Genomic DNA, 144,179 nt, shown 5'->3' on the forward strand with positions numbered 1-144,179 from the left:
CTCCTGGGTTCAGGTGATCTCCCTGCCTCAGCCTCCCAAAGGGCTGGGATTATAGGAGTGAGCCGCCAGGCGTCATTTCTTAATTTGTTTATTATAGTATATGTCTCCCCCGCTGGATTGTAGGCTCCATGAGGGAAGGAATTTTTTTTTCATTTTAAAGTCTTAAATATATGTTAAATTATATTGTGGCCAGGCATGGTGGCTTATGCCTGTAATCCCAGCATGTAATCATATGCGTTATTATTTTCTCATCTTACATTCCAAATATCATTATGTACATAGTCTGAACCCTGACTTTTTTTGTTTTTTTTTAAACAGTCTATTTTTTTTTTTTTTTGGAGAGGGAGTGTCGCTCTGTTGCCCAGGCTGGAGTGCAGTGGCGCAATCTCAGCTCGCTACAAGCTCCGCCTCTCAGGTTCACAATATTCTCCTGCTTCAGCCTCCCCAGTAGCTGGGACTACAGGCTTCCGACACCACGCCCAGCTAATTTTTTGTATGTTTAGTAGAGACAGGTTTTCACCGTGTTAGCCAGGATGGTCTTGATCTCCTGACCTTGTGATCCACCCGCCTCGGCCTCCCAAAGTGCTAGGATTACAGGCATGAGCCACTGCGCCTGGCCTTGAGACAGTCTTAATCTGGACTGGCTGGAATGCAGTGGTGCAATCTCAGCCCGTTGCAACCTCTGCCTCCTGGGTTCAAGGGATTCTCCTGCCTCAGCCTCATGAATAGCTAGGATTATAGGCATGCACCACCACGCTTGGCTAATTTTTGTAATTTTAGTAGAGATGGGGTTTTGCCATGTTGGCCAGGCTGGCCTCAAATTCCCAGCCTCAAGTGATCTGCCTTCCCAAAGTGCTGGGACTACAGGTGTGAGCCACTGTGCCCAGCCATGAACCTTGATTTTTTTGTCTCTTGAAAATATTTCCTGATCATCATTCCTTATCAGTTTACAGATAACTTTCTTCTTCTTATATATATATATATTTTTACAGCTGCATAGTATTCCTTTCTGGGGACACATCCTGGTTAATCAATTCCCTATTGATAGACACTCATTGCTTCCCATTGTAAACTAAAAATAAAATCCTAGGCTGGGCCTGGTGGGTCACGCCTGTAATCCCAGTACTTTGGGAGGCTAAGGTGGGTGGATCATGAGGTCAAGAGATTGAGACCATCCTGGCCAACGTGGTGAAACCCCATCTCTACTAAAAATACAAAAATTAGCTTGGCTTGGTGGCGCGCCTGTAGTCCCAGCTACTCGGGAGGCTGAGGGAGGAGAATTGCTTGAACCCAGGAGCCTGAGGTTGCAGTGAGCTGAGATTGCGCCACTGCACTCCAGCCTGGCAACAGAAGGAGACTCATCTCAAAAGAAAAAAAAAAAAAAAAAATTCCTGGGCTGGGTGTGGGCATGGTGGCTCAAGCCTGTAATCCCAACACTTTGAGAGACTGAAGCAGGAGGATCACTTGAGCCTAAGAATTCAAGGCTGCAATGAGCTATGATCTGCCATTGCACTCCAACCTGGGCAACTGTGCTTAACTCTGTCTCGAAATCAAATAAACAAGAAAACTGAGCTCCCTCAAGTGACTACACAGACCCTTCCTGGACAAAGAGATCCTAGGAAAATCTTAGAAACTGAGTTCCTTCCCTCGACAAGATGGGAAGTCAGTCACACCTGGTTATACCTCCTCCTTTATGTGGTTTAGAAACAACAAATGACCAACATTAACGTTAAAATAGAGATCATAAGACTGACAGAATGGACTCTGTGACAATTAGATAGCAAATTATAAACAGGACCTAAGGCCATACTAGGCAAGGGTTAAATGACTAACTGCAAGGTTTTTCTTTTTCTCTACCAGCTAAACCAGCACTGGCCTGGAAATAAACACAATTAAAACAGTTACAACTCTCTTCCAGATGCAGGCTAATTGATCTGTTCCTCAAGCCTAACTGTGGCTTTGATTAGACAAGCGACTGACTTCTGTAACTTTCTCCTGTTAAGAGACAGCTTACTATGCATCCATGCATTGGTTCTGGCTGGCTTTTTGTTTTGTTTGTTTTTTTTTGTTTTTTTGAGATGGAGTCTTGCCCTGTCACCCAGGATGGCTGGGGCATGATCTCGGTCACTGCAACCTCCGCCTCCCGGATTCAAGCGATTCTCCTGCCTCAGTCTCCGGCATAGCTGGGATTACAGGCGCATGCCACCATGTCTGGCTAATTTTTGTATTTTTAGTAGAGACGGGGTTTCACCATGTTGGTCAGGCTGGTCTTGAACTCCTGACCTGAGGTGACCTGCCCGCCTTGGCCTCCCAATGTGTTGGGATTACAGGCATGAGCCACTGCACCTGGCCTGGGCTAATTTTTTGTATCTTTAGTAGAGACAGGGTTTCACCATGTTGGCCAGGCTGGTCTCAAATTCCTGACCTCGTGATCCACCTGCCTCAGCCTCCCAAAGTGTTGGGATTACAGGCTGTGAGCCACCACGCCCAGCTCAGTTCTGGCTGGTTTTACAGAGGCCAAGCAGTTGAATGCCTTTCTGGTCCCTGATTCACTTTCTGTTTGGAGGGCCTGATTATAATACATTTACTTTATTTATTTATTAATTTTTTTTTTGAGACAGGGTCTCACTCTATCACCCAGGCTGAAGTGCAGTGGCATGATCTCGGCTCACTGCAACCTTAGCCTTCTGGGTTCACACAATTCTCCCACCTCAGCTTCCCAAGCAGCTGAGACTACAGGTGCATACCACCACGTTCGGCTAATTTTGTATTTTTAGTAGAGATGGGGCTTCACCATGTTGGTCAGGCTGGTCTCAAACTCCTGACCTCAGGTGATCTGCCCGCCTTGGCCTCCCAAAGTGCTGGGATTACAGGCATGAGCCACCACACCCTGCCTGATTATAATACATTTAAATATTAAGTCGCCACCCTTAAATGAACAAGGTCATATGAACCATACAGATTTGTTCACTATGTATGTGTCAAGACCACCACCTTCATACATATTAATAGCTCCTTTCATAAGTGAAATATGTTTACTTGGCCAACCCTTCAATATAAATTCTTGTTGCACCCTTCCCTCTCTCAAAGTGCTTACTTTTTTTTTTTTTAGCCTGAGGCTGCACTTCCTGCCTACAGGTTATAATCCTCTTCTTAAGAAATAAAGCTCTCCTTTCTAAATTTATAAACTGTGTGATTTTTAAGTTAACACTATTTTTGCTACTACCAAAAATGTAGGACAGGAAGTTTTATTCCACGCTAACTCTTCCAGAGTCTTGAAGTCTTCCTGCAGAGTAGATTGCTGATGAACGATTATAGAAAAAAAATGAATGAATGAATTAACGAATGAATAAGTGGATGAATGACGAAAGAACCAACAGTGAATGAATGGAGAGAAAGCCTCAAGGGGGCCCGCGGGTACGCTGTGCTGCGGGGCATGCCCACCAGGTGGCGCTGCAAGCGGCGGGGGGGCCTGGTCAGACGGGCCGCGCCGCTCTTGCCGTGGGTGCAGACGGCGGCGCCGGGAAGGGCGTGGGGGGTAGGGCGAGTCATATGACCCGCTTAGCTTCCTGGCTCTGGCCGCTGCTGCCCGCCGGTGTGCGCCCGTGTCGCGCCGGGGCACCGAGGAGCCGTTGGGGGGTCTGGGCGGAGGCCCGCTCGTGTGGAAGTCGTCGACGCCGCTGCTCGTCCGTCCTCCCGTCCGTCCTCGATCCCGGCCGCCATCATGCTGGCGCTCATCTCCCGCCTGCTGGACTGGTTCCGTTCGCTCTTCTGGAAGGAGGAGATGGAGCTGACGCTCGTGGGGCTGCAGTACTCGGGCAAGACCACCTTCGTCAATGTCATCGCGGTGAGTGCCCGCCCACTCTCTCGCCCGGGGCTCCGCAGCCCGGAGTCCGGCCCGGCGCCTCTAGAAGGCCTGAGTCTAGAAGGCCCTCGGCGCGATGGGACTGATGGCGGGGGGGCGTGCGAAGCTGGGCCTGTCGCCTCCCGAGGGCCAGAATTTGGAATTTCCCGCGTGTTGGCGGCGCGGGGAGTAGCACTGAGATCGGCAGCGGAAGGGTTAAGTCTATGTAGACATTTTCTAAGGGCTGTGTCCTCAACGCCGCGGGGGCTCGGAAAGAGTTAAATTGGGCTTGTCACATTTTTTAAAGCACTTGGGGATTGGGGTTTCCATTGGGTTTGCCCAGTAGCGGCAGCCAAAGAGTTAAGTCCAGTTTGTCACTTTCCCAAAGGGTGGGATTTGGCAAATCCGTCAGCCCTATGAGAAAGCGTAAGCATTAAGATCCTCTCTTAAGTTGCCACTTTGGACCAATAGCCCCATTGTGAAAGCAGGAGACCAGTGTGGGCGCCTTCCTGAATTTTGTGGGCAGCTCGCCCCATCTAATTTAGTTACTTGTTTTCACCCGTCACCCAGGCGCGGAGGCCAAGCTGATTGCTGAGCTCCAGCTAGCCCACAATACATAGTATTTATGAAGCTAAAAGTTAATTGTTTTAAGAGAGTAGATAAGATGGATCTGCAGTCAGCATAAAGTTAACTACCCTGCGAAAAAGGGGTTGGTCTTTCAATGGTGTTTTTCACTTGAAGAGAAAAGAAGGTACTGGGCAGGTACACAGCTTAGCAGGCGCAGGGAATGGGTGGAAGGAAAATTGCAGGGAGGACTTACATAGAATGTGGTGTTTGTTCATCAATGATTGAGTAAAAAGATGATTATTTCGTTTTGCTTGTTTGGTTGGTTGGGAAAGAAATAGGAGCGAAAAATTTCTCCTTGATCTTTATTTAGAGCCCAGGAGTTGCTGTGACTCAGTTTTAGCTGGTAGTGGCTTGTACACGCCAGGGGAGTTTTAGAACTGTTCTGAAGAGAGATGGCAGCAGTTCTTCCACCTTTTCAATGACTGTTGAAATCCTGAAGACTAGCTGTCCGACTGGTTAGGTTACACAAGAATAATTCAAACACAGCTTTCATGTTTGAGAAAATAGGTAACTTGTGATTCTTAGTCCTTGCAGTAATAAAGCAACAGGAGTAAGTCTTGGAGAAAAAGAGATTAGCAGAAACCCCAACGTCCTTTGAAGAATGGTGTGTATAAGGAAGCTTGACCTGCTTGTTGTTCGGATCCTTTTCTAATATTATTATTATTACTTTTTTTTTTTTTTTGAGACGGAGTTTCGCATTGTCCCCCAGGCTGGAGTGCAGTGGCGAGATCTCAGCTCACTGCAACCTCCACCTACCACGTTCAAGCGATTTTCCTGCCTCCACCTCCTGAGTAGCTGGGATTACAGACGTCCTCCACCACGGCCGGCTAATTACTTTTAGTAGAGACGGGTTTTGCTGTGTTGCTCAGACTGGTCTCAAACTCCTGACCTCATGTGATCCACCCGACTTGGACTCTTAAATTGCTGGGATTACAGGCGTGAGCCACCGTGCCTGGCCGCCTATTGTAATATTATGATTTTTTGAGCTTCCACAGGAATAGAAGGGTGGAATGTGTATCTAATACCACTAATTTTTTTTTTTTTTTTTTTTTTTTTTTTTTCTGGTAGAGACAAGATCTTCCTATGTTGCCCAGGCCAGCCTTGAGCTCCTGGGCTCAATCGAGCCTCCTGCCTTGGCCTCCTAAAGTGCTGGGATTACAGGCATGAGCCACTGTTCCTGGCCTAATACCACTAAAATTAATGAGGAAAAATGAACTTACATATTTATATTAGAATTTACATATTTTATATTAGAATTTTTTTCTTTTCTTTTTTTTTTTTTTTGAAGACAGGATCTTCGCCCAGACTGGAGTGCAGTGGTGCAGTCGTAGCTCACTGCAGCCTCCCAACTCCTGGGCTCATGTGATCCTCCCTGCCTCAGCCTCCCAAGTAGCTGGGACTACAGGCACGTGCCACTACCGTGGCTGGCTATTTATTTATTTATTTATTTTTAAATTTTTTTTTATAGAGATGGGCTCTTGCTATGTTGCCAGGGCTGGTCTTGAACTGCTGGCCTCAAGCAGTCTTCCTGCCTTGGCCTTCCAGCGTACTGGGATTATAGGCTTGAAGCATCACATCCTGCTAGAACTTTTATATAATGTGGAAAAGATGAGGCGTAAGCTTGAGTGAAGTTGAGCTCAGTTAACTAAATTTTCTCATGTCCCCTTGAGCTGAGAATTGGAGTCATCTTGTAAATCTTGTTCTTTTGACAACATTGAATTAACGTATCATGTAGATAGGTGTATTAATACAGCCAGTTGTATTTGTTGCAGTTAGGTCGTTATGCATGGGAAGTCTGAAAAGTTGAGCAAATCTTTGAGAAACTTCTTGCTGATTTTCATGCTTCTGTTTTCAGTAGACAGTGTAGCTTAATGAGCATGACCTTTGAAGTCAGACAACCCTGGATTTGAAATCTGGCTCTGCCACTTAGCAGCCTTATATCCTCTTTGAGTCCTTACTTTCCCATCTATTAAATGGAGGTAATGATATATTTCTTACAGAGTTACTCTAGGGATTAAATGACATGAAAAATGTTAAGTAGCTAGCACTCATATTGGCCCACAGAAGGGGATAGGTAAATGGTAACTGTTGTTATTATTTGTAATTGGGTGTACCCATTGAATGCAGGAACAATGGCTTGAAAAATACTGAGAAGGGACTCAGGTAGTATCATTTTCTACTTTGAATCACTATCTATCCAGATGTGGGCTGCAGTAGTGGATTTATGGATTGTGGAAAGTGATCACATCATGTGTTCCCCCCGCCCCCCCCATTAGATTATTATGCTTAACAACAACAAAACTAATGCAAAGCTGTTGAAGTCAAAGTGAACCAGTGGCTCCACTATTACCTCTTTTAATATGGAGTCCTGCTCTGTTGCCCAGGCTGGAGTGCAGTGGCGTGATCTTGGCTGACTGCAGCCTCTGCCTCCTGGGTTCAGGCTATTCTTGTGCCTCAGCCTACCGAGTAGCTGGGACTACAGGTGACTGCCACTACACCCAGCTAATTTTTGTATTTTTAGTAGAGATGGGGTTTCACTATGTTGGGCAGGCTGTTCTTGAACTCCTGGTCTCAAGTAATGTGCCTGCCTTGGTCTCCCAAAGTGCTGGGATTACAGGTGTGAGCCACTGTGCCTGGCCCACTGTTATCATTAGACTATCCTTTTAAAAACTGTAATGGTGTGGGTAGCTTCAGTTAAGAAAAAGAAAGTCACAAAGATAAGGTGATGGGTGTGGTAATTAGCTTGATTTAGTCATTCCACATGGTAAACATGTATCAGAACATCTTGTATTCCATAAATGTATACAGTTATGATTTGTCAATTAAAAGTAATACTAATTTAAAAAAGAAAAAAAAATCTGAGCTGTAATTCACTGATGCTTTTAAGATGCTGAAAAGAGGACCTCAGTAAATTTCATACTTTTTAACCTCAAGGCTCTAACCTAACCCCTGATTCTTATAGAATATATTGAGGATGTAGTGATTAAAATCCAAGTTAGTGATTAAAGATGATTTTACAGATTTTTAGGTAGAAACAATGTGTCCAAAATAGTAAGCTTAGCCTTTTAAGAAATCAGCTGCATTTTTTGTATTGTATATAAAATGTTTGCTTTATAGAATCAGAAATACAGATGTATTGAGTACTACATGTCACTCTAGAAAGTTGACCATTTATTCATTCAAATTTAAGAAGCAACTTCTCAGGTATGAAAAGCTTCAGCTGAAGCCAGTTTTCTTTTTGTAAAAATCAACATTTTGTAAACAAATTAAAAGGTCACTACATGTGCCTTAAACATTAAGGAAGATTTAATAGATGTCATTTAACTTACTCAAAAGGTTCATGAAGCTGAATTACTATTATATGTAGGGTTTGGTTTAAGTCTAAAAGACAATGCTGTTTAGTTACAGAATGCTCAGACTTAAAATGCTTTTCCGTAGGATTTTAAAACTGAAATGATACCTCATTTAATCCAATTTTATGTAGAGACACTTGATATATGTAGTATTCTCTTTTGTTTTGGACGTTATAAAAAAGTAACACCCTAGTTTTTAATTTTCTGATTAGTGTCAGGGAATGAAGTATTTTCCATTGCTAACTGTTCTGGCAGTTATTGCACAATAAGTCATGTGCCTACATGTGTAATGTATGTTGAGTAATCGTTATTTTTAACTGGGGCTCTTAGACATGTTATAGTTATTAAAAAAATAGGATTTACCAAAATAATACGGGATAAATCTTATGGACATTATGTATTTTTTAAATGGAAGTATAAAAATTTGTTTACACGTTTGCACGTTGTTGATATCTGAGGTTAATCCAAGGAAAAGTTTATTACTGCTGAGAATTAGGAAAAGAAGATATTTGGGAAGACTGTGGAAATATGAACCTAGAATCATTTTTAAAAGAGTTTGTAGAAACCTTAATTAAGTAGTCTAATTTAACCTTCAGTTTTTAGATGTGGCTAGCAGATCCAGTGAGGTTAAGTGGAATTCCTAAGGCAACAAAGCTAATTAGTAGCAGAGATAGAATTAGAATCCGGGACCAGTGTACTTTCTACTTTTCCCACCTCTTTAGATCCAGCTGAGGTTAGAACCATAGAACTGTGAATTGGGAGATCTTAATCCATTAAACATCTTTTTTGTATTTAATTTAAAAAATCAGCTGCACTTTTTGTATTGTATATAAAATGTTTGCTTTATAGAATCAGAAATACAGACGTAATGAGCACTCTGTGTCACTCTAGAAAGTAGAGAGAGTTTTAAATCCAGGCATCTTAAGCATATTGACTAACATTTGAGGACTGTATATTTATCTATGAACATGAATTAGGAGAAGGAATGATAATCTGTGGAAAGTAAGAGTGGTATATTATGTTTGGATATTTAAATAACTGGCTCGCAGACATTGTTGAGTTGTTCAAGTACCTTTAATATCTTTAAAAAGCAGAGGGCCGGACGCAGTGACTCATGCCTGTAATCCCAGCACTTTAGGAGGCCGAGACCCGCCCGACCAACATGGTGAAACCCTGTCTCTACTAAAAATGCAAAAATTAGCTTGGCATTACTCAGGAGACTGAGGCAAGAGAATCGCTTGAACCTGGGAGGCGGAGGTTGCGTTGAGCCGAATTTGGGCGACTGCACTCCAGCCTGGGCCACAGAGTGAAAATCTGTCTCAAAAAAAGAAAAACCAAAAGCAGAAATAATTTTGTATTTGATTGTATTGCTTATTATTTAATTTCTTGGGAGGTAAGAATGGCAAAAACCATTTTTAAAGAAAATGGGCTGTGGTTCAAGTCTAGGTGTTTTACACATCTGAAACTTACTGGAGAAGCTAGTCTTCCAATAAGGTGGTTTTCAAGTATAGATTCCAAATTGTGGAAAATGAGGCATGTTACAAAGGAACATCTCTACCTTCCATAAAGTACTCTACCCTTCATCCCCTCTCCAGTTACTTGTTTTTCCTTGCAGACCAAGAATCTTGAAAGCCAAATGTTCTCATTAAGAAGCTGTTAGAGTGCAATAATGCATTCTAAATGACTGTCTTAGATATTTCATAAGTTAATGGATTTTTTAAGTTTTTCAAAGATATAGTAAGTAGATGGTTACTGAACATGGATACAAAATACAATGAACCTATAAAAAAGTTACTCAAATATTATTTAAAAATTTTTTTTCTGAAAATTTTGTGTTACCAAAACAATACAGGCTCATTAGTGGAGATAAGAAAAGAATAGTATAAAGTAGAAGAAGCCACTTATTTCTACCATCCAAGATTAACTACTATAAACATTAAAAGCATTTCGTTTTTATCTTTTTAATATGTCTATCCAGATGTCTTTTAAAAAGTTCTGAGATAATATTACTTATAATGCTTTATATTCTGGTTTAATTGTTACAGTGTATGCATTTTTCTATCTAAAACATTTTTCATGTCTTCATAGTTTATTCCATTGTGGTATGTCTTGTGGATATACCCTATTTGGTAATTCCCTCATTGGACATTTGAGCGATTTCCTATGTTTTCCTGTTGTACTCAATTTGATCTGCATTTCCTGAGGATGCATTCCAGAGTTGGTGTTTTTGGGTCAAAAATGCATATTATGTCATATGGCCAAATTGCTTTCCAGAAAGCATGTACTCCCACTGAGAAGGTCTAAACAGTTTTTTTTTTTTGTTTTTTAAGACAGAGTCTCACTCTTGTTGCCCAGGCTGGAGTGCAGTGACACGGTCTTGGCACGCTGCAACCTCCACCTCCTGGGTTCAAGCGATTCTCTTGCCTCAGCTTCCCGAGTAGGTGGGATTACAGGCTTTTGCCACCTCACCCAGCTAATTCTGAACAGATTTCATGTATAAAGTTGGACTTTGGTTAAGCACTTTGTCCTCTGGTATTTTTTAGGACATACATAGTTTTGTTGATGAAGTAAAGCAGTATTTTAAAATTATCCTATTAGATACTGCTCTGTTTGTGTTTAATGCATTTTAAGAAGTTCCTTTTTATATTTCAGCAACTGCCAAGACTGATAACTATAGAGAACATAATTCTTTCTGAGACAAGTTCTTCCTCTGTTGCCCATGCTGGAGTGTAGTGGCATGATCATGGCTTATTGCAGCCTCCACCCGCTGGGCTCTGGCTCAAGAGATCCTCCCACCTTAGCCTCCCAAGTAGTAAGGACCACAGGCGTATGTCACTATGCCTGGCTAATTTTTTTAAAAAAGATTTTTGCTGCTGGGTGTGGTGGCTCACGCCTGTAATCTCAGCATTTAGGGAGTTAGAGGCAGGAGGATTACTTGAGGCCAGGGGTTTAAGACCAGCCTGGGCAACATAGTGAGGCCACATTTTCCACATTGTCTCTCTCTCTCTCTTTCTTTTTTTTTTTTTTTTCAGACGGAGTCTTGCTCTGTCGCCCAGGCTGTAGTATAGTGGCATGATCTTGGCTCACTGTGACCTCTGCCTCCTGGGTTCAAGTGATTCTCCTGCCTCAGCCTCCCAAGTAGCTGGGACTACAGGCACGTGCCACCACACCCAGCTAGTTTTTGTATTTTTAGTAGAGACAGGGTTTCACCATGTTGGCAAGGCTGGCCTTGAACTCCTGACCTCAGGTGATCTGCCTGCCTCAGCCTCCCAAAGTATTTTTATTATTATTATTATTATTATTATTTTTTTGAGACAGAGTCTTGCTCTGTCACCCAGGCTGGAGTGCAGTGGTGCGATCTTGGCTCACTGCAGCCTCCACCTCCCAGGTTCAAGCAATTCTCCTGCCTCAGCCTCCCGAGTAGCTGGGACTACAGGCGCCTGCCAACACGCCCGGCTAATTTTTTGTATTTTTAGTGGAGACGGGGTTTCACCGTGTTAGCTAGGATGGTCTCGATCTCCTGACCTCGTGAGCCACCTGCCTTGGCCTCGCAAAGTGCTGGGATTACAGGCGTGAGCCACCGCACGTGGCCCTATTTTTTTTTTTTTTTTAGTAGAGACTGGATCTTACTATGTTGCCCAGGCTGGTCCCGGAACTCCTGAGCTCAAGAGATTCTCCTGCCTCAGCCTCCCAAAGTGCTGAGATTACAAGCAGGAGCCACCATGCTTGCCCCTGAGACCATAGTTCTTTTTTGTTGACCTTCCCAGGGAAGCCATGTAAATATAAATATAGCTTATCCCCTTTAGTTATCATGCTACTGTTTTGTTTTAAAAGTATTGGTAGATTGCATATTCCATAACCCTGATATGTTTCAATATAATCCTTACCTAATCTTGGACCTATTATAGTGGGATGCTGCTTGCTTGTGTTTTTTTTTTTTGTGGGGGGGCAGGTGAGGGGATGGAATCTTGCTCTGTTGCCCAGGCTGAAGGGCAGTGGTGTGATCTCAGCTGACTGTAACTTCGGCCTTCTGGGTTCAGGTGATTCTCCTGCCTCAGCCTCTCCCCAGTAGCTGGGATTACAGGCGTGCGTCACCACGCCTGGCTAATTTTTTGTATTTTTAGTAGAGATGGGGTTTCGCGATGTTGGCCAGGCGAGTCTCAAACTTCTAACCTCAAGTGATCTGCCTGCCTCAGCCCAGGCATGAGCCACCATACCCAGCCTATGAACCTATATTCTTACTTCAGTATGCAAAATGTAGCATAATGTTAAGAATGAAGTTGCTTAAAATCTAGATTAGATACGTTGCCTGCCTTTTCTTCACTCTTTTTTTTTTTTTGAGACAGAGTCTCTCACTCTGTCATCCACACTGGGAATGCAGTGGCACGGGGGTTCAAGTGATTCTCCTGCCTCAGCCTCCCGAGTAGCTAGGACTACAGGTACCCGCCCCTACACCCAGCTAATTTTTGTATTTTTAGTAGAGACGAGGTTTCACCATGTGGGCCAGGCTGGTCTCAAACTCCTCTGATCCGCCCGCCTCAGCCTCCCAAAGTGCTGGGATTACAGGTGTGAGCCTCCGTGCCTGGCCACTGTTTTCTTGAAAGCTCATTTTGTCCAGAGAATGTTTTAATGCCAATACATGGGCTTCATCATTTGTAAATAGTTCTTATCAGAGGAAAATCTAGGAAAAGAAAGGAAACCTACATTTCTCACCTTCATAATTTAGGTATTTTGTTTCTAGCTTTGGGCTTTCTTATTTCTATCTTATTTCAAAAAAAAAAAATTTTTTTTTAATTTTTTTTTTTTTTTTTTTTTTTTTGAGACAGAGTCTCACTCTGTCACCCAGGCTGGAGTGCAATGGCGCGAACTCGGCTCACTGCAACCTCTGCCTCCCAAGTTCAAGCCATTCTTCTGCCTCAGCCTCCTGAGTAGCTGGGACTACAGGCACGTGCCACCATGCCTAGATAATTTTTGTATTTTTAGTACAGATGCGGGGGGTTTCACCATGTTGGCCACACTGGTCTTAAACTCCTGACCTCAGGTGATCCACCCACCTCGGCCTCCCAAAGTGCAGGGATTACAGGCATGAGCCGCTGCACCCGGCCCCTCTCATTATTTTTAACCATCAGAAATTATCTTGTTCTCTTGTTTCTAATATTCTTTGCCCCTTTTCACAGAGGCAAGGCTTTATCATATTTTACAATGCTGGACGCCAGTGCTAAGAACAGTCCCTGCCACATGACAAGCTCTTTAAATACTGAATAAATGAATGAATGAATAATAATAGCGAAGTGTATCTATTCTATGCATGCTTAAACTGTGTGCAAGGCATTGTGATAGATAACTTATGAATGTACTAGACAAGGTCATTTATGGTAGGGTTTGTGCCATGTATAGGATAGGAATATTAAGTGCCTTGAGATTGATACAAAATGCTTTTGGAATTCTCCCCTGACCCCACCCCATTAAGACATTGGAGGAGTTTTCTTTAGTAAGGCTGTTTGCTAAGTTTTGATTGGACAGTGGCAGGAGTGGCTTTTGAGCTGGGTTGTAAGAGTAGAGGAATTTCATTTATTCAACAGATATGTCAAGCAGTGTTTTGGGCAGCATGAATATAATGGGGAGCAAAGCAGACAGTGTTCTTGCCCTTTTGGAATTTCCGGTATCATGTGGGGAAAAAAAGACATTCAAGCAGGAACAGTGGGAAAAGCAAAGGCACAGCTGAGGGAAGTAAATTTTTTTTGTTGGATTAGGCATAACCTTAGTGAAGGAAAAAGAAACAAAGACTGGAAAAGTAGATTCAGTCATACTCCCATTCAGGCCTTGACTGAGTATGACATTAGGCATGGAGAGCCACTGAAAGTTTTTATTCAGAGGAATGAGATAAGAGCTGTGTTTCCAAAGGATTAATTTAGCAGCAATAGAGACCATCCACAAGGAAATTGGTTACAAGGTTATTACAGAGGTCTGGTTGAGAGACATTGAGGGAGGCAGCTGGGGAGGAGGGGAAAGGCACACATTATTATGGAAGTAGGATGAGTACAAATTAGCAATTAAGTCAGATGTACAGGACAAAGGGGAATTTGCAAAGACTCTTTTAAGGATTTGATTGAATGGTGGGGAATATGGTTGTGCCATCAGCAAATAGCACTTAGAGGGTGGAGAAGAAAGAATGGGTTTAGAAGAAAAAGGGATTATTTGAGTATAAATTGTATTATAGGCTGGGCATGGTGGCTCATGTCAGTAACCCCAGCACTTTGGGAGGCTAAGAAGGGTGTGGATCTTTTGAGCCCAGGAATTCAGGGCCCGCTTGGGCAACATAGTGAAACTCTGGTCTCTACAAAAAATAAAAAAATAAAAAAAATTAGCTGGATGTGCTGCTGCGTGCCTGTGGTCCTAGCTACTGGGGAGGCTGAGATAGTAAGGGGATGGCTTGAGTCCAGGAGGCTGCAGTGAGCCATGATAGTGCCACTGCATTCCAGCCTGGGTGACAGAGTGAGACCAGGTCTCCCCTGAGCTGCATACCACCCCCCACCCCCCTGGAAAAAAAGTATTACATAATTATGATATAAAGGGATTGCTGGTTGGAAATGACAGGCTATGAATGCTATATTTAAGTTCAGTGGTACAAAAACTGAGAATTAATATTTCATCCTACTCCTAATTTTGTCTTGAGGAGTAGTAAGAGATATAGGAAGTAGTTGAGATCCATTCCTAGTTTCTCTTCAAAAAAGTGAGTTGTGGGATCTTTCATTTCTACTGATTGCTGTCACTTACCCGTACCCTGCTGATTACTCATTTTGCCAATGTTTTGGACACAAGGACTAGGCAGAATGTTCTCCACTCCTCAGAATTGCTGTTGGGCTATCTTGATTTATTTGTGGTACTTATGTACATTAATCTGTGGCCAGAATGCAGGCTGCCCAGAAGAGGTCTTTAATAGCTGGGATGAAGGCTGTATATTCAGAGTGGCTCAGATTCATTTGCAGGCTGGGAAACCTTTGCTATCTAATTCAAAGAGTAATTTTTCTATTTCTGGAAAGTGCCTGGCTTAGGTTTGTAAAGTGACTTTCCACTGAAGAGAAAATTTTCTAGGTGTAATTTGTGTGCTTTAAACCCAAAGGATATTTGATTTCTTGAGATTTAAGTTGGGATTTTTCTTTGGTGCCAGGTAAACATGTAGATAGTGTTAGAGTATCATTTTTCTTCTACTCAGATTACATTACTGATCGTTTTACTGTGTGGTTGAAAAGACAAAGTGTGATCCTTGGCCCTCATAGCCCAGTTAGGTTCTTTGATACCTGCTTAGAGACTCAGAGCAGTCTAATAATGGATTTATAGCACTCACAGATAGCAGTTCATTTGGAACATTACCATAAAACAAGTTAGGAAATGGCTGTTCCACCTTCACTATGTCATTCTTTCTGTTGAGATGGAGTCTCGCTCTGTCTCCCAGGCAAGAGTGCAGTGGCGCGATCTCAGCTCACTGCAGCCTCCGCTTCTGCCTCCCAGGTTCATGTGATCTCGTGCCTTCACCTACCAGAGTAGCTGGGACTGCTGGCACACACCACCACGCCTGACTAACCTTTGTATTTTTGGTAGAGACGGGGTTTTGCTATGTTGGCCAGCTGGTCTCGAACTCTTGACCTCAGGTGATCTGCCCACCTCAGCCTCCCAAAGTGTTGGGATTACAGCCATGAGCCACCGCGCCTGGCCTACTATGTTGTTCTTTAGGCTAGTTAACATAGAGTTAGTTCCTGGACATCCTATTTTATGTAATCATCGTTTCCTCCCATTTCCAATACAAAGAGCATTCAGTAAAAATTATTTCATTTAATTAATGAAACACACCTGATCTTTTTTTTTTTTTTTTTTTTTTGAGACAGTCTCACTCTGTTGCCCAGACTGGAGTGCAGTGCTGCAGTCTTGGCTCACTGCAGCCTCTGCCTTCTGGGTTCAAGTAATTCTTTGCCTCAGCCTCCCTAAGTGCTGAGATTGCAGGCATGAGCCACTGTGCCTGGCTCACTTAATTATTACTATTATTATTATTTTTTCGAGACGAGGTTTCACTGTATCACCCAGGCCGGAGTGCAGTGGTGCAGTCTCAGCTCACTGCAGCCTCCACCTCCCAGGTTCAAACGATTCTCCTGCCTCCGCCTCCCAAGTAGCTGAAATAACAGGTGCACGCCACCAAGCTCAGCTAATTTTTGTATTTTTAGTAGAGATGGAGTTTCACCATATTGTCCAGGCTGGTCTCAAACTCCTGACCTTGTGATCCGCCCACCTTGGCCTCCCAAAGTGCTAGGATTACAGGCGTGAGCCACTGCGCCCGGCCTATTATTATTATTTTTTTGAGACGGGGTCTTGCTTTGTCGCCCAGGCTGGAGTGCAGTGGCGCCATCTTGGCTCACTGCATCCTCTGCCTCCCAGGTTCAGGCGATTCTCCTGTCTCAGCCTCCTAAGTAGCTGGGATTACAGGCACATGCTGCCCTGCGTGGCTAATTTTTTTGTAGTTTAGTAGAGACAGGGTTTCACCGTGTTGCCCAGGCTTGTCTTGAACTCCTGAGCTCAGGCAATTCACCCGCCTTGGCCTTCCAAAGTGCTGGGATTACAGGCATGAGCCATCACATCTGGCCTATTATTATTATTATATATATATTTTTGAGATGGGGTCTTGTTCTGTTGCACAGACTGGAGTGCAGTGGCATGATCTTGGCTCACTGCGACCTCTGCCTCCTGGGTTCAAGTGAACTTGATTATTTTATACAATGTTTTCACTTAAGGCATTATATTATTCTTTTGACCCCCTTGTTTTAAGTAGACATTTATTGATTTATATAAGATAAAGATTAAGTGACACAGTTAATTGTCATTTGGGTCTGAAATTCATTTCCAATTCAGCCTGAAGTGTCCTATGCCATAAAATAGATGAGTTATGAGGAATCTGGGTTCCATTTTTACAAATCCTTTGGGATCTTGCTTTGACTCCTGATAAATCTAATTCTTCCGCCTCCTGTAACTGAAATTAGTTTGGAAATTGGGCATGACCTTGTGGTGTTCCATGTGCATTTTTTTTTTTTGCTTTCTTTGGCTCTTTGTGCCAGATGTTTTAAGTCTGCTGTACTGGCTGTTTAGTACTACCCTATGTTTTCTTTCCTAGGAACATTTATAAAGTGTAGTATTTATTCTGGCAGGGTTTGGAAAGAGGATTTAAATTAGCTAGTGAAAATTACAGCAGAATGGCTGTGGGCAGAAGGATAGAGGAAGTAGGCCTTTGAAGTAAATATTAGACTGTGGTAATGATGGAGAACGAGATGCCCAAGATACCAATTGATTTTCTTTGCCTGTGATACCTGTCTGTTGCTACTCCTTTCCCCCTAGATGGCACTGTCTTACTCATGGTTCAGGTCCCAGGTCCGTATAACTTTGCCCTAACTCTTCTCACAGCACTTGATCACAATTATATTTATTTGTGCAAATTATCTGTTCATTGGTCTCTACCTTCAGACTACAGCCTCCCTTTCAGTATTTATGGCCTTTAAATGAAGCAGTGTGCCTACTACTCTGTCATTGTTGACTTAAATAGAGTAAAGCAGTATAGGGTAATGTTTAAGTATGTGGGATCAGGCAGGCCTAAATTTAAATTCTGGATATGCCAGAATTCTGTGACCTCCTCAAAGCTTCAGTTTCCTCATTGGTGATTTGGGCATGAGAATAGTTGCTCCATGAGCTCATGGTGAGGTAAGACAGTCAGCACAGTGACTGGCATAGAATGAGTACTCCTTAGGTGGTAGGTTGATGTGATGTTCAGGGGTTAGGGCAGGATCGTGCTCTACTGGATGCCAGATGAAGTGGAACCCCCTCACCTTTCAGGTGAGCACTGAGTAGGAATTCAATTTCAGAAGGTAATGAAAGGTTCCTGAGTTTCAGAGTAGAAGTGTACTGGGCACAAGGGACCAGTTTTTAATTCTCTCTCTTTTTTTTTTTTTTTTGAGATAGACTCTCACTCTGTCACCCAGGCTGGAGTGCAGTGGTGCGATCTTGGCGCACTGCAACCTCTGCTTCTTGGGTTCAAGCAATTCTCCTGCCTCAACTTCCCAACTAGCTGGAACTACAGGCATGCACCACCATACCTGGGTAATTTTTATATTTTTAGTAGAGACAGGGTTTCACCATGTCGGTCAGGCTGGTCTCCAACTCCTGATCTCAAATGATCCACCCGCCTTGGCCTCTCACAAAGTGCTGGAATTACAGGCGTGAGCCACCATGCCCAGCCCTTTTTTTAATTTTTAAAAACTTTTTATTTTTTGTGGTGACAGGATGTCACTATGTTGCCCAGGCTGGTTCAAACTCCTGGCCTCAAGTGATCCTCCCACCTCAACCTCTCAAAGTGCTGGGATTACAGGCATGAACCACTGTGCCTAGCCTGGTTTCTGATTCTGATTCTTCTTCACTTTAAATCTCCTTTCTTTGCTTATTATTGTGATTTTTTAATGGTTTCTGATTCTTGAAGGTTTTGTGTCATTCTGAGAGAGAAACTAAAATGACAGTTTGTTGTTGTTGTTGTTGTTGTTGTTGTTTTGCCATAACCCATCCTAGATGTGCTAGGATGTTAGGGGCACTTGGTGAAAAATTTGCTGGTTTATTTGGGTTTTTCTTCTGCTGATAAGTTTGGTTGTAGTTAATAGTTTTGGCTTGGTGGAAGAGATAGTGATTGCTCTAAGTTGTTTTTTTTTTTTTTTTTTTTTTTTTTTACTGGAGTAGAAGACTAGCAGAGCATCTATTTACAACCTCTCAATTTATCATGGAGTTTGTATTTTGTTGTTCAGCAGTCTAACATTGGCTTCAAGCTTAATGAGTCTCATTCGTTTGCCAGCAAATAACTGCCAAATGCCTGAGGCATTACACTAAAGTGGAAAATCACTTTTAGGGCTTTTAAGTTTAAACTTAGGTTCAAATTCCAGTTTTGCCACTATTTAGCTGTGTGTATGTGACCTTGTGACCTTGACGTCAAGTTTTCTTTTCTGTAATACGAGGGCAGAGTAAAATGAGTAATGTTGAGCCGTTATCATTATTATTTTTAAATAGTGTAAGCCAATTACATATAGCCTAACTAATAATAAGGATGTATTGTTGATGCAGTCATCACATGTGATTGAAAAACATTCTTGTCACTCCAGCTTCTTACTGCGCTTACTGCACCTGCCAAACTCCCCACCCTGATGATAGTAAGTGGAATTTTAGGCAGCTGCTGAATAAATAATGATTTTACTATCTAGAAGGCACTGCAGTTTGGAACCTGAGAAGTGCGCAGTGACTCAGTATTTTATGACTGTCCATCATTTTAAGAGTTGAGTTTCACTGTGAAACAATGTCAAAAGCACTGACTGGGCTAATGGAATGGCTTTACAGTGCTTACTGTTTCTTCAGTAATACCCAGAGAGAGCTGCAGTGTGGAAGAGCCATTGAAGGAATGTATTCAGCCCATGGCATTCTCGGCAGCCACACCACTGTACTGCCAGGATCACCTGAGAAAGGTGGAAGCAGAGATGTCTCTACTGATAGATAAGCAAACAGCTAAAAGATTCCATACTCTGTGGTTTAAAATGATTTTAGGGTATTATTAATAATATTTTAAAAAGTAAAGTGTTACTGAATTTTTTACAGTGGAGGGGAACACAAGACAATCCATAGGATACTATTAGTTCGGGAGGTGAAGTTGCAAAATTGTGAGGCAGAATGTTAGAAGTAGGCACTAAAGGACTAAGAAGGTAAAATCTTGGCTTTAATGTATCCAATGACAGGTGCCATGGTTTGCTTCCTCTAGAGTCTAACAGGCAAAACAGTGTTTGTAAACATTTTCTTGCCTCTGCTATGCTTTGGCTAGCAGTCTTTAAAGATAGTCTTTAAAGGGAGGATTACCTATTTATCTTATGATATACCTGTGGAATAGAATTTTAGGGGCTTCATTTATCTTCCAGGTAGAAAAGAGCTGATAAGGGGTTATGGAGATGTTGTCACCTGGCATTATACGCTATAATCCTTGGTCACATTTATAAGTTTTTTTACTCTTAATACAAAGGATCTGATTGTCATTAGGAGCCTTGCAGACAAGTGTTTCTGGGTAACTTCTCAGTAACATCTTTGACATTTGTTTAGTTGCAGACCTAAATGGCCACTGATGGACGCTGCAGTTTCAGTAAGCAGTGAAGTTTATTTCCCTGGAAGTAGAATGATGCAGACCCAGAATATTGTAGAGTGGTTGTCATCAGCTGTATTTCTTCATGGCCCAGAAGAACTCCTGTGTAATTTCCCTTAGAGAAATGGAGCTGAACGGGAAACAGAAGCAGTTAATGGATGATATTGGATCTGGGAATTCTAAATGATTCAGTTCAATTCCTGCAGGGTGTCCTGTCTGAAAGAAATTAGGGTGGTATGCAGTGCAAGGCTTGCAGGGCTCCTAGGTCTTTCTGTTATATTCTTTCAGAGCTAGCAATGGTCAGCATAGCTTCTCACTACACAGGATGTGATTCGTTTTTGTTCCTCACTTTGGGGAGCATGTGTGGCAGTGTTTAAAAATAATGCTCTCCTGTTGGTTCATAGGGAACAAAGCCTTGTGATATGGTTTGGCTGTGTCCTCACCCAAATCTCATCTTGAATTATAGCTCCCATAATTCCCACATGTTGTGGGAGGGGCCCGGTGGGAGAGAGCTGAATCATGGGGATGATTTTCCCCATACTGTTTTTGAGGTAGTGAATAAGTCTCAGAAGATCTGATGGTTTCGTGGTAAGGGGAAACCCCTTTCGCTTGGCTCTCATTTCTCTCTGGCCCGTCACCATTAAGAAGCGCCTTTACTCTTTCTTCATCTTGTGCCATGATTGTGAGGCCTCCCCAGCCCTGTGGAACTGTGAGTCAATTAAACCTCTTTCCTTTATAAATTACCAGTCTCGGGTATGTCTTTATTAGCAGCATGAGAATAGACTAATACACCTTCTTGGTGTTTTTTTTTGTTTTTTTTTTTTTGAAAAATTTCAACACATTAGTCTTTAATTCTCTAGTGAATGTTGGAGCAGGTTTCCAGATTGCTTAAAACTGAACTAGGGGTACAGTCCATAGGGAAAATATGCCCTGAGGGACCGTATGTGTGCAGCCGTATGTGTGGAGCTGTGATTTGTTGTAATCTGAAAATTCTAGGCTATAATAATGGTTCCTGGGGCTCAAAGAAACCATGACAGGTTACCACCAATAACATTCTGGTGGGATGTTGGTTCATGCCTGTGAGAAACACACATTTACCCATCCAAACCCAAAGACTGGACTCGGAGACATGAAGAACAGCGGAAGCGAGACTTTTAATGACGGTCTTGCAAGATCTGGTGTTTGATAGGCGGTCACACCGGGGACAGTTACAACATTTAATTTATTTCCTAGCATGCAAGTCCCTCCCCCTGTTCCTCACTGGTTGAGTACTGTGGGGTTACAGTCTTCCTGGACATTGCCTAAAGTTTTATTATCCCCCTTATAAGGTTATACCCTGGTCCCTTTCCCCACTTCAGTTTCGATTTCCCAATAATGAAACTTTCTCCCGTTTTAGGGGCTGACCCCTCCCCTACATTCTGTTCGCTTATCATAACCTTCTAGGTGCATGAGCTGTGCGGTTTGTTACATCTACAGGCTGACTTACAGTACTTAGATTTATTATGCCTTGAAAATGGACCACTTAAAATGTTTTCTCACACATTTCCTTCTTTTCCTTCCTTTTCTATTTACTTCCTTTGGTCTCATTTTCATTTAAACCGTTTTGGTCCTCAAATTGCTTTAGAAGTCGTTTACTTTCTTCCTTATATGAGAGTGAGTTTATTTTGGTTTCTAATAGTAGCAGGTTATTTTGCTGGTAACTTATTGGCATTTGTTTATTAATAGCTGTTTTAATTAATCTCTGTGCTAGTCCCCTCACACACAAGATAATACTACATCCCACTGCTAAGACTCCTGCTACAATTATGCGAGATGTAAGGACTGAAGCCACCATGCCTTTCCGTTTTCCAAACCAACCTTTTAGCCAACCCGTAAATGGGTTATTCATTCCAGCATTTTCTGCCTGTTCGTTGGCTAGAGTTGTCAGTCCTTGTAAAGCTTTTGTGATGGTCCCATCTGGGGCAGTATTGTTGGGAATGAAAGTATAACGTTTCCCACCCAGCATAACACATACACCCCCTTTTTCTGGTATTATGTCCAGGGCAAGCCTGTTTATCCAGGCCATTCGGCTGGTGGCGTCTAACTGGCTAGCCACCCCTTTGAGGGCATCCTGAGTATAATTGATGAATCTCTATTGATTATAATAGATGTAGTTAATTCAGTTCACATTGTTATTAATAGCTGACCACAGAAGAGTGCTAACTGAAACCCAGCAACTATTTGGTTTTGGGCCTTAAATTTATTCAGCACCCCCCTAGTGACTCCTATTGAGTCAACACATATATTGGGATTAAAAGAGTTTGTCATATCTCTCTGCTGTCAGTGGCCACGTGTGTTTTCGGGTATCTTATGGAATGCCAGGGAGAAGGGAATGGCCACTTGGACTACAGCACAAGTCCCAGTCCAGTTGGATGGTAACAAGTTGCAGAGGTTCCTTTTCCCACAGTACCACCAGAGGTTAGCCTGGGGTATATGGAGAGCTGAGTGATTGCCATTGCCTGACTTACCAGTGATATTTAGGATGTGGGTACAAATTGAGAGTTTTCCCATGGGCTTATTGAACTCTGCCCCCTATCTAGAGAGGCAAGAGGAGTGGTTCATATTCCCTGGAGAGAATGAGGGGATTGCTTTGGGATCTGACCTCTGCAATGTGGGACAGAGCAGTGACAGACTCTTACAAACCTTATTTTCCCATGCATCTTTGTCCTGGTATAGAGCCAGCATGTAATCCATTTCTTCAGGATCGGTATCTCATCCTAGGGGAAATGGAACCACCCGTGCTTGAGGTCCTCCCGCAGCACACGCACAGCAGTCACTCTTGTTGAGGGCTTGTACCGAAAATTTGATACGTCTGACCCAGGCATTTACATCCCTGTACCCTGTCTCAATTTCTAAAGTTTGCCTTAAATCCTTTACTTCAATTTATTTTTACCCTTTTAGGGTTATTATTTGGCAGACTAAAGTGTTTATTAGGGTCTGGAGTTGGGGTAGTTCCAGGCAAATGGGACATTGAGTTTTTGATTAGTTTGAGAACAAATCACCCTACGGGGTCTTTCGCTGTGATGTCTGCCCCTAACGTATATACCTGAGACGCTACTTTTGGTTCTTGGCCTAGAACGGCTGGATTGCTAATGGTGATGAGTATAGGATTGCATTCTAAATTTTGGCAGTCATTTGGCAAGGAGCCGTTGGACAGATGTAGTTTATTCTTTAAGTGTCTTCAGCTTGGAGTTACCCACCCCGTGTTTACTGTCCAACCCTGAATTGTGTGGTTCACCATACATCATCCCAGCTGGGGCGTGGTAATGCCCTACTGTAATCTGTATCTGGTTCAGGGCAAAGATATTTATTCACCTGCGAGAGAGATCTCTGATTTTCAAAATTCCCACAAGGTGAGACCTGGCAGCCATCAAATCTTATAATCTGGGGTGCTACCATCTTGGTTACATAGATTACAAACCTGATTGGGTAGGGAGGAATCCCCTGCCAGTTTCCATTTTGACCTTCTGCTCTTTGTGTGGTAGACCATCTCAGCTATATTAATTTCCAGAAATGGGGCCAGCCCATGTTTTCTTTTTAGATTTTTCTCAGAGTTAACTTTAAGGGTTCCTCCGGTGACCTGTGCACTTTCCACTGGTCTTTTTCCCTCCCTTCCGAGGTCTCTTTTACCAGTCCTTTGACTTGAGTACAGTGGGTCCACCCCTGTTCAGCTGTTCGCACAGCCATCTCAGTGGTTAGGAGCACTTCTTCATAGGGACCTTCTCAGCTTGGGTGGAACTTGTCTTCTTTCCAAGTCTTAATCAGCACCATGTCACCAGGGTGGAAGTGGTGAACTGTGAACTCAAGAGGCAGAGTTTGAGTCAGAAGTCCTTTTAACCTAAGGGATGACAGGGTAGAGGATATGACCAGTATGTAATTTCTTAAGAATTGATCCTTGGTTTCCAAAGTAGGAAGATCTGTAGCTCTGCCCAAATATGGGAGCCCATATAATAACTTGTAGGGGGACAATCCCAAGTCTTTTCTTGGGGCTGTCCTAATTCTGAGGAGTGCTGTTGGGAGACATTTCGTTCAAGGCATTTTGGTTTCTAATATTAGTTTGGTGATAATGCTTTTTGAGAGTTTGATTCATTCTTTCTACCTTTCCAGAGGAAGGGGGATACCAAGGAGTGTGATAATCCCATCTAATTTGTAAACCTTCCATAATTCCCCTTAACACCCTTGAGGTAAAGTGGCTCCCATTGTCTGAATTAATATTTTCCACTAGGCCAAATCTAGGTACATTCTGTTCTAATTTTATTGTGACTACATTCCCGGCAGTGGCTGTTGGGAGTGGAAAGACTTCCAGGACCTAGCCAGAAAGGTGATCTATGATCACCAGTAAATACTTTAAGTTTTCCTACTTTGGGCATTTCTGTGAAATTTACTTGAATGCTTTTAAATGGTCTTAGTCTGGGAGGTCTTCCTCCTGTGGCCTGTTTACTAATCACCTTTTTGTGTATCCTTTGACAAGTTACACAGCTTCCATGTACTTGTTTATCGAAAGTATAACTCCCTATACACTCATCATTCTTATGTATTGTATTAAACAGAGCCTGGGGTCCCCAATGACTCCCTTTGTGTAATATAGACATTAGTTCTCTCATCAGGGGTTTACTTATTTCTCTCCCATCAGGAAGTACCCATTTCCCATTTTCAGTTTGTGTGACCCCTATCCTAATTCTTCCTTCTCCTCTCTGGTAAACTGGGGCCTTAATACTACCTTAGGGATGTCTGGGATCAGGCTAAATAGTCTAATTTCTTCCTCCAGGGAGGCTTGCATAGCAGCTTTATCTGCAAGCCTGTTTCCTACGGCTTCTATGGTGTTACCTTTCTGATGACCATTTATGTGAACTGTGGCAACCTCTGCTGGAAGCCGGAGGCTTTCTAAAACCTGTTTGACCAGTTCCCCATGTGCCAGTTCTTTCCCCCTACTATTTGTTAGGCCCTGCGCTGTCCAGATTTTTCCAAAAGTGTGTACCACCTCATAGGCATATTTAGAATTAGTAAATATAGTACTTTCTTGGCCTTCAAGGAGCTTTAGAGCCTGGTTAAAAGCATATAATTCACAGGTTTGGGCCAACCAACCATTAGGTAATCTACCTTTCTCAGATAAGGAGTGTTTATATCTATCAGTGACAGCATAACTATTATGTCTCTTGCCATCTATCACTCGGGAAGACCCATGCACAAACAGCCTTATCCCATCATGTTGTGGAGCTTCGCTAAGGGCAGGTTTAGCTTTGGTTTGATATTCAGTGATACCTAAGCAGTTATGATCTGATGACTCTTTGTTCTCCTCTCCTTTGTACAAGAAACTGGCTGGATTCAGGCAAGTATTTGTTGTTATGACCAAATCTTTTTTTTCTAGTAGTATGACTTCATATTTTAGAATCTGAGAATCCAGTAGCCATCTTTTTGATTTAATATATTCCTGACCTGGCTTACTATTCGGGCCCCACCAAAGGATAGCTTTCGACTCTCCTCAACCAGCAGGGCTGTGGCAGCTACTGCTTGCATACATTTGGGCTACCCACAAGAGAGACAGGATCAAGAAGCTTGGAGACAAAAGCAACATGTTGCCTCTTCCCTCCCCAGGTTTGAGTGAGCACCGCTAGGGGCATGCCCTGGTCTACTGTTACAAACAGATGAAGTGATTTCTCTAAAGATGGGAGGACTAGGGCCAGGGCTGTAGTGAGGGCCTGCTTTAGCTCTTTCACTGCCTGAATTTCTTCTGGGGACCATTGCAAGGAATCAGGTTCCTCCTCTAGTAGTTTCAGATACAGAATCTTTGTCTTTTGAGCCTATGAGTTAATCCATAACCTACAGTAGCCAGTTAAACCTAAAAATTTTCAGAGTTCTCTCTGTCTTAGGAAAAGGTAGACCCTCTATTCCTGATATTCTCTCTGGGTTTATTCTGCTCCTTCCTTCACTAATCAGGTATCCTAAATATTTAATTTCTTTTTCTACAGAATGCAATTTGTTTTTAGAGACTTGTAATCCCCTGTCTCCTAGGAAATTATTATAGTGATTTCTGATACCTTGGCCCTCCTCTCCCCAGAAATTAAAAGATCATGAACATATTGTAACAACTGGGTTCCCCTGAAAGGTTGGAATTCCTCCAGGACTTTTTCTAAGACTTGACCAAATAAGTTTGGGGCTTCCTTGAAGCCTTCTTGCAGCACAGTACAGTGGTATTGTTGTTTTCTCCCAGTTACAGGGTTTTCCTGTTCAAAGGCAAAGAGGTCCCTACTCCTAAGGTCTAGGGGACATGCCCAGAATGCATCTTTTACATCCACCACACTGAACCACTTATGTTCATAGGGCGTCTTACGAAGGAGGGTGTAGTTACCACAGGGTGGCAGGTCTGGACAATTTGATTTATAGTCCTTAGATTTTGCACCAATCTGTATGACCCATGAGGCTTTTTGATTGGGAGAATTGGAGTATTGTATGGTGACATGCAGGATTCTAATAGTCCATCTTTAATTAATCCCTCTATTACTGGTTGGAGCCTTTTTCTCTCTTCAGTAGAAATGGGATATTGTTTTCTGCAAACTACTTCTCCTGGTTGTTTTAGTTCAATCTGTAAGGGTGTGATTTTTAACCCTCCCCTGTTGCCTTTTTCTAACTGACACATGGGGATTATTTTGTCTTTCTTCCTCCTCTGTTAGGAGGCCCATTATTACTTTTATTTGTCCTGCCTGTATTCCTAATTCTAAACCCAATCTCACAATCAGGTCTCCACCCAGGAGATTAGTTCCTGCTTTGGGAACATATAAGAGTGACCCCTCAATTTGTTCTGGTCCCAATCTAATTAACATTTTCTTGAATGCTGGAACCTGAGATCTCTCCCCTTTAATCCCTGATACTGTCAATTTTTCCTTAGTTCTGTACCCCTTGGTTGGTGAATTATGGAGGAGTAGGCCGCCCTAGTATCAACCAAAAATGTGCCTTCTTTTTCCTCAGGTCTCACCTTCAAATTTATCAAGGGTTCCTAGTGGGACCTACTCAGAAGGAACCCCTGACCCCACTAGTCTTCATTAATGGTAATGAGGGGGATTTTTTTTTTTTTTTCAATTTATACTTTAAGTTCTAGGGTACATGTGCACAACATGCAGGTTTGTTACATAGGTATATATGTGCTATGTTGGTGTCAGCATTAACTCGTCATTTACATTAGGTATATCTCCTAATGCTGTGCCTCCCCCAACCCCACGACAGGCCCCAATGTTCCCCACCCTGTGTCCAGGTGCTCTCATTGTTCAGTTCCCACCTATGAGTGGGAACACGTGGTGTTTAGTTTTCTGTCCTTGCGATAGTTTGCTCAAAATGATGGTTTCCAGCTTCATCCACGTCCCTACAAAGGACATGAACTCATCCTTTTTTATGGCTGCATAGTATTCCATGGTGTATATATGCCACATTTCCTTAATCCAGTCTATCATTGATGGACATTTGGATTGGTGCCAAGTCTTTGCTGTTGTGGTTTTTTTTTTCTATTCAGGACATTCTCTCTTAAAATGCCCTGGCTTTCCACATTTGTAACATCCACTCATAGTCTTAGGAATTTTTTCCTGCATTTCCCTTCTTTCTCTGTGTCAGAACGTATCATTCCCTTCTCTCCTTCGAGGGAGATTTTGATTTAACGTTTTTCTGACTACCTCTTCCACAGTGGAAACCATGATTTTTGCTTTTTGTTTCTGCTTCTTTTCCTCTCTCCTTACAGAGACCTTCTGAGCTTCCCTGAATAATTCCTTAATTGGTTTTTTATTCTATCCATCAATCTTGTCTAATTTTTTTGTAATGTCAGGCCAGCTCTATGTTACAAAGTTAACCTTCAAAAGGCCTTGCCCTACCGGGTTCTCCAGATCTAATTTTCTCACGTGATTTTTGAGCCTCTGCAGGAATGCGGAGGGAGTTTTCTCTTTTTCTTGTTGAATCTCGAGTGCCTTTGAGACATTTTGTGTCCTAGGAGTGGACTCTCTGATCCCTTTAATTATTCTCTGAGGTCCTGCATTTGGGCTTGGTCCCTGGGATTATTATTATCCCATTTGGGATCCACATTTGGAAATTTTTGTTCAGCTGGCAAGACTTTTTGCCCAGGAGGATGTTGCCTCTCCCAGATGGTCATGGCCGCTCTCCTAATCATTCCCCTTTCTTCTCCTGTGAATAGGCTATTCATGATAGACATCATTTCAGCCCAGGTATAAAAGCTGGGTCCTACGAATTGGTCCAGCTGGTCTGCTAAACTGAGGGGATCTTGTTGGAGTGATTTCATTTCCTTCTTGAAATTCCTAACTTCAGTACTTGTAAGAGGAGCATTTACAAAGCCAATCTCTCCCAGTCCCATGGGAACTTCCCTAAGAGGGAACATTGCTAGATTCCTGCTGTGTGGAAGGGATAGAGAAGTTCTCAGTATCCCTCTGACACTGTTCTAATTATTTTCTTAAATTTGGATAAGGATTTAAAGGAGGAGTTGGTTTGGCTCTCCTGTGGTCTCCAGGTCTGTCTTCCTCTAACCCTCCTGCTGTCCCTTGATCTTGCTGTCCACTATTTTGTGAGATGTATGGAGGGGGTGTGCATGATAGGGGGTCCCAGGGCCTTTCACTGGGTGAGGGCTTTTTATTAGGTTCTTTTTCTTCTTCTTTGAGGGGGAACATGGGGGCTAATTTTTTGACCCATGTGTCATGGGAGGAACCCAGTGGGAGGTGATTAAATTATGGGGCGGATCTTTCCCACGCTGTTCTCCTGATAGTATCTGATGGTTTTAAAAATGGGAGTTTCTCTACACAAGCTCTCTCTTTGCCTACTCCCATCCATGTATGATGTGACTTGCTCCTGCTTGCCTTCCACCATGATTGTGAGGCTTCCCCAGCCACGTGGAACTGTTAAGTCCATTAAACCTCTTTCTTTTGTAAATTACCCAGTCTTGGATATGTTTTTATCAGCAGTGCGAAAATGTACTAATAGGTATACCTACATAAATTGAAAACCACACTAATGTGGAATTTTACCTTTTCTTTGAAAAAAAATTTTTTTCCTTTCAGCCATCAAACATTTTGAAGTATTTAAGGGGAGAAGAGTTTATTATATTTACCCAGGTATTTACCATTTCTTTTGATTTCTCTTCATTTTTAAAGTCCCAGCTTTCCCTCTGGTAGTTTCTCTTTTGCCTGGAGAACTTCCTTTAACATTTCTTTTGGAGCACATCTGCTGGCTACAGATTCTTCTAGTTTTCCTTCATCTGAGAATGTCTTTATGACCTTAATTCCTAAATAATATTTTTGCTGAATATAGAATTTCAGACTGGTAGTCTTTTTTTTTTCCTCCAGCACTTCAGAAGAGGCTTTGATTGTTTCTGATGGGAAAGTTGTAGTCATTTAAATTGTTATTCTCTAATGTCATGCATCATTTTTCTTTGGCTGCTTTCAAGATATTTTCTTGTCTTTGGTTACAGCAGTTTAATTGTGGTATATCTGGATATGGATTTCTTTCTGCTTACTCTGCTTAGTGTTTGTTGTTCTTCTTGACTGTAATTTTGTCTTTGGAAATTTTGGAAAATTTCAGTCATTTTTTTCAAGTATTTATTCCTGAGTTACTCTATCTCTTATTCCAGGACTTTGACATGATTGTTAGTCCTTTTTATATTGTCCCACAGATCCTGTTCATTTCACAGTTTTGTTCATTTTTTTTTTTTTTTAATTTTATTGTGGTAAAATACCTTTTTTTTTTTTTTTTTTTGTGAGACACGGTCTCACTGTATTGCCCGGGCTGGAGTGCAGTGGTGCAATCTTGGCTCAATGCAACCTCTGCCTTCCAGGTTCAAGTGATTCTTGTGCCTCAGCCTCCCGAGTAGCTGGGACTATAGGCAGCTGCTACCATGCCCAGCTAATTTTTGTGTTTTTTTGGTAGAGATGGGGTTTCACTATGTTGGCCAGGTTGTGTCTTCAACATTTTTAAGTGTTCAGTGATGTTAAGTACCTTCATATTGAATGCAACTATTACTGCTATCCGTTTCCAGGAACTCTTTTTATCTTGTAGAACTGAAACTCTGTACCCATTAAACAGTAACTCCTCACTCACCCCAGCGCCACCCTAGCAACCACTGTTCTACATTCTGTCTGTGATTAGTCTTGCTGTTTTGCCCAGGCTGGAGTGCAGTGGCGCAGTCTTGGCTCTCTGCCTCCCGGGTTCATGCGATACTCCTGTCCCAGCCTTCTGAGTAGCTGGGATTACAGGGACATGCCACCATGCCCAGTGGATTTGTGTGTGTGTGTTTGTGTGTGTGTGTGTCTGTGTGTGTGTATTTAAGTAGACACGTGTTTTCACCATGTTGGCCAGGCTGGTCTCAAACTCCCGACCTCAAGTGATCCACCCACTTCAGCCTCCCAAAGTGCTGGGATTACAGGCATGGGCTACTGCGCTTAGCCCAAGTTACTATCCTTGCATTTCAACTTGCAGAATTCCCTTTATCGTATCTTACAGATTAGGTCTGGTAGTAATTTCCTCAGCTTTTATCTGGGAATATCTTAATTTTTCTCCAACTTTTGAAGGACATTTTAGCTGAAAATAGGATTCTTGGTTAACAGTTTTGGTTTTTTCATTTAGCACTTTGAATATATTAGCTCATTGCCTTCTGAATTCTGAAGTTTCTGATAAGAAATCTGCTACTATTCTTGATTATTTATATTTGATGAGTTGCCTCTGTCTTGCTGCTTTCAAGATTATATCTGTCTTTATCTTTTAATAGCTTGTTTATAATTTGTCTTGGTGTAGATCTCTTCAAGTTCATCCTACTTGGAGTTTGATGAGCTTCTTGGATGTTTATGTTCATGTCTTTCACCAAATTTGGGAAGTTTTGGATCATTATTTCTTCAAATTATGTCTCTGCCTCCTATTATCTGTCTTCTTTTAGGATTTCCACAGTATGCATTTTGGCTTTCTTGATGGTATCCCATAGGTCCCTTGGGCTTTCTTCACTTTTCTTCATTTTTTTTCCCTTTCTCTGACTCAGACTGAATAATTCCATTTGTCCTATCCTCACATCTGTTGATTTCCCATGCCCCCCACCCCCACCTGGTCAAATCAGCCTTTGTGTTCCTCTAGTGAATTTTTCATTTGAGTTATTGTACTCTTTAAACACTTTCTCTTTGGCTTCTTTTTCAGTTTTCTACTCCTTTATTGGTATTTCTATTTTGTTTGTACATAGTTTTCTTGCATTTTTCTGTTTTTGTTGTTGTTGAGTACCTTTAAGATAATTGTTTTCTTTGTGTGTGTTTTGTTCTTGTTTTTGAGACAGGGTCTTGCTCTGTCACCTAGGCTGGAGTGCAGTGGCGCGATGTCAGCTCACTGCAACCTCTGCCTCCTAGGTTCAAGAGATTCTTGAGCCTCAGCACCCCGAGTAGCTGAGACTACAGGTGCACACCACCATGCCCATCTAATTTTTGTATTTTTGTTAGAGATGGGGTTTCACTATGTTAGCCAGGCTGGTCTCAAACTTCTGACCTCAAGTGATCTGCCTGCCTCAGCCTCCCAAAGTGCTGGGATTATAGGTGTCAGCCACCGCACTTGGCCTAAGATAATTGTTTACTGGTCTTCTTCAGGGTCAGTTTCTGTTGGTTAATATTTTTTCCTTTGAATGGACCATTCTTCCCTGTCTCTTTTATGCTTTGTGATTTTTTTTGTTGAAAACTGGAAATTTGAATCTAATAATGTGGTAACCCTGGAAATCAGACTCTCCCCCTTCCCCAGAGTTTACTGCCTTTTTTTTTTTCATTGTTCGTTTGTTTGTTTGGTTTTTGTTGAGATGGCATCTCACTCTGTCACCCAGGTTGGAGTGCAGTGGCACGATCTCGTCTCACTGCAACCTCTGCCTCCCAAGTTCAAGCGATTCTCTTGCCTCAGCTTCCAAGTAGGTGGGATTACAGGCACACGCCACCATGCCCAGTGAATTTTTGTATTTTCAGTAGAGATGGGGTTTTGCCGTGTTGGCCATGCTGGTCTCCAACTCCTGACCTCAAGTGATCCACCCGCCTTGGCCTCCCAAAGTGCTGGTATTATAGGCCTGAGCCACCATGCCTGGCCTCAAATAGGAATTCAAGCATTCGCCACCATGCCCAGCTAATTTTTGTGTTTTTAATGGAGATGGGGTTTCACCAATTTGGCCAGCTGGTCTTGAAATCCTGACCTCAAGTGATCCCTGTCCCCCCTCCCCGCCCCCAGCCTCCCAAAATGCTAGGATTACAGGCATGAACCAGCTACTGTGCCCAGCCATGATTCTTCATATGTTCAGTTACTTTGGATACTTTTGTATTCTTCTTTTATTCTTCTTCATTTTTCAGTTGTTTTGTATACTTTGAGTATTGCGAGACTCTAGATTTTGTTTAAATCCTGTGGAGAGTATTGATTTGTTATTTTGTTTTGTTACAGCAGGCAGTTAACTCAGTTTAGGCCACAAGATCCAACCCACCTTCTATGGGCTTTGGTTCTAATATGATGTTAGTTTTCAAAGCCTTGCTGGTGCTATTTGGGTCATTTCTGTCTATGTGCTACCCAGGGGTCAACCAGGAACTTGGGTGATGGTCTACCTTATAGTTTAGTTCTCAAAGTCTTTGATGTACTGTTTGGGATGAGATCCATATGTCACAGCTTGGGGATGAGCCCAGGAGTTCATACACAACTTTTGTCAGATGTGTTACTCTAGTTCCTTCCCTTCTGAGTGTTCTTGATACTGTCTTTCTCTCCCATCTCCCACTTCCTGGTCCTCTGCCTGGAAAGCTTGAGGCCCATGCCTTTCCCTCAGTTGAATTTGTCTCAGGGGCTACAAGGTAGGAGAAGGAATCACAAAACAAAACAAAACAAAGCAAAAAACCCAAAACAACACAAGTTCTTTCTCCATAGCACTCTACTCCCTCCCCTCCCCAAAGCACTTTAGACCACAGTTTTCTGGTCAGAGAGGATTTTCTTCTTCGTAGGTACAGCTGGTCCATAGCTGCTTTAGGTGTGCCACAGCTTCCAGGCTTGGTTTTGTCTGGGTGCGATGGCAAGAGAGAGGGTGGAAATAATAAATTTCTCCCACTCTACTGTATTCCTCACACTCCCAACCTTCTTGCCCCCCATATACACACACACACCTTACACCAGAAAGAGAAGTCTCCTCTTGGAGCTTTTATCTCTTCATGACTGGTACACATTTCTAGCAATTGGGCTGCCTTTGTATCCAGACTGGAAGATTGGGAGAAAACAGACAAAAGTAGGAAAGAGCACCAGATTGATTGTGCTTCAAGTTCTAGTTCCATTCTCAAATCTGTCTGCTACCATTTACTTTTCAGAGTCCTCAGATAGCTTTTTTTTTAAAATGTATTTTGAGATGGAATCTTGCTCCGTCGCCTAGGCTGGAGTGCAGTAGAGCGATCTCAGCTCACTGCAACCTCTGCCTCCCGGGTTCAAATGATTCTCCTGCCTCAGCCTCCTAAATAGCTAGGATCACAGGTGCTTACCACTTCGCCACCACCCCGGCTCATTTCTATATTTTTAGTAGAGATGGGGTTTCACTATGTTGGCCAGAGCTGGTCTCAAACTTACGACCTCAGGTAATCTTCCCACCTCGGCCTCCCAAAGTGCTGGGATTACAGGTGTGAGCCGCCACGCCCAGCCTGGGGCATGCATTCTGTCCAGGGTTTTAGTTGTATTCAGTGGAAGGAGCAGGTAATGGTTTTCAGTGGAAGGAACAGGTAATGTCACATCTCATGGACCCTGCATGATGGTAGCAAACATTGAATGCTTTTCCTGTACCAAGCATTGTTCAAAATGCTGTATGTGTTTTAATTCATTTTACTTGTAAATAGCTCTGTGAGGTAGAGACTATGGTTGTCTCCATTTTATATTTGGGCAAAGAAAGGCATTACAAAGTTAAGGAATGTGTAAGAAGGGCACATTGATAGGCAAAAGGTAATGTCAGAGTTGTTACCTAGTGTGACTGTTTCCAGAGTCCCAATTATAACCACCAGAATAACACTGCCTGTGTATCTTTGTGTTTTAACATTTATTACCTGAAAAAATGAACAAGGTCTCTTAGGGTAATTCTAGAGCCACTGAAACTCTTTATGTTATACTGAAATAGTTATTTATCAGCTATGTGACTACTATTTTAGCAGGCTTTACAAATGACATTTAAAATTTTATTAGTCCTTGGGTTCTGTCTTACTTTAATAGGTCTTGATAAAGATTAGGCTTTAAAAATTTTAATGAATATGAAATTCATTCTGTTGTTTATGGCTTATAAATTTGTAGTATATGCTGAAGTCTTCCTCCGTAAGGGATTTGTTTTTCTAAAACTGAAGGACAGCAAGGCATGGTGGCTTATGCCTGTAAGCCCAGCACTTTGGGAGGCCAAGGCTAGAAGATCATTTGAACGCAGAAGTTCGAGACCAGCTTGGGCAACATGGCGAAACCCTGCCTGGAGGCATGCACCACCACGCCTGGCTCATTTTTGAATTTTGTATTTTGTACCAAAAATACAAAATTTGAGCCAGGCGTGGTGGTGTGTGCCTGTAGTCCCAGTTACATGGGAGACTGAGGAGGGAGGATCACCCGAACACAGGCGGTTGAGGATACAGTGAGCCATGATCACATTAGTGTACTCCAGCCTGGGTGACAGAGTGACTCTGTCTCCAAAAAAAAAAAAAAATGCTAGGTGCGGTGGGATTACAGGCTGGGATCATGCCTGTAATCCTAGCACTTTGGGAGGCTGAGGCGGGTGGATCACCTGAGGTCGGAAGTTCGAGACAAGCCTGACCAATATGGAGAAACCCCATCTCTACTAAAAATAAAAAATTAGCCCGATGTGGTGGTGCATGCCTGTAATCCCAGCTACTTGGGAGATTGAGGCAGGAGAATCGCTTGAACCTGGGAGGCGGAGTTTGGGGTGAGCTGAGATCATGCCATTGTACTCCAGCCTGGGCAAGAAGAGCAAAACTCTGTCTCAAAAAAAAAAAAAAAAAAAAAAAGAGAAAAGGAGAAAACACTGAAGGACTTTTGTTACATGCATTTCTTACTAAGTTAGAAATCTAGAAATCTCCATTAAGAAACCTAGAAATATAAACTGTTCTACAATTTTTTTTTTGAACAAGCAGCATTTGTACCCATAGAAGGGCATATAGTGACAAGTCTTTTTCTGGTTTTAGTTCCCCAAATACGCAGTTTTCCCCAGAAAGAAGAAAAGGAACTTCTAAATAAAGTTATTTTCTAAATTTTAAAAAGTTTTTATGTTAGAAATGCAAACATTCAAAAAGTAGTGCAAATGTTTAGAGACCAACCAGTACAATAGTATCAAGGCCTGAAAATGTGACTGGTATACTAATAACCTCAACACTCGTGCTTCCTACTTTAGAACCCTACGCAACCTGCATGCAAACAGTAATCTTTTTATAAAAAGATGCAGGTGTTTATTAAGGATTATGGTGGACCTTTGATTTTCACGGGAAATATATCCAGATAACTTTAGTGACTTCACAAGTTGAAAAATAATGTTATTTGCTTGAGCTCTCTAGCACTAAGATTTCTTTTAGTGTCTATTTTTATATTGCTGTTGGCTCATCAGTGTTTCTGAATATTTGAGTGAAACTGCTGGGTGGTTGACAATGGATACTCACTAGCAAACTAATCACAGACAAGCAAGTTGAATTTCTATTCAGCAGTTTTTTGGATATAGATTTAGTGGCACCATTATTAGAATGCTGTTAAAGGTATAGTGATCATATGAAATAATCTTTAGAGACCTTTTAAAATGACTATTTTTCGGGAATAGAGGTTAGCAAGAATGAGTTTTCAGGCTCCTAAATAAAATTGTGGTTTGGAGAACATTTTAATCCTCAAGAGTTGTTTTTGTAAAGGAAATTGCTGCGAAGTAGCTCCCTTTCTATTAGCAGGCAGTAGAGTTAATTGTTTCAAGTGAGTTAGAATTGGAACGACAGCATGTAGTTAGTGGTTGGAGAGTTCCTATGCCATTACGCTTTATAGAAAGTTATCTAGATGTGATATGACCAGTTGATCCCCTGTAATAAAAACAATTAAAACATTTTCTAGAGAATTTTTATCCGCTATATTCGATTTTCATAGCATAATGCTGAAGAAAATGTAATGAGTTTTTCACCAAGTTTCGTTGTTCCCATTCAAAAAGAACTATTTAAAAATCCATGTTGCTTAGGTGTATTTGTATAAATGTGTTATTGGTATATGTTCCAAAATTATGGGAAACTGCTGTAATTCTGATATGACTTTAGTGTATGTTGTTAATAATTTTAATTGTTACATAAAATCATTCTATGGCACAGAGGTAACCAAAAAAAAAAAAAAAAAAAAAAAATCCGTGTTGCTACTATTTGGGATGTTATGTATCCTGACAGTATAAATAAAACTTGCCATTAGTTTTTTGTTTTTTGTTTTTGGAACAGGATCTGGCTTTGTCACCGGTATCTGTAGAGTGCAGTGGCACCATCTCAGCTCACTCCAACCTCTGCCTTCCAGGCTCAAACCATCCTCCCACCTCAGCCTTCCAAGTAGCTGGGACTGCAGGCACACCCCACCACACCTGGCAAAGTTTTGTATTTTTTGTAGAGACGGGGTCTTGCTTTGTTGCCCGGACTAGTTTCAAGCGATCCACCCACTTCGGCCTCCCAAAGTGCTGGGATTACAGGCTTGAGGCACTGCACTGGCCTTTACCACTAGTTATCTTGAAAAAATAATTCAGCCCCTGTCCCCTAAGGCAAATCTGATTGCTTGCCAAATTACCATAAACTCAGCAATATCAAAAAAAGACAAAACAAAAACCCAGCAATATTAACACTGAAACTTGGGAGTCTTGCCTTCAGGTGTGGTCCTCAGTCCAAAGTGTATCAAGAGCCCCACTGACATCAGAGAGGCAATGTTTGAGTGGTTTGCAAAAAACAGTACAGCAGTTAAAAGAGTTAAATATTTCATCTTAAGGGTTTGAGTGTGTCTGTTTGCCTCATAGGTGAGGCAAACGCCTCATCTAAAGGCCAGCTGTTTGGGAGCAGGAAAGAAGCAAAGAAGCAAAGCCAGCAGTAAACACTTGAGGTTTGAGCTAATATAGGCACTTAGGAGAAGTGGCAGTAGGGAGAAAGGAGACAATACCTTTGCATTCTGATTAAGAGGGTTTAGAGTTCTCTGTATCTAATATAATCAAAAGTGACATAGATAGGACTGAAATTTAGATTTCTTGACTCGTTTTCAAGTAGCACAGTGGGTAGGCACTCTACAGAAACATTCCTATTGTTAAGTGTTAATTTAAGTTAGTCCTTTTAAGCCCTTAGACATTTAGGGGCTTAAATGTCACTACTTCAAGAAAGGCCTTCTTGGATACTCAATCACCTCATACAGTTTCCTCTGTTTTGCATGGCATATATTTATTAGGTGATATTTGTATATTTGTTTCCTAGTTTCTCTTCTTTTTATTGTTGAATTACTGACTGATGACTAAGTGAGGACATAGAGGCAGAGACAAAGTAGCTTTAAGAGTTTTTATAAGACCACAGGAAAAAGTGAACAGCAATAGGTATTTATAAATCAGTATAGCATAGATTTGTTATCTGTGTGTGCTGTCAAGGTACACAAAACTCAGCTGTGTGAATAGGCTGCTATTGGACTGGATCATTTGTGTAGCAGTCTTTTACAGTTGGCCTGCCTGCCTTAGAACGAGGAGAGCCAGAGTTCATAAATGCATAGTATGAGAGCTATAGCCACTTCTTCATCTGTACAGATGCCACAGATTAAAAAGAATGTCACTCAGTGAACTCAGGTTGGAGCCACAGTCAGTCCATTTGGATTAGTAAACTAGATGAAACGTTGGCATCCAGGCCACAGTCTACACAGGGGTGCCTGTTCTTAGCAGGAATCTAAGGTTGCCTTTATCTTTCTGGCTAGTGTTTTTGGAAGAGTTAGAAGATTTGTTTGAGTCTTTATTGTTGTACATTGTCAGTTTTGAAATGATAATCTTGGAATGTTATGACTTTGCAGAAGGTTTTGTTTGATTTGCTTCAGAGAAATAATTTCTGAGTTTGGTTTATCTGGGATGTTGGCCCATGGGGAGAATTTGGGCCATCAGGTAAAGGGAGCCTTAATTAATTATATCCCTAAGGAATTTTGAAGTATGAGTTTAAAATTTTTGCATGCTACTTCTTAATTCACTGTGATAATTACAGAAGAGCACTTTCTTTAGAAACAAACAAAAATAAACCCATTGAAGTTTTGAGAAACTTTATTCTTTAGTAATAAGACTTAACTGCTCAAATGAATCTTTTATTTGTATTGTAGATTCAGAGGAACAGGGGCAGGTCTGTTCCATGGGTATATTGTGTGATGCTGAGGTTTGGGCTTCTACTGATCTTGTCACCCAAATAGTAAGCATAGTACCCAATAGATAGTTTTTCAGTCCTTGCCCTCTCCCCACTTTTCGGAGTCTCCCATGTTGGGCCTATCGTTATGTCTGTGTGTACTCAGTGTTTAGCTCCCACTTTCTTCCTTTTTTTTTTTTTTTTTGAGATGGAGTCATGCTGTGTTGCCCAGGGTGGAGTGCAGTGGCATGATAGCAGCTCACCTGCAACCTCCGTCTCCCTGGTTGAAGTGATTCTCCTGCCTCAGCCTCCGAAGTAGCTGGGACTACAGGTGTGTGCCACCACACCTAGCTAATTTTTGTTTTTTAGTAGAGACAAGGTTTCGCCATGTTGGCCAGACTGGTCTCAAACTCCTGACCTCAGGTGATCCACCCGCCTCAGCCTCAGAAAGTGCTGTGATTACAGGTTTGAGCCACCACACCTGACCAGCTCCCAGTTAAAAGTTAAGAACATGCAGTTTTTGGTTTTCTGCTTCTGTATTAGTATCGCTGAGTCTTTTAACCTGTACTTTTTAACTAAAATCCTTTGAGAAGGAGTTATGTCGGTGGTTGGAAGTAAATCCAAATTTGCATATAAAACAAATCAAATTATTGATCTTTGGGAAATTATTTAAGGAAAGATTGTCCACAGTGTTCTGAAATTGGGAGAAAATGAACATTGTATATATGATTCTTGAAATGTTACTGTAGTGAATGATTATAAACATGTTTTCTAGCACCTTAAAAAGACAGTGCTGCTGGGTGCCATGGCTCATGCCTGTAACCCCAGCATTTTGGGAGGCCGAGGTGGGTGGATTACCTGAGGTCAGGAGTTCGAGACCAGCCTGGCCAACAGGGCAAAACCCCGTCTGTACTAAAAATACAAAAATTAGTTGGGCATGGTGGCACGCGCGTGTAATCCCAGCAACTCGGGAGGCTGAGGCAGGAGAATTGCTTGAACCCAGGAGGCAGAGGTTGCAGTGAGCTGAGATTATGCCATTGCACTCCGGCCTGGGTGACAGGAGCAAAACTCCGTCTTGGGAGAAAAAAAAAGAGAGTACTGTAAAGGGAATCTCATGTTTGAATATGATGTATGTGTTTGCAATAACTACTGTAAAGAAGAGAAAGATAAAGAACAGAATATGATTATACTTTGTCCCTCAGTACATGAGAGGGATTGGTTCTAGGGCCCCCTCTGTTTACCAAAATCTGTATGTATTCAAGTCCTGCAGTCGGCCCTGCACATATGAAAAGTTGCTCCACACCCCCCATATATTAGGTGTTTGAATCCATGAATACTGTATTTTTGATCTGCATGTGGTTGGAAAAAATCCATGTGTAAGTGGACCTATATGCACTTCAAACCTATGTAGTTCAAGGGTTAACTTTAGTTATAACTCTTCTACTTTTTCCTGAACTAATTGTGAGAATTCTTTATGATTGATTCTGTTCATGAATTTTACTATTATTTATTATTGTAGTAGGTAATAAGTGGTAGTGGCATGACTAATTTATCTTCTATTTCCAGATGCACTTGATACAATAAAGAATAAGGTAGTATTTGATTATTTCTATTTAAAATTTATTTTATTTGGAAACCATTTAAAATTTATAGAAAAGTTGCAGAAATAAATGCATTGCAAACAGCACTCATACCCCTTTCCAGGATCAAACTGTGGTTAACATTTTACCTCATTTGCTTTCTGATTATCACCTTACAGCCTTCAATTTTTTGAAACATTGGAGGGTGAGGCCCTTGTTTTCTAAGTATGTAGTTTGTAAGATTAGGGATATTCTTTTACATGAGTATAGTTAAGTTACCAACTTTAGTACATTTAAAAGTTGATACATTATAGATTTTATCTATTCCATTTTTGTCAGTTGACCCAATAATAATATCATTTGTAGCCATTTTTGTCCTTCAGTACAGGATCCAACTAGGATCATGTACCGCTTTTAATTGTCATGTTTCTTTAGCCTCCGTTAATCTGAAACATTTCTACAGCTTTTCTTTTTCTGGCATTGACATTTTTGAAAAATTCACACATGACCCTTCTTTTAAATAGAGTGTTCCTCATTTTGGGTTTGTCTGATGATTAGATTCTGTTATATATACTCAGCTGAAATACTACATAGGGGATATTGTGTCCTTCTAATGGTATTGTGTCTATAGGCACGTGATGTTAATCTGAGCATTGAGATACTAATTGTGATCACACAAAGTGTTGCCTGATTTTTCCATTGTATAATTACTAGTTTTTCCCATCTTGCAACTAATGATCAGTTTGTGGGAGATATACTTTCAGACTGTGAAACTTCTTGCTCTTCATCAAAATTTCCCCCTAGATGAGTATCTTATTACCTTCCTTTTAAGTGTTTTCCCAGCAAAAAAAAAAAAAAAAAGAAAAAAGAAAAATTGGTTGTAATTCTTTTTCTTACTAAATTGAAATACAAAATTCTACTTACTACAGAAATATAGAAAGCATAATAATTTGAAAAATGAGTATTGGTAGTTATAGTGACTTCATGTATGAATTAAAAGTTCTTAGAAGGAAAAATGACTAATTTGGGTATTTAGTTGGTCATATCCTCTCACTTGCCCAGTGTGTGAATTTTGGAATTAAACAATTGAGTCCTGGTGTGTTTTGTTTTAAAAAGAAAAGACCACTCTGCTTAGCATGTGAAAAGTAGCTTCTTCTATACTGTACCAAAAGAAAAAAATTAGTATGAGGCTTTGTCATGTTCCATATGTCATTCTGTCTTCATAAAGTGGCTTGATAACCACACCCTTAAAAAATGATTCTTAGAGAAAAAAACTGTGAGACGTTTGTTAAAGTAGGTGTTTTTCTATTTGTCTTTTTAAGTTTATTGTATTGGATTGAACCGCTGCTATAGATGGACAGGTCAAGCAAAGAGAAACTTCATTTCCCATGTTGTTGTTAATAGCTTGCTTTCTGCATGTCTTCATTTAAAAGAGCAATTGTAAAATCTAACCTAATCCATTTAGTACTACTCTACTTTGAAAGCATTAAAACATATGAAGAGGATTTCACTGTGCTCTTTCCAGTGTCAGATATCACTGTTTACAAGCAGTCAGTGCACAGTACATCTCTGGTATATTAACCTGTTTACAAAGAATAGTTGCATCCACCCCTCACCCATTTCTATTGTCTTAAGGTATCCTTTTTTTTTTTTTTTTTTTGAGATGGAGTCTCGCTCTGTCACCAAGCTGGAGTGCAGTGGCGTGATCTCGGCTCACTGCAACCTCCACTTCCTGGATTCAAGCAATTCTCCTGCCTCAGCCTCCCTAGTAGCTGGGACTATAGGCACGCGCCACCACGCCCAGCTAATTTCTGTATTTTTTTGTACAGACAGGGTTTCACCATGTTGGCCCAAATGGTCTCGATCTCTTGACCTCATGATCCACCCGCCTTGGCCTCCCAAAGTGCTGGGATTACAGGTGTGAGCTACCACGCCTGGCTGGTATCTTTTGTTTTTTTTTTTGGTAATGCTCTGTGGCCCAGGCTGGAGTGCAGTGGTGCGATCTCAGCTCACTGTAACCTCCGCCTCCTGGGTTCAAGCGATTGCCTCAGCTTCCAGAGTAGCTGGGACTACAGGCATGCTCCACCATGCCCAGCTAACTTTTTATATTTTAGTACAGGTGAGGTTTCACCACGTTGCCCAGGCTGGTCTTGAACTCCTGAGCTCAGTCCACCTGCCTTGGCCTCCCAAAGTGCTGGGATTACAGGCGTGAGACACTACGCCCGGCTGTCTTAAGGTATCTTTAGTAAAGTGTCTTTTCACTATTAGAGGTTCACCACCTCATGTCTTCAGTCTTCCTGCTGTTAATTTTGATTGCTCTCTGTACGGTTTTCACCATTTTCCATTTGTCTCATTTCTGAGATCTCTAGTAGAAAATTTAGGTGAGTGCTGCAAAGTGGAGTTGGCACTGATAGAACTTTCTGGGACAAGGTCTGCTTTAGCCTTTGGTATGCTAATGAATTTGGGAAGAGCCACATTTTTCTGCTGTTGTAGCATTCATCTCCTTGCTTACCTGTATTTTAAATGAACAGCCTATGAATAGAACATAAAACCATAAATGTTAGGTCTGGAAGTGACTTTGGAGATACTCTTCCAATGTCCTTTTTCTAGATAAGGAAGCTGAATCCCAACGTCACATGACTTGCATCTGGTTAGTAAGTAGCATAATTGGTAATAAGATGCCCTGACTTTGAGAATAGTCTTCTTTTCACCGTCTTATTTTGCTTCAGATTCATTTTGTTCAACCAAATTCCAGGTACACTACCTTGCAAGTTTGTCTTATAGGAGGGTAAGCATTGTGACAGTGACAGCTCCATCTACCATCACAAAATCACAGCAAGTGCCACGTGTGATCATGGCATTTAAGAAGGCAGGCATGAAAGCATGCACTGGTCCCTCTTATCCATGGTTTTGCTTTCCAGTTTCAGTACATATGATCAACCTCTGAAATAATGACTCCAAAGCAGAAGAGTACTGTGCCTAATTTATAAATTAAGCTTTATCATAGGTATGTATGTATTGGAAAAAACACAGTGTACATAGGGTTAGGTTCTATCTGTGATGTCAGGCATCCACTGGGGTTCTTGGAATGTATCCCCCAAGGATAAGGAGGGACTACGTATTTTTATGTCTCTACTCTTCCCCCCAAGTCAGATTAACTCATAACTATCCAGATCTTAAGAACAATATGACTTTAGGCAAGTGACTTAATCTGACATTGCCTTGTTTTTCTCATCTGAGAAATGAAGATAATGCTACTCATTTCATTGGGTTGTCATAAGGATTAAACTATGCTGATGAGTATTAAGTGCTTAGTATTATGTGTTTGTTAAATTTGTTAAAATAAGTAGAATGATACACCACTAAGTAGTATTTTCTAAACATCTGTTTCCCAAATCTGTAGTCTTAATTAAGCAGCTTCTTGACAGCTCAGACATAAATTCTCAGGTATCTATTGCCCAACTGCCGACTGAGTGGTTATAGTTGTTCAACGCAAGCTTCGAAAAGTGATGATTAAGATTGGACACTAGGAAAGAAGTAGAAAATATTTCCAGGTCCATAAAGTAATTATTGCACAAAATTCATGCATCAAAGTTAAGCACTTTATTGGCAGAAGAGTTCCATCATTTTCCTCCTTCATGGCCTATGGTTTTTTGTTTGTTTTTTTGAGACATGGCTCTCACTCTGTTGTCTAGGCCATAGTACAGTGGCACAATCTTGGCTTAAAGTCATATTGTTCTTAAGATCTCAACCTCCACCTCCCAGGCTCAAGCAATCCTCCCACCGCAGCTTCCCTAGTAGCTGGGACTACAGGTACATATAACCATGCCCAGCTAATTTTTGTGTTTTTTGTAGAGAGAAAGTTTTGCCATGTCACCCAGGCTGGTCTTGAACTCCTGGGCCGCAGCAACCTGCCTGTCTCAGCCTCCCAAAGTGCTGGAATTAGAAGCTTGAGCCACTATGCCCGGCCTTAATAACTCTTTCTTTGTTCAACAAATAGTTATTGAATATCTTGCTGTACTCAAGACTTTTTGGAGTAAAAGCTCAAGGACTTGATTAGCTGATTTTCAGTTTTTGCATGTTAGCAGTAGCAACTGAATTACAGGAAAGTTGTTAGCGTCGGCCGAGGTAAAGAAAAGAGATAAATGAACCCCTGAGAAAGCTCAGGGGTACTCCAGTATAATGGCAGCCCCTACATTATTTCATTACAAAGGGGTGCTGTAGTTGATGTTCATAATCATAAAATTTAACCTCCAAAAGGGAGGGCCCTTGAGTGTTGTCTAATTTAGTTTTCTTGTTTTGTAATAGATAAAATGACCCTGAAACATTGAGAACACATTAAATCATGTTCTATAGATTGTTTGTGGGAAGTTAGCCAAGTGTGTATTGCCTTTTAGAAAGCTTTCTATGCAAGCTAATTATAAAGTTTGGTACCTAAAAAGTTTAGCTACTATTTCCTGCCTTTTCATTAAGTAAAACACCTAAAGATATGAAATAAATGAGCATTATCTCACGTAGATCTCTCCTTAGAGATTAAAGCCTATCACAATAAATATAATTACAATGAAAATATTTAAGAAAAATATAATCATGATTTAGCCATGTGACCTTGGGACTCTACTACCTGTTCTATAAAATGGTAATGATAATTGTCCTTCCCTATATCATGACTAGTTTTTAAAAAATTTTGGTAAAATACGCAGAACACAATGTATCATCTTAATCATTTTCAATTGTGCAATTCAGTAGTGTTAAGTACATTCACATTGTGTAACCATCCCACTGTCCACTTCTAGAAATTTTTTATCTTTTCAAACTGAAATTCCATACCCATTAAGCAAATAAGTATCTTCTGTCTTTATGAACTTGAGTACTTTAGGTACCTCATAAATTGAAATACTGTGTGTGTGTGTGTGTGTGTGTGTGTGTGTGTGTGTGTGTGTATGAGAGAGAGAGAGAGAGACTTCTGGCTCATTTCACTTAGCAAAATGTCTTCATTTCTTTTGAGTGTATATTCAGAAGTTGAATTGCTGGATCATATGATAATTCTATTTTTAGGTTTTGAGGAACTGCTGTTCCATTTTTCATATTAGCTGTACCATTTTATCTTCCTGCCAGCAGTGTACAAGAGTTCCTATTTCTCTGCATTCTTTCCAGTGCTGACTTTCTGTGTTTTTTTTTTTTTTCTTAATAGTAGCCATCCTACTGGATGTTAGGTGGTATCTCTTTGTGGGTTTGATTTGCATTTCCCTAATGATTAATGAGTTGAACATCTTTTCATGACTTTATTGGCCATTTATCTTTTATCATGGCTTAGTTTTGATACAACGAGTTTTGATATAAGGACTAGATTTTCACGTATAATCACATACATGAAAGTCCAGAGAATTATAATTATAATGTCTTATATAAGTGAAATTAGTGATTACAGTTGTGTTAACATTTTTTTCTCATATTAATAAAACTGCACAGAACGGTTAAAAGAGGCAGAATTCGAGTTCTGTAGAGGAAGTTGTTTGTACAGTTGGAATTCATTGTGCTCAAGACTTAAGACAATTTTGGAATACATGTGTATGTGGCTAGCATGAGGCCATAGCAAACAATTGCCCGGTGTTAAGGCCATGAAAATAGTCCTGTTTGTTTAACCAGTCCCTTGTTGAGGTGTTTGTTAATCCTGGGTTGTTAGCCTAAAATTTAATAGTAAACTCAACTGAGAAAGAAACTGAGAAATTTGCTAACGTAACTAAAATATAAATGCATAAAATCAGTATTAATTGTGACTCATTAAGATGTACTTCACAAGAGCAGTCAAAATAGAGAATATGGCAAGAATATGGTAAGGCATAAGAGAATGGTGATACTTTACTGAAGAATATAAAAGATTGGGATGACTAACTGGTCAAATATGTGCCTGAATGAAAAGACCTGATAGTAGTTACATATTGAGTTAAGTGTGATTTTTCTCAAATTAATATATTTAGTGTAATTCCAGTCAGTATTTTAACAAAATTATTAATCTCTGAAGTTTATTTGGAATGTGGGTGATGAATAAAGATAATACCAAAAAATCTCAAATTTTTAATCAGCTGTATAGAATAATACCTAGTATAAATGGTAGTAATAAATCTAGTGTTTATTCAGGAATAAACAGAGTAATGGAAAAGAATTGAGGACCCAGATACAGAACTGCCTGTCTATGGTGTTTGACATATCACTTATTATTTATTTATTTGGAGATAGAGTCTCACTCTGTTGCCCAGGCTGGCAGTGGCACAATCTCGGCTCACTGCAGCATCTACCTCTCAGGTTCAAGTGATTCTCCTGCCACAGCCTCCCAAGTAGCTGGGATTACAGGTGCATGCCACCACACCTGGCTAATTTTTTTTGCATTTTTGGTAGAGGCAAGGTTTCAGCATGTTGGCCAGGCTGGCCTTGAACTCCCGACCTCAAGTGATCCACCCGCCTTGGCCCCCCAAAGTACTGGGATTACAGGTGTGCACCATCACACCCGGCCTGATGTATAATTTTTAATTAATTGGTAAAGGACAGACCTTTTCTTTTTTTTTTAAGATGGAATGTCACACTGTCACCCAGGCTGGAGTGCACTGGTGTGATCTCAGCTTACTACAACCTCTGCCTCCTGGGTTCAGGCGATTCTCCTGCCTCAGCCTCCCGAGTAGCTGGGATTACATGCACCTGTCATCATCCCTGGCTGATTTTTGTATTTTAGTAGAGACGGGTTTCATCATGTTGGCCAGGCCAGTCTTGAACTCCTGACCTCAGGTGATCCACCCACCTTGGCCTCCCAAAGTGCTGGGGGTACAGGCATGAGCCACGCCCAGCCAAAGACAGATTTTTTAATTAGTGGTGGGATGATTGTTGGTTATCTATTTGGAAAAAGAGACTTTCCTTTAGTACTGTGTATCGTCATACTCCAGTTGGATACATGTTTTAAATTTGAAAAAGTCACATAGTATTAGAAGAATTTAATTTTGATTTCATGACATTGAGATTAGAAACCAAAAAGAGAACAAAATTGATTACATAAAAGGAAAAACTTCTGTATGGCAAAATATTTTATAAGCCTTATTAAAAGACAGACTTGGAAATGCTATTTAGCAGTGAATTTTAATAGTTATTGTCAGAATAATTTAAATGCTGAAAGTTTGATACCTGATTTCATCTACTTTGTGTGTGAAAATGTACATCAGGTGAACACATTTATAAATTTTCATATGTATTTGTAATATAAAAAATTTTTTAACATAAGGAAATATGTGAAAAATTACATTAGTTTCAAAAATATCTTTTTTAGATGGGAGAATTTATCTTTGTTGGGACAAAAATAATGCATCTCTTCAAGAATTATGGCCATAAGGAACATATTCTTAAAGTGGATGGTTACCAATGGTAAAAAAATATTTACTAAAATGGGTACAAATGCAATGTTGATATTAGAAGTTTATGCAGTGTCATTATAAATGTTGATTAGTCTAACTTCAAATGTTTTATTTTGTTCAGTCAGGTCAATTCAGTGAAGATATGATACCCACAGTGGGCTTCAACATGAGGAAGGTAACTAAAGGTAACGTCACAATAAAGGTATGTTATTTCTTGCCATATGCAATTTAAATTGTTAGCATAAACACCTAGAAATTATTCTGTTTAATTTCTGTGTTTTTACTGAAAATTTGCAGTTTTTCAGTAATGAATGTGCATGTTTCAAAAGAATAGTTTTTGTTGTTGTTGTTGTTGTTGTTTTTTTTTTGAAGCAGAGTTTTGCTCTTTCACCCAGGCTGGAGTGCAGTAGTACAATCTTCACTCACTGCAACCTCCGCCTCCCGGGTTCAAGTGATTCTCCTGGCTCAGCCTCTAGAATAGCTAAGATTACAGACTTGTGCCACCACGCCCAGCTAATTTTTTGTATTTTTAGTAGAGACAGGGTTTCACCATGTCTATTAGGCTCGTCTCAACTCCTAACCTCAAATGGTCTGCCTGCCACAGCCTCTCCAAAGTGCTGGGATTACATTCGTGAGCCACCACGCCTGGCCAAGAATAGATTTTTAATCTATTTTGTTTTTCAAAAATAAAATCTATGGCCTGAGGCTTAATGTCCATTTTGCCCAATTATTGTGGTTCACAGAAGCTGTTCACTTTCTCTGTGGCTCATCTAATGAAGTTCCAGATTCAGTCATGTGCATGTTTCTTTATGCTTATTACCAGTTCTGTAGTTAAATTGGAAACCTCTTGAAGATAAATGCCATGATTTGAGACTTTGATGTAGCCCAGTGTCTAGTGTGATGCCCTATGGAGTAGACACATAATAAAATGATTATGGATGGTGGCTTTCATATGGATAAAATAATTTTTATTTTTTTGAGATGAAGTTTCACTCTTGTTGCCCAGGCTGGAGTGCAATGGTATGATCTCAGCTCACTGCAATCTCCACTTCCTGGGTTCAAGTGGTTCTCTTGCCTCAGCCCCCGAGTAGCTGGGATTACAGGCACCTGCCACCATACCTGGCTAATTTTTTGTATTTTTAGTAGAGATGAGGTTTCACCATGTTGGCTGGGCTGGTCTCGAACCCTGACCTCAAGTGATCCACCTGCCTCGGCCTCCCAAAGTGCTGGAATTACAGGCGTGAGCCACCACGCCCAACCAAAATAATTTTATATAAGAAAAACACCTATGTGGAAATGTTGGCTACTTATTTACAGGATAATTTAAAAAGGTTAGGCATTAATGTAGAACAAATCAGACAATTAAGCTTTAATAGATTCTGAATTGCTGTTTTGTGTCTTAGCATTCAAATCTGGATGGTGCATGGTCCTGTAACTTTTAAATTGTTATAAAGACATGTTTTCAGTAATAGAAGTATATTAGTTAACAGGCAAACTGTTGCACATAAACCAAATCTTTGCTCAAGCAAACTTTTAGATGTATTGTAAATGTATTAAATATGGACTTCAAGTTTGGAAGTGGCCCCAAGAATTCCCATATTAAGAGCTTGTTTGAAGTCAAGTTTTTCAGGAGCACTTTGCCTCTTAACGTTGTAGAAATAAGTGTATCTTCCTGATCTTTTTCATTTTCTGTTACTTCCTCTTTCAATCATTTATTTAAAATATCTTTATTAAGAATTGCCTTGTTTTGGTTTAAAGATATGGGACATAGGAGGACAACCCCGATTTCGAAGCATGTGGGAGCGGTATTGCAGAGGAGTCAATGCTATTGTGTAAGTGGTTTTTTTGTTTGTTTGTTTGCTTTTAAATCAATTTAGGCATCAAAGAAGAAAGTTTATTTTAGTATTTCTGGAGGCTCAATTTTTTTTTTTTTTTTTTGAGACGGAGTCTCGCTCTGTCACCCAGGCTGGAGTGCAGTGGCCGGATCTCAGCTCACTGCAAGCTCCGCCTCCCGGGTTCACGCCATTCTCCTGCCTCAGCCTCCCGAGTAGCTGGGACTACAGGCGCCTGCCACCTCGCCCGGCTAAGTTTTTGTATTTTTAGTAGAGACGGGGTTTCACTGTGTTAGCCAGGATGGTCTCGATCTCCTGACCTCGTGATCCGCCCGTCTCGGCCTCCCAAAGTGCTGGGATTACAGGCTTGAGCCACCATGCCCGGCCTAGGAGGCTCAATTTTTATCTTGAAAATGAAAGTCTTTCTTAGCTAATATCCTAGTGCAAGTCCATTAACATGGGATTTAAAAAAATTAATCATAGAATAAGATCTTTATGTTTTTTGTTTATGGAGCCAAGAGCTAAGGGGTATACATGTTTTACTATCATGTATTAGTCTCTAAAAACAGTCTAGTTAAAAAGTATTAAAGAGTGCTGAGCCTTTCTTTAGGACATAGTTTATTTTGGTTAACAATTTCAATAATGTAAATCTTACGAAAATTAAAAATCAGTAATACCAGTTGTCGTCATCAAGTCATATGGAGAAGGTATGTTGAGATCACTTCATTTTTTTAAGTTACATGATAGATGCTGCAGATCGTGAAAAGATAGAAGCTTCCCGAAATGAGCTACATAATCTTCTAGATAAACCACAGTTACAAGGAATTCCAGTAAGTACGGAATACTTGTTATTTTACATTGTAATTATATAATGATATTCATTATGGTAATTATACAATGATATTAATTATGTTTGAAATCAGTAACATCTTCTTTTTTAAAATCTGGAAGACTTGTTTACCGTGTATCTGCCATATACTGGGCATTGTGGTAAGTATGAATCTCGTAACCAGATATCTACTAAACTACTGTGCATCAGGAGCAGTGCTTAGGCCCAGAGATAGAGTGATGAACAGAAATCAGTAGAAACATACTCCTTGCCGTCATGGACCTTATGGTTTAGTGGGAAAGGTAGATACTCTGAATAATGCAGCTTTAAGTGCTAGGAAGAAAGGTGCAAGGGGCTATGAGAGTTGTAATTTAGAGGGGAGATTTGATCTAGTTTGCAGGAGGAAGGAGGGATTCACGAGGAAGTAATGCTTGAGCTGAGATCTGAGGGATACATACGAATGTGAGGTATATGACAGCTGGAGGAGAAGAGAGTTCCAGGTAAAGGCCTTTGGGTGGGAGGAAGTGGGAAACTGAGAAGAGGCCAATCTCTAGAATACATTTAGGAATTTGCATTTGGATTAGGAATGCTCAACCAGTAAGTATATAATGCAAATCCAAAAAAAATTCCAAAATTCGAAACACTTCTGGTCCCAGGTATTTTGGATAAGGCGTACTAAACCTGTATTAAGAATAGCAGAATGTGGCTGGGCGCGGTGGCTCACGCTTGTAATCCCAGCACTTTGGGAGGCCGAGATGGGCGGGTCATGAGGTCAGGAGATCGAGACCATCCTGGCTAACACGGTGAAACCCCGTCTCTACCACAAAAAATTAGCCAGGTGTGGTGGCAGGTGCCTGTAGTCTCAGCTACTCGGGAGGCTGAGGCAGGAGAATGACATGAACCTGGGAGGTGGAGCTTGTAGTGAGCCGAGATGACGCCACTGCACTCTGGCTTGGATGACAGAGCGAGACTCCGTCTCAAAATAATAATAATAAAAAAAAGAATAGCAGAATGCATAGCATAGACTCAGAATATTTTAGATAGAAGTTGGCAACCACACACTGAATTAAGGGCACTTCCATTGTAGGAGTTAAGCGAATACCAGTATGAGCAATGAAATGAATGAGATAGGCCACCACAAAATGCCTTAATATTGTGGAATGTGTTAACATCTTAATTTTATGTCTTCACATATCAAGATGATAAACTTCTGTGACTTTTTCTTACATAAAAGTGTGCTCTTAATATCTTTTCTTTTTAAAGGTGCTAGTGCTTGGAAACAAGAGAGATCTTCCTAATGCCTTGGATGAGAAACAGCTAATTGAAAAAATGTATGTCTTGAATATGCTATTTTAATAATTTGCTTCTAAATTACCATATTTTGCCCACTTGTTATGTTATTCCTAATGATCATAGCCATATTTTTTAGATAGATAAATTTTAGCCTATCAGAGAAGTGAATCCTAACATTTTAGGATTGCTACAATGATTTCTTCAGTATAGTAATAAAAGTAATGAGTAAAATTGAACAAAGTGATAAGTATGACAGCTGTTCTAAGCACAAACTTATCCTCTTCTTCTCATAGGAATCTGTCTGCTATTCAGGATAGAGAAATTTGCTGCTATTCAATTTCTTGCAAAGAAAAGGATAATATAGGTAAGAAATGACTGGTAATTTTGGAAGAAATGGGTATCATTGGAAGGAATGTCTGTGCTTCTTACAGCTTATTATCTCGATTTCTTATTAAGTGACTTCCTTTACAGAATACTGTTGCTTTTGCTTGAGAAAAAAGAATAGATGTTATACCTTTTGACAACAAATATAGTGAATCTTCACTTTACATTATTGATGGCTTCTTGGAAATTGCAGTTTTATCTCTCTGTCTCTCTCTCTCATATAAATATATATAAAATATATCTAATATATAATATATGTAATATGTTATATATATTTATATATAAAATATACTATATATAACATATATTATATATATATATTTTTTTGAGACAGTCTCACTCCTTCACCCTGGCTGGAGTACAGTGGCGTGATCTCGGCTTACTGCAACCTCTGCCTCCCGGGTTCAAGTGATTCTTGTGCCTCAGCCTCCTTAGTAGCTGGGAGTACAGAGGTGCACCACCACGCCCAGCTAATTTTTGTATTTTCAATAGCAACAGGGTTTCACCATGTTGCCCAGGCTGGTCTTGAACTCCTGACCTCAAATGATCCACCTGCCTTAGCCTCCCAAAGTGTTGGGATTACAGGTGTGAGCCCGGCCTATATGTTGTCAAACTGTTGAACAGCAAAACATTTTTTAAAAAGAGGAAATTGTACTTTTAAGTGAAATGACATACAGTAGGCCCTCATTTTGTTCAGTGTTACAATGTTAATGAGAAAAAAAATAGTTTTGTTATACACCGTTTCACTTAAAGTGGCAGTTTCCAAGAACCTGTCAATGATGTTAAGTGAGGACTTAATGTATAACATCCTGAATCTTCTTTGTGCTATTTAAAGAAGAAAATGCAATCAAGTCTTGACTAAGATTATGTGATACCAATTTATTGTATTAATTTTTGCAGAGCTAGTATCCAGCTGTGCTTTATAACGAAATGGCATTTATAGAATAAGACTTTACAAAAATCAGTTTACAGCCACTACAACAATTTTTCAGTTATTGAACCGGTATATTATTGCAGTATGTTAGCACTCTATTGGAATTATAAGCCCAAAATACCTTTCATTTACTCAGTGCCCATATTAATTTCTTAGAACTGCCATAACAAAGTACCACAAACGAGATGGCTTGGAACAGCAGAAACTTAAGTCATTCAAAATTCTGGAGGCTGGAAGTCCAAAATCAAGTTGTCAGCAGGGTCGTGTTCTCTCTGAAAGCTGTAGAAGATACCCCCTTGCCTCTCTCTAACTTGTGGTGGTTGCCAGCAATCCTTGGCATTCCTTCACTTGTAGATGTACCACTCCAGCCTCTGCCTCACATTCATGCTTCTCCCCTGTAGTTGTCTCTGTCAGTGTATTATCTTTTCCTAAGGACAGAAGTCACTGGATTACGGCCTACCTTAATTCAGTATGACATTATCTTAACTAATAACTTGCAGAGACCCTATTTCTAGTAAAAGTCACATTCCGAGGTTCTGGATGGACATGACTTTTTAGGGGGACACTAAACATTCTAGCATAGTATCCTTACAGAATAGGTATGTATGGCTCAACTTCAGTTTCTTAACTAATTTGGTGTGAGATGATTTGATACATGAATGTATTGGAATAAAATGTAATAAATAGTACCAAAATAGTATATTTACAAAGTTTATGCTGATATTTTTTCTTTAGCTTTTGTATTCCAGTCTGTCCTTCCCTAACTCACCTTCCACCCCTCCTGCAAACATGGCTTTATTTATTTTTTATTTTTTTTAAGATGTAGTCTTACTCTGTTGCTGTGGCTGGAGTGCAGTGGCAAGATTTTAGCTGACAGCAACCTCCACTTCCTGGGTTCAAGTGATTCTTGTGCCTCAGCCTCCTGAGTAGCTGGGATTACAGGTGCCCACTACCACGCCTGGCTAATTTTTGTATTTTTAGTAGACACAGGGTTTCACCATGTTGACCAGGCTGGTCTTGAATTCCTGACCTCACATGATGCACCTGCCTTGGCCTCCCAGACTGCCTGGATTACAGGCATGAGCCACCATGCCCAGCCACAAACATGCTTTATTCAGCTTAAAGTGTGGATAATTGTTCTGACTGATTTTGGGCTTCCTTTAAAGACCATCCAGGGTGGTCTCAGCCCTAGTAACAGCTGATATACACAAATTTTCCTTTATAAATGGATAGAATAATTCACTTGTTACATTGGGAGCGTTTATTTGAGAACAGACTTGTAAGCACTTGTGGTTACTTTTAAAAGTTTTTTTCTCTAAGTGGCGGGGAAAACCCTTTTTAAAATTTAAGATATGCTCCATGAGAGCGTTTATTTCTATGTCAGTGGTTCTCAATGGGGAGCATTTTCCCCAGGATACTTTTGACAATGTCTGGAGACATTTTTGGTTGTCACAACTAGGAGGGTGATGCTGGCATCTAGTGGGTAGAGACCAGAGATGTAGGTAAACATACTATAGCGTCCACAGCAAAGAATTATCCAACATAAAATGTCAGTAGTGGCAAGGTTGAGAAATCCTGTCACACTAACCGTAATTTTTAGTCCATTGTGCTGTTTTGTAAATCCATTACTCCCTATATGTTCTGTTTTTCCATTGTTACAAACTAGTTGGATGCTTTCCTGGAAAAAAAAAATATGGGCTCATGTATAGAAGTGCAGTAGAGCTGTGAGGACTTCTTTTGCTATTTGAGGCTGATCTTAGTAGTTTGCTAAATAGCTCAGTAGTAATTTTAGAACTCCTGACTCACTTAAAATGTTATCAAGCCCAAGGAAACCGATCCAGTCTAATAAGATCTAGTCTAGTAAGATTCGAAATAAGTATTTTATAAATCGGTTCATCTGATTATCTTATTTCTTTTGTCTTTTTCCCTATTCATAAAGATCCATTTGTCTTTAGGATATGAACTTCTATCAGTATCCATAGAGGCTTCGTATAGTTCTTTAGTGAATTTTTTTTTTTTTTTTTTTTTTTTTTGAGATGGAGTTTCACTCTTGTGACCCAGCTGGAGTGCAGTGGCGCGATCTTGGCTCACTGCAGCCTCCGCCTCCTGGGTTCAAGTGATTCTCCTGCCTCAGCCTCCCGAGTAGCTTGGATTACAGGCACCCGCCACCATGCTTGGCTAATTTTTGTATTTTTAGTAGAGACCGGGTTTCACCATGTTGGCCAGGCTGGTCTTGAACTGCTGACCTCAGGTGATCCACCCACCTTGGCCTCCCAAAGTGCTGGGATTACAGGTGTGAGCCACCGCACCCAGCCGTGAATTTCTTAAATATTTAAATTTGGTTATTTCACTTCAGATTTACCTTTCTCCCATTCAGTTCAAATGAGTGTGGCTTTGCTCTTATTGTGTACTGTTGTCCCCATTTTAAGGTGCAGAGGTGCTTCTTCAGTAGTTGAGTGAAATCACTGTTTCCACAGTGGTGAACAGGCCACGTTTGTTCATAGCTCAGCCCTGTGTTGTTTCGTTAATGCATATTAGCTGGGAAACTGGTAGTGAATTTACCCTCATCTTTCAGGCTTGGAGAATTGAGTGGTGCTTCTAACAGACTCTCATGTACCCTTTTGAAGAAGTGAGGACTAGAATTATCCAGCCCCAGATGTTGAAAGGGCATGATGTGAATCCTGCACTAACCTTGGCAGTGACAGCCTTCTCTCCCATCCCTCTGCTTTAGTCACGTTGTATCACTCAGAATCCATCCAGAGCTCCACAATGTTTCATGCCTTTTAAAATTCTTTGCCGTTTTTTTTTTAACCTGGAATTTTGTGGGGTGGCCCCCAAGCCCCAATAATTACTGCATCTTTTCTGTGTATTATACTTAAAAGCTCCTTGAGGCCAGACAGGGGTTCTTCCTTTTTTTTTTTTTTGCCTTCCTGGCAATTTGCAATCGTATGGGCAACGCATAAAAGATGGCACCAGCCATCCTATACACAACTTAATTTTTAAATCAGAAAACCCTTCAGTCTCTGATAATTCCTCATATTCTCTTTAAGTTCAGGTAATGGACTATGGGAATACAGATGGCAGAAAAGCAGAAGAGGTCAGGCATAGTATGTGCCTTGAATTAGCAGCATTTTAAATATTGTCTTGTTTGATGTTTAGTTTTTTAACTTTAATGTCTTCGCTTTTCCCCTCTATCTTTAGATATCACACTTCAGTGGCTTATTCAGCATTCAAAATCTAGAAGAAGCTGAAGCATCTCCTGAAGTCTTCCAGTATTTCTTGGCTATAATCCTAGAATTATTGTCCGTTCCTCTGAAGTAATTCCCAGAATACGGTCCTTCCTAAACCCAAGAAATTGCCTTTTTCAGAGTTTATTTCTCATGTGCACTGCTGAAGATGAGTATCCCTAATCCTTCATAAAGAATCAGCTAGAGTTGTCATGATAAAGTCAGCACACACAAAAAGGCTCCTTACACATACCTGTCTTAAACCATGTGTAGAGCTTTTTAAAACAAAACAAAACAAACCCCCATACACTTTTGACCATCTTAAATCAAGAAAATTGCATATTTCCATTGTGGTCTTTCTGGGCCAGATTTTTGTATTGGTTTTCAGTAAATGTCTATCTATAATATTTCATTATAGAGTCCAGTAGCTTAGTACTGACACTGACTTGATACAGCATGAAGTTTCTAGTGCCACACACAGTATTTAGAAAACCTTTAAGCGTGAATGACTTATGTGGGATATATATAAACATAATGTTTATTTTATCTCACAAATGCATGTGAAATGTATAATTACATCCTAGGAATCCAAAATGGTCTGCAGAGAGTGAGCGGAGGCACCAGATCAATGTTGGTTCTTTACACTGGTGAGATTCTACCTGATGAATATTAAAGATATTCTACTTTCTGAGAACTCTTTATCACCAGATGGCAGTTGGGATATGGGAGGAACTAAAGCATCCTGTTTTGTATCTGTCCAGATCATTATTTCTGTCGCTTGTTTTTTCTTCCCGGTTCAGGATACTTTTTTAAGGGATTGAGAATTGAAGATTTTCCAAAAGCTTTCATGAATTTAGAGCATTCCACCCAATATAATAAAACCTGTTAAGAATGTCAGACTTTGTTCAAACATCTGTTTGTTCTATCTCCAGTCATTAAATCAGTGCTGCTGCATGACACTCTAACTCCTGACTTTTTATATCCAGTCATAAAGTTGACTTTCAGCACAACAGATACTTATAAACAAATAAAAACTTTTTATTTTTCTCTCTTATTGATGTAAGGTTTGGCACTCTTTTGACTGGTGCCATTAGACATCTTGATTATTGTGACAACTCTAGACCTGCCTGCTCTATCTAATGTAATCATGCTCGGCGTCTGCAGGTTGTTTAATAATCAGTCATACAGAGAACTGAGGAACTGATGCTGTTTGTTTGCTTCTATGATACAGAGATGTCTAAAAACTTCAAATGGACATGTTTTGTAGTTTAGCAACTTCCGTATACATAAAGGGACATATTAATACTGGTTCATTTGTAAATTATTATTCATATAGACCACTGTAGTAGATATAACTCTATGGTACACCTGCTTATGTGTTGCCTCACACTGTGTGTGATTTTGTTTCTTTTGTTAAGCAGCACTTACGTAGACTGCATTTCCAAATGTGTTGAGCACTCAGAGTGTAGTCAACAGTACGTTCTTTTAATGAATACCAGTTTTAATTTATAGACTGCCATGGCCTTAAATATATTCTGTACAATATACTGCACTGTGTTGCACAGACACTACTTGCTTTTCTCCATTCATATTTTTATGAGTAGAATCTGGGCTTTTAAATTTCTCTTCTTATTCTTTGAAGCATGTTGCATACTTCCCTGGTGAGATGGATGGTTCTGTAAATGAAGGGATATTTAAACTTGCTACTGTTGTTCAACACCATTCATGGTCAGTCTGAACCATTACAAAGAATGTGGCAACTTGCTTGTGCCTAAAAGGAGGAATTGGAACTAGAATGTGTGACTTTGTGGGGACTGCATAGGTTTATTAATTGACCTATAGCTAAACCTTAATGTGTTTGTGTGTCTATACATTGCTTTAAGCATTTCAAGACATCCAGACGCTATTACCAACATTTTCCTGTGCATTAACTTCTGCATGTGAAAACTTTTAACAGTTACTGAACTATGTAAATATGTGAATTTTTTTTATTTAGGTGGATGCATTTTTTGTCTGTTTACTGCTCTTCTCAGCTTTATTCAATAAACTTGCATTTTAAGGGTTGTATTGGCAATTTTAACTTAAAATGTGCATCATGATGGAAGGTGCAGACTTTTTTGGAAGGTGATAGTAAGTTTCCAAGAGGAGGGTCTATAGACCATTTGTCAGAAATCAGCTCAGCCCTCAAAGAATTGGGTCTGTGGGCTAGTTAAAATAGAAATAAACTTTTAAAATATCCACAGAATTGATATTGTGATTTTTTGGGGGCGAGGGAAATGCTACTACTTGTCAACGGTTACAATACACCAAATTTAGGACTTTAAGTGGCAAGCGCTAGTAAAACATTTTATGATCCAGTTTTAAAAAATCAAACCAAGACCCTGCTAAGCAAATGAAGTTGCAAGACATGCCTATTTACTGACTTCAGTTCAGAATGAAAATATTTTAAGTACCAAACATGCTTGTTTTCCCACAAAGGCACATTTTTAGCATAAAGCTTTTTGCTAGTTTGGTATCATCTGCCCATAAAATAAGTCAATACTTATCAAAGCTATTGGAGAAATAATTTTGTATATGTTTATTTGTTTAGAAAAGTTCAATTAGCATTTTCTCCATATCCATACTATAATTCTGTATAGCCAACCCTTAGTGGCTAATTGGATGTATGATTTAGCATTTCCCTACCCACGTTTATGGTTTTTTTTTTTTTTTTTTTTTTAAACTAAATTAGTGGAGCCATGTAGTCAAGCATCAAGTTTCATCCACTTCTTACCATTCTCCTACCAAAGGAGGAGTGTGTGAGAATTGGGGATGAGGATGGGGGAACACTGAGGGTACACATTTAGCTTAATTCTAAATGTGTGTCTGCTTTAAAAAACTTCTAAACTTCTAAAGTTGGTCTTTGATTCTTAAAGTTGGTCAAGTAAATTGGGTGTTTGAGGAACTAATTGCTTTGTCTGTTCTCTCCACGTAAGATTGAGTTACACTGATATCCTGTTGATTTGGTAATTCCAGCTGTTCCAGGGGTCAGGTGGGTTCAGAACTGGAGTGGAAGCTTAAACATAATGTAGCAGGCATTGTGCTGTAACATCCAGTTGGCCAAATGCTTTACTCTAAAAATGTGCCACAGTAGGGAAAGCACAATGTTTGATGTTTAAAATGTTTTCATTATGTTACAAACTTTTAAGGTTATGCCCTCAACTATGTGCATAGCAGTGAAGAGACTTGAAAAGGAAGACAGTAAAGCCTTACAGACTTCCCTTAAGTTTGCTGCTCTACAAGTATGCAGCCTGCTGCAGGTGTTTCCTGTTGGTTAGTAAATAACCTCCACACATTTGCTGTTTAAAATTCAGCTATTAATAAAAATGTGTACTTTTGTCATTGCTCCTCTTGGGTGTTCTTAGGGAAACCAAAGCAGGTCATTGTCATCAAAAATCTAAGCCACAGCAGTAGTCATTTATTATTCCATTCTGTTAACCAGCCTCTTTTCAATAAGATAATTCTATTTTGAAATCCCAAAACATCTGGCATTTAGGTAATGCAGATTTCCCAATAGGAATCGGGGCCGGGGAGGTGGGTGGATAATTTAGCCTAATTTTACTGAGGCTTACAGTAGGGATGTAGGGAAAGAGTTTTTAGCTTACGATGCTAATATAGCTTAATTCTGTGGAGAGTACTGGGTTGGCATTTGGGAGAATGGGTTCTTGGCCATTAACGTGTGACTGGTGAGTTGCAGAACTCCCTAGTGGCTCCTTAAGTTTTCCCATTTATAAAATGAAGAGGAGAGGATTTCTAACCATAACTTCTGCCACTGACGGGCTGATTCTAGCAGCCTAGAGATTTGCTTGGTGGCTAGAAAGAGAAGAGATACAAAAACACCCATTTGTCCTAGTGAATATGTTAATATTACATGTTCCTTCAATGGAAGTTAATCCAAAAATACAGAAATATTTACATGTTATAACTTTAAATTTTAGCACAAGAGCTGGAGATTGCAGACATTTTACAGAATGATACAGTAAATTTATTTTGTTTAAAGGAAATTCTGTAAATATATAGCTTATATTTTGAAGGGCATTTACAAATTTCAGAACATTTTCCCCAGACTGCAGAAAATATTTGGTATGCATTCTGGAAAAGTATGTACTTACTACCGATTGGAGGGTAAGTGGTTTAGAGCTAAAGTTTAACCCTTTATAACTGCTGTGTTGCTAGGTGTTTTTTTTTTTTTTTTTGAGACGAAGTCTCGCTCTGTTGCCCAGGCTGGAGTGCAGTGGCACAATCTCGGCTCACTGCAACTCTGCCTCCTGGGTTCATGCCATTCTCCTGCCTCAGCCTCCCGAGTAGCTGGGACTACAGGTGCCTGTCACCACGCCAGGCTAATTTTTTGTATTTTTAGTAGAGACGGGGTTTCACCATGTTAGCCAGGATGGTCTTGATCTCCTGACCTTGTGATCCACCTGCCTCAGCCTCCCAGAGTGCTGGGATTACAGGCGTGAGCCACCATGCCCGGCCAGCTAAGTTCTGCTAGAATTTATCTAGAGCTTTGGAGAAACTTAGAATGGTTAGAAACTACTACTCTTCAAAGGAAAGGGGCTGGAGAACCAACAAAACCATTGTGTCCCTTTTTGGACATGGGAAGTAGAACATTAACCACTTGCTAATTATAGCATCTCCCTTAACCAATTCTTATCTACAACTGTGGCCTACCCTCAGTGTTGTACAATGTGTATCACACAATGTGCTATCTTGTTTCTGTGGCTTAAGAGAATTCACCATTTCTACCTACTGCTACCTAATACATGAATTAGATAACTCTTCCATTTGTATATTTTATTCTGTAAGAAAAATTCAAATTGCTGTTATTTGTCACATTATTAGCTAATTTATGAAAGCGCTAGCCCTCTCATTCAAAGAAGGGTTAAGGATTTATAGAATTCCTACATTCTCTGGAAGCATCAGTAACCTAAAGGCTAGAGCATGGTATGGGCATGTGCATGATGAATATTTTTGATGTATAGTTGATATATTTGTTTCAGTGGTTTGGTATTAGAACTGCTGGAAGGGAATCTCAGTATATTTTTTTTCTTTTTTGAGATAGTCTCGCTGTGTCATCAGACTGGAGTTCAGTGGCACGATCTCGACTCACTGCAACCTCTGCCTCCTGGGTTCAAGCAATTCTCCTGCCTCAGCCTCCCAAGTAGCTGGGACTACAGGCACGAGCCACCATGCCAAGCTGATTTTTGTATTTTTAGGAGAGATGGGGTTTCACCATGTTGGCCAGGCTGGTCTTGAACTCTGACCTCAAGTGATCCACCCGGCTTGGCCTCCCAAAGTGCTGGGATTACAGGTGTGAGCCACTGCACCCGGCGACTTGTGCTAATGTTAAACAAAAATTATGGGGGGTCGTTTTTTGTGGATTAAGTTTCTGCACTAGGTTCTAGCAGACCAAAGTAGTTACATATATTAAATGCCACACAGTAAAATGGAAACTTTACAGAAATCAGTTTTTCCTGAAAACAGAAAATCCCACTCTGTCTGAATCGGAATAATAAGGAAGTCCCTTCTGCTTTAACCCTTAAAGAAAAGTAACCCGATGTTAACCAATCAGTTATTTTTCATTGTTTTGTTTCCTTACTCTCACAAAACCCACTATTCTGCTGTTTGTCATTGGGAGCTTTCATTCTATTTTGTAGAATGGAGGCTGGCCCATTCATAAGTTATGAATAAACGCCAGTTAGATCTGTAAGTAAATTTGTTGTAATTTTTTCTGACATTAGGAATTGCCAAATAGCCCTTCACAGGGGAAGTACTAGTTTTTGTTTTTACCAATCCCTGTCCCCTATGCCTTTTTAAAAAAGAGATGAAGTCTCACTGTTTACCCAGGTAATTAATTGCATTGCCTATTTACAGCCATGATCATAGCAAACGCAACTTCAAGCTACTGGCTCAAGGGATCTTCCTGCCTCAGCCTCTGGAGTACCCTGTATTTTGTTCACAGAGCATGTTGACAAACTTGGATTTCTGCCCATCAAATAAGTTTGAAGTATAATTATACACTTTTTTTTTTTTTAAGGCCATCAGCTTTGCAAAACCCCTGCTTTTGAAATATCTTTTTTTTTTTTTTTTGAGATGCAGTCTCACTCTGTTGCCCAGGATGGAGTGTGGTGGTGCTATCTGAGCTCACTGCAGCCTCTGCCTCCTGGGTTCAAGTGATTCTCGTGCCTCAGCCTCCTGAGTATCTGGGATTACAGGCGCCCACCACTACACCTGGCTAATTGTTTTATTTTTAGTAGAGATGGGGTTTCATCATTGTAGCAAGGCTGGTCTCGAACTCCTGACCTTAAGTGATCTAACTTGGCCTCCCAAAGTTCTGTGATTACAGGCGTGAGCCACCGTGCCCAGCCAGGTGCTAGTTTTAAAAGGTTCAGAGTTGAAAAGTATTAACAATAGGGCTCACTGTATAGCACGGTGTAAGTACTATACACACACACACACACGTGTATGATGTAATTCACAACTGTGATAAACATTGTCCTCATCACTCACCCATTTTATGGATGAGGAAACAAGTCCAGAAAAGTAACTTCCCAAGGTCACTCTTAGGGCAGAGCTACTATTTGAACACCTGACTTTACTCTTTGGCATTCCCCAGAGTAAAGGAAAAAGTGCCTCCTTATCAGTCCCTGATGCTCTTGTGAGATTGCTGGAAAACCTGTCACAAATCAAACTGTATCTTAAAGAGTTGATTTTTAAGGTGGAGTTTTCTGATTAGGTATGGGTGTTGTCCCAATATCAGTTGTATTTACCTTAAAGGGAGTCCTAATCGAAAGGACTAGCACAAAATAACCCATTTCTTTCATTTCAGTTTCATTCCAGAAGGAAACACTTTCTGAACCTAGATCCTAATGCCTAGGCTATGCCTTGCAAGGCACTAATGTCAAAACTGTTGCCTTTGGATGGCTTGGAAAGAGCCGAGGGACCTGTCTGCTCAAGGGCCAGCTATTTGAAGTGCAAATTGCCCTAAAGTGTAGTAACTCTCTTTCTGCCTAGAGTCAACAGGCTCTGAGAATTGAGCCCCCAACCTGATTTCTTCCGTTATGGCTTGTGGAATAAGCCTTAGAATGTTTTCTATGAAGATTAAATGAGCACACATGTCAAAGTGTTTTGAAAACCATCAGGTTTACCATGAAAAGCATCTTTCAGGAGTTGGATGGTTTTCTCTGGTTATTAAAATATTTATTTTTATAAGAGTTTTTCTCTAACATCAAGACAGGAGCTGTCCTCAGTGTGGCCTGCAGTTAACCAGATTAAGTTAAAATTTGCAATAAAGTAGCCCTGGAAGGAAACATACAACATGCAACTGAATATTCACATTCAGTTTGCAAGTTCCGGGAAGGCAGAAGTTCAGGATCAAGGGCTGGAGCTGGGCTGCCAGCACAGTCCCCAGGCATCCTTCACTGAGGGGAAAAAGCAGAAGTTATGTAGTGTAAAGATCCTGACGCAAGTTGTCTTCATAATCTTTTTGCTGCTTGGGCTGCTCTCGATGTCTCAATGTTGGGAAAGAACAAGGCTCAGCCAATAGTAAGGACCTTCCTATGTGCCAGCTACCATGTGCTGTAATCAAGTGTTTTCTTAGTTCCCCTTACACCTGCTCTGTATTTCAAAAAGTCCTCTACCCTGAAAATGTGCTGAGAGTGCCACATGACAACTTACCTTCTTATGCACTCCCTTGGTCGGCCATTCAGCCAATATCTGATTTGGGTGTCTAGTCAGGTCTTGCTTCCCAAGCTTTTCAGAAACCCTGATGAAACAGGCATAGGGTCTAAACTTAGAGCAAACCTTACAGCCAACTCCAAGTGCAGCAAGCAAAATAAAAAAAACGTCTAAACCGTTGAATCTTTATGTGAAAGCCATAGCCCTTTAGAGCTAACATTTGCAACCTTCTTAATTATAGGAAGTAGATATAGAGGAGTAAAGTGATTTAACTGGGAATCTACCCCACACCTCAAAGGTTAGGTCGTTAATTGCGGGTGCACAGGAGAGATGGTGGGATGGGAGGGACAAGAGAAGACATATTTAGATACATCTGGTTAATTATTTGGTGGTGGTGGGAGCCTTGATTCCCACCCCCAACCCGCACCCCCCTTTAAAAAAAATCCTATTGCCGAGACAAAAGCAATATAACATAATTTAGTATTTCCTGAAACTGCCGGTTTCTAGGAACTGCCCAAGAGTACCTATATGCACATTCCCGAGACACTGGAGTTGGATAGGTCTAGGGAGGGATCTGGGGATATGCGTTTTACAAGCATCAAGAGCGATTCTTAAAAATTGGGTGTTTAAATCAAAAGATTTATGATCTTTATGTGGCCTGCAGTTAACTGTTTTGTGCACTCCTTGAGCTAAAAGGTAGTATCCCACCCCCTCCATAAACAGACACCTAAGTTATAAAACTTCTGCCCTCGATATGCAAAAATAGTTCCTTTTATACAGAAATGATCCTTTCCTTCTTTTCAGTATGTATCTTTTAACTGTCATCACTCCTAACCTAGACCTAGAGTGGTTTTTTATCGGTCCCAGCTCTGCCGGACACACGTTCTGCCCAGAGAGAGACCCGATCTACCCAAGGCCAGGCGGCCTAGGGCCACGTCTGTGTCTAGCGTCCGGCGGGCGCTGCCGTGCCGCTCTCCCATTGGCTGGAAGTTCCCTCGCCTGGGCCGGCGCGGCTCCTGCTCGCCACGCCAGCCCGTCGGGCTACCGACCGCCCAGGGGGGCGGGGCTTGGAGGGACGGGGCGGGGCCCGGGTGAGGGGCGGGGCCTCGGGGCGTCGCGGACGTCCCGGCGGCCTACGGCGTGGGAGGGAGTCCTGGGCCGCGCCCCGCGAGGCCGGGCGCTGGCCGGGCCAATCCCGGGCCACCGGGCGAGCGAATGCTGGGCCTGGCGGGCCCGCCCGAGAGCCTGGGGGTTGGGGACAATGGGCTAGTTCCTGGTGCGTCACGGGGGAGTTCCTTAAAGGGGAAGTGAGCCGGGCTACGGGGCGAGCGCGGGGTGCGGTGGTCGGCGGGGAGGCCCCCGCGCTTTAAAATAATGCCCGCCGCGCCCGCGCGACCATGCAATGGCGAGCGCTTGTCCTGGGGCTGGTGCTCCTCCGGCTTGGCCTCCATGGAGTATTGTGGCTCGTCTTCGGGCTGGGGCCCAGCATGGGCTTCTACCAGCGCTTTCCGCTCAGCTTCGGCTTCCAGCGTCTGAGGAGCCCCGACGGCCCCGCGTCGCCCGCCTCGGGGCCCGTGGGCCGGCCTGGGGGGCTATCCGGACCGTCGTGGCTGCAGCCGCCGGGGACCGCGGCGACGCAGAGCCCGCGCAAGGTTCCGCGGCGTCCTGAGCCGGGGGTGTGCGGCCCAGCCCACTGGGGCTACGTGCTGGGCGGCCGGGACCGCGGCCCGGACGAGTACGAGAAGCGCTACAGCGGCGCCTTCTCTCCGCAGCTGCGTGCCCAGATGCGCGACCTGGCACGGGGGATGTTCGTCTTTGGCTACGACAACTACATGGCGCACGCCTTCCCTCAGGACGAGCTCAACCCCATCCACTGCCGCGGCCGTGGGCCCGACCGCGGGGACCCGTGAGTAGCCCCCGCCGCCCGGGGCCGCGCGCCCAAGCGCTTCCTTCCGCCCTCCGCTCCGGGGTGCAGCCGTCTGTCCTCCGAGGGCGCCAGGGCCGTTAGGGTCCCGGGCAGCGTCCCCGCGCCGTGTCCCGCCTGAGACCCTGTGAAGACACCCGAGCTTGAGGGTGCGGGGTGGGCCGGTGGCCTTCCTCTCCTGATTCTCCCGCAATCTCCAAACTTCAGAACTGCTGTCCAGCTCAGTGTCTTACACATGAGGAAACTGAGGTCCAGGACCAGAAGGGACAGGGGCAGTGCCAAGGGCTGGCTTGGAGGGCTTTCCACTTCCATCTTGAGCCCCTCCTCCGGATGAACATAAACTCTAGATGAAATCTCCATGCTTCCCGTGTAAACGCAGCTTCAGAACAAGTCTTTACCCCGTACCCCCACCTCCATCAGATTGCCACACCCACGTCCTTTCTGTGTAAAAAGCCAAGAGTTGACTTCTCCAAAGCCGTCCATTGAGTTTGAGGCAGAACGGGGTTACAGCCTCTCCTTCACAGGGGCTGCTTCTTACGCTGAGGATAGGTGGTGGGGAGGGAAGCTATGTGGCCCACATTTGGGGTCCAGATACTTGAGGTGAAATTTATTGGATGCTGAATTGACTGTCAACGTCATTACCCTGTGCGATCTGTCCTATAAATCCCCCCCTCTGGTGGCGTGGTTGTCAGGGAAGGTCAGCCAGCCCTCCCTGTCCACCAGCCTTGTTTGCAAAGGCTGAGCTCCAAGGTTCACCGCTGTTGACGTCCAAGTCCAAGAGAGCAGTACACCCAGCTAAGGACCTCTTACCTGTAGGGGAGGAGTGTGCATTGCCATAGACCCTGTTAGTCCAAATAGGTGACTCCCCTCCCCTAGATGGGAGTGGAGGAGTTGGTTTGCCCAGTGTCTTGGCACCGTCTGGGGCAAGCGTTTTCCTTCATCTGGAGGAAAGCAGTGGAGTCCAGTCCTTAGGTTCTGATAAGGAAGCCTATAGACTAAACGGACTTGGGTTTTTTAAATGATGTGGTTATCTACACATTTATGTTTTAAATTGCAGTTTGAGAGCATGATTTCTACCGAAGCAAGGGGACATCCCAGGCAAAGGACTGAGCCTTTTCATAATTCTAGGGAACTGATGAGTTTTTCTTGCTTAACCATAGCGTTTATATGTATAAGTGTATATTCTATCTCAATTTTTTTTTAGAAAAAATATTAAATTTTGAAAAAATGTTTTTGGCCTTTCCAGATTTTTTGTTTTTTGAGACGGAGTCTCGCTCTGTCGCCCAGGCAGGAGTGCAGTAGCGTGATCTCTGCTCACTGCAACCTCCGCCTCCCGGGTTAAAGTGATTCTCCTACCTCAGCCTCCCGAGTAGCTGGGACTACAGGCTCATGCCACCATGCCCCGGCTAATTTTTTGTATTTTTAGTAGAGACGGGATTTTGCCGTATTAGCCAGGATGGTCTCGACCTTCTGACCTCGTGATGCACCCGCCTGGGTCTCCCAAATTGCGGGACTTACAAGCCTGAGCCACCGTGCCCGGCCATGACCTTTCCAGATTTTAAGCAATGAATGATTTGGCTCACTTAACTAGAGGGGACTTTATACCTATAAATGTATTTTCTTTCTGTCTCAGTTTTTTTGGGGGTGGGGAATAAACTTCACTAAATTGTGGTGTTTTTTTTTTTTTTTTTTTTTTTTTTTTTGTCAGCCTACATCATGCTTTAATGTTTTTTCTTTTTAAATCAACATCATTAAATTTTGAATAACATCATAAAATTCCACCAGTTATTTTAAATTTATCTTTGCCACTAGTTCCTGCCCATATGTCTACCCATGTTGTACATAGGCAATCATAGTATGTGTACATATTTTGGATCTTAATTTGTGCTTTTCCACTAGTGCTTTTGGTGTTACAAGAAGGGAGAGAGCACTTTCAATAAGTACCTTTATTCTTGCTCACAGACTGTTTCTCAGATTACCTTTTATCGGGTGGACTCAAGTTGAAAACAGTTTAACGGGGAATTGTGATAACACTTTCATTTGAGAATATGATGGTTTGGAGAGTGAGTTGATGACATTTTAATGTTTTTCTTAACCTTAAGAGTGCTTCTGGAGAACCTTAAGAGTCCCTTCCCCGCAAGTGAGGTGGTGGTTGATTTAACTTGCTGGTCTTCATGGTATCATGTGTGCCGTTGGCTTTTATTTCAGAATGAAAGGCTGCTGATGAGTGTTTTGGTTTGGTTATGCATTGGTTTGGTTATGTGTAAGTTAAGGTCAGGTTGCTTTGAGACAGATGTGTTATTGGAAAGAGGGTGTTAGAAGTATTGAGGAGGTGGGGATGGCATTAGGGAAGGGTTGTGCCCTGAGCTGGGTAGACCTGTTGGTTGGTAAACCTTTGTTGTCTTTGAGGAGGCCATAGAAACCTTGCGCAGACTCCTCACACTTGCCTCTTACAGAGAATGGAAAAGTTAATTTTTTGTACTCTCCTTCCTTTAATTTAACTCCTCTCAGGCTTTGCTATTTTTGTTTTAATATTTAAAATAATTTTATTTTTAATTTTTGTGGATACATAGTTAGGTGTATATATTTATAGGGTACATGAGAGATTTTGGCACAGGCATGCAATTCATAATAATCACATCGTGGAAAATTGGGTATCCAACCCCTCAAGCATTTTTCCTTTGTGTTAGAAACAATTCAATTATACTCTTTTAGTTATTTTAAAATGTACGATTATTGACTGTAGTCTTCCTGTTATGCTATCGAATACTAGGCCTCGAGGAAAGTTTAGAACCAGAATATTGTCATGCTCGCTTTGAAACAGGAGGGTACTTCACATCCCCAAACTAAATAATCTGTGATAAAAATCTTTCATATTTTTTGTTTGTTTGTTTAATTGACAGGGTCTTGTTCTGTCACCCAAGCTGAAGTGCAGTGGCACAATCATAGCTCACTGCACCCTTGAACTCCTGGGCTCAAGCAGTCCTTCTGCCTCAGCCTCCTGAGTAGCTGGGACTACAGCTGTGCCCCACCATGCTTGGCTAATTTTTAAAAAAAATTTTTCTGTAGACATGGGGTCCCACTTTGTTGCCCAGGATGGTCTCGAACGCCTGGCCTCAAGCAGTCTTCCCACCTTGGCCTCCCAAAGTGCTGAGATTATAGGTGTGAGCCACCAAGCCCAGCCAAAAATCTTCCAGATTTAAAAAAAATCAAATGTATTCTAACGATTCATTTAACAAGAGTGAATTTGCCATTAGAGTATTATGTAAAAAGTACACATAGAAAATATCGGTGCTAAACACTCTTACCTTTTCTCTGTAGTCATGTGTGCTCCAAGCTTTCTTGCCCCAAGTACATGTGACTTATTCTTGGGGAGGTGTCAGGTAAGGGGTTAACATGAAGTAAATAAAACCTGAACACTCTAAAAAGAGCAAATCTTTCTGTCTACAGAAAGCTATACAAAGTCAGTTCTTCTCACATCCTCAGTTTGGGTTGGAGGATCCAAACTTAAAGTTTCTTTGAGTAAATGTGGACATTATATTTTTGTAATCCTGTGAATGGTAAACTATAGTTCTGGCTTTTGGGCATGTGACCATTCTCAATTTCTTCTCAACTGTATTGCTATTAAAACAACAAAGCAAATCTCAAATTAAGCCAAACAAATATTGGCCCCTCAAATGCTTAGGTACTCCTAGCTCAAGATGGCCTCCTCTGCATTCCTCTTTCTTTGGAAAATCCTGCCCTCTTTCAGAGTCAGGCTCGTCTTGTTTCCGTGACGCCGTCTAACTGAAGATGATTCTCCTTTATTTACTCAGTTCTCCTTTTGATTCCTTTCCTTTGAGCTGCGATTCCACATTTTAATCTTGTTTGAGAATTGAGTACTGTTGTGCGTTCACCTTCATTTCCCTTTGTCTTGTCTCTCCAGATTATCAATCCCTTGAACGCAGGGACTCTTTCTTATGTTATTTCTGTGCCTACACCACACCAGGTAGATTTCTGAACAGCTGTTACAGGCTAAGTATATGTGGGAATTTTTAAAAACACATATGTTTGATTTTGTTAGCTGACATAATCAGAAATTTTCTGTCAAAGGCCATGGTTTTCTCCATCTTTTCTGTTTTGAGGTGAACTTTAAAAATGTACAGTGGGGTGAATGCCATGAACATTTGTACCTGGTGAAGTAAGTGGAGCATTTAGTTGTGCGGTTCAGCCAGCTGGTTACAGGGAAAGGTATTGAGTTCTTGGCTTGATGCACTTAAAGATACCAGCTTAGGTTGGACATTGACAAGAATATCTACGAAGAACAAATCCAGAGTCTTACCTGCATAGTGGGCTGGCATAAATGGAGTCATAATAATTTCATGCTGTTAGGCTAGGAGAGTTTTATGGTGTTTATTTTTTTTTCTTTCATCCTCACTCCCACTTCTCTCTTATTTTGGCACATTTTGAAAGAGGATGTAGCAATTATTTGGTAAGAAAGAATTAAAAGTGTTCTAATGAATACCCCAGATCTTGGAGAAGATTTGTCTGACTACTCAGTGGAGAGAAGGAACCCCACAGTTACTGCAAATAATTTTTTTTTTTTTTTTTTTACTGTGGCAACTCAATTTTTAGTGACTGGGCATTGTAAAAGAAATATTTTAAAACAGGGTCTATTTTAGTTACAAATTAGAAGGCAAAGCACGATAAAACATGGAAAGGAGTTCAGTGCTCACAGTGAGTACCTTCCTTCCATGGGCCTGTGCAAGTGGAGAGAGTGACACATGCCACAGATCTGGGTGTGAGTCAGGAGAGGGGAGTTACATGTGGTTCTCCTGATTACCATCTAGCTTGGATGCTGCATGATGAGGGAGCTACTTTCTGATGAGGTAGGCTATTAAAGCCCACTCTGTTTCTAAGCAGCAGAGCAACATAGTGAAATATTTACACGCAGCAGAACATTCTTGAGTTGGCAGAATTGGGCATGAGGATCTCCCTGTCTCCTTTGAGCCCCTCCTGCAACCCTTGCACTTTTTGTATCTTTTTTGGCTGTCACTTGCCCTTGAGAGGCGTATTTGAATCCACAGCTCTCGCTTTGAGGGGACCTTTTGCTATTGCATAAGTTTATTTCCAGAGAATCAACAAATAGAAGAAACAGGTGCAATTTTCCAGCCAAGCAGTTTTCTGACTTTCCAGCTTGTAGGAAATGAGATAACCCTAGTTCCTAGACTATAGCCCCCATATATATCTTGTTTCAAAAAAAAGTATCTAAAATTTTACTCTAAATTCTTTGCTTTGGATTAGGTGGCATAACAGCATAAAACAAGGCAACTGGAGGGTTCAAATAAAATCAGACGTTGGAGCTGTTATGCCTCTTTCACATAAGCCCCATTTCCCTGCAGCTGAGGTATAGCCTTTCAGAGAGCACAGTAAGCCATCACAACACAGAGGTGCTGTACCCCAGAAGCTTCTCTCACTGGAAAGTGAGATAAGGACCCATTAGGGTGATCCAAGGAGCAGATAAAGTACTCTGGGATATGATGGAAGACTGCAGATATCAATGAATCTTGCTGGAAAGAAAACTGGAGCTTTTTTGCTTTGGTTGCTAATAAAATCTTTAAACGGTTGTCTTACGTCTTCTCTTACTATCATTTTTTCCAAGCTTCTGCACTTATTTTCTGGGTTTTTGGGAATGGGACAAATAAATAAATGAAGTCCCCAGAATTTCTCAAACTGTCCTTTATTTTACTAGTTCTTCATCCCTATTCTCCCAGATGTATTAGTTTTTTTGTTGTTGTTGACTTTTTTTTTTTATTTTTTTTTTTATTATTTTTATTTTTTTTTTGAGACAGAGTCTCGCTCTGCCGCCCAGGCTGGAGTGCAGTGGCGTGATCTTGGCTCACTGCAAGCTCCGCCTCCCGGGTTCACGCCATTCTCCTGCCTCAGCCTCCCGAGTAGCTGGGACTACAGGCGCCCGCCACCTCGCCCGGCTAGTTTTTTTTTTTTTTGTATTTTTTAGTAGAGACGGGGTTTCACTGTGTCAGCCAGAATGGTCTCGATATCCTGACCTCGTGATCCGCCCGTCTCGGCCTCCCAAAGTGCTGGGATTACAGGCTTGAGCCACCGCGCCCGGCCTGACTTTTTTTTTTTAAATGTTATAAAGAAATACAGCGCCTGAGGAGCTGCACCCTCATTGTCATCCTGAAGTTGGTTTCTTAAGGTTGTTTCAGAATGGAAAATTGCTGTAGATTATGGGGGTGAGAGCTGTGTGGCAGAAACGTTTCTGTAGCTCCAGTTAAGAAGGGAGAAAGGCCTCAATTCCTGCTTTGGTTCACGTTAAATAATATCTCAGAATTAATGGAAATAATGGAGACCCTTTGGATAAGTTATTAATGAAGAAATGGTGTAAAGAAGTTAATTTATAACCCCAACCATAGGGCAGCTGAGTAATATTGACACTGTCAATGAACGTATTTACTTTGTGTGTAATAGACTGTGGTGTCGAATTTCTTTATTAAAGTGTTACAGGTGAGTCGTATGACAAGGGCTCTCCTTTAGTTCCTAATGATTATGAAAAGAAAGCTTTTTAAAGTTGGACAGGACCAAAGAGATTGTATATGGTGATAAGCCTGAATCTGAGAGAGGAGATAACTCACCTCCTGACTTCCCATGAACATTCTTTCCACTCTGGTACGAGTGTGTCTCCTCAGTTCTGTAACTCGATTCTACTTATGGACACTATAGAAAGTGTTGCTTTTGGAGTAGAAAGACCTTTGCCGTATTAATTCACCCATAATTAGTTCCTGAATAAATAAGAGTCGCTGGCAATTATAGTTTCTGATGGGTGTTTAGTTTTATTGTCTTCTCTTTCGAAATAACGTCTTTCTGTTTAATTTTAATTTTCTTTTTCAGTTCAAATCTGAACATCAATGATGTACTAGGGAACTACTCATTGACTCTTGTTGATGCATTGGATACACTTGCAGTAAGTGTTCACCTTTTTAAAAAAAGTTAATTAAGATAAGATGTTTTGGAGTGGATTATCCCTAGTTCCCTCCAGCAATGGGAATTCCAGGGAGCCTGATAAGTCAAAATGTATCATTAGCTTTGATAACTGTTATTTATTTTAATGACCTTAATGGGGAGGGCAAGAAATGTGTTGAAGGTTAAATGAGGGGAAATGTGATTCCATTAAAAAAAGGAGAAGAAATGTATGATTGATTTTAGGGAACCTATTTTTTTTAAACCAGTTTCTATCTTATTCCCTAAAAGAACCCATAGAGAAGCTCATTAATATTGATAATTACAGTAGTTGCTATTCCAGGAGTAAAAGAGAGATCTCAGGGTCGACAGGTACCCTGAAATATCATCTAGCTACTGGCTCCCCCAAGAGCAAGTTGGAGTCATAGTGCCAGTCCTTATGTGGGGCTCCCTAGAAACCCTTCTCTTTTATTTGCTACTTCCTGTTTTGTGGACACTCCATGCCTGAGCTGCCAACGTGGGTGCTGACATTACCTCCTCATCCTGTGGTTTTGCTCATTGACTCTGGAGAACTGGAGACCTCTGAGCAGATATGAAGAAGCAACTTGAAAGCAGTGTGGCACTTGGTGTGTGGTGCCATGTCTGTGTGCTTCATCGCTTCACCTTTTGCCATTAAAGCAGTTTCCAGGGGACTGTATTCCAGCATAGTGTTGTTTTAAAACCTTCTTAGTAAAGGTGATTTTACAACCTCTTTGCTTTCCTTCATTGTCCAGCAAGTCTTTACCATGAGAAATTTCTTATTGCAGTCTAGCCCAAATCTTGTACTTAATAATTTTTTCTTGTTTCTTTTAACATTCCATAGAAGAGTCTAAAGCTGTCTGTTAGGAGTTAGAATTGGGGCCCAGCACAGTGGCTCATGCCTGTAATCCCAGCACTTAGGGCGGTTGAGGTGGGAGGATCACCTCAGGTCAGGAGTTTGAGACCAGCCTGACCAACATGGTGAAACCCCTTCTCTACTAAAAGTACAAAAATCAGCTGCGCGTGGTGGCGGGTGCCTGTAATCCCAGCTCTTCAAGAGGCTGAGGCAGGAGAAATGCTTGAACCCAGGAGGCAGAGGTTGCAGTGAGCTGAGATTGTGCCACTGCACTCCAGCCTGGGCAACAGAGTGAGACTGCATCTCTGGAGACACACACACACACACACACACACACACACACACACACACACACACACACACACACACACGAATTGAGTAATGTGCTAGCCAAGTTTGCATTATGATTTTCTAGTATCTTGCTAGTAGTAGAATTACCAGAACTTGGAAAGAGCTTGAGAGATCATTCTACATCCTCATTTTATAATTAAGTAGTAGAAATAGGACTAGGCCCTTGGTCTAATAGGAAATCTGGGGATACTGATTTAGTATAATTTAACTTGCAAAGCAACTTAGTTTCCCAATATCTCCTTCTGAAGTTATTGCTGCTCTGTTTCAGTCATTTACCATCACTGATCAAAATGTGCCCAGACAAGTATGTTCGACCTTAGAGCTAGTTTGTTGATGATACCAGAGGCTGACTCAGCCTACAAGTGTTGCTTAAAGGAAACGTCCTAAGACTCATGAAAGCTTACTCCTCCTCCCTGAGAGCTTTGTCTTCTTCTTTTTTTTTTTTTTTTTTTTTTTGCGACAGTCTTGCTGTGTTGCCAGGCTGGAGTGCAGTGGTGTGATCCTGGCTCACTGCAGCCTTCACCTCCTGGGTTCAAGTGATTTGCCTGCCTCAGCCTCCTGAGTTGCTGGCTTTCTTTTTTTTTTGCCCCATTTTGTTTTTTTATCCCCCTACCGTGCCTACTATTCTGTTGTTCACCATAGTCTCCCCCACACTTAATGGTGTCTGGTGCATAGTAGCAGTGCAAATGTTTGTTCAAAAAATGAATTCTAACTAATGAAGCATTTCCCAACACAGATTCTAAAGATATTTACTCCCTGAAAGAAGAGTTCTGTTTCCAAATGGACTTGAGATATTCTGTATGTCTGGTCCCACTGTTAGAGAACCACAGTGCCCATCAGCATTTTAAAGACTCTGAGAAGTCCTACAGTCAAATAAACAAACCCATTTAGCTCCTCTGTCCCATTCAGCCTTTTCAAACATGAGTGAGTGAGTTCAGAACGTAGTTACTCAGGGTTCTGTAGCTATCTGACCATAATGGTAAACTACAATAAGAGTTGTTGACTTCCTTCACCATCCTCACTTGATTTGAGCTCATGTCAGCACCTGCAGCTTCACCAGATATTGTTGCTGGTAAACGTCTGTAAGAAAACAGACCCATCTCTGTGGTTTTCATTGTAGAATATCCGGCCTTTAGTGCTTCAGGCTTATTTTTCAGGTGTTACTTCTGTTGAGGTTTTCCTTTTCTTTTGCTAACATTTAAACAGACTTTAACAGATGTGCTAGGGAAACATTGTGAAGATAGCAGTCCCCTGACCATTGGATGCAACTTGCAGCATTATTGCATCATCTTCTAAAAAGAAAGAACTGAAAGCTAGAAATGTCTGTACTTACTCTGTAGGTTACAGCAAAATAACGATGAGGTGGAAAAAATGTAGCAGACCAATAAATATTAGGAAATAGTATTTGTTATTATATAATATATAATAATATACAGTAATACATACTTGAAAGTAGTAATGTCTGATGAAGAAAGAAGTAGCGTCTCAGTTAATTTAGAAAGTTTATTTTGCCAAGGTTAAGGACACACCCATGACACAACCTCAGGAGGTCCTGATGACATCACCCATGGTAGTTGAGCACAGCTTGGTTTTATACATTTTAGGGAGACATGAGACATCAATCAATATGTGTAAGATATACATTGGTTCAGTCCAGAAAAGTGGGACAACTTGAAGTGCTCGAGGTGGGGTGAGTGGGCACTGCTAAGTCATGGGCAGATAAAAGACAAATGGTTACATTTTCATAAATTTTTCTTTTTTTTTGAGACAGAGGCTTGCTCTGTTGCCCAGGCTGGAGTGCAGTGGTGAGATCTCGCTCGCTGCACCCTCTGCCTTCCCAGGGGTTCAAGCAGTTCTTGTGCCTCAGCCTCCCGAGTAGCTGGGATTACAAATGTGTGCCACCACACCTGGCTAATTTTTTGTATTTTTAGTAGAGATGAGGTTTTGCCATGTTGGCCAGGCTGGTTTTGAACTCTTGACCTCAAGTGATCCACTTGCCTTGGCCTCCCTGAGTACTGGGCTTACAGACCTGAGCCAGGGTGTCCAGCTGGTTGCATTTCTTTTGATTCTCTGATTAGCCTTTCACTGAATACAGAATTTACCTGTGACAAAGGTAGAGGAATAGTCACTTATGCCTTTGCCTGGCTTAGTGAATCTGCAGTTTTACATAAACAGTAGGGCAGAGGAAGCAATCAGATATGCATTTTTTTCAGGTGAGCAGAGGGATGACTGAGTTCTGTCCTTTGTTCTTACCTGTGAAGATAAACTGTCAATTTACATTGCCAGGGTGAAATTCAGCAGAATTGTTTTAGAGTGAAGATCTTGAGGCCCACAAGGAATTTCCTTTTAGATAAATTGTAAGGGATATATATATAGCTTTTTTTTTTTTTTTTTTTTTTTTTAATCTATGTAGCTATCTTATTTAGGAATAAAATGGGAGTCAGGTTTGCCTGATGCGGTTCCCAGCTTGACTTTTCCCTTTGGCTTAGTGATTTTGGGGTCCTAGCAATTTATTTTTCTTTCACAGTATGTCTTTATGATGTCATTATAGTGTCAGGATTTCATAAAATTTTGAGTGGAATGAAATAATTTTGATTCAGGTTAATCTAGAAAGTTTGATGCCCAACTGTGCTTCATATAGGAGAGAGTAGCTTAGTGTGACATCGTGTCTACACACCCAAAATAAGAATCATAATTCTAAATCACTTTTTAAAAAGGACATAGAGCTGAGTATTCATATATTTTGTTTCCTTTAAATCAGTCACTGGTTTTATCCTGTGCTCCAAAAGATATTACCCTTTCTCAAAGTGTTTAGACATCTGGATAACAAACAAGTTCGTTCAATTTTCCAGATGTTTTGGTCTCCTGGGAGCCAAGCACCCAAGCCGCTGATTTATTTGAGGAGCAGAGACAAAGACATATTTTTGTTTCTTCAGTTTTCTGATTTGTTTGTGTACCTGCCAGAAGTTTTAGAAACCACAGTGCCTGGCATGTTCAATAAGATCATAGTGAAGTTTGCTGGAGAGTGGAGTTGGGAAGATGAGGAGTGCCAATGATTTTACAAGGAATTATTTTCAGTTTTGTCCTTTGGAGATAGGGCTCTTGAGTTGGAGGAAATGGGCCTGCCATGTGCTGGTAATATATTCTAAGAAATAACTGCTTTTCTATCTCTTGTGTTTCTACTTCTATGGTAGCAAAACCGCATACAAACGTTTAGGTGACATGACTAGGCTGCTGTGATGATACAGCCTCAGTTTCATTTCAAGTTGCTGTAATAACCTGTGTTCCTGTTTTTAAAGGTAATGGGAAATTCATCCGAGTTCCAGAAAGCAGTCAAGTTAGTGATCAACACAGTTTCATTTGACAAAGATTCCACCGTCCAAGTCTTTGAGGCCACAATAAGGTAAAATAATGAATATTCATAAAATGAATTGGAGACTTCTTTTTATGTGTTTAAAGAGAAAAATACCTGTGAGGCTCTTTTCACCCCAAGATCCAGGTGGGGAGTCCATATGGGCTTTATGGGTGCAGTGTGCATTTTTCATGTTCATATCATATTTATCAAAACTGGAACAATTATTTCAAAGTAATAATTCCGGACTGAAGGGAAAGACACATTTATATTTTGTTTTGTTTTGTTTTGTTATATTTTGTTTTGTTTTGTTATATTTTGTTTTGTTTTGTTTTTATAGATTAAACTCTTTTTTTTTTTTTGAAATGGAGTCTGCTGCCTAGGCTGGAGGGCAGTGGTGCAATCTTGGCTCACTGCAATCTCCACCTCCCAGGTTCAAGGTATTCTCGTGTCTTAGCTGCCCAGGTAGCTGAGATTACAGGCACACACCACACCTAAGTTTTGTATTTTTTTTTTTTTTTTTTTTTTTTTAAGACGGAGTCTCGGTCTGTCGCCCAGGCTGGAGTGCAGTGGCCGGATCTCAGCTCACTGCAAGCTCCGCCTCCCGGGTTCACGCCATTCTCCTGCCTCAGCCTCCCGAGTAGCTGGGACTACAGGTGCCCACCGCCTCGCCCAGCTAGTTTTTTGTATTTTTTAGTAGAGACGGGGTTTCACTGTGTTAGCCAGGATGGTCTCGATCTCCTGACCTCGTGATCCGCAGGTCTCGGCCTCCCAAAGTGCTGGGATTACAGGCTTGAGCCACCGCGCCCGGCCTAAGTTTTGTATTTTTAGTAAAGACTAGATTTCACCATGTTGAGCAGGCCGGTCTCAAACTCCTGACCTCAAGTGATCCGTCTGCCTTGGCCTCCCAAAGTGCTGGGATAACAGGTGTGAGCCACCATGTCTGGGCACATTTACGTTTTAACGGGGGTGTAAAATAGGTGTCTGTCTAGTACAGAATTTCATGGTTTCCCTTTATAGTCTGATTTCATTTCCTTCTTTCACCGTGTCCTAGGACAACCCCTACATATTTCTGAAGGAAATGAGAGTTTCCCATCTTACCACCCACAGAAAATCACTGCTTAGCATTTTAGTATATTTCCTTGTTAGGTATATTTCTCACTTCTATTTCTCTCTCTCTCTTTTTCTCTCTCTCTTTGTTTAATGGATTGGGATCATGCCCTATACCTAGTATATTGTATATTGCTTTCTTTGATATATTGTGCTTATTTTCCTGTTTACATTTTTTGAAAATTGTATTAACTGCATAACATTCCAGTTCGCAGATGTAATACTTATTTAAAATTAAATTTGTGAAAACCTTTGTTCTGACATATGTCACAGTCTACTTCAGATCTTTAGAATGGGACTTTATGGGTCTACAAGGACTTAGGTATAAGCTGGTAGCCTGCTGCCTCTTAGTAGGTCATTTTTTCCTCCTCCTCTTCACCTTGCCTCTTTACCAGATGTTAGGGTGTTAGGGAAGCTGCTTGGCAGCCACAACAACAAAAATTACTTAGTATTTGTTGTCTTACCTTTCTGGGTTTTTAAAATTTGAATTAAATTACATTTTTTTTTTTTTTTTCATTTTAGAGCAGGGTCTTGCCCTGTTGCCCAGGCTGGAGTGCAGTGGTGCTATCACGACTCACTGCAGCTTTGAACTCCTGGGCTCAAGCAATCCTCCAACCTCAGCCTCCCAAGTAGCTGGGACTACAGGCAAATGTCACCATGCCCAGCTTCTGTTTTTTTATGAGTGTTTTCCCCAAGTGAAATAAATCAAGAGTAATAATACTAATAAGTAATATTTATTCTGAGAACAATTAGTATACTCTTTTTTTTTTTTTTTTTTTAAAGAGACAGGGTCCTGCTTTGTTACCAGGCTAAAGTGTAGTGGCATGATCATAGCAGCCTTCAACTTCTAGGTTCAAGAGATCGTTCTGCCTCAGCCTCCCAAGTAGCTGGGACTACTGGTGTGTGCCACTACACCTGGCTAAGTTTTTTTTATTTTTAATAGAAACAGGGTCTTGCTTTGTTGCCCAGGCTAGTCTTGAACTCCTGGCCTCAAGAGATGCATCTCCCTTGGCAAAGTGCCGGGACTACAGGCGTGAGCCACCACACCTAGCCAACTCCCTTTTCTTAATGCCCTAAGATTTAGATTACCAAAATTGTTAATATTTTAAATAGTATTGTTTTTGGTAGTCTCGGATAAATGATTCCCTTTCTCTCTTTTAGTAATATGGTTAACAAAAATCAATCGTGTATTATTAGAGCTAGAAAGGAATTCAAGAGGCCATTAAGTCAGGTCTCTCTGATGCAGGCAGTTCTGAGTCTGTGGATATGAACATACTTCTATCTTTCTGAATTGGATTATGTGCATTTACAAGCAACATGATTGTATTATCTTTTTGTTCTTCCTGTCATTAGGGTCCTGGGAAGCCTCCTTTCTGCTCACAGAATAATAACTGACTCCAAGCAGCCCTTTGGTGACATGACAATTAAGGACTATGATAATGAGTTGTTATACATGGCCCATGACCTGGCGGTGCGGCTCCTCCCTGCTTTTGAAAACACCAAGACAGGGATCCCGTATCCTCGGGTGGGTAGACTGGTTTGACCCTTTGTGTTTGACAATTCACTATCTTCCTGAATTAAAATTTTTTGTTTATTAATTTATTTGGGAGAAGGAATGGGATGGAGGTAGATGAGAAAAGCAGTGTCCTTAGAAGAATTTGGCCTTAAATATGATGTAAATATTTTAAAATTCATTCAGCATTTACTGAGCATCCACTGTATGAAAGGCAGACAGTGATGTATCTGACTTAGTCCTTCCCCTTAAAGAGTTGATGTTCTGTGAAGTTCAGTATTCTTAAGTTCATTTACATGTGTGATTTGTATTCTCTGCTACAAAGCAGTGTAGGGCGTTTGTCTTCATCTCTGATTTGGGTCTGTTTTTCCAGAGATCCTCACGTGGGTATTGTGGGAGCTCAGTGAGTGAGCTTTTCATTGCTTCACGTGGATCTGTCAAATAAGGGCTGCACAGACCAGCAAGTTAGCTGCTGATTTAAATGCCAGGATCTGGAATTAGATTATATATTTGTGACATCTGATTTGCCAAGCCCAGAACTCCTCTGGTAATTGAGTTAGCCTTTTAGGTAACTGGCTGAGAACTGCCAGAGGACAGAGCCTTCATGATGAAACTGGCTGTCATATTCTGGTAGTGCCTCCTTTCTCTCCCGGTTTGAGGTTTGTTTAGATGCTGAGCAGGAGTGAGTTCATAGTGGCTTATTTAAAATTTAGAAGAAACTCTATAGTTTGCTTTTATCTCTAACTCTAAAGCCTGGTGCTTGTGTTACCATGAAGAAAACCTGCTGGAAAGAGAAGGTTTAGTGAAGTGTTATAGCCATTCCCTGAAGACTGGCCCTTATTAATAAAGCAAGGCTCTGCTGTTCTTATTTTCTTGTTTGTGTCTTTTACATTTAATTCCCATATTCACCTCAGATGTATCTTGGAAGGCAGAGGGCTGACTCACCATGGTAAGCTTGCTTTATTAGCTGAGTGTAGTCTCTGAGACCTGGCTTTTCAGCCCTGCGGATTCCTTGAGTTTTGTCACAGTCTTTGTCTCTTCCCATCCCCAGGTGAATCTAAAGACAGGAGTTCCTCCTGACACCAATAATGAGACATGCACAGCGGGAGCCGGTTCCCTCCTGGTGGAATTCGGGATTCTGAGTCGACTGCTGGGGGACTCCACATTTGAGTGGGTGGCCAGGCGAGCAGTGAAAGCCCTTTGGAACCTCCGGAGCAATGATACGGGATTACTAGGTGTGGCACCTTTACTCGCCATTGGGACTGCACACTGCTTGGTCCCCTTGCTTTTCACATTCTCTGGGCTCTGCCCCTTTTTCACTCTTTAACTCATCTGACAACGCAGAAAGAATTGTGTCAGCTGTATCTAATTTCTTTATGTGACCGTTTGCAGAGAGGCTACATGGTCTGATGGAAAAGAATAAAGTTTTTGTGTTTGAGGGCTTCCTTCTGATTTGGATCCCCTGGCATATTCCACTTGAAAATTATTGTTAATGGAAATGCCATAAAAAGAACTGCCTCTGAGGCAGATTTTATTGCTTCAATATAAGGTTCTAAATATAGGAATTTAGAGTTACTGATGGAGCAGCTTTTTCCTTTTAAAAAATCTGGGCCTGTGGTAGTAGATTGAAACTCCAGATTAAACCTGTATGAGGTGGGTTTTTTTCCCTTGAGAATGTTTGATCAAGATGTTACTTAAAAATTATTATGGAAAATTTCAGAGTATAGTAGAGAGAAAGTATGATGAATAATAACCCCTATGTATACATCATTTATCTTCACTAATTATCAGTATTTTACTAACTCAAGGTGTTATTTTATTTATTTATTTATTTTGAGATAGGGTCTCACTGTGTCGCCCAGGCTGGAGTTCACTGGTGCGATCTTGGCTCACTGCAGCCTCCACCTGCCGGGCTCAGTGATCCTCCTGCCTCAGCCTCCCAAGTAGCTGAGATGACTGGTGTGTGTCACCATGCCCAGCTAATTTTGTTTGTTTTATGTAGAGATAGGGTCTCACTATGTTGCCTGAGTAGTCTCAAACTCCTGAGCTCAAGCGATTCTCCCACCTTGGCTTCACAAAGTACTGGAATTACAGGTGTAAGCCACTGTGCCCGGCCTGGGTGTTATTTTAACTCATGTAACTGTCTTAAGTTCTGAAATTTATGTATACATTTGTTGTATTTAACAACAGCAATAGAAATAAAGAAGTCACTCAAATTGTCAACCTATCACCAATAGTTGACCAGTGTCACTTCAGATTGTCAACTTTTTAGGTTTCCATAGACCCTTTCAGCCTGGCATGTGTAACTTTTGTATATTTTTCATTATAATATAAACAAATATTTTGATTCTGCCTGAATATGGCAGATCATTTGTTTCCAAGTTGGTGCCTTGCTTTCATAATTACCACTTTTGTTGTTGTTTTTATTATTAAAAAAAATTTATCCTTTCCCTTTTCTTTTCTTGTTTTTTTTTTTGTTTTTTGTTTTTTGAGACGGAGTCTCGCCCTGTCGCCCAGGCTGGAGTGCAGTGGCGCGATCTCGGCTCACTGCAAGCTCCGCCTCCTGGGTTTACGCCATTCTCCTGCCTCAGCCTCCTGAGTAGCTGGGACTACAGGCGCCCGCCACCGTGCCCGGCTAATTTTTTGTATTTTTAGTAGAGACGGGGTTTCACCGTGGTCTCGATCTCCTGACCTTGTGATCCGCCCGCCTCGGCCTCCCAAAGTGCTGGGATTACAGGCGTGAGCCACCGCGCCCGGCCCTTTTCTTGTTTTTTTGTCTTTTGAGACAGGGTCTCCCTCTGTCACCCAGGCTGGATGGCAGTGGCACCATCTCTGCTCACTGCAACCTCTGCCTCTCAGGCTTAAGTGATCCATGGGCTCAAGTGAACCCCCCATCTCAGCCTCCTGAGTAGCTGGCACTACAGGCACCCCCCATCGCACCCAGCTAATTTTTTGTATTTTTGGTAGAGACAGAGTTTCACCATGTTGCCCAGACTGGTCTCGAACTCCTGAACTCAAGCGATCCACCTGCCTCGACCTCCCAGAGTGCTGGGATTATAAGTGTAAGCCATCATGCCTGGCTACTTTTTCTTTTTAAAATCATCTTTTTTTGGATAAATTCCCAGGAATGGCAGTACTGGGTTAAAAAGTCTGTGAAAAACTCTTGAGTTTTGAAATGCATCATCAGTCTGGAAAAGCAAAATGACAAACCTATTTTTATTTTGCATTAAATGTTTATCCCCATGTTTGTGTCAGTAAACGCTATATATTTAGAAAGATGTCTGGGCTAACTTAGTGATAAGACTGACAAAAATGTTAGGTCCAAGCAGCCACTCCTCCTGTATGCCAAGGATAAAGGTGCTGAGGAGCAGTGTGGTTGGAGTAGGAGGCGTGTCCGCATCCATGTCCTCCCTGATGAGACAGTTGGGACCTCAAGTGCCTTGTTTATTTTTGCAGGCAATGTCGTGAACATTCAGACTGGCCACTGGGTTGGAAAGCAGAGTGGCCTGGGTGCCGGGCTGGACTCCTTCTATGAATACCTCTTGAAATCTTACATTCTCTTTGGTGAAAAAGAAGACCTAGAAATGTTTAATGCTGCATATCAGAGTATTCAGAACTACTTAAGAAGAGGGTATGTCTCCCTAACATCTCCTCTGTTGCCTTGTAAAGCAAATAGAATGCATTCTGAAGTGTTTGTATTTTTTTAACATACAATCGCAGGGTCTTTTATCTCTGCCCTCACCTTACCACCTCTCCTGGTTTGTCAGTCATCTGGGGGCAAAGAGCTGTGTTAGCTTTCTGTCGCTGCATAGCATAGTACCCCAGAACCTAGTGGCTTAAAACAACAAGCATCATCTCATGAAGTTTCTTAGGGATAGTAATCCAGGAGCAGCTGAGCTGGTCACTCTGGCCCAGGATCTCTCCTGAGGTTGTTGTCAAGCTGGTGGCCAGGGCCACAGCCATGCCAAGACCTGATGGTGCTGTGAGATCCCTTCCAGGCTCACTTTGGTTGCTGGCAGGCTTCAGTTCCTCATTGACTGTTGGCTGGAGGGCTCAGTTCTTTGCCAAGGGGCCTCTTTGTAGGTAGCTCATGGCCACTGGCTTCCCCCAGAATGAGTGATTGAGAGAAAAAGAGAGAAAGAAGCCAAAATGGCAGCCACAGTGCTTTCATGACTAATCTGGGAATGATATACCAATACTTCTGCCAGACCGTTAGTCACCCAGATCAACCCTGATACATACAGTGTGGGAGGGGGCTGTGCAAGGGTGTGACTCACAGGAATAGAGGTTCTCGGGGGCTGTCTTAGAGACTTGTTGCTACTACAGGGGCTGACACATCCCAGTGTTTAACTGTGGCTTTAATTGCAGATAGATCTGCAATGCAGGACAATTATTTGCAGGACAATGTTTTGGTTCTATTACTTTCCAAAGAATTGTGAGGATTGGTCTTTATACTTGGTGATAGAAAGGACAATTACCACATTTTTTTTTCTCTCCGAGTTGGTTTAAAACAATGTTATTCACTATTTTTTGTTATGCATCCAGGATGACAGGAGAGAGAGAGCCATTTGAAGCTACAATGGCTTCTACCTAGTGTCACTCTCTTATCCCAGGTCGGTCTGTCTTTTTTTTTTTTTTTGAGTCAGAGTCTTGCTCTCACCCAGGCTGGAGTGCAGTGGTACGATCTTGGCTTACTGCAACCTTTGCCTCCTAGGTTCAAGCGATTCTTCTGCCTCAGCCTCCTGGGTAGCTGGGACTATAGGCACGTGTCACCATGCCTTGCTGATTTTTGTATTTTTAGTAGAGATGGGATTTCACCATGTTGGTCAGGCTGGTCTCAAACTCCTGACCTCGTGATCTGCCTGCCTCAGCCTCCCAAAGTGCTGGGATTACAGGTGTGAACCACCACACCTGGCCCCCAGATCTTTCTTTGTATGTATTTCTATGTTAAGTGTCCAGTTTTAGTGCAAGTGATAGCTACTGAGCTTCCAGCTTGGTAGGATTTTCTTGGGTCCATTTCTACATTGCTGTTGTAGGAACCACTTGTATGTGCTGTGTTTAAGTAAGGGACCTTTTGGGTGGAATTTATTTATTTTTGCTTCTCAAAGCCACAAACTAAATTGAGCAGTAATCCCCAAGGGTCTTGCTTTGATGCATTTCTCCAGGCCCATGCTATAGGGCATCACTAGAGAAGAGACTCTTTGTACCAAAAGAACCAAGTTTTTCTGCTCAGGTGAAATCCAGCATAGGCCCATGCTATATACTGAATTCTCTTACGTGGCAGGGCTCTTAAACGCAAAGCTCAAAGTGCTTTCTGCAGAATACTGTGAAATCCTGACATTATAATGGCTGCATTAGGAACTTTGATCCTGTGGTAAATATTATCTTCTGCTAGAGTCTAATGTAGATAGTTAAAGGCAGTCTCCAAAGGTTTAAGGAATGAGTTAGGAGAAAAAATTAATGTTAATTCCATTTAAATGAAACTACCAGCGGCTGCTGGAGAGGTAGAGATCTGTCAGTGAGCTTTCTTTTCACCAGTGAATGTGCTGCTTGGGTTTGTAGGCGGGAAGCCTGCAATGAAGGAGAAGGAGACCCCCCACTCTATGTCAACGTGAACATGTTCAGTGGGCAGCTGATGAACACCTGGATTGACTCTCTGCAGGCCTTTTTCCCTGGACTGCAGGTATTTTGCAATCAGATTTCCTAAGAATAACCATTCACCAGAAAGGGCTTCTCCCTTCCTTTCTTTCTTTTCTAATACCCTGAGCATTCTCTGTCTCCTTTGGATTTGGGAGGTCACTAACACTATATGTCTTCATCTCTCTGTTTGTGAAATTAGTCTCCAGAATATTGAACAGAGCCATTCCACACAATTGCAAAACCATGCTTGAGAAGTGACTGTGTATGATTTTTGTTTTTGTTTGTTTGTTTTTGTTTTGAGATGAAGTCTTGCTCTGTTGCCCAGGCTGGAGTGCAGTGGCATAATCTCGGCTCACTGCAACCTCCGCCTCCCGGGTTCAAGAGATTCTCCTGCCTCAGCCTCCAGAGTAGCTGGGATTACAGGCGCCCGCCACCACACCTGACTAGTTTTTTGTACTTTTAGTAGAGATGGGGTTTTACCATGTTGTCCAGGCTGGTCTCGAACTCCAGGCCTTAGGTGATCTACCCGCTTTAGCCTCCCAAATTGCTGAGATTACTGGCATGAGGCACTGCGCTGGGCTGTGTGTGAGTTTTGGATAATTATCGCTCAGTTGTTTATTCCTTGTTCATTAGTACATGTAATCTGTTTTTCTGTTTGCAGTTCACATCAATTTGGCATTAGTGACCAGATAGGGAGGGCATTTATTTGTCTGGGTTGTCACTTTTGGGTTGGTTTTGTCTTTAACCGTATGTGTAGGTCAAGTAAGAACTCGGGGGTAGAGGAGAGCCCAGGCAGGCCCTTTGTGGCATGTCTTGTCACTCTAGGAATGGTATCTCAGCCTGATGACCTGTGTCCTCTCCTTAGGTGCTGATAGGAGATGTGGAAGATGCTATCTGCCTTCATGCCTTCTACTATGCCATATGGAAACGATATGGTGCCCTTCCTGAGAGATATAACTGGCAGCTGCAGGCCCCTGATGTTCTCTTCTACCCACTGAGACCAGAGTTAGTGGAATCCACATATCTCCTCTACCAGGTACTAGAGTTTTGTTTTTTTTTTCTCTCTTTCACTGCCTCCCCTGACCCCAGCAGTTCGTCGTTAATGAACATTTGCTGAATGATTTAGGGTTATGTTGTTTCATAGTGACTCTGATCGAGTTACCCCCTATCTGTAGTCTTATTAGTGTTCAGTGTTATTCGTGACTTCACAGGACAGAGAAGGCATTTGCAGTGAAATATGTTTTTAACCTCATATTCCACAAAGCTGAATCGTGTTTTTACCATAGGACTTATATCTCACATCCTTAAATATTCATGAGGAAGATTTGTTTTCCAAATGTATTTGACCAGAAGACCCGTTTTTAGGATACAATTCTGCACCAGTGTACTGTGGAGCCCTGGTCTGTAATAACTATTCAGATAAAAAGAAAATTCATTTTCTTGGTTGTAAAGGAAATCATCTGGGATTCATCTGGATGCCTGTTTTTGTTTATATATGTATATAAACTAGTGTTCATCCTTTGTGAAATTACTGCAGTGGCAGAGGGAATGTGACTTTAACTGTGAAATGTCTTCTTCCTGACAGTTGAAGCCAGATATTTATACTTCTGTGCATGCCATACGTATGTACACGCAGAGAGTCCTCCTTCATTCACATGCACAGCAGCACGAGTGGTTAACTCACCAAGAAACTGGCCTTGGTGAAATTCAGTAGGCCTGTAACAGATGCCCACCATGGACCAGCCCTAGCAAGCAGAGCCTGAGTTTTAGAAACTCTGGTAGTGGGGCTAACACTAAGGTTTGAATTTATTTATTCAACAATTTTTTTTATACCGAATCCTTGCCATTTGCTTCAGATGAAAAAAGGGGAAAGAAATCCTATGAAATTGGTAGTAGTCCTCATGCCTAAAAAGGGACCTCCTGAGTTTTAGATAACCTCTCAAAAAAGGAAAAAGATGATAGACACCTGTTTGGCCTTTCTGAGCCCAGTAGAGCAAGGCTGTACACGGGGGATGGTGTGCCGATTACTGGCTGATTTCTCCTCTTAAGCTTAGTCCTGTAGCCTGTGAGCTTACTCCTCTTTGTTTCTTTCACTGCTTCTTTCGTGTTTTCAGCTTCTCCTTCACGTTGCCAGAGATGTCTTGCACTCTACAGCTTTACCCTCTGTAGCCACACCCTGTGCACTTTTAATCTGGAGACTGCTAACCTTGTTGTTTTCTTTGTTGCTTCAATCTGGTGCTAGGCATGAATTAAAGATCCCCAATTTTTAAACTGTTTGTTGGATAAAGGCTTATCTTCCCAGAGAAGTTTTTTTCTCTAGTAAAACCATCTAAGAGCATGTGTGAGAAGAGTAGGCAACTGAGGACTGATTTCTCAGGGTGACTAGAGAGGAGAGGGTGGCGGCCTCCTTTTACACTTTGGAAAGTCTTGTTCCCATCAGCCTTTCCTCATGGTGCCATAACTGGAATGGTGGCAAGGTCCTGTTTCCTGTGCCTGTGTCTTAAGTTTCTGGAGAGTTCCGAGGCAAGATAGAAATTGGATTTGTTCTCAGATATGGTGCTGTCAGGGTGGGCATTGTTTTATTTCTAATCATGATGGGAACCAAAGTAGAGTATTGTTCTACCCTGGAACAGGTGGTCTTAACCCTGGCTAAAGTTAAACAAGTCACAGGTACACTTTGATGTGAACTGATGGAATACCTTGGTCCTCTAACCGTTGTGACCCTGCAAGGTGAATGACCTGGGCCCTGTTTCTTCCTTTGGCTGGCGACTCGTCTCCATGGGGAAACCCCGCAGTCACCCCGCAGTCACCATGATGTTTGTTGATGGCATGTCTTCCAAGCCCATGCTGGATCACATTCTCTCGTGTTCTCTCTAGGCAACCAAGAATCCCTTCTACCTCCATGTAGGAATGGATATTCTGCAGAGTCTGGAAAAGTACACAAAAGTCAAGTCAGTTTTCTAAGTTCCTTCCTTTTTCTGTCAGCCACTTTTATTTCAAATTGTTTTGGGGAAATATCCTAGTTTGCATTTTAATTTATAGAACCAGGTCATTAATGTTACATTTACAGGGAAATTGCTTACCTTTTGGTGTAGTAGAACCTTTCCATTGTAGTGAGACCTGCCCTTTTTTTTCCGTGAGGTTCTAGCAGATTATGGGTGTTCATTCTAACTTCTTTCCCCTAGTTATACAATAACACATACACTAAAATGTTTAGGGAGTACAGAAAATATAAAGCAGTAGAATATTATCACTGTAATCTCCACATACAGAGAAAACTGTAGTCAGTATTGAAATGTATGTACTTATAATCTTTTAAATATATTTTTATATATGATGTGTGTATATATGTATATATAAGAAACATACTGTGTTTCAATTTTGTGACATGCTTTTTTTTTAACCCGCTATATCATGTTTTTTTTTTAAAGTGCTATCTTAAATAATAAGTCAATACTCAAATAATAAGTCAATTCTCAATAATAAGTCAATTCTACAAGTATTAGGACTAGACATTTAAATTAGTCCTTTTAAATTTGTTGCCATTTTCTTGGTGCCCTGTTATGCTTCTGGCCAGCCCCCTGCCACCACCCCCACACCCTGTAACTCACCTGATAATTTAGCAGCCAAAAGCACTTGCTAAGTAAATTTGCGAACAATCCAGGCTATAAAAAAGGAGAGCCCTACAGTGTAAACATAGTTTCGTATGGTGCTGGATGACTGGTTGATTATTCTGATAAGAGAATGTTTCTGCTTCTTAAGTGAATCAGCAGGTGGGAAGGAAGAGAGGCAGGACTGACCTGACAATTGTTTTGTAGGTGTGGGTACGCCACGCTGCATCACGTCATTGACAAGTCCACAGAAGACCGGATGGAGAGCTTCTTTCTCAGTGAGACCTGTAAATACTTGTATCTGGTATGTGTGTTGCAAGATGAACCCAGGAATATTTAGTATTGCTTAGAGCGAGCATTCGCATAGTCTTCTATCTGACAGATGCTTACTGGGCACAGCTACATGCTGGACATTGTGCATTCCCACGATGCAAATGCTGTCAGAACCAAAGGATATTACTATCTTCTTTCATGGTTTCCAACCTTGTTGAAAAGTCATTTGTCAAGTAAACCAAGAATTGAACTTATGATTACAAACTTATGACGTTAACAGGGGGAGTTTTAGAGTAAAAGGAAGGTGACCCTGTAGGGTGTGCTAGGTGGGAAATGCTGGTAATGATTGATACAGAACCAGCGTTAGTGTGGTGGTAGGGGGAAGATGCCTCTGAGGAAGAGAGCTGTGTTCATAATGGCTTCTCACTTTTCTTGATGTGTGTGATCTTGGCCAAGACCTGCAGCTCAGCCTTGTCTCTGTCCATATACACATCCTCAGGCACGTGATTGTGTGTGTGTGTGTGTGTGTGTGTGTGTGTGTGTGTGTAGAGAGAGAATTTCTGGACCTGGATGAAACCTTTGGTATTACCTAATGTTCATATGTTCATTATTTCCCTCACAAGAACTACAGCCTACACAGAGGTCAGGCGACTTGTCCGTAGTATGGGGGTGGCTGTGGCAGAGCTGAAATGTGAACTGTGGTCCTGACTCCCTGTCTGGTGGTCTTTCCACCTCACCCCTCTTCCTCCTGCCACTTTCCTCAGTATGGCCACATAGAAACGAGGGCAGGATTTCCAGGTTAGAAGATAGGATGGCAACTGAGAACTTGGGCAGAGGGTCAGAGATAGAAGCAGCTGCGATAAATTGCATTTATCTAGTTCTGTGGTTCCTAGGCCTGGGGCTAGCTGGGTCCAGATCACCCTGGGGCCCTTGCTAAGATTACAGCCATATTGAGTCAGAATCTTTAGAACAAGCATTCTCAGAAATCTGTCATTTTGACAAGTGCCTTCAGTGGTTTCACGTGAGCCAGGTTTTGGAGCTGCTGGTCTAATCCATTAAGATGATACTCTTCTGTGTCTGGTGTCTTTTCACAGACGACTGCAGAGGTATGTCCACCAGCAGCGCATGTGGTCTGTCCAGTGGGAAGACAGCTGTCCTGCTGTCGATTCCTGTGTGTGCAGTGGTTCTTGCTGTCCATGCAGGTGGCTCAGGTCTGCTAAATCAGGCTGGTCAGAGCCTAGCTGCGTATTTCCGTCCAGCAGCCAGTGGTGTCAGAAGGACGCTAACAGGGCAAGTTTTAGAGTAAAAGGAAGGTGACCCTGTAGGGTGTGCTAGGTGAAAGAACCTAGAGTCTAGGGAGAGGAAAACCTGTGATCTGCCCTGTTCTTCTCTTGTTACTGTGTAAACATTGACAAGCTGCACTGAATCTCATTTTTCCTCATCTTGAAATAGTTTAGGTGACCAATACAGTTTCAAAGAATTTCTAGGTATTCATTCATTCAACATTCACAGAACACTTGCCTTCTCCTGCACTGTTGCATCCCATATTGGGTTAGATGTTCTTTCTAGATGCTCTTTTGTTCCATGTCACATGCACCATTGAGGGAAAGGACTGTGCCTTGTGGCCATTGCGTCTTCAGAGCCCAACCCTTGTTGTGCAAGAAATGAACTGAATGTTGGTAGATGTGTTGGGCTCTGTGCTAGGCCCAGGCGATATGGTGATGGATAAAACTTGGTTCCTCCCTGCCAGCATTTACAGTTCAGGGACTAGGTGTCTGTGAGGCTGGGTGTAGTTCTAGAATTCCAGCAGGAGAACTCTTAGGTAGCACATGGCAATCATCCAGCAAACTTTTATAGACTACCTGTGCTTGGGCCTTAGCCTTGGAATTTCTGAGTCTCTGTGTCGGGGCGGGATATGTGTAGGGAAGAGGCAGGTCTAGGTATCTGAGTTTAGATGAAGCAGGTGATTCTGCCTTGCAGCCTGGGTTGGGCACCACAGTTGTCAGTCAATTCTTTTTCACCCAGTTGTCACTGAGAAGCATGAGGTCCAAGCAAATTCTACTCCCTGAGTAGCTGGGACACTCCCCCATGATTCAGTTCCAAGTGTGCTACAATTATTGGTTGTATCTTTTTTTCCCTTCCCACTAGCTGTTTGATGAAGACAATCCAGTACACAAGTCTGGAACCAGATACATGTTCACAACAGAGGGACACATTGTGTCTGTGGATGAGCATCTTCGGGAATTGCCATGGAAGGAATTCTTCTCTGAAGAGGGAGGGCAGGACCAAGGGGGAAAGTCTGTGCACAGGCCGAAACCTCACGAGTTAAAAGTCATCAACTCCAGCTCCAACGTGAGTTGCTTTTTCCAGGGGTGATTTGCATATATAGGAAGAGAAAATACTATGAATTCCTTAGTTGTTCAGACTTCCTGATGGAAAATTGATGGTGTACGCAGATTGGGAGATTTGAAAACACCTCCTAAAGACACCATTTACATAGATGTTGTCAGAGTGTAGGGAAACCACAGGAGCAGCAGTGGCATCATCACTGCTGGCTGCAGGTGCCAGTGGAGAGAGTGGCCACAGGTTCCTGGAAGAGGGGAGTCTTGTGGGAGGAGCAGCCACTCAGCAGGAGCCACCGCTCAGATCTGACTTTTGTGGCCTTGCCTGGAGGGAGCCGGCAGAGTCAACATGTGACCCCTCCCTGCTCCCCCAGTTGCCTGCTGGAGCATCTTCTTGGCTGCCTGGGGCAGAAGCTGGAGGCCGAGGGAGCCTATTGATATGATCCATCAGTGGACCTGGAGGGGCAAATGGAAGACATTCAGCAAAATCATCTACCAGCAGCAGAAGAGAAAAAAGCGGTGATAGTCACGATGGTCCTAATGAAGATGCTCTTCGAAGTGCAGCAAACACCCACATTCATTTGAAGTAGGGCTTTACTCCACATGCCTAGATTGTCCTGAGAAGCAGCAGAAAAAATTTGAAAATGGAAGTCCTTGCATCCCTAGTGAAAGTATCAGGTAGTTGTATTGATTTGAATAAAATAGGATGGTTTGGAAGTGAGGATAGGGAAATGTAGATCAGTCGAAATTTCAAATCTCGTTATCCCCCAGGGCCTCGGTGGTCAGGAGTTCAGCAGCCTCCCCACAGATGGGTTGCCTTGGCATTGGGGCGCCCTCTCATTGCAGACTGTGCTTCAGTGCTTTTCCATTAATGCCCCAGTAAAGGTCTTCACCATCAGTCTGTGAAGTAAATCGATAGGCCAGAGTGTAGATAACCACCTCCGCCCCCATTTCCATCAGTCATGGAGCGCTGATTGAGTGGACAAAGCATAGTCGGGAGGAGGGGGAAGGAGAGTGAGGGGAAAGTTAATAACAGCCAGCACTTGCAAATACATACCAGGGTTAACCTTTGCACCACTCTAAACGCTGACCTATGTTAACCTGTTTACTTCTCCAACAGCCCTGTGAGGGGCGGGTACTTTTAACGTCTCCATTTTACAGATGAAGAAAGGGAGGCACAGAGAGGTTCAGGTCCCACAGTGGAGCCAGGATTTGGACCCAGGCAGTGTCTTCTCTTTTAGGAAGGAAACATCTCTGACCTGCCACACTCGCTAATAGATCTGATCCCATGATTCCAGGGATTCAGGCCCTCAGGAGGGCTCCCAGTTCTGGATAGGGGCATGACCTAGTGGGGAATCCAGTTCCATCCTAGGCGTTTGTCCGTAGTGCCGTTGAAACACAGAGGGCAAGGACTAATCTCCAGAGAAAATCAAGGCGGGATTCCCTGAGGAGGTCACTTGCTGGAGATCCTTGAAGGATGAGAAGGGGTATCCCAGAAAGGATGTTCAGGCAGAAGCTGTAGCACCTGCAAAAGCACAGAGATGTGGGCTTGGGGGGCAGTCGGGACCAATAGAAGGATCTGCCAGTCTTAATCTTGCCGGGGATGAGGAGCAGGGCGTAGTTAGTTCAACTACAGGGCATGGGGAAAATGTTTCTTTGGAGATGAAGCGGATAATGGATGTATTTAGACAACTGCTTCCAGGGATATTGCAGTTGGTTAGTTCTCAAGATGTGCATCTCCTTTGAGGAAAAAAAGTGATGCGGAGGTCTTTAATTAAAAAAAAATAGTAGTCTTAAGCATTTAGAGTTTAGTTGTGAATGAGAAAAACATAGCTCAGAAAAACACATTGTTTTCAAATAGCAGAAATGTTTTCTGAAATTCTGGGTGTACTAAGGACCCCAGGCATGTGGCTTTCAGTCCTGGCCACTAAGTAGTTGCTGTGATGCCTTTTAGCCTCCCCAGATCTGCCATTTCTTTATCTATAAAGTGAGTGAGGATATTAAATTATGTCAGTGGTCTTCACCTGAGGGTGATTTTGCTGCTCAAGGGACATTGGAACAGTGTCTGGAGACGTTTTTGATTTTCACAACTGAGGCATAGGAGTTGCCACTGGCACCTACTGGGAGAGGCAAGGGGTGCTGCTGACCGTCCTACAGTGTACAGGCGGCTTCCACAACAGTTACCTACTTCCAAACGTCAGTAGTTCCCAGACTGAGAAACCCTGGATTAAGTCATCCAGTCACATTTTCTGAGAGATCAACGTATGAGTTTTTAATTTTCCCTCGTTTTTGTCTTTCTAGTGCAATCGTGTACCTGATGAGAGGAGGTACTCCCTGCCCTTAAAGAGCATCTACATGCGACAGATTGACCAGATGGTTGGCTTGATTTGATCTGCTCTCTGTGAGGCCTCATCTTGAACCAGACCTTAACAACCGAACCCAGACCATGCCAAAGTCCAGTCTGAAATGGAAGGGGACAGAAGTCTCGCTGTCCGTGATAGTGTAGGAATTTCTGTGCAGCACCTCACCACATCTGGTTAATCCTTGCACACTTCAGTGTTTCTCTCTTGTTCAATAAAATGCCCTATTAAGGATATAATTTGAAGTGAGAAGGTACATGGAAATTGGCCTCTTATGACATGTTGATGTTATGAGCACAATAGATTGGGCATTCTTTGGATTGATGTTCATAGCTTTATACTTTAGAACCTCAGTCTCTTTACTTTGCTGGCACCTGCTATACTGGAGTATTGCTATGTCTTAAAAAAATTTTTTTTATTACTTTTATTTTTTTGAGACAGGGTCTTGATATTCTTTTGAGACAGGGTTACCTGGGCTCAAGTGATCCTTCTGCCTCAACCTCCCGAGTAGCTGGGATTACAGGTGAGCACCACTGTACCTGGCTAGCTACTTCTTTATTAGAGGATTGAGAATGAAATTTCTGCAAAAGGGTCTGTGGTTCATTTGGTATCCCTACTTAATTGCATTGAAAATGTCATCCTTTCTGTTATTAGATAATTGGGCTCTTCCCCTGATATCCAACCATGATTTTGGATCACATGGGAGAAAAAATCATCCAGTTTTTCATGTATGCCTCAAGTAATCTTTACAGTGTTACAAATTATTTGCTTAAGAATAATGGTCTTAACCAGAATTCTTAACAGAGTCTCTTAAGTTATTATGTTATGGTCTAAGAGGTTAACTGACAGATCTTTTGGATGGTATTTTGCATTTTGAATATGAACTTACCTGAGGAAATCCCATAGTTCCAGAATCAGGTGCTTTTTAGGAAGAGAACAATACCTAAGGTTGTCTGAGCTTCCATCTTTCTCATATTTCCTAAGCAAGGATTCTCAGTTCTGACCATATTTGGGTTAAAGTTCTGTGTTTTTTTTTGTTTCCTATGTCTAGTGCCAATTAGCTAAATCAGGGAGAAAGAAATGATCACATGACTTTTTAGCATCCTTGAGCCATTTCTCTGTGTAATACAGGCTTTAGATTAGTGCCTTATATTGGTTTTGGTTTGGGCCACTGGATGTCACAGCTACTGATACGGTTTCTGGAGGCCTGTTTAGCCACATGGTGAGACCATGGTGAAAGGGGGATGGAAATTGCTTGGCCAGTCTTTGCCTTTCAACTTGTAAAAGTAAGCATGTAGATGGAGGAAGTTGTGCTAAAATGCCTTCTTTTTTTGTTTTATTTTCTTAGCCAGAACATCTCTCTTTGATCCCACACTGATACACACCTGCTACTCTTACACAGTGCGGCAGGGTTGACTCTTAGTCTGGCTTCCATGAAGCATCATGGGTGGAAACACATTCTATTAAAAAGGGTAGGAAATCCCTAAAATTTCCAGCCTCACATACCACGATTCTCACCTGTCACTGTTTGCCCACCTCTAAGGATTTCATGTGCATCTTTTCAAAGCTAGAAATAAACACTGTCTATGTTGCATTTTTAGTCAAAAGGGAGAAATCTTATTCCTTCTTAAAATTTTTAAGTGTTACGGTTTTAAAAATATATAGTTCAGTTCTTTGAGATTTTTGAAAAGAGGATTTTCAGTAATAAACGTGCCATCTCTATCTTTTAAACATTTATTACATCAATTGTTTTAAAATAGAAAAAATAAAATGCTTCTATTTTACCTTTTTTCATTTCAGAAGCATTATTCTGTTTATCAACAATGTCCCATCTACTGAATGGAAAACTTTGAGACTAGTATATATATTTTAAATGTTTTCACTGACTCATTAAAAATGTTAAATAAACATACGCACGCATGCATGCACATACACGAGCATACTTGTACCTGTGTCTCTGGGCAAACAGAGGTCGGACTGTTAGTGACCCATTTGGGAATATAGAGCATCTCAGAGAAGGAGGTGAGTTCTTCGTGCCTGTGATTTCTCTTGGCGCTCCCCTCCTCTCCCGCTCTGGCTTCTGTGGTGGCAGTGGTGGGTAAGCACTCCAGTGTTCTCTTAATGAGGCATTTTACCTGTCACTCGAGCAAGCCCGGGTGTTCCTTCCTCCTCATGCTCCTGGAATAGGGAATGGGGATCTCATGCTTTCAGAGTACAGAGTGCTGCAGGTGCTTCTCAGGGGCCACAGGCTGTCAGGAAACGTGTTTTATGTTAAGTCCCAAACCCTCTTGACTTCTGGGTACTGGAATTAATACCAGTAGGTGAGACTGAGGGTGAGTGAGTTAGTACATATTCATCCTGGTTGTTGAGCTTCCAGACTACCCAGTCCGAAGTTTGATGCTATGTAGTCAGTGGTTTGTGCGGCTGGATGCCAGAAGGTTCTTTGAGCCAGTTTCAAAGGTTACTTGTTTTCTTTTTGAAAGTCAGAATGTTAACAACTGTGATATATCCTGCCGGGCTTTTGCAGTTTCTTCTGTTCTATGTTCTGAAATACTGGGTAGAGAATGGATGAGGAGGAGATTACCAGAGAAGTTGCTTTGCTTAGTGCTTTGCCCCAGGAATGCCTCAAATCTGAGTGGACTTCATCCTTTGTGGCAGCTCTGAGCCTGGCCCATCTTCCTGTTCCCACGTGTAGCTAGTGTCTCGTGTCAGCTTTGCTCAGTGTGGTGGAAGCATTTTGCAGAACTGTTGTAGAAAGCTGCCTTATAGTTGGCTTGATGAAGCGTAATTCTCTCACAACAAACTTTCAAATCATTATAGGGGAGGCTTAGCTACTTTAGTTGATGTGACCGAGGAATCCCTTCTGGAAGAATAGGTGGCAAGGAAGGGTTTGCTAGCTCTCCATTTGCCCTGGCCATTGTGAAAAACCAGCTTCTGTATTCAAATCTTCCGTTCATTTTTAAAATTTTTTTTTCTGCAGCGCTTGTGCCAGAACTTATTCATTGTAACTGAATCCTCAGGGCTTTTCTTGTTTTAGATCATGGACTGTGTACGTGACACTTAAATAATTTTCTACGTATTTAAAGAAAAATGCACCAGGATGATATCTGTGCACATGACTATTAGAGGAGCGTCTGTAGGAAGTATCTGGTTTGGTCAGCGCAGTTGTGCAATCTGAGGGCCTTGTTCCTCCTCCTCTTCCCTCTTCTCCCCACCAAAGGAAGATATCCCTCTTAATGATTTCTTAGTTCAGTTTACTGAATGATTGCCACCTGTAATTCCTCTTTGGATTGTGTAGACTCAACATGAGACATTCCTTTCTGCTTTTGGAGGGCACCAGAGGCCTTTCTCTTTGAAAAATTTCTTTTTTGTCTGTTGACAAAAACAAAAATCTTTTTTCAAATTTAGTGCTGGTGTAAAGGTAGGGCTGAGTGATTACCTTAGCCACAGGGTGGCTGAGCAGGAACTTTAGAAGAAACTTCTGAGCTTTCCTGTCCATTCCCAGCATCCAGCTCCTATTCTAGTGCCTCTTCCCTGCAGGGCAGGGACACCTTGGGAAAGCGAGGAGGTGGGGCGGGTTGGGCCGTGTGTCCCAGGTTTCGCAGGGGTCGGAGTTATGCTCCCGCTTGAATCCGGACGTGAATCTGGTAAAAATGTCAAGTACCTGTGGAAATCCCTGATTCTATACCCTCTTCCTTCTTTCTTCAAGGCAGAGGAATAGTATTTTTAAAGGTTATTTTGTTTTAGTTTTAAATAGCAGAACACAAGCTGCATTTTTATTTATTTTGCATAAGAAAGGTAAATCTTCTTACAAAAAAAGTATAGAGTTGGAAGCTCGGGGAAAACTTACTGAAATACACAAATGCTTCTCTCTCTGTAATGTGCAATATGCTTTGCAACTTAGATGATATTTTATGTTTAATCTGTAAATAAGAAATGTATTTAAATTAAAAGGGATCTTTTTGTAAAAGGACCAAATGTTCTTTTATAAATGTAATAAGGAATATCTTGCTCTTTAAAATTTATTAGGATTTTTATGAGTAATTTTTATTAAAAGATTTCTTTTTTTGAGCTGTCATCTTGTTTCTCTTTTACATTCTCATGTAGACACATTACATGCAAGACAAACGGGAGAAAAATCTCTAAAGGAACTGCCCATCTAGATGAATAAAACCTTGCTTTTTATAGCTAAGCCCTAAGTAATACCTCCCCCGATGGAATTCCACTACATTTTTGTATGTCACACTCTTCCATTAAATGCCCTTCCCATGCGGGTCACAACTGCTTTTCATGACCTTTGTCCCAGCCCTGGCCTTCCCCTCTGCATTAGCCTCCTTTCTCTTAGCCACTGAGTCATTGTCTATTCTTACTGCCAATTAGCTGAGTATATCTGGGATCTGAAACCAGTTCTCTGTGTTATCGTAAGCAAGGTGCTTCATTTCTCCTCACCTCTGAGAGCAGTGGTACTTCATGGCCTGTGTGGGTAGAGTGGCACTTCACGGCCTGTGTAGGAAGCATGTGGGTTGAGGGTTCTGGAGGGCTGGCCTCCCTCCCTGTGTTGCCACCAGAGACCATGGTGGGATCTTGAGGAAGAGACCTGCTCCTGCTCTGTGACATCTGTCTTCCAGCTTTGGTCACAGTCAATTCTGATGGGCTTTTTTTTTTTGAGATGGAGTTTCACTCTGTCACCCAGGCTGGAGTGCAGTGGCGCGATCTTGGCTCACGGCAACCTCTGCCTCCTGGGGTTCAACTGATTCTCCTGCCTCAGCCTCCCTGAGTAGCTGGGACTACAGGCACATGTCATGACGCCAGGCTTATTTTTGTATTTTTAGTAGAGACGGGGTTTCACCATGTTGGCCAGGCTGGTCTCAAACTCCTCACCTCAGGTGATCCTCCTGTCTTGGCCTCCCAAAGTGCTGGGGTGATAGGTGTGAGCCACCAGGCCTGATGGGCCTTTTTAAAGGCCACGAAGCATGTCAGGGCAAAGGAGAGACTCTCAAGGCTGGAAGCACCTTGCTCATATTGAGCTCTACTATTGTGAGGGGTGGTGGGGTTGTGTTTGTGAAGTCTCGTGGGTTTGTGATCTTGACAAGACCAAGCAAGCCCAGTGGGCCAAAGGACCAGATCAAGAGCCACAGGGCTCTTGCCTTCCTGCCTTCCCGCTCCAGGCTGCCTCAGTAGTGCAAGCACCAGGCCCTTGCCATCTGTGGAGCAAGAAGTCCTGTGTGAACGGTGCAGTCAGTGTCAGGTGGAGTATGGGGACTCTGGGCCACACTGTGCTGGGTACAATCCCACCTCTACCCCTAACTTAGTTGTGTGCCTTGGGCAAATTACAGACTTGCTGGCCTCAGTTTTCCTATCTAGTAAATGGTTTGATAATAATAGCCCATACTCATAGGATAGTTGTGAGGACTGGGTGGATTAATATGTGTAAGGCATTTAACGTGTTTCCTATAATTATGGTCCAGTTGGATTTGACATCCAGGATCAGACCTAGGACTTAAACAGGAATGATGGAGGAAGAGTAAGAACATGGACTGGTTATGGGGAGGCTGGGCTGGTCTGGCTTTGTCCTGGATGTGTGGCTTGGGTCAAGGCACTCACCTTCACACGGTTTCCTCGCTTTTAAAATCAGAGATGATAGCACATAAACTCCTAGGGTTCCCGTGATGGTAAAGGGAATTGGAAGCTACATTTGTCAGCGTGTGAGGTGGCAGCTGCTAAAATGTTTACAGGTTATATCTCTTTGTCCCTTAACGTTTTTTTTTTCCTTCTTAAAGTTTAATCAAGGAAGTATGCTAATGTCTCCTTAACTCAGAAACCCAGACCAGGTGGTGCAGAGTGGTTGGGTGTGGTGGTACCTGTGCCCCAGTACACCCGGTCTTTGTGCTTAAGTGTCTGGCACAGTCTGCTAGTCACTGGCCTATAGAATGAATAGTCCCTCCCCACTCTGGCTGTGTGTGTGTGTGTGTGTGTGTTTATGTGCACTCATGTGCATGTGTGTATGGTTTAAAAGCCTGTTACATTCAAACCTCACCCAAGTCCTGAGCAGTAAATTCTGTTATTCCATTTCTCCAGCTGAGGACACTGGAAAGTAAACAATCTTGCTTCCCGTCACAGCTGAACCAACTGGAAGCAACAGCCTCAGGCTCTCTTTTAGGTGCTGGCTACCTTAAATAACGAAATTCAGAAAATATGATTAAGTATATTAGATATATGATTAAGAGTCTATTAGAGCCCAAAGCTGGGAATAACCATCCAGGGAACACAGACTCTAGAAAAATGGGGTCAGTGCTCCCAAGTTAGAAGTTAAGGTCTTGCTTACATAGGTAGAAGACAAAGTTATCTGGTAGGATTAAAACATATTCCACACAAGGATGGTTTATGAGTTACAACAGTTTAATTTGTTACAGTTTGGTTTCTTTTCTGTACAGCTTGTTTTCATTTCCTTTCCAATTTAAGAGTCCATTTAACATTCCTTCCATTCCTAACATTAAGGCAGTGTGATAGTCATGAAGGCTTTGTTTGAGAAAGGTAAGAGGGAAGTTAATCCATAGTGAAGATCAACAGTGAAGAGGGAAGGAGTCTTCCCTGGTGCCCTTTTGTCACTTTTCACAAAACAATGGAGGTAAGGAAGAAGGCTAATCTATAGTCAGAAAAATAAAGGTTACGGCTGCCTGAACTCGGGTCCCATAATCATATTTCCTTAAGGCTCGAAATATTTAAAAGTTCCAACAGCTTGAATTTTGAATTACTTATTTTCATGGTGCCATTGTGAATGGTTTGGTTCTAGCCTTCATATGAAGAGAAGGGATATCGCTGTCTGTCCCCAGAGGGAGTAGCTCAACCTTTGGTCAGAGACCCAAGTAGCCCCTCCCCAGGGCTGGAGGGAAGAGGCTGGGACTGGGCTGCCCACCTGCTTCTGGCTTCCCAAGAGCCCAGCACCGGGCTCTCCGCAGCTGCAAGCAATGAAGACCTCAGAAGGCACACTGTGAATGCCCTTTCTCCACAATTCAGGATATTCTCTCTGCCTGTGTCGGGGAGTGGAAAGAAGGCTACTTTTGGGGACCTACACTGCCCCATACCCCAGAGAGCTCCTCTTTAAAGAGCTTGGTTCTCAAACATCCACCTTTCCAAGGTAGAGTCTCTCATCGTGGGGTGCTTTGAAGACGCTCTGCTCCACGGCTGGGTGCCCTTCAATGATGGGCTGGTCAAATTCTCGAAGAAAATGACCTGATCATTTGAAAAACTTAACGCCTGCTTAATAAGGCACCAGAAAGGAAAGAGAGCCAGTTGCCATTGTTAGAAAACCCATCTGGACCACCCTAAACTGATTTTGGGGGGTTAATACTGACATTTTAAAATAAAACTTTAAACCTTTTAAATATATCCATTGAAATCTGTAAACCATTGTAATTTGTTACCCACCATCATCTATTAAAGAATATATTCCAATTTATTTATTGGGAATTTTACATTGTTTCTTTTTCTGCTTGAATTAGTATTTACATTTCTTTCTCCCCACAGAATTTTGTACTGATTTAATATACTTCAATTCTATAAAATCCTTAACAATTTTCTGTGTTGTTTCTAAGTATTAAAAAAGTCTTTAGAATTGAGCTAACATTACAATTAGTTATATAAACAACACATATATTTTGATAGTTATTAACAAAATGAAAATTTATTAGAAAAGTTTCCTTTTGTTAAATGACAGGTTTTTTTTTTTGTTCCACCTCTTTAATTGAATTGTATGGCTGTAATGAATACTGCTTACTGTCGGAATGAGATAGGTTTCAGCATGATTTTTTTTTTTTTTTTGAGACAGGGTCTTCCTTTGTTGCCCAGGCTAGAGTGCAGTGGAGCAATCATAGCTCACCGCAGCCTTGAACTCCTGGGCTCAAGCAATCCTTCTGCGTTAGCCTCCCAAGTAGCTGGGACTACAGGTGCGCACCACCATGCCCGGCTAATTTTTGTATTTTTTTGTAGGGATAGGGGCTATTTTTTGTATTTGTATTTTTTTTGTAGGGGCTTGCCATGTTGCCCAGGCTGGTCTCAAACTCCTGGGCTCAAGTGATCCTCCTGCCTCAGCCCTCCAAACTACTGGGATTACCGGCATAAGCCACTGCGCCTGGCCCTTATTTTTTATTTTATGGATGTAATGTATTCACACAAGTAAGTGCACAGAAATAGAGTTTTTATTATACATATTACATATGGATATCTATCTATAGACATAAATATCTTAATTGTATGTCTGAATAATGTCAAAATTTACATAATACTTTATCATAAGAACTTATTTTTAAGAATTATTTGCTGATAAATTAGGCTGTCTTTCAATTTTGTTGTAAGCAGACTTGGAAAACACTGACTTGCAAAAAGGTAGTTATTCAGCTATTAGAGTCATTCATTTTTGCAGTTTCTGGAACATACTCCAGAAAGGCCCTCCAAAACATATCAAATGATTATTCATTGTACCTATTGTTTTATTTAGAGGGACTCACGTAACCTGAAACACTCAGAAAGTGCTGGGAAGTTTAAAAATACAGTTGACCCTTGAGCAACAGTTAGGGATGCCAACCCCTGCTCAGTGGAAAATTCGTGTTAACTTTTGACTCAACTTAATCACTAATAGCCTATTGTTGACCGGAAGCCTTACCAATAATAAAACAGTCAGCTAGTACATATTTTGTATGCCATATATATTATATATTGTATTTATATGATAAAGTAAGCTAGGGAAAAGAAAGTGTTACTTTAAAAATCATAAGGAAGAGAAAGAATATGTACTATTCATAAGTGGAAATGGATCATCATAAAGGTCTTCATCCTCATCTTCACGTGGAGGATGGGGAGGAACGGGGAGGAAGAGGAGGGATTGGTCTTGCTGTCTCAGAGGTGGCAGAGGTGGAAGGGATCACACAGTGTGTGTGTGTGTGTGTGTGTGTGTGTGTGTGTGTGTGTTTAGCCATGGTCTCCCACTGTCCCCAAGGCTAGAGTACAGTGGTGCCATCTTGATTCATGGTAACCTCTGCCTCCTGGGCTTAAGTGATCCTCCTGCCTTGGCTTCCAAAATTGCTGGAATTACAGGTGTGAGCCACCAGGCCTGGCCTACCAGTATTTTAAGCAGATATATGCAACACTTGAACTCACCATATTAGCAACAGGAGGTGGCTATAAAATTATTACAGTAGTTCAGCGTGTACTACAGTTAATTTATGCAGTTATGGTTTAATACTGCATCTTTACATTTAATTACAGCATGTTCATGTAAGTTTTAATACATTATAACTTTTTATAATAAATTCACATGTGTTTTATGGTAATAAATGATAAAATAGACTAGTAGCTACATGTATTTTCTGCATTTATGGCATATCTTCTTCTTAAATGTTTTCAATATTTCTAGCCAAAGTGATTTGTCTTTTTCAAATTGTCAAAAATCTCTGCCAAATTTTCCAATGTAGTTATTGAAAAAATCTGTGTATTAAGTGGGCCCACACAGTTGAAACCCATGCCGCACAAGGGTCTACTGTAGTATTAACTTCAGCACATCTCTGAAAATACAGTTTTTTAAAGTGCCTTTATCTTGTCACTCCTTTAACTATATTGGCATCAAAACCTTAGAGCTGTAGCTCTGGCTCATTCAATTTAGAGAATGTATCCATCGTCCAACTTACTTGGCTAAGCCAGTCCTTATTTTCCAATCAACCCTATCAGCACTATTTGTTGAAGAGAAAAGTCTAGCTTCATTTCTCACTCTTAATACGTGTGTTGTAACTATGTGTCCTGTGCTATCCGTCTCATTTCTGAACTCCAAGATGGGGAGAAGCAGCAGGAAGCTTTCATAGTTTTCCACGTGAATGGGACGAGGTACTACAGCCTTGGTCTCCTGTGTCCCCGTGGGAACTCACCCTTCAGAGCCATGCCCTGTTTGCCAAAGATAGAGAAGGGAAGAGGAAAGATTGTCACATGGAAAATATTTCATGTCAACCCTTTGGTGCCCCAGAGATTTTTACACACTTAGGGGTGTGCGCCCAGAGTGGTGAGGTCCTGGGTTTGTGAGAGGGATGCTCTCTTTGTTAAAGCGGAAGAGGGGATTGGGAGTGAGAATTGACAGGGCAGTTTGGTCCCAGGTCAGGACTCACGTCAGTCTATTTTAAGGGTATCGAGGATCTAGAAATTGGTTCCCTTAAATCCTGTGGTTCCCTGACTTTAGAGTGCCTCAGTTCACTTGGAATGTTTGTAAAAGCACAGATTGCCGGGCTCCAGCCCAGAGTTTTTGACTTGCGAGCTCTGAGTTCCTGGGGTAGGGCCTGACAATCTGCATTTCTAACAAGTTCCCAGGTGGGACTGATGCTGCTGATCTGGGCACCACCCTCTGTGACTCTGCTTAAACCTTTCCCTGCTGATGGATCCCTGGGCAAGTTTTGGAGTACTAAGGCCACCATCCTCACTTTTCCATCTCTTGCAGGGGTAGACCCAAGAGGGGCCTCTTTAAGAAAAATAATATGGGCTGGGCGCAGTGACTCACACCTGTAATCCCAGCACTTTGCAAGGCCGAGGCAGGTGGATTGCCTGAGCTCAGCAGTTTGAGACCAGCCCGGGGAACATGGTGAAACCCTATCTCTACTAAAACACAAAACATTAGCCAGGCGTGGTGGTGCATGCCTGTAATCCCAACTACTCGGGAGGCTGAGGCAGGAGAATTGCTTGAACCCAGGAGGCGGGGGTTGCAGTGAGCCGAGATGGTGCCACTGCACTATAGCCTGGGTAACAGGGTGAGACTCTGTCTCAAAAAAATGAAAAGGGAAAATAATATGGAATTACGGGTGCAAAATTAGAAATGCAAAAGTGAAAACATATTTGGAATGAGAAAGAAACCACAGCAAACACAAATATTAAAAAGCTGATAAATACCACAATAACACAAAATCGATAAAAATAACAATGTCCTTATTAAAATTACCTGATGTACCTCTTCTGTTCCTATAGTTTTGGGCTGCATCTGTTTTGATGATTGTATGTAATATGTGCAGATTTTCTGGCTTGCATTTGTATTCCCCTTCCCTGATACGTACACTCAACCCTCTGGCTACAGAACTCCAGCCTCCTGACAGCTAGAGCAAAGAGAGAAAGTTCTTGGCTGAGCCAAGTCTACCACTTTAAGTATTTCTGAGCCACAAGAGTTTATTGTAGATTTTTATTAGAGACACTCCACTTTATTCCTCAGTGCATTTTTTAAAAGCTGCTAAGATAGCAATAGCCAGCATTTATTGGATACTTATATGCCTGAAATGTAGCAAGCTTTTTCCATGGTTTATCTCAGTTAACATTTAGACTAAGCTAGTGAAGGAGGTTCAATCATTACTCCCATTTTGCACACAAGGTAGCTGAGGTTCAAAGTTCAGCATTAGCTCAAGTTCCCCCAGCTAGCAGATGATAGAGCCAGGATTCGAACCCAGGCTGTCTGACTCCGGCACCCAGCTCTTACCCACTAGCTGTACTTGCATATCCTCCGTGGAGGACATTTTGTTTTCTTTCTTTCTTCCTTTTTTCTTTTTTTTTTTGTTAAGGACACATGGTCTCGCTCTGTCACCCAGGCTGGCATGCAGTGGCACTGTCATAGCTTGCTGCAGCCTCAACCCCTGGGCTCAAGCAATCCTCTCACTTCAGCCTCCAGAGTGGCTGGGATTGCAGGCGTGAGTCACCATGCCCAGCCAGTTTCTTGTATTGGCCCTCAGTAAATGGATTAATATTAAACAGTGCAGTTTAGAATTTAGAAGAGTTTGTAAAGGTCTTCAAATAAAATATGAAATAGTGGCCACATTTATAAACAGATTGCTCCCTCTACACATACACCAGTAGCTGTGGTTGAGGTAGGAGTGGAAACCAGGATTCCTCTGTATTTGGCACATCCTGCCCCTAACTTCCTGCCTCCTCATCACCAGGCCTGTTTTACAGAGACCCAGGGATTCCCTAGAAACCAGTGAGATAACCACTCACTTTGCTTTCATCACTACTAGGGTGACTTTCATTTTTTTCAGAATTTTTATATGGTCAGTGGTCTCTATTTTTAAAAAAATGGCCTCAGCCTTAACCACCAGTCTTGGTTACCCATCTTTCATTCATTGGAGGGTATTTTGAAAACTTAAGGCATGGTTTGACTTACCAAAATAACTGCCTCAATGATGTTTAGCATGATTTTTGGGAAAAGGGGTAAGAGGGGATACAGAAACACGTGGTTCTGTCACTACTTAAGTTCCCGAAGGGAAATGACTCATCTTCAATTTACAGAGCAGTAGTACAGCTGTCAGAAACATAGGAACTCAAGACAACTATGCACGCAAAGCAAAACTTTTGCACATCTTTGTGTTTGGCAAAAATGCATGACACCAAGTACTGCTAAGGAGGTGAGTGATGGGGACACATCTACACTGCTGGCGGGAATGCAAACTTTTGAAACCGTTCCAGGGAAGAGCTTGGCATTGCCCAGCGAAGTTGAACGTTCACGTGCATGACCCCACTTGGGCCTGCCATGGGCTTGTGCAGTGGGGTGGCCCTGGAAGTTCCACTCCTAAGCAAGTCATCTGGAGCAGGAGTTGGCACACTGTAGACTGCAGCCCAGATGTAGCCCACCACTTGTTTTTGTTTTGTTTTGTTAAGTAAAGTTTCAGCGAAACGTAGTCCTGCTCATTTGTTTACTATAGTCTATGGTTGCTTTTGGGCTCCAATGGTAGAGTTGAACAGTTGGGAGAATGACTGGTGCATAGATCCCAAAATAGTTACTATCTGGCTCCTTGTAGAAAAAATTTGCTTACCTTTGGTCTAGAGGATCCCTTGCATGTGGGAACCAGGTGACACATTTAAGGGTGCTCACTACAGCATTTTTTCTGAAAAAAAAAAAAAAAAAAAAAAGTTGGAAAACTAGAACTACCGTAATGTTTATCAAAAGCTATTAATTCATATGACAGAATATTTTAGAGCAGAGAAATGAGTCACAATAAGTCCATTTATATAAAAATTAAAAGCGACCCAAATTAAATTTATTGCTTAGGGGTATAAACATGGGTGGGAATCTATAAAGAAAAACCAAGGAAACGATGATCATAAAAGTTGGCATAGGGGTTATCCCTGGGTCAGATGTGATTGTGGAGAGTCACACAGGGGTCTTTTAAGGAAGGCACGGACAGTGTTTTCTCTTAGCCTGCGTGGTAGTTGCATGGGTACTTACTATTTATTTATTTATTTTTGAGATAGCATTTCACTCTGTTGCCCAGACTGGAGTGCAGTAGTACGATTATGGCTCACTGCAGCCTCGGCCTCCTGAGCAGAAGTGATCCTCCTGTCTCAGCCTCCCAAGTAGCTGGGATGACAGGTGTGCGTCACCACATCCAGCTAATTTTCTATTTTTATTTTCTGTGGAGACAGGGTCTGGCCATGTTACCCAGGCTGGTCTTGAACTCCTAGGCTTAAGTGATGTATCTACCCTGGATTTCCAAAGTGTTGCGATTACAGGTGTGAGCCACTGCACTTGGCCTATTTTTATTCTTTACATGGTGCACGTGTTTTAGATGCTTGTCAGTATGTGTTGTGGACCAAATGTTTTCCCCCACCCAAAAATCCAGATGTTAAAATGTAACCCCCAATATGATGGCCATAGGAGGTGGGGCCTTTGGGGGGTGATGAGATCATGACAGTGGAGCCCTCCTGAATGGGATTAGTGCCCTTCTAAGAAGAGGCCAGAGGAGAGCTATCTCACTGTGTTTCTGCCTATCCTTGATAATAAAGGGAAAGTTATCAGTCTGAAATCCACAAGAGGGCCCTCATCAGAACCCAGCCATTCTAGCACCTTGATCCCAAACTTCCAGCCTCCAGAACCATGAGAAAGAAATTGCTGTTGTTTAAACCACTCAATCTATGGTAATTTGTGGTAGCTGACCAAACTAAGACAGTGTGTATGTTGAATTTTATAATAAATGAATTTTAACATTGCATGTGACATTAGCTTTCCAAATTATGAAATAGAGGTCAGAGTTCAGTTTGTTTTGGTTCACTGTAAAAAAAAATGGCAAAATATCCATCAAAACAGGGAAAAATACAACAATGGGCATCATCCAGTGGAAGAGTCCACCAAGTATCTTGGGCCCCTCCAACCCATTTAGTCCTGTTAGACCTAGGTTGGCCTTATTCTTTCTTTGCCTTATAGGGATGCAAACTTAGATGAGGGGTTGCCAGTGGGTTAGTAGTCTATTTTTGAATGGGAGTTCCAATGCAAAGTCTTTAAATATCATGGCCCTATTTTGAAAGTAGTGTGGGAAGTGGCTAACCCTATAATCCCAGAGTTTTGGGAGGACAACATGGGAGGATTGCTTGAGGCCAGGAGTTTGAGATTAGTCTGGATAACATAGTGAGACCCTGTCTCTACAAAAATAATAATGATAAATATATTTTTAAAAGTTACCTGACCTACATTCTTTGACTGTAGGTCTTAAGACCCCCCATTCCGGAGAGGGTCCTGTCCCATACCCAGAAGGAAAGCAATGATGTATGGAGAAGCCAAGAAGAATCTAGACAGACAGGTCTTGCTGGGCTCCTCCACTCAGTCTATTAGGATTAGATCAGACCTTTTACGTCCAATCATATTTCTGCATGGCTGTCCATACATTGTAGAACCTAAGCATAAAAATGGACAATTTTCTCTGTATCTTTGGGTCTCCCTTCTGAAGGTTCTGGTGTATACACATTAAATAAATCTGTGTGTGGCTGGGTGCAGTGACTCACACCTGTAATCCCAGCACTTTGGGAGGCCAAGGTGGGTGGACCACTTGAGGTCAGGACATTCGAGACCTTCCTAGCCAACATGATGAAACCCTGTCTCTACTAAAATTACAAAAATTAGCTGGGTGTGGTGGTGCACACCTGTAATCCTAGCTACTTGGGAGGCTGAGGCAGGAGAATCGCTTGAACCTGGGAGGCAGAGGCTGCAGTGAGTAGAGATTGCACTACTACACTCCAACCTGGTTGATAGATTGAGACTGCGTCTCAAAAAACTATAAATAAATAAATAAATAAATCTGTGTGCCTTTTCTCCAATTAATCTGCCTTTTGTGGGTTTATTTTTCAGTGAACCTTCAGAGAACCCAATCCTCCTGCCTCAGCCTCCCAAAGTGCTGGGATTACAGGCATGAGCCACCGTGCCTGGCCCAGATAATTTCTTTATGGCCAATTTTTACACAGAAAGGTGGAGGGAAAGTTAGAGTAATATTTTTAAGTTTTATGGTTGGCTTTGGGGCAAGGGGGTTCTGGTTTCTATGACCTGCCTTGGAGAAGAGGGGTTCTGGTTTCTATGGCTAGTCTTGGCAAGCGCAGTGGAACTGAGAGAAGGGAGGGCAAGAGAAGGTCAGAGAAAAACTTTTGCTTCTGAGACCTTCATTTTTGGGGTATTGTTTTTGGAGCCCCAACAGTAGTGTTTAATGAAAATACAATGATGTGCACCACATAATGCCAGCGACACTTGCTGGACCCCTGAATCTCAAAGACTATGTCCTGAACACCTGCTCAGGCTCACCTGGGTGGCTTGGAGAGCACAGCTGGCCAACAGGAAAAATAAAACTTTTCCTGCTCCCAAGGAAAGGCTGCTAAATATAGGCTAAGATTTTATGCATGCATTTTCATAAGCCATCCACTCTGAAAATGGGCCGTTTTCCACCAGTGGGCATCAAAAATATCCCATGGGATGACTGCAGTTAACAATAATACATAGCATCACATAGCTGGATGGAAGCTATTGAGCTTTCCCAACACGAAGCAATGGTAAATGTTTGAGAAGATGGATATGCCGATTACCCTGATCTGATTACTATATATTATATGCATCAAAACATGCCCATATACCCCATGAATATGTACAATTATTGTCAATTTTAAAAGTCCTATGCCATTTGGCTTACAAAAACTGGTTGCAAATACTGTTCACTTCCACAAGAGACCACTATTGCTTCACTATTTCCAAAGGTGCCTTAAAAAAAAAAAACAGTTTGAAAAACTCAGTGGTACAGAAAAAGAAAATAGCGTTGTATGTTTTGTTTGGTTTTGAGATGGAGTTTCACTCTTGTCGCCCAGGCTGGAGTGCAACGGCGAGCTCGGCTCACTTGCAACTTCTGCCTCCTGGGTTCAAGTGATTCTCCTGCCTCAGCTTCCCGAGTAGCTGGGATAACAGGCGCCCACCACCATGCCCAGCTAATTTTTGTATTTTTAGTAGAGATGGGGTTTCACCATGTTGGCCAGGATGGTCTCGAACTCCTGACTTCAGGCAGTCCGGCTACCTCGACCTCCCAAAGTGCTGGGATTATAGGCATGAGCCATCGTGCCCGGCCGTGTTGTATGTTTTAAAGACAGTGTGCACAAACATAATTTCGTGGTTCTCAGGATCTTGTTTCTAAATCTTGGCTTGTGCTGCTAATTGAAACATGAGTAATAGTGATGATCACAATGATGACATTGTGTATCTCTATAGGGTCTTAGTCCCAAGATCATAGCTCTTTCGTATGTATTACACAGTTAACACAATTGGCCAGTCATGGTGGCTCACACCTGTAATCCCAGCATTTTGGGAGGCTGAGGCAGGAGGATTATTAGAGCCCAGGAGTTTGAGGCTGCAGTGAGCTGTGATCATGCCACTGCACTCCAGCCTGGGAGACAGAGTGAGCCCCTGTCTCTAAAACAAAACAAAACAATACAAGCAAACAAAAAAGACTCACAATACTGTGATGTCTCAGTGTTCTCATTTTCTAGAGAATAAAACTGAGCTTCAGGGAAATGCCACAAATTGCATAGTTGGGTGGTGATATTTCAGCACCAAGGATAAGTAAGAAGAGGGAGAAACGGAGACCTATTATTTGGGAAGAGCACCTTTCTCAGCATTGAGTGGTTTCATTTTCATCCCATGAAGTTGCTTTCAGCTTGATACGAAATCAGGTTGAAGATAAAGCTTGGGAAGATGCCCAGCGTCTCTCAGCACTCACGGAATGTTGCACAGTTGGGAGTTCCCCGAGACGAAAGCTCCTGCAGCCTCTCCTCCCTGCAGCCTCTCCTCCCTGCAGCCTCTCATCACTAGCTTCTACTCTGGATGTTGGCAGCTTCCGGTCCCATGGAGCCTCATCTCCTAGAGCCTCCTACTAGTTCCTGCCCTTCCTACAGTTTCCATTAACCCATTTGGCAGACAGAAGGCAGGATTTGGAGTCAATGTTTTAGATTTGAATCTGAACTGTGCTCATTAGCTGGGTGAATTAGTAAACCTCTCTGAGTCTCAGTTTCCTCCTCTGTAAATGGAGCTAATTCTAGCTGTTTCACAGGGTTTTGTGGGAGATTCAAGCAACTATGTATATCAAGGGCCTGGCGTGTGGTGGACGGATCTGCTGAGCAAATCCTTTTTCCCTTTCCTCCTCCTTCGCCGTCTGATCAGCTGCCTCTGTGGTCATTGTTCCTGGTTCTGACAGCACTTCACAGAATACTTGTTTCTGACCTATAGGGTTCTGGCACAACCCTATGGTCCTTGGGGGCAGTGGTTGGCATGATTGCTAAACAGTTGGTGGATGGCTTGGACAGAATCTACATTGAACTCTCTCCTGGGGGTGAGGGGTGGAGGTTCTGAAGCGAGTGGTCAAAGGATCACAGTTTGAGAACCACAGCCTTGGGAGTTTGCTGGGGAAACTGCACCGAAAGCTTACCTTCAGGGACAGATTTAATCACAATTTAATTTAATTTAATTTAATTTGCAAATCTGGCTCCTCTGCTGCACCTTCCTAAGGACTCTCTGCCATTCAGTAGCTGCTTTATCACCTTGGGAATAACTATTAGGAAATGCTGTCTTTAACAGCAGGAAGGCTTAGTTCTCAAACTATGGTTCCTGGAGCTACAGCAGCAGTGGTGGCAACCCTTGGGCCCCACCCAACACTGAATGGGAAACTCCGAGATGGGACCCAGCAACCTGTGCTGTAAGAAGCACTCCAGGTGACTCCGCAGGCCAGCGGCAGATGCCCTCCTAACCCTGACAGACATGGGAATCTAGTCTCTTCCAACCTTAGGCTGGTAGGGGTAAGGGTTGGGGGGAGTTGTGCTCCACTCTTCTGAGTGTGCAGGTGGTGAACGTTTATTAAGCACCTACTAGATGTGCTGACCGCTGATCACTCATTTTCCCCTCTATCTTGCCCTGTCAACTAAGCCATATATTTATAGTTGAGAGGTAGACTGGTATTTGATATGGTTTGGATCTGTGTTCCTGCCCACATCTCATGTAGAATCGTAATCCCTCGTGTTGGCGGAAGGGCCTGGTGGGAGGTGAAAGGATAATGGGTGGTTTCTCATGGTTTAACACCATCCTTGTTGGTGCTGTCATTGCGATAATGAGTGAGTTCTAGTGAGATCTGGTTGTTTAAAAGTGTGTGGCACCTACCCCCTCTCTCCCTTCTTCCTGCTCAGGTCATGTGACGTGCTGGCTTCCCCTTCGCCTTCCGCCATGACTGTAAGTTTCCTGAGGCCTCCCCAGAAGCTGAGCAGAGGCCACCGTGCTTCCTGTACAGCCTGTGGGACCGTGAGGCAATTCATTTATTTACAAATTACTCAGCCTCAGCTATTTATTTATAGCAGTCCCAGAATGACCTAATTCAGGGTTTCTGATTCATTCATTCTTTTATTCAACTAATATTAAACAGTATTATGTGCCAGGTATTCTGGGTACTGGGCATATAGTGATGAGATTACGCCTTCACAGAAATAAATAAATACATGCAGAAATAAATAAATGAATACATGCAGAAATGAATGAACAAATACATGAAGAAATGAATGAAAAAATAAATACCTGCTACAATGCCAGAGTGGCAATAGCTTTGAGGGCAAAGCAGAATCAGAGGATAGAATGTTGAGTGTGGGAGAGGGGAATGTGGAAAGAGAAGAGGGGGCCGCTTGCTTTATCTTGGATGATATAAAGGAGAATCTCTACTTGCCCTTTCATCCTTGCTCTGAGAAAAGCACCTTGATTTTCTTCCCACCCCGTCAATTCAAAAGTTTCCACCCTCCTTATCGCTACACTTTTAGGGATAGGCACATCGCCCATTTCTGGCCAATCAAAGTATTCATCTCTCTGCCTCTAGGAGTGAATGCTTCTGCATTGGGCACAAGTTGCCTAAAGGAGATTCAATCCCGGGACTTTTCCTAGACACTACTGGAAAGAGAGAAATGAAAAACCTCTCTTAACAACTGCTGATGTCACTGGGCTGCGAGGCTTGGGGCTTGGGGTTTCTGGGGCCTACTGAGAGGGAAGAGGCTTCCTGAGAAACAAAGCCTACCTAGAGAAAGTGAGACTGAGAGGAAGAGAGAGTCCTCATTACAGACCCCACGAGATCAGGGGTCCCCAACTCCTGGGCCACAGACTGGTAAGTCATGGTCCCTGGCCTGTTAGGAACTGGACTGCACAGCAGGAGATGAGCAGCAGGTGAGCAAGTGAAACTTCGTCTGTATTTACAGCCACTCCCCTTTGCTCACATTACCACCCGAGCTCCGCCTCCTGTCAGAACAGTGGTGGCATTCGATTCTCATAGGAGCACGAACCCTATTGTGAACTGTGCACGTAAGGGATCTACATTGTGTGCTCCTTATGAGAATCTAATGACTGATGATCTGTCACTGTCTCCCATCACCCCTAGACGGGACTGTCTAGTTGCAGGAAAACAAGCTCCTGGCTCCCACTGATTCTACATTATGGCAAGTTGTATAGTTATTTCATTATCTATTACAATGTAATAATAATAGAAATAAAGTGCACATAGATATAATGTGCTCCAATCATCTCAAAACCACACCCACCTGCCCCCAACCTCTGTGTCCGTGGAAACATTGTCTTCCACGGAACTGGCCCTGGTGCCAAAAAGGCTGGGGACTGCTGCACTAGATCCAGGCATGCCTGAAGCACTTACTCCTAGACTTTATAGTTTCGTGAGCCCATACATTACATTTTCAGCAGAACATGTTTCAGTCTTTTGAAACTCAAAGGGTCATAATACTAAACCCAGGGAACTTGCATTCAACACCTGTGTCTTCCACTTTCAGGGAGTCAGTTGCCTCCTCTGCAAGAAGGGCTGATTGAGAGGATGCAGGAAAGCGAGAGAACCTGTGAGGCTCTCAGCCCGTGACCAGCAGTGGGTGTTCAGTAACCAGTGGCTGGATTCCAGAAAATAATAAGCTGCCAAGCTGATTTCTGTTACCTTAGCCTCATGGTGTTCATGTTTTGTGTTTAGGAAACACGTGACTGAGTTCCCAATGACAGAATGAGTGGCTGGTCTATTTTTTCTGTCTATTCTGATACTCCAGATGGTACAGTGCACAAGTGTGCCGAGTAGAGACATTTTTCTTTTTCTCAATGAAATACAATTACATCGAATTCACAGCATTGATGATATTCATTGTCTCAAATCACTGTGTTTTCTGCGGCTGGCTTGAGAGATGTATAATAAGGTACTGATAAGGATTTTCTCTTTCTAACCTAAATTATATGCAGATAGATGATACCTTCTTAGGGCAGCACTTTCTCTCGTCTCAGAATTATAGCAAAGTCAGTCATTCTGAGGCCAATTTACATTGCTTGTTGCTTTTTTGTTTTCACATCCATCAATTTCAGAACAGATTTATCTGATGACAGAAGTAAAATTCTCTCAGTGCAGACATCCAAATGATTTGCTTTTAATAATATGCCAAACAGGGGTGGAGATGAGGGAGCAGAGTTGCCAGGCTTGGCTGTGCATAAATGAGCTTCAGATGGAGGAGGAAGGCAGGCAGCATTTCCTCCAGCTGAGAACAGCCCAACCAGATTGCAACCTCAGCAGCCTGGGATGGGGGTGCCACGGGGTGAGAAGCAATCGGGACTGACCAGTCCTTAGATTGGGAATCTGCCCAAGTAACAGCAATAGCCCATTTCTGCACTTTAGCCACTTGGAGCAGTTGCTCTCTATCTGTCTCACCACCATCTTTACTGTTAACATCCGTCTTGCACCATGCTTTTTAATCTTTTATTTTTAATTATCGACCACCCTCTGGGAGCCTTTTTTATAGTTTTTTTCCCTAATCCCTTCTGATCTCTCACCGAATTAAAAAATAATTTTCTGAGAGACTGAGTCTCACTATACTGCTCAGGTTGGCCTTGGACTCCCAGGCTCAAGTGATCCTCTTGTATCAGCCTCTCAAGTAGCTGGGACTACTCATGTGCACCACTGCACCGGGCAAATGTTAATATAACAGATATACTATATACTTGTTTATGTACTGTGTGTATATCTGTGTTTAATACAGAAAAATAATTATTTCTTTTTTGTTTGTCTCCAAGAACCATTTTTGTCCCTTTGGTGATATCACCCCATTAAGGATACATGATTCAGTGCTTACTCCGCATGCAACAGGCAGTCCTCTGAGTCCTTATTTATAACAACTCATTTAATACTCACCATGACCCCATCAGATTTCCCCATTCCAAAGTTGGGGCATTGACACACAGAGAAATGACTTGTCCAAAGTCACAGACAGAACTAGTAAGTAGTTGCCTGGAGTTAACCAAAATGCAAAGATAGAGGGAACAGTTTCTACATGAGACCTCCCTCACTTCTGACACAAAATACAAGGAATTTCAGCCAACTACAAAGTTAGAGGGAGAAATCCTCTCCCCAAATCACCCTCAGGTTTGATAACTTGCTAGAGGGACTCATGGAACTCATTGAAAGCTAGTGTGCTCATGATTACAGCTTATACCGAGAAACGGATAAAAATTAATTAGGCAAGGGAAGAGAAGCATGGAACAGAGTCTGGAAGAGTTGCAAATGCAAAAATCATATTTTCTTCTATTTTGCCTTCCTGCCACTGATGTGTGATTGCCAACCAAGGAATCCTCACCTAAGCTTTGCTGTCTAGAGTTTTTAACAGGGCATGATTATGTAAGCATAATTGATTGATTGATTGATTGCCTACATTAACAGTCCCCAACCTTTCTGGCACCAGGAATCAGTTTCATGGAAGACAATTTTTTCACAGACAGGGTTGGGGGGATGGTTTCAGGATGAAACTGTTTGACCTCAGATCATCAGGCATTAGGTTTTCATAAGGAGCACGCAACCTAGATCCCTCACATGCAGTTTTACCATAGGGTTTGCTCTCCTGTGAGAATCAAATGCCACTGCTGATCTGACAGCAGGTGGAGCTCAGGTGGTAATGCTCGCTCACCCAAGGCTCACCTCCTGCTGTGCGGCCCAGCTCTCACAGGCCACAAACTGGTACTGGTCTGTGGTGCAGGGGTTGGGGACTCCTGGCCTACGTGACTGAACTCAGACTTCAGGTCAACTGACACAGCTTGGCCAAAGACCCCACCCTAATCACAGGGTTGGTCCTTTCTGGTGTGGCCAGTCCCCACTCCATGAATATCAGGTATAGCCACTCCCACCCTAAGATCTGGTGTGGCTGCACCTCACCTGAAACAAATAATTCTTCACTCCAAGTCTTCTGAAGGAACCAGTCCTGCTGACACCTTGATTTTAACCTGATCTACCTGTTTCTGGACTTCTGGCCTTCAGAACTGTAAGAGAATACATGTGTGTTGTTTTAAGCTACCAAATTTATGGTAATTTGATACAGCACTTTGGGAGGCTGAGGCAGGTGGATTGCTTGAGTCCAGGAATTTGAGAACAGCCTGGGCTACATGGCAAGACTCCATCTCTATAAAAAATACAAAAATTAGTTTGGTGCGGTGATGCACACCTAGAGTCCCAGCTAGTCAAGAGGCTGAGGTGGGAGGATCACTTGAGCCCAGGAAGTGGAGGTTGCAGTGAGCCAAGATTGTGCCACTGCGCTCCAGCCTGGGCAACAGAGCAAGACCCTGTCTCAAAAATAAAATTCTAGTAATTTATTACAGCTGCCATAGGAAATGAATACAGGAGACACAGAGAAGTTGAATATTTGCCTGCGTCCCTAGGGCTAGGGAGTAGTTGTTCTAGAATTTTAACATAGACCTCCCAGACTTCAAAGGCTAGTTCTCCCATCTCCAGTCCAGAAATGGCTTGTTCAAAGCCTGCAGGCTTGGCACTTCACTCCTGCATTGAGGTTAACTATTGCTAATTGATCCTGCTTTTTTTTTTTTTTTTTTCCTTGAGACGGAATTTCACTTTGTTGCCCAGTCTGGAGTGCAACGGTACAATCTTGGCTCACCGCAACCTCTGCCTCCCAGGTTCAAGCGATTCTCCTGCCTCAGCCTCCCAAGTAGCAGAGATTACAGGCACCCACTACCATGCCTGGCTAATTTTTGTATTTTTAGTAGAGATGGGGTTTCACCATATTGGCCAGTCTGGTCTTAAACTCCTGACCTCAGGTGATCCACCTGCCTCAGCCTCCCAAAGTGCTGGGATTACAGGCGTGAGCCACCATGCCTGGCCTGATCCTGCTTTTTCTTTTTCTTTTTTAACTGATCTGAAGATGAGGGTCAGAATCCTTGTTGACACGATCCTCTTGGCAGCCACTAGCTGTAACCATTCAGGGATGGCCTGGGATCAGTCTACCACCTTGAGACTCATAAGAAGAATAGCAGCACCATTCTTGAGCAGCTCTTCCATTGTTTCTCTCCTTGAGTTTGTAATGCCAGTTCACTTAACAATGACAAATACTCCTTACAGAACCGCTCTTTGCACTTCCCTACGCTGACCTCTGTTACAGTTGGCCTTTAGCAACTATGACTAATCAAATATTCTAGCTCTTGGCATACATCCTGGAGGACCAGCTCTTTCAATACTGCCTGGCATCTTCTATCTTTTATCACTACCTTAGTTCAGTTTCCTAGAAACAGAGCTGGAGACAGGGACTTGGATGTATGTGATTTCTGGAGCAGAAAAAAGCCTGTGAAAGAGTGAGGGAGCAGGATAGTTAAGGGCAAGGAGCTATGCAATGATGGGGATGTGGGTGATCTCAGCTTGAACTACATACAGCACCATCCCCTTGCCAGGCAGGGTGTCACCCCGGTGGGGGTGTGCATGCAACTTTCTGGGAGAGTGAGCTCCTGACATTTGAGGACAAGGGGCCACTGTACACCATTAGTGGCCAACACTCCTGGTGGGCAGTGTGGGGATGGGGAAGCGTGGGTGCCCTCCCAGGAAAGGAGATCTGGGTGGGGCTCAGAACCTCCCAGCGTCACCTTTCTGAGTATCTGTTTTGTTTCTTTTTGGCGATCTGTGAAAAAGTCACTTTCGGTCCCGGCTGAGCCCCTGGTTCTGGGGATGTTTAATCTCAAGTTAGGGACCAGAATTTCCTCTGGCTGCTTAACCTGTGCTTCTCTAATATTGGTGAGCTTCAGCCTGTGTTTACATGAGGCAAGCTTTCTAAATGTTTAATTCTTTTCTCACTGTTTGCATCTGCTGCTTCCATGTGCTGAGGCCTCTGGCTCGGTGAAGACCATCAGGTGCTTAAAACTTGCTTTGTTCTCTAAGCGTTACTGAAGGTCATGGGAAAGACTAGGAGAGCTTCCTGCTGGTGGCGGCCTCTGGCTGATGGTTGAAGGTGAAGCAGGCTGTTTTTGCAATGGCTCCAGCGATTCCTTTTACTAGTATTCACGGCCTTGTAGGATCCCCTCTTCTTGTGTGTGGGCTGGATCTCAGAGGGGCTTTCTGTAAGCTCATGTGGACCCTAAGTATAAAACTGCTAGCATGACTCCTGAGGTCAGTGGGCTAACCCAGAAGCACAGGAAGGAACCACGACGTTGCCTGCAAGGACTTTCACAGGGTGAACCCTTGTGAGCAGATGCTTCTAATGAACAGAATTTGGCAGGAGTGATGGCATGTCCCTTCCAAGTTTAGGATCCAAGACTGTGACTTCTGTCTTGCTGACCCTCTTTCTTGCCCTCTTGCTTGCTTGCTGTGATGATGCAAGCTGTCATGGTGTGAACAGGAATGGAAGGAGGCTTCTGGTGAGTAGTTGTATCCTGCCAACAGCCACCAGCGTGAGCCTGGAAGCGGATACTGCCGTAGTTCATTCTTTTTATTTTTTATTCTTTTGAGAAGGAGCTGGGGTGCAGTGGTGTGATCTTGGCTCACTGCAACCTCTGCCTTCTGGGCTCAAGTGATTCTCCTGCCTCAGCCTCCTGAATAGCTGGGACTACAGGCGCGCATCACTATGCCTGCCTAATTTTTGTATTTTTAGTAAAGATGGGATTTCACCAGGTTGGCCAGGCTGTTCTCAAACTCCTGACCTGAAATAATCCACCCACCTCAGCCTAGTTGATTCTTAAGATGATTGCAACCTTGTCAGAGAACTGCAGCCAGGGGATCCAAACAAGTTGCTCCTGAATTCCTAACACACAGTAACTGTGACATAATCTGTGGTGCTGTTCTAAGCTGCGAAGTTCGTGGGAAATTTGCTGCACTGCAGTGGATAACTAGCACAAAGAGTTTTGGGAGTGGAAACAGATAAACCCTGTATTGTGCTTCTGTAAAACTTACTATTATATGGAAATCATTTTCCCAGGCCATTAAAAACTAGTCATAAATATGATTTTTCATGAATGAATCATAATTTATTTAGCCATTCTCCTATGATTGGCTATCCTGATTGCCATCATTATTTTCTGTGATGAATAATGCTACCAAGATTTGTATATAAACTGATCCAGGCCAGGCACGGTGGCTCACACCTATAATCCTAGCACTTTGAGAGGCCGAGGCGGGCAGATCACGAGGTCAGGAGATTGAGACTATCCTGGCTAACATGGTGAAATCCCGCCTGTACTAAAAATATAAAAAATCAGCCAGGCATGGTGATGAGCACCTGTAGTTCCAGCTACTCAGGAAGCTGAGGCAGGAGAATGCCGTGAACCCGGGAGGCGGAGCCTGCAGTGAGCAGTGATCATGCCACTGCACTCCAGCCTGGGTGACAGAGGGAGACTCTGTCTCAAAAAAAAAAAAAAAATTAATTGGCCAGGCAAGGTGGCTCACGCCTGTAATCCCAGCACTTTGGGAGGCCAAGGCTGGCGGATCACAAGGTCAGGAGATCGAGACCATCCTGGCTAACACAGTGAAACCCCATCTCTACTAAAAATACAAAAAAATTAGCCGGGCGTGGTGGCAGGCGCCTGTAGTCCCAGCTACTTGGGAGGCTGAAGCAGGAGAATGGCATGAACCCAGGAGGTGGAGCTTGCAGTGAGCTGAGATCGTGCCACTGCACATCAGCCTGGGTGACAGAGCTAGACTCCGTCTCAAAAAAAAAAAAAAAAAATTAATTAATTAATAAAGGAAGTTCATTCTAGGCCAGGCACGGTGGCTCATGCCTGTAATCCCAGCACTTTGGGTGACCGAAGCAGGTGAATCACTTGAGGTCAGGTGTTTGAGATCAGCCTGGCTGATCTCAAAGAGATCATGTAGAGACATGGTGAAACCATGTCTCTACTAAAAATACAAAAATTAGCCAGGCATGGTGGTACATGCCTGTAATCCCAGCTACTCAGGAGGCTGAGGCAGGAGACTCACTTGAGTCTAGGAGGCAGATGTTGCAGTGAGCTGAGATCGCACTACTGCACTCCAGCCCGGGTGACAGAGGGAGACTCCATCTCAAAAAAAAGCTCATTCTAGACTGAAAACCTTTGGTTCTAGATCACTAAGATGGGTTCATATCTGTCTCTGGATCTGCAGACTCTAGCTCAGGGTCTGACACATAGTAGGGCCCATTTAGTGATTACTAGATGATGGAAAAGTCTGTGGAAATGCTGGATAAGCCTTGTTTCAAGACTTCTTATGTTTTCTTCCAGGAGCAACTGCCCATTGGACAACTACTCCTCTTCAGCTTGTGACATCTGAACAGTGAGTAGAAATGTGCACTCAGACTTCAGCATGCGTCGGAATCACCTGGGAGGGAGCCTTGTTCAAATGCAGATTCTGGACTGCATTCCCAGGCATTCAGAATCAGCGGGTCTGGGGTGGGGCCTGGAAGTCTGCATTTCTAACGAGCACCCTAAGGGTGCCATTGCTGCTGGTCTTTAGACCACACTTGCAGAAGTACCAGAGCAGTGGACATCTGCCACTCTTTGGTCTTTTCTTCTTTATTCTCTTGGAGCACCGCCTCCTCCTCGCCCTCTGTGGTCTGGGTGGGGCTGCCCACCAAGGGCGCCCAAACACTGCTGCACAGGTGTGGAAATGGATCTCAGGTTGGTCAGATAACCGGAGAGTGGTGCACAGGTCAGCATATAACTTGGGTAGGGACATTCAGAGTGTATTTGGAGGGATTAAGGTAGATACAGAATGATAAAGAAAATTTCCCTTTGGAGCTTGAGAATAGACCCGATCAATAAACCCGGAGACTGGCTGAGAACGAAGTTAACAAAGCCAGGGAAATGGAGAAACAGTGTCCTCCGGACGAGTTTCAGCCCCAGATCTAGTCATTCATGGACTTCCTAGAAATGGGCACCAAGACTCTCGTCTTTTGCTTAAGCTTGTTTGAGTTGGGTTTCTGTCTTTTACAAAAGGAAAAGGCCTGATCAGGACTCCTGTGACCTGGAGGATGCGAATGTGGACATTAGCAACAATGCGCACATAGATGTCTCTCTTTAAACTCGTGGGGATTCGAACTATAATCTGCTGGCACAGGTGCTGAGACCAACAAGCGAACCCTCTAGCACAGGAAGGACCGCAATATTGCTTGTAAGGCCTTTCACCACTTGGATGCCTGTCAGCAGAGATCTCTGCAGACGGCCAGAAGTGTCATCAGCCCAGTTCTCTGCCTCAGGCTTGCTCAAGGAGTACTTGCACACACAGAAGAGGTTTAGTGCAGGTCTATGGAATGATCCTCTGCTTACCTGAGGCTGGGAAAAGAGGCAGCCTGAGGTCCCTTTATTAGGGGAAAAGCCTTTGCTTCTCCAAAAGGAAATGAAGCTGCAGATGAAGAAGCCTCTGGGAGAAAGGCTATCGTGACATTGGTTTCTGGGGATGGATGGGATGTGATCAATCTAAGGTTTGGATAGAGGAAGCGGTGAGGTGGGAGGGGGATACTGTGGGGGCGTAGATACCCAGGAAGAGAGAGCGAGGGATGGAGACGGGCAGCTGTGGATGCTGAAGACAGAAGGCCAAGCAACTCTGGGTTTTGAGAGTCTCTGTAACCAGAAACACACTTGATAGTCAAGCAGCATGGTCTCTATTTTGTGCCACCTCCCTCTACCCCTTAAATAATCACCTCTTCCTCCTCCCAGCTTTTTTTTTCATAATTAACTTTCTTACCCTATGGAAAATCTCACTGGTCCCCTCCTTCCTTATGTTTGTTTATTTATTTAGTTGTTAAACAAATATTTATTGCCAGACATCTGGCTGGGATTAAGTGTTGGGATACAATGGTGACTCAAAAGCAGATAGAGTCCCTGCTCTCATGAGTTTGTAGCTGAGAGCGAGAGAGAGAGAGAGAGAGAGAGAGAGAGAGAGAGAGAGAGAGAGAAATCAAATAACCACCAAACTGTAAAATTACAAATTCTCATAGGTACTGAGAACTAGTGCCATCTACAAGCACCCAGCTCGTCTCTTCTTTAACAAAACTTTCCTGTTGACTGTCCATACTAACATGACTTGCCATTCCAAGAAACTCTTGTCCTGGAAGCTGAAGTTGCAAATAGATATATAGAAAATCCATGTATCCATATTGGAGACTTCTCAACTAGCTCTCATTAGGATAAATAACCCTTTCTCAAAGCAACAGGTCCCTTAACTAGGCTTATCAAATGACTTTTTGAGACAGCTTCAAGAGCCTTGCCTTGCTGTGTCCACAAATTTGAAATAATTATGTCACGAACTTTGCCCAAACCCAATCGACCATGCGTTGAAAGAAATGCCTTAAACCAGTGCCCCTGAATCTCCTAAATATTCCAACTTTGCCCTTCCACTCTGAGATGCTACTAAGATTCCGACAAGGTTGTGCTTCTTCTTATCACAGGAGCAATGAACTTAAAGTTGGCAGATGACGGTACTGTGAAGGAGTGGACTACAATTCTAGGAAATCGTACAACAGAGAGTAGAGGCCAAAACTGGAAGTTTCCCTGGAGAAGAAGAATGCCTGAGCTGAGTTCTATGTATGTATGTATGTATGTATGTATGTTGTATGTATGTAGAGATGGAGTCTCTCTCCGTCACCCAGGCTGGAGAACAGTGGCATGATCTCGGCTCACTGCAACCTCTGCCTCCCAGGTTCAAGAAATTCTCCTGCCTCAGCCTCCCGAGTAGCTGGGATTACAGGCGCGTGCCACCACACCTGGCTGATTTTTGTATTTTTAGTAGAGACAGGGTTTCACCATGTTGGCCAGGCTGGTCTTGAACTCCTGAACTCAGGTGATCTACCTGCCTCGGTCTCCCAAAGTGCTGGGATTACAGGCATGAGCCTCCACACCTGGCCAAGTTGAGTTCTAAAGGTTGTAAAAGAGTTAATATGGCAAAGGGAGAGAGGAGGATAAGGGAGGAGAAACAATGGGAAAGGAAGAATGTACAAAGATCCTGGGGTAGAAAGGAATGTGGGCTTCATGGAACAGGGAAAGGCCAGAGTGGCTGGAGAGTGAGGGCATCACAGTGAGAGTTCAGGCTGGGGAGAGAGGAGGGACGAGACCACTCACATGGAGCCTCATCAATGGGCCATGTAAACAATTGTGGCCTTTTTCTGGAGAGCACTGGGAAGCCAATGACAGACTTTTAAAATCCAATTTTAATTTTATCAATTGCTCACCCTTCACAATCAGGAAAAAGAATTAGGAGATCGCTTTGGCTGTCCAGGGTACAGAAAGCCTGCATTGCTGAGATTAGAGAACGAGGGTGCCAGCAGACGCATGGAAAGAAGTGGATGGATTTGGGAGGTCTGTAGAAAGTAAAACTGAAGGCTGGAGAAATTAAGTAAATTGACCAAAGTGACATAGTGGCTATTTAAATTAAATAAGATTACGTAAAGTTAGAAATTCCCTCTTCTCAGTGGCATCAGCCACATTAGGAGTGTTTAGTAGACACATGTGATTACCATACTGGACACTGCAGTTTAGGGAATAATTTCCACTGTGGCAGAAACTGCTCTTGGACAGCGCTGGTCTAGAACCTAGGTCTCCTGAAATTCCTTGCCTTATATATGGACATATTCCCTGATTCTAAGACTCAGTTTGGAGATTCTGAGCATCGAGGGACAGAAGTCAGTAACTCTACACTGCTTGATCTCAAGATGCTCCCCAAACCCTACAAAATCAAGCAGGGACCAGAGCAGCTCGGTTATTCCTGCCCCCTTCACCATGAGGTAGTCATTGAACACTGGAAGCAGCTGTCACTAACACGCTCCTGTGAACTTGAGCCCACAGCCACCAGTAGTATATTTCCATCCAGCGGGGCCAAGTATGGCTCCTCCACATACACCAGCACTCAGGGCTTTGCCCAACTTCTGAAAATGTTGGCGTGTGGCATGCTCATTTCATGGCTGAAATTGTCCATTTCTGAATTAGATAAAAGATGTCAGAAGAATAATAAAGTTACTTTTGGCGAGTACATATTTTCTGTAACAAAATAAAATGGGGATTGCAGCAACTACAACTCAATCTTCCATCTCAGAGATTTATTAACTCCAGTCCCACTAGAATCAGTAGCAGAATTTGGGAGTGTAATAAAACGAACTCGTTTTTCACAATTTTTTTTCTTGAGTGCTAGTGGTGTAAAGAGAGCAATAGTAAACACACACACACACACACACACACACACACACACACACACACACACAGCATCTGTTTAGACTTCCCCTGCTAATATATGACTGAGTTTTGTGGTGATTTTTGTAATCATCCTGTTGTTTCTGTTTCCAGATGGTGGCTTTCACCTTACCTTAATTCAGAGCCAGGGCCACAAATCAGAGGCTTTTGTCTTTGCCCCCTGATCCTTGGCAGACATCATTAATCAATCACAGTGCTCTTGGCTGATGACTCTGGATGTAGCCTCAGCATCCTTCTCTCCCCTGAAGTCCAAGAAACTGAGAGAATAGGTCTGGAACCTACTTGCTGTCTTTGGATTAGTCATTTTATTGGGAGTGCAGCAAGGTAAATATTCAGTTCACAGGAAAGCAATAGAAAATTGTTTAGAGTTGTCTACTTTTGGGAAAGAGAAGAACATTCTGGCTATTTTGGGGGGGCTATTAAGGAAGAATGGTTTACCCTGGTGAACCAGGCAGTGACTGAATCATGGTAGTACATTATAACAGGAAAAATAGGAACATCAGCATGATGACAAAACTATTTCTCAGTGCTTCTGTTAGCCTTTCTTTTTCTTTTCTTTCTTTTTTTCTTTTTTTTTTGAGACAGAGTCTTGCTCTGCTGCCCAGGCTGGAGTGCAATGGTGCGATCTTGACTCACTGCAACCTCCACCTCCCAGGTTCAAGTGATTCTCCTGCCTCAGCCTCCCGAGTGGCTGGGATTACAGGTGGGCACAACCGTGCCTGGCTAATTTTTGTATTTTCAGTAGAGACAGGGTTTCACCATGTTGGCTAGGCTGGTCTCAAACTCCTGACCTCAGGTGATTTGCCCACCTCAGTCTCCCAAAGTGCTGGGATTACAAGCATGAACCACCGTACCTGGCCCAGGCTTTTTTTTTTTTTTTTTTCCCCTGGAGAACTCATTTGCTAATATTTTTGCAACCACAGTCCTATCGTTAAGACCTGGGGCTGCCTCGCAGTCAAATTTAGCAGAAAGCACATTGTGTCTCTGATCTGGTTCTGACTCAGTTTTTTCCCTTGCAAATCCTTTGGCAGATGTTCCATACAAACAAGCAAACTATCTAAGGTTGAATGAAAGAATTCTGGAATTTGGGAAGACTGAGAGAATAAGTGTTAGTGAATGAATAAATGAACGAAACTCAGCATTTCCCCAAATGGGTTTTATGGAACCATTCCTGGAGTACTAATGAATTTTGTGATCAACCGTGTTTTGGAAATGCTGAGTTAAACAAACTGAAACAAACTTCTTTAATGCAGGACTTATCAGAACCTGTATATGTCAGTACATCTTGTGATTCTTCTAAAGGGTGATTCAATATGTAGCATGTTCCAAATTTATTTGATCACAGGATTTTTCCCTTTTTCTGGTCTGATCTATGAAGCATCTTATAAGAAACTAGGTATGTGCTAGAATTAACTCTCAGGGAATTCTAGTATTCTAAGAAATACATTTTACGCTTGTCCAAAATCCTCATTTTACAGATTATTAAAATGAGTTTCAAAAAGGTCAACATGACTTTCTTAGGGTCTTGTAGGATGGTGTTATGCTGGGATTCAAAGCTGTCTGAGGCAAGTGCTTGAGCCAGCAGATTGTATCATTTATTATTGATTGGAGACTTGGAAGTACCTTGAATGTCATTCCTTTTTACAAGAGATCCTGGATTAATACCATCCCTTCCAGGCAGATAATATAAGTAGGACTGGCTGATGTGAAGTCTCATGACTATTGTAGCAGATCCTTCCAGTTCATGTTTTGTTGCCAGCAAAGGCTCTAAGTAAAAAGTCTTTGTTGTCCTTACTGATGTCACTATGAGAGTGGTGCCATTATCATTGTTTCTGAATAGTAGTGCACAACCTCTTCCATTGATCCAGAATGTTTTCACTGATCCTGGCTATTCTAGTTTTGAGTACAATGGGTGACTTGAATTGTGAGTCCCATGAAGATATAGGGGTGATTTCGGGCATCCTCTTGGATCCTATCAAGGGCTTATATAAACTATCTGCAAATTTCATGGGATTCCCCTCAGAAAAACCCCTTACCTAGACCTGGAAACCCTGACAACATTATGGAATTATATAAGAGTAAAAAAATTACTTTTAGAGATGGGGTCTTGCTATGTTGCCCACGCTGAATTTGAACTGCTGGACTCAAGCAATACTATCCTCTCAGCCTCCAAGTAATTAGGACTACAGGTATGAGCCACCATACCTGGCTGACTGTAATTACTTTTTCATTTCATGGGCAATTGATGGAATTAATGGACTATGGTCATTTTCCAACTGTCTTTTCATGGGGTCTCCCAAAGGTTTCTGTGTCCTTTCCCAGAGATGGGCTGCATATCTATCTGTACAAAGGAAGAGTATACATAATGTTTGCAAACCCTCTACTGAACACTTCTTGATTTAAAAATCAAATTTGCTCCTTATACATGTTCTCCTACATAGTAGCGAGAGCTTATCTTTTGTTATCCCAAATAAGGCTTAAGAAAGTTGTACTGGCCAACGTATAGCCAAGACAATCCCAAGCAAAAAGAACAAAGCTGAAAGCATCATGTTACCTGCCTTCAAACTATACTACAAGGTTACAGTAACCAAAACAGCAAGGTACTGGTACCAAAACAGATATATGGATGCATGGGACAGAACAGGAACCTAAGAAATAATGCCATACATCTACAACCATCTGATCTTTGACAAACCTGACAAAAATAAGAAATGGGGAAAGGATTCCCAATTTAATCAATGGTGTTGGGAAAACTGGTTAGCCGTGTGTAGAAAACTGAAACTGGACCACTTCCTTACACCTTATACAAAAATTAACTCAAAATGGATTAAAGACTTAAACATAACACCTAAAAACCATAAAAACCCTAGAAGAAAACCTAGGCAATACCATTCAGGAAGTAGGCATGGGCAAAGACTTTATGACTAAAACACCAAAAGCAATGGCAACAAAAGCCAAAATTGACAAATTGAATCTAATTAAACTAAAGAACTTCTGCACAGCAAAAGAAACTATCATTAGAGTGAACAGACAACCTACAGAATGGGAGAAAATTTTTGAAATCTACCCATCTGACAAAGGGCTAATATCCAGAATCTGCAAGGAACTTAAATTCACAAGAAAAAAACAACCCCATTAAAAAGTAGGTGAAGGATATGAACAGACACTTCTCAAAAGAAGACATTTATGTGGCCAAGAAACATGAAAAAAAACTCATCATCACTGGTCATTAGAGAAATGCAAATCAAAACCACAATGAGATACCATCTCATGCCAGTTAGAATGGCAATCATTAAAAAGTCAGGAAATAACAGATGCCGGAGAGGACGTGGGGAAATAGGAATGCTTTTACACTGTTGGTGGGAGTATAAATTAGGTCAACCATTGTGGAAGACAGTGTGGCGGTTCCTCAAGGATCTAGAACCAGAAATACCATTTGACCCAGCAATCACATTACTGGGTATATACCCAAAGAGTTATAAATCGTTCTACTATAAAGACACATGCACACATATGTTTATTGCAGCACTGTTCACAATAGCAAAGACTTGGAACCATCCCAAATGCCCATCAGTGGTAGACTGGATAAAGAAAATGTGGCACATATACACCATGGAATACTATGCAGCCATAAAAAGGATGAGTTCATGTCCTTTGCAGGGGCATGGATGCAACTGCAAACCATCATTCTCAGCAAACTTACACAGGAACAGAAAACAAAACACCGCATGTTCTCACTCATGAGTGGGAGTTGAACAATGAGAACACTTGGACACAGGGAGGGAAATATCACACACCGGGGTCTGTTGGGAGGTTAGGGGATAGGGGAAGGATAGTATTAGGAGAAATACCTAATGTAGATGACAAGTTGATGGGTGCAGCAAACCACCATGACACATGTGTACCCATGTAACAAACCTGTACATTCTGCACATGTATCTCAGAACTTAAAGTATAATTAAAAAAAAAAAGAAAGAAAGCTGTGCTGGGCTAGCACCATGGCCTCAGGATTTCTGCCCAGGGAAAAGCATTAAGAGTAATCAGATTACCCCTCTCTTTGGGGGATGTACTGCAGGAAGTTCTCTCCTGTCCCCACTGCTAAGTACACTATGCAAGCCCTGAGGCCCAGGAATGTTCAGACCATTGAGGAATCCCAACTTTTCTAGAGGGTAGTAGTAGTGTCTGATATAGCTTAGCATCACCTCTGATAGGCAATAATAAGAGAAAGGCCATCTTTGCTGGTTGCTGATTCTTTCTGTTCTGAAATTTCTGTTTGGATAGGATCAAATGCGCTCAAAGTACTGTACAGGCCAGAGAGAGAGAGACAGCCCAAATCTGGTAGATTTTAGGACAAGACAGTGGGTCTTGCTTATATCACTTAGTTCTCTGGACTTTGATAGAATTTGATAGAATTCGATAGAATTTGTTGGCCTTCACTGTGTTCCTAGGTCAGGTGGTTTTCTGTCCTCTTGTTCCAGGCATAATGGCTGGGTACTAAGTTACTCCAACACTTGGTGACTTGTGCCTATGGATTCTGTGGGTCAGGAGATCAGATAGGGTATACGCATTTGGGGATGGCTTGTTTGTGCTCTGGGTGGTTGGAGGTCCTCCTTTGGGAAGACTCAAAAGTTGGTAACACAACCTCAGGGGGCTGGAATCCCCTCAGGGTTAATTCCTGCACATATTGTGTGCCTGGACCTGGGTGGCTCAAGAGTGTTGACACCTGGCCTCTCCATGTGGCTTGACTTCCTCACAGCATGGTGATTTCAGGGTGGCTGGACTTCCTGTGTGATGGCTCGGTGCAATAACTTTGAGGTCCAGTAAACAAGGCGGAAGCTGTTCCACCTGTTATGACCCAGCCTCCAAAGCCATCTGCAGCAACTCTGTTCTACCCCACTGGTTGAGGCAGTTGCAACCCTGCCTGGATTCAAGGTTGAGAAGTTAGACTCTTCCTATTAATGAGGTGTCACGTGGTAGAAGAGTAGATTGCAGTTATATCCTCCACCTCTCTCTCGTGAGGGAGTCCAGGTTGAACAAGTTGGGAGAGCTTCCATTGTGTGTGATAGACAAGCTACCTGATGGTGCTCCTAATTTGCTGAAGTGGTGGTGTTCTGTAACAGGGAGACCCCCATAGGGAGTGTTGGATCGTAAGTCACTTAGCATACTCGCAGGCATGTACAACTATTCCTAAATGCTAACTAATTGAGGCAGTTGTTAGCCTCTGTTGGGAGTCTACAGAAATTAGAAAAATTGCTCTGTGGACATTGGAGAAGGGGGAAGCAGAGTACACCAGCCACTCTTTCATGAGACCCTTATGCAGTGCACACACAGCACAACCAAACATGGCAGTCCTGACAACTATTATTGTTGTAATTGGTTTCACCATTAAAAATAAACAGTTAAGGCATTTAGCAGTCCCCAAGCCCAGGGACCTCCTGGTGGCCTTCTCCTGTGTCCATTTCCAGCTGTTCTTTTCACTGGGCCTTGGTCCTTGCCTGTTTTCCTTCCATCTACCACATTTCACCAGATACATGGCACTCTCCATGGCAGTTCACAAACTGGCAAGGAGGGGGCACACTCCCAGGAATGCTAGTGGTTTAATGGGACTAAGTCTTCATGTAAAATATTTCCCAGTGGTGCAGTGGCTCACGCCTTTAATCCCAGCATTTTTGGAGGCTGAGGTGGGCAACATGGTAAAACCTTGTCTCTACTAATAACACAAAAATTAGCTGAGCATGGGGACGTGCGCCTGTAATCCTAGCTACTCAGGAGGCTGAGGCAAGAGAATTGCTTGAACTCAGGAGGCAGAGGTTGCAGTGAGCCAAGATTGAGCCATTGTACTCCAGCCTGGGCAGCAGAGCGAGACTCTGTCTCAAAAAAAAAAAAAAAAAATTCTGAATGATTTTCTAATTTTAGATGTAATCCATGTGTGTTATAAAATTTAAACAAAACAACATAGAAAGGTAAAAAGATAGTAACTTACAACTCTCTTTGTCAGATTTTCAGCAATGGTGAAAGTCAAGTAGAGAAATGGGTGTGCGTATGTGTGTGTGTGATAGAGAAAGATATGTGTGAGATATTTTACGTTTGTCAAGTACAATGTAGCCCCACTAGTTAAGTTGTAATTTTACATAAATAATGCATTTATTTTTAGTGTCTGTCCAAAATATGTTCATTTGAAATTCTAATTTCACTTAGTGTCCTGTATTTTATTTGTTAATCTGGCAACTTTTTGCGATCTGTACGTGGGGAACATGTAGGGTGATGTGTGGGCCCCGGGTATCGTGTGCGTATGGGGTATATGTGTGATGGACATTGTGTGTGTGTGTATGGTGTGTGGGCTGTGTGTACTTGTGTGAGGTATATGTTTGGGTGGGTAGATAAGAGGGTTTGTCAGAAGAAGGAAAAAGGAGATATAGGAAACTTGAATTGTTTAAAACACTTTCTTCAAATTGGTGTTTTAACATACAGGTTTCTTGTTTTTGTACTTATAACACTTTATTGTCATTTATTGGTTTAACATTTCCAGATTCCCACTAGACAGAGAAAGTGAAGAGCTGAGTCTTGCCTGTGTTGTATTCCCCGCATGTGGCACGCAGTAGATTTGCATCTCACATGAGGATTTGGGTGCCGCCACACATCTGGAGTGGCAGAGATTTCATTCCAGTGCGTCTGACTCCCTGACTCTCAGCAGAGAAGCCATCCCCTGCTTCACTGAATACTCAGACTTCAGGATGCGACAGAGTAGTCTGAGTTCTTCAACGTCAGGGCATCAGAGACACCTGGAGATTTGGTTTAAAATGCAGGTTCCTGGGCCTCAACCCTCCAAGAGGTTCAGAACTCCTTGGGTGAAAGGGAATGATGTAGAGGAATTGAATAGACAAAAGTGCTCATTTTTAATGATCTCCCCTCCTAAAAGTAAAAAATTTAACAGAATCAGACCTGTAAGCCATGCTATGAATGACTGAACGTGTGTGTGCGTGTGTGTGTGTGTTGTGCACGCATCACATTGCATGTGTACATACGCAAACACACACAGGCAGCATGAGGTGTGAAAAGTGAACCTTGGTTCACTGATATTTTATAAAGATTTTTCCTCTATGAATTTATGTCGGTGCTGCTCCTAATAAATCACTTGCCTTGAGCAAATGTGAAGTCATAAAGATCAGTCTTCAATGAGCTGTGGCCCAAAAATGTCTGTAAGGAAAAAACAAGGGAAATAAAGCTTTTATATTCTAGCAGCAAAGCTCCAACTATGCTTCCTGGAGTGAGAGCGTAGCTTTAACCTAATGCAATTACTTCTGCACTGACTTTAGGCATAGAACACTTCAGTTGGTGGAATGGATTCTTCTAAAAGCAAAGATAAAATTTTACAAAGAAAGAAGCCATGGGGTGGAAAAAAAGTAGAGTTGATTTCTTGAGTTCAATGTTCATGAAGTTAAAAGTTCTTTTTTATTTTTCTCTAAGACTTTCCTCCACAGAAGACCAGTTCAAAGTAATAGAACTGGTTACAAAAGAATCAATTCTGAATATGCTAAAAACCATTGATTTATACAGTTTAAATGGGTGGATTCATGGAATACTTTGTAGCCATAAAAAGAAACCTTGTCCTTTGCAGCAACATGGATGCACCTGGAGGCCATCATATTAAGCAAATTAACACAGGAACAGAACACCAAATATCACATGTTCTCGCTTATAGGTGGGAGCTAAACATTGACTACAAATAGACATAAACATGGGAGCAATAGCCAGTGGGGAGTGCTGGAGGAAAGAGTGAGGGAAGGGGCTGAGGGATTGCCTATTGGGTGCTGTGTCCACTGCCTGGGTGACAGAATCATCTGTACCCTAAACCTCAGCATCATGCAGTGTTCCCATGTGACAGAACTGCACATATACCCACTGAATCCAAAATAAAAGTTGCAATTATTAACAACAAGAACAAAAGGCCAGGAACAGTGGCTCACTCCTGTAATCCCAGCACTTGTTCAAGACCAATCTGGTCAACATGGTGATACCCCATTTCTACTAAAAACACAAAAATTAGCTAGGTGTGGTGATGCATGCCTGTAATTCCAGCTACTCGGGAGGCCGTGGCATGAGAAATTGCTTAAACTTGGGAGGTAGAGGTTGTAGGGAGCTGAGATCACACCCCTGTACTCCAGTCTGGGCAACAGAGCAAGACTCTGTCTCAAAAAAGAAAAAAAAAAAAAAAAAAGCAGAAAAATAAATAGGTGCATTGTATGGAATGTGAATTATATTCCAATAACTGTATTAAGTACATTTTAAAAATGAGAATACCGAATTCCATATGTGCTGAGCTTTCTATAAAAATCAGGAAGATCTCATAATAGAAGCACATAATAAAAAATTTAAAAACGCGACAAGATGGACAGTACTGTTTAAAAATGACAACGAACAATGTGACATCGCTTTACCATTCATGTTTTTAAAATCTACCTTTCAGTGAACATGAATGGTAAAGCGATGTCACATTGTTCATTATCATTTTTCTTTTGTTATCTACATTTAATGTATTACTTGCTGCCCATTTGAGCTTGGGAGAAGAGGTAGGGGTGTCTGGGGATGAAAAATATCGGCCAGTTGGCTGTGGTTAATTTTTCATAAGTCTCATTTATCGAAATCTGTAATTTGAACATGGCTGTTCTTTGAAATGTTCCAGTCTCTCTGAGTTCAATCAATTTCGTTCTTTTTTTTCTTTAACCCACCCCCCGACTCAATCAATTTCTTAATCGTGTAGTAACAGCATGAGTCGTTGAAAACCAGACACGGGCTACAGAAAACTACACATGTTCTTTTTCACAGGGTGCAGAATATGGAATGTGAGCCTCCTCCACAAAAACTCATCAAATAGCACTGCACATCTGAGTGGCTTGGGGAGGGAAAAAATGTATTTTTAAATGAAAGAAAAGAAAATCAGAAACGATCATTGTTAGATGAACAAAAAAAAAATCAAGATCTCAACAGCACCTGATGAAAGGCAAATTATACTCTTCACATTGATCGCTTTTTCTTTCTTTTTTCAAATGATTTATTATCCTTTGATATCACAATCAGTTAGCTTGCTTGCTGCGGCATATTTGATCTTGGAGTAATGTTTTTGACGACTGCTTTTTGCTACAGCTGTACTTTGCCTCCAACTTTCCTTGATTAAATAGAGGAGGCAAATATGAGGTGTGCAAAGAGAATAGAAATAAGTGACCTGGAATTTATCCAAGTAAAGAGAAAGCCCCAGCAAATGTATGAATATCAGCAGTGAGAAGCTCCACAACTGTTTTCTGGTGCTGGAGGAGGTGTGTCCTGTTTCAGTTTGTTTTGTGCCTGCCTGCCTGGGGACAAGCAGAATACCATGGAATTCATTTTGTCTTCAAGCTGTATTCTTTGGTCCTTTGGTTATTATTGAAGAAAGCTGTATATGGAGGGGCTGGTATTTTCGGACAGTCATTGTACGTGCCAAGATTCAGGCTGAATAAAGTGGCTGGGAGACGGCAAACATTTCATTGCTTTCCTAGTAGTACATCCCTAGTTGTAGATTCTCCAGAAAAGGGTGCAGCTGTGAGAAGTTGGCAGCAGTCCTTACAGCAACTTGGGATTGAAAAGACCTGGTAAGGCGAGATCTGGGTGAGGCACTGACTGCCCCTGACTCCCTCTGATACCCACTGACTCAAGTTCTGTTTTCTCAGTTCACACAAAACAAAGCTAGCCCAGCTTCCAAATGCTTGAAGACAGTGTCTTATCTCCGTTCTTGGCTGCATTCATCTCTTCTTTAGGTTAAAAAAAAAAAATGTTTTTTTTTGAGACAGAATCTCGCTCTGTTGCCCAGGCTGGAGTGAAGTGGTGTGATCTCAGCTCACTGCAACCTCTACCTCCTGAGTTCAAGCAATTCTCATGCCTCAGCCTCCCCAGTAGCTGGGACTACAGGTGCCTACCACCATGCCCAGCTAATTTTTATATTTTTAATAGAGACAAGGTTTTTCCGTGTCGGCCAGGCTGGTCTCCAACTCCCAGCCTCAAGTAACCTGCCCACCTCGGCCTCCCAAAGTGCTGGGATTACAGGCTTGAGCCACTGCACTCAGCCTCAAATTTGGTTTTACCAGAGCTCCCCTGTCATGGTTTAAAGTCTTACCATCACCCTCATAACTTTCCTTTGGAATCCATACACCAGATTGAAATGTTGGCTTCTGCTTGGGTCTGTGTGACGCGGAGGAGGGGTTATGGGGGTGTGGGAAAGTATGGGTCTACAGCCTTTCCTTCATCTACAAAGCAGGGAGTGTAGTATCTACCTTCTGGGGTATCGTGAGGAAGACATGAACAATGCTTGTAAAGGCCTTGGCCCAGTGCCTGGCACAAGACCATCATTCAGAGCATGGTGGCTGGTATTAGAATTCCCTTTAAAAGTGTCATTGGAAGTCAATCCTCGAGGCTGCTGGCCTATTCCCTGGCCTGGAGGGCTTGTCTTTTTGATTCTTCATGGTTCTGGTTTATTCCCTTGCTCTGACCTTGAGTTATCAAAACAAGGCAAGTGCTGATGTGGCTCAGTGTTAGTTAGCATTGCCACTTGCTTGGGTGATTTCCTTCAGTTCTCTGTTCCCTGGCTGCCTTCTGGGAAAATCATGCCTTCCTTGCAGAGTAGTGGGATTAAAGGACATAGCCTGTAAAGGAGCTGGCATGGAGCAGCTCAATACATGGCCAGAAAGACTATCACCTTCCCATCTAGGTCCCTCCCATTCTTTGCTTTCTTTGTTTATTCTCGTTCCTCGGATCTCAGTTCAAATGTTGCCTTCTTAAGGAGGACTTCTTTGACCCCTCCATCTGTTACTTCCTGTTACTCTTATGACCATTTTGACTGTAATTACTTATTTGTGCTATGTACATGTTTATTCTGTCTTTCCCATCAGACTCTTAAGATGCATGATTGCAGTGACGTGGTGCTGCTTTCTGCAGTATACATAGGGCCTAGCACATAGCACACCTGCAATATGTATTTACTGAATGAATCGTTATTGTCTTCACTCTGATAGAGAAGGCTACAGTCAGACAAAAATGAATTTTCCACCCCTGGAATTTTCAAACATGGCATAACTATCTGTATGTGGCTTTAAGCAAACTCCCAAGTACCAGATTCTTTTTGTTTTAGGAGACAGGGTCTTGCTATGTTGCCCAGGTTGGAGTGCAGTGGCTATTCATAGGTGCGATTTGATTACTCATCAGCATGGGAAATTTGACCTGCTCTGTTTTTCACCCAGGCTGGCTCACCCCTCCTTAGAAAACTTGTGGTCCCCCACTCCCAGGAGACCACTGTATTGATGCTGAACTTACGGTGTACATCCACCAGTTGGCACAGCACACTACAGCCAGAACTTGGGGGCTTACGCAATCCTCCTATCTCAGCTTCCTGAGCAGCTGGGACTACAGGCACATGCCATGAGGCCTGGCTGAAGTGCCAGATTCTATGGTTCCATGACTATAGGGTTGAATCCAGGTTCATGAAATGGGCATCCGAGGCCCAGTACGGTACCTGTTGCTTGTAAATAGGATTCTGAAATTCTGTTCCCATACCCAAGTCTCCTCTCCTACCAGCATGCTGTCTCTGAGCTTAATCCTCATCCTTTACCCACCCTTCTTTCAGCTTTCCTATTAAAACTGGCCAGCATTTTTTCAGCACTTACCATGTGCCGGGTACCCTCCCCAGTGCTTTATGTACATTGTCTTGAGATTCACTCTTTGGGATTGAATCACGAGAATTTTTGTTTTATAGATAATGGAATTAGGCTATGACCATAGATTCTTAAGAGAAGGAGAGAGAGTGGGAAGCCAGGAGAAAGCAAATATTGTCAAGCATGGAAATGGAAGATAGGAATCGCATATGGTAGTCCCCATAAACTGGTAGTTGGGACAAAACCAAATACAAACCAATGAAAAAGGCAGAAGTCACCAATCCCAAGCCCAAGAGGGTCAACTTGAGTCAGGAGCTCAGTCATGTGCAGGCACCAGGGTCAAAGACAAGCAGTGGGCACTCAAATAAATCCTCCCAAAGCACCATTTGATGTGGCCATCTTGGTTGTTTCCTGCTGGGGCACTCTCCTACAATGGGTCAGCATGGTGCAGCATGGTGTGCCATGGCATGCTCCACCTAAAGTTTGGTGGTGCAAATGGAGCTGGGCACACCCATTATGGAGAAGGCAGGTGGAGGATATGAACAGAATCTGTCAAAGAGTATGTTACTCGGCCAGAGTAGGACTCCGTGGTAAAAGCATCTGCAGAGACAAAACACATTTTAAAAGGCATCTTCACCAGGGCTGTTCCTTGAAAATGGGACAGAAACCTTTCAAATGTCAAGAGACAGGGTTTTTGCCAAGGCAACAGAATGCTAAGGACTGCAAGGAAAGATTCTTATTACAAAAAGGTGCTAAATTCTGGAGTCGGATTTAATTATACCTGAGGTATTTCTGAATTGGTGTGTGGGTGGGAGGCTCTGCCTCTCTTTCTATTGCTGTTATTATCTCATGGGTCTACAGCTTAATTTTTCCCACCATGGGGCTCCTTTCCATGGGTCAACTTTCCAATCTCCCAACTCCCGCTGAGAGGCAGTTCTGGCAAAGCACTCGACCACCAACAAAAGTTGCCCACTGAGTCTCCGGCTATTAGCAATCTGATTCCTGGCCATGGCTAATCATCAGGTTTAATCGTGCATTAATCATTTGCCAAGATGGTGTTGGGGCAAGCTTCAGATATTCCTGAGGCTGCCTCTGTAGAGCCCAGATACATTTGTTAGAGAAACATGTCTAAGGAAAGCATTTTTTTTGTACTGAATGTGGGAGTTGCAGAAAGTGGGAAGCATGGTTGCATTTCAGGCTGCCTTAATGTGACCTCTCTTGATGGATTTACTCTTCTTTCTAAGCTGCTAGCATTTCTTTAGTGTTGTATTTGATATGCTTTGTCTCTCAACCTCTCTGGCTGTTCTCCATTAGTTTTGCCAGTGCCTTCTGAATATTTTATGTTCAAATATTTACCAGTGCCTCTGGAGGTCATCAGGAACTCCATCAGTGGAGTTGTTTTCTCTGGATATCAGCTGATCCAGCAGTGCTGAGCTCTCAGGAGCAAATAAAGAACATGTTTTCTTTGCTCAAACCCTCCAGCGGCTTCCCACTTATTCAGCTGGAAATGCAATGGCCTTACCATAGCCTGTGGAGCCTTGCATGATCTAGCTTCCGGCCCTCTCTGATTTCACCTCAACAACCGCTCTTGCTTACTGCACACCTGCCATATTGGCTTCCCTCATGCCTTCCATATTGGCCTCCCTGCTATTTCTATTAGTTTTCTGTTGCTGCATCATCATAAGTTACTACAAACACAGCCATCTCATAACAACATCTGTGAATTACTACCTCAAAGTTTTGTAGGTTGGAAGTGTAGGCAGGCTCAGCAATGTTCTTTGCTTAGGGTTTGACAAGGCTGAAATCAAGGTGTTGACTGGGTTATGCTCTCATCTGGAGGCTTGGTGGGGAAAAGTCGACTTCCGAATTCATTCAGGTTATTGGTAGAATTCAGTGCCCTACCGGTGTAGGACTGTGGAACCCTTGCTGGCTGTCAGCTGCTGGCTGTCAACTGAGGCCCGCTCTTGGGTCCTAAAGGCCACCCACATTCTTTACGATGTGGTCTCTTCCATCTTCAAGCCAGCAAATGTTCATTGGTTTCTTTTCATACTTGGAAAATATCATACTTGCTCTTCTGCTGCTAGCCAGAAAAAATTCCCTGTTTTAAAGGACTCAAGTGATTAGGTTAGGCCCACCTGGGCAATCTTCCTAACTAAAGGTCACTTGATTAGTAATTGTACTCACAGCTGCAAAATTCCTTTAACCTACATAATCATGGGAGTGACATCTGGGAGTGGAGATCATGGGGTCCCTCTGAGAATTCTACCTCCCCTGTGGTGGGAGGATCACTTGAACTCAGGAAGTCGGCGCTGCAGTGAGTGGAGATTGCACCACTGCACTCCAGCCTTGGCAACAGAAGGGAGACCCTGTCTAAAAGAGAAAAAAGAAAAAAAAAAAAAGAATTCTGCCTCCAGCAATATTCCTCTAACACGCTGCCAGCAGTTTTGCCCCAGGATCTTTGCATTTACTGTTCCCTCTGCCTGAAACTCCTTTCCTCATGACCACATGGCTTGCTCTCTGATTCTTTCAAGTCTTTGCTTTCTAAGCTCACCATTTATCAAGAAGAGCCTTTGTATTCTCTATCCTCCTTATTCTGCTTTCCTTCTTCACCACACCCAGCACAACTGACATCATGCATTTTCATGTTTATTTGTTTGTTATCTCTCTTTTCTCACGGAATAGAGGCCCCTGAAGATGAGGGCTTTGCCTGCTTTATTCATAGCTGCATCCTCAGCAGCTAAAATAACTCCTGGCACGTAGCAGATGCTCTACACATATAAATAAATGAATGACTAAATGAATCTTTAGCTTTTGCAACCCCTCTCTTTCTCTTTTTTCTCTCTCCCACCAAGACTAGAATTTCCATAAGATGATTATTATAAATGTTTTATTCCTCACTGAATACATGCATGAGCAATGGAAACAACCAGAAACCTCTACTTTCCCACTTGATCTAAAGAAACACAGAGTTTAAAAATGTAAGTTTCTTCTCTGTTCATTGGTCTTTCTTACCTCATACACGTTTGTCTCTTCTTCACCTTGCCCATACCTTAAGCGCTCCCAGCTGTATTCCCCTATATGTTCATGGGTGCAAAGACCTTGAAGATGTTGGATTGTAGCTTCCCATTTGATGAGTGCCTCTTTCAAACTGGAACATCCTCCTTCTTCTTTCCAAGAATAATCCTTTCTCTTTAAGGTGCTGTTAAGGTCTCACAGGTTCTGTAGCATTCTTTGATGGGTACAGTTCATAGGAAGGTTGCCTTAGACTGTAATTCTGTACCCCTTCATTCATATGTTGCAGCTCCAATCCCCAATATGACTGTATTTAGAGATAGGGTCTTTAGGAAAGTAATTTAGGTTAAATGAGTTCATAAGGGTGAATTCTGATCTCATAGGCTTAGGATTGTTCTGAGAGCAATCCCTTTGGGGCACATTCACTGAGGAAAGCTCACATGAGCACACAGAGAGAAGGGGCCATCTGCAACCCAAGTAGAGAGCCTTCACCAGACATTGGCCTTGCTGGCGTCTGGATCTTGGACTTCCAGCCTCTAAAACTGTGAGAGGACAAATGTGGTGGTGTGCGCCTATAATATCAGCTACTAGGGAGGTTGAGGCAGGAGAATTGCTTGAACCCAGGAGGCAGAGGTTGCAGTGAACCAAGATCGTGCCACTGCACTCCAGTCTGGGTGACAGAGCAAGACTCTGTCTCAAAAAAAAAAAAAAAAAAAAAAAAAAAGAAAAAAGATATTCATGAAGAGCACACTTAGAGTTTACAAAACACATGGAATTTCAAAGGAGAAAGATATTAGAGGATCAGGGATGGTGTAGAAGAGGTGGGATTTAGCTGTGCCTTTAAAGAGGAGTTGAATTTTGAAAGATTGGGAAAACTATTTTTGTCAGGGAGAAATGTATAAGAAGAGCAGAGATAGAAAAAAATACCATTTAGAACAATTACTGATTTTTATTTTTTGACACAGGGTCTTGCTCAGTTCCCCAGGCTGTAGTGTAGTGGCACGATCATGGCTCACTGCAGTGTTGACCTCCCAGGTTCAAGTGATCCTCCCATCTCAGCCTTCCAGGTAACTGGGACCACAGGCACATACCACCATGCCCAGCTAATTTTTTTGGTACTTTTTGTAGAGACAGGGTTTCTCTGGATTGCCCAGGATGGTCTCGAGCTCCTGGGCTTAAGCAATCTGCCCACCTCGGACTCCCAAAATGATGGGATTATAGGCATGAGCCACCAAGCCCAGCCAACAATTACTTATTTTGATGAAACATCCAACTATGCTTCTCCAAGGGTGCCTTTTACATGTTGAAGGTGCTCAACAGACATTTTGCTGGCTAGAAGCACCTGCTTTTTTTTTTTTTTTTTTTTATTTTGTGACAGGGTCTTGCTCTGTTGTTGCCCAAGCTGGAGCGTAGTGGTGTGATCGTAGCTCACTACAACCTTGAACTCCTAGGCTCAAGTGATCGCCTGCCTCAGCCTCCCGAGTAACTGGGACTACAGGTGTGCACCACTGAATCCAGCTAATTTTAAAATATTTTTGTGGAGCTGGCATCTCACTATGTTGCCTCATTTGTTCGTGAACTCCTGGGCTCAAGTGATCCTCCTGCTTTGGCTTCCCAAAGTGCTGGCATTACAGGTGTGAGCCACCATGCCCAGCCAGAAGCACTTGTTAAATCCTCATGCCCCTAGTGCCATGTGAGGGACTATACCAAATTGATAAATTTATAATTTTCTGAAACATTGCAGTTCATGATAGAAAGAGAAAAATTGCAAACAACTGATACGTTAATGACATTGACATGATGCATTGGAAGGAAGTATTTGCTCTCAAAGTCCTCAGGGATGGCCTGCGGGTTGATGCCTTAACCTATTAAGTATGTAGTAGCTCAGCCACAAGGCTCTCATTTTCACATTTAAAATCTGACATTGTAGGCTGCTAAACATGTGTGGATCCACGCCAACCCCCCTATTTCTTCATTGTTTCCAAATTTGATTAATGTTCCTGCCTTCATTCACCCTCCTGGTGGCTGAGGCATAATGCCACAAATTACACCCACCAGTGAGTTTCAGGCAGCAGAGGAAATTTCTTTTCAAACAATGCAGAGCTCAAAAGAAATTTCGGGAATGAGCTACCAGATCATTTTACGAAGGCAATGCCACCTTGGAGTTGAGCAGAAATGTGGAGATTACTCTCCTTGGGTTTAAGGGAGATAACTTGGTGCAATGGATAAGCCAGTTTCAACAGGAACGAAGCAGTATACTATGAGAGAAAAATATTTGCAGTAAGTCCTAGCTGCCTGTGTTGAAACTAATGATTCTTACCTTCATTGTATTTGTTAAAACTTTTTTTTTTTTTTTTTTTTTTTTTTTGAGACAGCCTGCTCTGTCGCCCAGGCTGAAGTGCAGTGGCATGATCTCGGTCACTGCAACCTCTGCCTCCTGGGTTCAAGTGACTCGCCTGCCTCAACCTCCTGAGTAGCTGGGATTACAGGCATGTGCCACCATGTCTGACTAATTTTTGTATTTTTTGTAGAGATGGGGTTTTGCCATGTTGGCCAGGCTGGTCTCAAACTCCTGACCTCAAGTGATCTGCCTGCCTCAGCTTCCCAAAGTGCTGGGATTACAGGCATAAGCCACTTCGTCCAGCCTGTCAAAACAAATTTAACTTCATTTAAATCTTGAGTTAGTATGACTTTATTACGTATTAGCAACCTTTCTTTCTTTCTTCTTTCTTTCTTTCTTTCTTTTTCTTTCTTTCTTTCTCTCTTTCTTTCTTTCTTTCTTTCTTTCTTTCTTTCTTTCTTCCTTTCTTCCTTTCTTCTTTTCTTCCTTTCTTCCTTTCTTCCTTTCTTTCTTTCCATCCTTCCTTCCTTCCTTCCTTCCTTCCTTCCTTCCTTCCTTCCTTCCTTCCTTCCTTCCTTCCTTCGTTTCTCTTTCTTTCTTTCTTTCTTTCTTTCTTTCTTTCTTTCTTTCTTTCTTCCTTTCTTCCTTTCTTCCTTTCTTCCTTTCTTCCCTTCCTTCCTTCCTTCCTTCCTTCCTTCCTTCCTTCCTTCCTTCCTTCCTTCCTTCCTTCCTTCGTTTCTCTTTCTTTCTTTCTTTCTTTCTTTCTTTCTTTCTTTCTTTCTTTCTTTCTTCCTTTCTTCCTTCCTTCCTTTCCTTCCTTTCCTTCCTTCCTTCCTTCCTTCCTTCCTTCCTTCCTTCCTTCCTTCCTCCTTCCTTCCTTCCTTCCTTCCTTCCTTCCTTCCTTCCTTCTTCCTTCCTTCCTTCCTTCGTTTCTCTCTCTTTCTTTCTTTCTTTCTTTCTTTCTTTCTTTCTTTCTTTCTTTCTTTTGGTCTCTCTCTCTCTCTCTTTCTCTCTTTTTTTTTGAGATGGAGTCTTGCTCTGTTGCCTAGCTTAGATCTCGGCTCACTGCAACCTATACCTCCCTGATTTAAGCAATTGTCCTGCCTCAGCCTTCCGAGTAGCTGGGATTGCAGGCATGTGCCACTACACCTGACTAATTTTTGTATTTTTAGTAGAGACAGGGTTTCACCATCTTGGCCAGGCTGGTCTTGAACTCCTGACCTCGTGATCCCCACCTGCCTTGGCCTCCCATGCTGGGATTACAGGCGTGAACCACCGTGTCTGGCTGCAAACTTTCAAAATGTAGACATTTTAATAAGATTTTGATATTATTAGTAGCTATTTATTGGGTATCAACAATGGGCTTGTTTCATTGAACTTGCTGATACAAGCTCTGCCTGCAGATGAAATGGCCTTTGCAAAAATTATAGTAGTAAGTGGCCTTTGCAAAAATTATAGCAGTAAGGGAAATCTAACACACCCACCTCCGTCTTGCTTCTGTCAGGCTAGATTGCTTTTGCTCATTCTTGTGTGGAGGCCATAATAGTCCTTTCCTTGAACTGATCCCCTCCTTGTTCAGAAGTTAAAACCATATTTCTAAAGACTAACAGAAGGTAACAAAGTTAGAATTACACTAGAGGCCTGAACTTTGCTAAAGAGTAGGCATGGTTAAACCATAACCATCCATTACTTGTTTAGCTGGCGTTTCTGTAAGTTGCTTATTGCCCAGAGTCATATACTTGGAGGTTACAAGATTTGTAACTTCCCCAACTGCTCCTATAGATAACTTTACTATTGTGAAACCTAAATTACTGGTCTTTGAGATATTGAGATTTAGCATTTCAGCAGATCAAGAGATACCACCCCGTCCTGAAACCCCCTCCTAGGAACTGACTCAGCTGCATGAAGACAGTTTTGGAGTTTAGAAGACAGTTTAGAGACCCCTGTGATTTCATCCTTAGCCAGTCAACTGTTTCAGTTCCCCAGACCCATGCCCACCAAAGTACTCTTCAAACCCCCTGAGAATCATGCACAATCTATGATATAATTTTGGATAAATGTTTAGAACCATGGAAACCAGATATTTGTTTTACTCAGTTTCTGCAATGGTGGTGTTACCACATGCTTAGGGGTGAGGCTGGGTAGTCCACTCTCTCCTTTTCTCCTTATCTCTCCTGCAACTAGCAACAAAAACAGGATCTGATATCAGTATTGTACATGAGGTATGACTGTGTGAAAAAGGACTCTTGATATCTATTGAACTCAGAGTCTCGATGGCTAGTAAGATGTTTTGGCATAGAAAGAGAAAGAAAGATACAAGGAAAAGAGAAGTAGAAGAGGAAGGAAAGAATCAAAGCAAAGAGGTAAAGAAATGGCCGGGTATGGTGGATCACCCCTGTAATCCCAGCACTTTGGGAGACTGAGTCGGGAAGATCCCTTGA

The 144,179-nt window shown here is 42.3% G+C and overlaps 2 protein-coding genes across 5 annotated transcripts; both read left to right on the forward strand.

Moving 5' to 3' along the window:
* Positions 1-3,559: 3,559 nt before the first annotated feature.
* Positions 3,560-58,136, forward strand: ARL8B (ARF like GTPase 8B). Its single transcript, XM_005595960.5, has 7 exons — positions 3,560-3,847; positions 47,517-47,597; positions 49,154-49,227; positions 49,964-50,057; positions 51,320-51,387; positions 51,643-51,713; positions 55,869-58,136. The coding sequence occupies exons 1-7, from the start codon at positions 3,725-3,727 to the stop codon at positions 55,916-55,918; spliced, it is 561 nt and encodes a 186-aa protein (XP_005596017.4). The 5' UTR covers positions 3,560-3,724; the 3' UTR covers positions 55,919-58,136.
* A 6,772-nt stretch (positions 58,137-64,908) lies between these two features.
* Positions 64,909-97,998, forward strand: EDEM1 (ER degradation enhancing alpha-mannosidase like protein 1). 4 transcript variants are annotated; one of them, XM_005547671.5, is made up of 12 exons: positions 64,909-65,516; positions 72,426-72,498; positions 77,019-77,122; positions 79,535-79,706; positions 80,746-80,929; positions 83,151-83,325; positions 85,257-85,377; positions 86,200-86,370; positions 88,212-88,285; positions 89,153-89,249; positions 91,367-91,570; positions 93,862-97,998. In XM_005547671.5, exons 1-12 carry the CDS (start codon positions 65,008-65,010, stop codon positions 93,949-93,951), a joined length of 1,974 nt encoding a protein of 657 aa, XP_005547728.2. In that variant the 5' UTR covers positions 64,909-65,007; the 3' UTR covers positions 93,952-97,998. The 4 variants fall into 4 exon arrangements, 3 of the variants coding, with proteins under 3 accessions (XP_005547728.2, XP_045241795.2, XP_065394975.1); XM_045385860.3 differs by lacking the exon at positions 93,862-97,998 and adding an exon at positions 91,935-92,197; XR_012431372.1 differs by lacking the exon at positions 88,212-88,285.
* Positions 97,999-144,179: the final 46,181 nt, after the last annotated feature.

The sequence above is a fragment of the Macaca fascicularis genome, chromosome 2 (genome assembly GCF_037993035.2).
Source record: "Macaca fascicularis isolate 582-1 chromosome 2, T2T-MFA8v1.1".
NCBI classification, from domain to species: Eukaryota; Metazoa; Chordata; class Mammalia; order Primates; family Cercopithecidae; genus Macaca; species Macaca fascicularis.

Excerpts from the sequence above, each read along its gene's own strand:
- ARL8B (XM_005595960.5), top strand. The coding sequence starts at position 3,725 with ATGCTGGCGCTCATCTCCCGCCTGCTGGACTGGTTCCGTTCGCTCTTC. Across the intron at positions 3,848-47,516 it reads CCTTCGTCAATGTCATCGCG|TCAGGTCAATTCAGTGAAGA; the intron begins GTGAGTGCCCGC and ends TATTTTGTTCAG. Across the intron at positions 49,228-49,963 it reads AGAGGAGTCAATGCTATTGT|TTACATGATAGATGCTGCAG; the intron begins GTAAGTGGTTTT and ends CATTTTTTTAAG.
- EDEM1 (XM_005547671.5), top strand. The coding sequence starts at position 65,008 with ATGCAATGGCGAGCGCTTGTCCTGGGGCTGGTGCTCCTCCGGCTTGGC. Across the intron at positions 77,123-79,534 it reads GTCTTTGAGGCCACAATAAG|GGTCCTGGGAAGCCTCCTTT; the intron begins GTAAAATAATGA and ends TCCTGTCATTAG. Across the intron at positions 88,286-89,152 it reads GAAAAGTACACAAAAGTCAA|GTGTGGGTACGCCACGCTGC; the intron begins GTCAGTTTTCTA and ends ATTGTTTTGTAG.